The 144,179-nt window shown below is 38.0% G+C and overlaps 2 protein-coding genes across 2 annotated transcripts; one reads left to right on the forward strand and one right to left on the reverse strand.

Annotated features, from left to right (window-relative positions):
* The first annotated feature begins 29,618 nt into the window (after nt 1-29,618).
* Nucleotides 29,619-37,464, forward strand: LOX (lysyl oxidase). Its single transcript, XM_066569570.1, has 6 exons — nt 29,619-30,348; nt 30,734-30,842; nt 32,152-32,289; nt 34,568-34,724; nt 37,101-37,196; nt 37,345-37,464. The coding sequence occupies exons 1-6, from the start codon at nt 29,619-29,621 to the stop codon at nt 37,462-37,464; spliced, it is 1,350 nt and encodes a 449-aa protein (XP_066425667.1).
* An 8,305-nt stretch (nt 37,465-45,769) lies between these two features.
* On the reverse strand, nt 45,770-107,188 carry SRFBP1 (serum response factor binding protein 1). The gene is made up of 8 exons (XM_066569008.1): nt 107,083-107,188; nt 85,450-85,538; nt 84,456-84,528; nt 69,666-69,737; nt 49,691-49,772; nt 48,062-48,800; nt 47,605-47,642; nt 45,770-46,877 (listed from the first exon to the last, which is right to left on the reverse strand). The coding sequence occupies exons 1-8, from the start codon at nt 107,110-107,112 to the stop codon at nt 46,684-46,686; spliced, it is 1,317 nt and encodes a 438-aa protein (XP_066425105.1). The 5' UTR covers nt 107,113-107,188; the 3' UTR covers nt 45,770-46,683.
* Between the last annotated feature and the right edge of the window lie 36,991 nt (nt 107,189-144,179).

A 144,179-nucleotide genomic window follows, 5' to 3' on the forward strand; every position in this document is an offset into this window, starting at 1 on the left:
GGGACCTGCAAGGAGATGGGGGGAGAGATATACGGCAAGTTTTATGAAGTGGTAGGGGCCAAGATTACTACAGGAGAAACCAGAGAGTGTGTGTGGGGGAAAAAGCATCCACAAAATGCTTCAGAAAATCAACGAGCTGGGTGAAATGCAGGGGCATATCCATTTCCTGTAGGTGAGGATGCCCTATTAATCCTCTGCTATTTACTGGATTTAACATCATTATAATGGGAAACAACAGAGACAATCTTTCACCCATTTTCTCCTCCGACATTGATCCCCACATATTGAACTCTTTTTGTACCTTCTTGAGTATTTTCTCTTTCTGTATCTCTTCAGCTGTCTGTCTGCATATCAAACTATGCAGCTCACCTCACATTCCCTGAGCTTAGAGGATTTCCTCAGCCGTTCCAAGTCCTGTGTGATGCAAGCATGCCAGACAAACATTTAGCCCTCAAATGTACTTATGTAGTCTCTTGTTTTCCCCTTGTGTGGCTCTGAAGGGTTATGAAAATAAGAGGCGAAACAAATTCATGCCAGCAGTAATTCCAGCCCCACCCTGCAGAATGGGCAGACACCACATGGCCCAAGGAACAGCCAAATTTCATTATTACATTTAAATAAATGTTGACAGTTGAAAAGACTGCTCTGTTTCCCCCAGTTTTCACTCTCCTCATGTTCTTTCACTGCAGGGGGCTATCAGCACCTTGGCTAACTTGGCTGCAGCTTGACATGAAGAGACTTCACTCTGTAGGAACAAAAAGTTCCTTTGAAAACTTGAAAATAGCCACGTAACAAAGCAACACTGGTAAACAGGATTTCAGCAAAGACCACAATGCTTAATGATTTCGGGGGTTAAGAAGAGGCACAGATGAGGTGGGAAGAATGGACTGCTTTTCCAAATAGTTTAGGTTCAGTGTTTGCCAAGAGCTGCAGGAGGGAGACAAAACCAGAAATATTAATAACAAGAAAATAAAGGATTTAGAGCAGTATTTCACTTAATTTTGTAGGTGGTTTGGGTATTTTGTTTGTTTGCTCTGCTTTTTTTTTTTGTACTTGGCTGAGGGTACCTGTGGTATTATCTAGGCACACCAGACAGGAATTTATAGTTGCCTTTTATTGAATTGTTCACAAGCTGTATGGACAGTACATTTCTTGTAGTTCTTCTCATCCTTAGTTCTACAGCAGACTTCTATGCTCTGCTTCTGGCTGCACATTAACAGGACTTTTTGGTGTTACCAGAATTAGCAGGAGATTTCAGGAGCCTTTAGAAGAGTGAAATTTTTATTACCCGATTCAGAAAAAAAAGGAAGATATTGTATATACATGAACCCTATTTTTAAGGAAATAATTAGGAGAAAATTCAAGATTATTCTCAATCCTGTTTTCTGAAGACTGAGAATATGAGTTGTTTGCTCAGCTATTTCACTTTAATTTCACTGTTCTCTGTGATTTGAATGCTGTCAATACAGATTAAAGAGGGCATATGAGGTTATTTTTAATGAACATTGTGTGGCCAAATAATTTAGAAAAGTTTACTCTACAGTGATTGGAAATACAGCTGAAAATGTTGCAAATCCTGTCTCCATAGTTTTGTTTTTGTTTTTGTTTTTTTAATGGCAAATGCTGAATTTGTTTTTTTTAAACTGTGTTAGAGAAGAAACTTGAAGTGTAGCTCAGACCTCACTGAGGACCTTTTTGAGGTTGCCTGTGTTACAAAGAGCAAAAATATTAACAACCACTTTGTAATAGGTATTTGCCAACTGTAAAAATGCTATGACACATTTGAATTTTCAACTTCAGTATTTTTTAGAGGTCAGAATGGGGCTTATGTTGTTATTTACTTGGCATCAGTTATAAGTACAATACCATGATTAAAAGTTTTGAGTCTATTAATAAAACATGAGATCTTTGACTGTGTATAAGTTTGGCAATTTTGGATATAGACTAAAGCTACATTACTTGTATCATCCTTTCATACTTGCTTTTTCCTTTTCACCTTCCCTAATAGTCTTTGCAGGTATTGCCAGTAGCTGACTCTTGCAGATTTGCCTTCAAGATACTTAACAATGTTGTTGTAGGTAATAAGAGAGCAATAGCATTGTGTTTCATGGACAACACAGTGTTGTTTGACTTTCATGTCCTCCTTACAGGTGGCAAGACATGAAACATCAAGAAATCAAGTGGTACAAGCATAACATATTTCTCCATATATTTCCCACTTCTCTATTGGTCAGTAATGGATCTGTACCACTCATTAATTGTGTGACAGAAGACAAGACAATGCTGGCTCTGCACAAACCTATCTAGCTTCCTTGGGTTATTATCTTTGGGAAAAATGCAGTTTATGCAGACTGTAGTATAGGCTTGGACTGGGTTTTATCTCACTATAGAGCCAGATTTGTTGTCTCTGTGCAACGCACACAAAACCAGAACTGTGGAACCCTCTGAAACTGCATCCAATGGCCAGCAGATTTTATGCACTTGTGTTCATGCTGTATCAGGCATCATCTGGCTCCCACTGTGCTGCAGAGCACTCTGGATTCCTAGAAAGCTTATTAGCTCTGTTGAAATGTGGTACACTTAGAGATCAGTTAAGGTCGGGTGTTGTGCATGAATGAGTGCACTCCTCCAATTTGGAGTGTCAGGTGGGGTACAGTGAAGGGATACTCCTAGGTCTGGCTGGTCTTATGAGAACTGATTCCATGACTGCTCCTGGTACTTGCATCATCCATGTTTTTCTGCTATGTTTGTGTCTTTCCATCAGATAATGGAGAATTCGCCATAATTATTTTTGGCTGGACAACTGCCATTAAAAACTATTTCAAAATAGTGTAATGCAAAATAGGCTCATGCCAGAGAATGGTTTCTTTGTTTGAGAGAAAATGGTGTTACTGAAGGTCAGACTAAGAGGCTGGAAGCCCCAATAAAAATTAGCGTGATGCAGGAAAAGGATTGAACCTACTTGTCACATCAGTGTCCTAGCACAAGGACTTAACCTGCTGCTCTCAAAATACATTTGACAGCTACTGGGGGAGAAGGACTCTGCAGTCTGGAGGTGAACATGACCAGCTTCTGAGACAAGATAGCGTCAGGCCAGGGGCTTTGAGAGCCCAGCCATCTCAATATTTCCTGGTTGGCTGAGCAGATAGCTCTTCTTTGCTTCAGGATGTTCAAACCATAACTCCTGTGACCCGAGGGAGGTATCAGATCTGCATCCTGCATATCACTGAGTGCTCTGGAGACTCCAGTAATGATTAAAAGCACTGTCATTGGCGTTCACTGTTAAAAAACTTAACTGCAGAAAACTTTAAACTCTTAAAATTAATTCTTAAAAACATGTGAACTACTTGCATGATTTGTTTTCTGGATGGGTAGTCTATATGCCTGTGGAAAGAGTGACAGAAAAAAAGAAACAAAAAAAATCACTAAATGCAGTTGATTTAAAGAATGCATATATTTTTGCTTTTTTTGTTCAACAGAAGGTAAAAATACCTTTTTCACACAATATAATTAGTGTTTAATTGGTATAGTTTCTGCCACCTTGTTTCTCATGTGACTATCCCTCCCACTGTATTCTTAAGCCTAAATGTAGTACCTTTTGCAATCACTGCTCACAGGCCTTTCTAATATGCCACAGATAATGAAATTTACTTTTGCACATTTTGTGAACAAAGACCAAACCCCATCCTTTTTAAAGTTCAATCACTGGACTCTAGCAAGGTGCTTTGGAAGAGTTCTGTTTCAAAAGAATGTTACAAAAAATGTGAAAGCTTCTACACTGGCATAACATGAGAAGACCCTACAGAAATTGAAATGCCAGACTAGTGAGCTGGAATTTGCCTGCGTTGCTAGCTGGGAAGGGAGCAGGGGGAAGAACAGCACACATTCCTACTCCAGAAGGAAAAACCTGGTTGTGACTCAGACAGGGGAGAATTTTTTCCAAGAACAGTTCATCCTAGTGAAACTAAGACACTCAGGTCATGTTGCCAAGGTCATTGACATTTTTATTTATCTGATCCTTAAAGGCAAATTACCAAGTTAAAAGTCAGTCCTCCATAAGGCAAACTGTTGCACTCCACTGGAGGAACTTAATGAATGGCACGATGGGTTTCATGCTGTTTCTTAGGAGTTCCTTTCTCATGTTATTTCAGTTTTGTATTACATCCAGCTTTTGAAATCTTTTCACAGTTGATTTCTGACTTTTCACAGTCTGGTTTCTCTATATGTAATCCTATAGCTGCATGGTCGTAAACAGAAGAGTGGAATGAAAACTTGTTTGAAATCAAAAACAGTGTAACAAACATGCTGCCTTAGTGTCTAAAGCAACACAGGGCTGTAACTCCCTGCCACTTGCTATCCCCTACCTCCCCCATTCCAAATCATCTCTCATTAACTGTCTGCCTTCTCCCTCCTTTTGTGTACCCTCTGATAAAAAGCAGCTGTCTAGGCCTCACAATTAAGCATTGCATTTATTAAATATTGAGCCCATGATCTCCCTATAGAATAAGCTGCACAAAACCCATCGTAATTGCTTTTGCTGGAGGCAAGAATTTGAAAGTAACTTCTTGCTCTAGATAGTGCCATTTTTGTTATCTCAGTGTGATGAGTTCCATCCATAGTTTGAAATTGTGGGATTTAACTCTAGCACAGTATCAGTGCTGAACTCCTCTTACTTGTCTTCTGAGTGGACAAGAACTCCTTGCTGGCCAGTAAGGGAGGTATAAGAATAGTCCCAGATTCACTGGGCGTAAATTAAACCAAAGGCAAACATTTCTTTCTTGCTTTTGCTTCAACATTTTGCAGGCATTCAGTGAGTCAACAGCCCAGATTCAGCAGAGTCCTGGGATCAGAACTTAGTTAACTTTTCAGTGAAAGCAGTGAGTCTCACACACAGGTGGGGCTTTAAGAGCAATATCTCTCTCTGACAAGAGTTCTTCACTTGTACCTTTTGTCTTTAGTCACACCCCAGCTGTGAACTTGAAAGGTCATGTCTTCTCTCTGCTATGACCCGGATGTGCAGGGACCTGTCTTTCACTTGAAACTTGGGGACCTGTCTTTCACTTGAAACTTGTGGATGGCAGTGATATGATGCCATTAGTAAAATATTGAATGGTTGTCAATAAGGAGTAACTTATTGTGCAATTGTCTGCCTGATCAGATCTGTGAAATCTGATGTCCCCTTTGATGAGGTTCTCTGGAAATGTAATTATCTCAGGCATCATAGGGGACCCTGGCTTATACAGTGACACTACAGAGAGTGTCAACAATACAGACATTATTCCACATTATAAAAGTATCAAAAGAGTGATTATTCTCCATGTCTTTGAGTCATTTATCCTATAGAGTGCAGCATGATAGTTCCTGGCAATACTCCTCAAGGAAAAGTTTTGTGTAGGTTATCACTTCATCTTCTCATCAAGAATAGGGTCCAGATTTCCTCAACCACATAAAGCCAGTCAGTCAGAAGCCACTGTCATTTCATGTCTGACCTCAGCATTGCTTAACAAAACATTTTCCTGTTTTGGAAAACATTTGTCTATTCAAAATACGAGCTGAGTACTGCCCTTGTAGTCCCTTCAAGCAGCCTCACTGTGAAGAGTACTCAAGAGAAAAGTACTGATGGTTCAATAACAAACATATTTAGAAAACTGTAACTAATCAGATGGGAACCACACATTACTTTATGCAAGATTTTTTTCTTACAGAAGAATTACTAAATCAAATTGTTGATTATTAAGAGAAAGACTACTTTTATGACTAAACATTCCCCTAAATAAAATTGCATATTAATCTACATGAAATACAAACTTTATCAGACTTCTTTGTCTAAAAACACCCTTTGCATATCCCTAAAAAATATTCAATAAATTCTTTTCTGAATTTATTAAGAGGCCATGTCCATTAAGCAGTCATTTTTTGTTGTTCCCCTGAGAGACTGCTTGCGGCAAATTTTACTGTATTTCCTTCCCTCCTGGTATTGACTTATAATAAAAGAAAAACATTTTTTCCCTGTTTAATGCATTTTCCAAAATTACATCAGTATCCATCCACTTCAAACAATTTCTAACAAAGGCCTGGTCCAGCTGGATAAACAAAACGATTTTACATATATTTCATTGTGCATTTTTTATCTTTTTTATTGTGAAATATTAGAGCAAAACTTCTTGCCATTACTCAGACAAATAATGATTTGCATGTTGAAGCTGAGGTGTAGGTGTTTTAACTATCACAGTGAAAGTTAAGAAAAACATCCCAGTGTAATGAACTTGCAACCTCACATGAAAATAGGGCATTTGTATGCAGCAAGGCTATCTCTGGAACAATAAACTGACTGGAAAAAGAAAATAAACTTCTCATGCTGATACACCTGTCGTAAAGATGAGAAGCATACGATATCTGAGCTTGTTTTCTTTTTCAGCAGATTAAACACAGATCATTACCAAAGCTGATGGACAGATTTCCTGAGCGCAAAACTATTCCCAAACAAGTAGCAACACAAGCTGTCTACCCAGTGCCCTCTAAGATAAAACTGTTTTCATTCCCAGCTGCTGAGGGCACGCACCTGAATATGCTTAGAATGAAGCTTTAAGCATAAACTTTTGTGTTTTGTTTTCTTTTAATTAAAAACATTAAATCCAAGGAAACAAACCCACTATGAGCCATTCTTCTTTCTTTGGTGCTTTGAGAAGATTCTGTTAAAGCTGTGTTGAGTTCCATTTGATGTTAAGGAAAGGAAAGCCTGTTCCTGAGGACAAGCTGAGTGGCAGAATGGGCATGAGAAGACTGACACTGTTTATGGATAAGTTCCAGCATCTCTAGTTCTTTTTTTTCTTTTTTTTAAAGGACATAAAGATAGATGAAAATTAGTTGACAATACAGAGGAGTTTTGAGTTACTGCATAACCCTGAAATATTCTTCAAATCCAGCCTTCATTTCCATTATCATAATCTCAGTGGAGTCAAATTTTCTTGCGGTGTTCTGCTATTGACTATAGAAAATTTAAGAAAAGGGATTTTTTTCCAGTATTGGTTTTTAAACTGATAAGTGCTCATAGCTGCCAGAGTTATCCTGACTACAGTGTCTCACCACAGAAAGTCCACGGCGTCCACTTTTTTGAAAGCAGCAATGTACATCAGTAATTGCTTGTTATATGAGGTACCAATTAGGAGCGTGTGGTTTTTTTATGTCAAGGTTTCATTTCCCCCAGTGGCAAGTATTTTAGAGCATCAGAGAAACTGGTGACTGTGTAGCTGATTCATAAGCTTGTGGCACAGGAATTCTGGGTCTTGCTCCAGGGTGGTCTTCCTGCCTAATCTTTACAGTCAAGGGTCATTCCTTGTCTAATGACAACTGTGACCTTTGCATGCCACCACAACACAGTAATGCATTGTGGTGGGTTAGCTCTGGCTAGCAGCCCAACTCTCACCCAGATGCTCACCACCCCTCTCCAGAAGAATGGGAGTAAAAGTTGAGAAAGTTTATTGGCTGAGATAAAGATAGAAGATTGCTTACCAGTTGCTGCCATAGGGAAAACACACTTGGGGAAAATAAATTTATTTTCAATTAAAATAGATTCAGATGGTGAGATACAAAGACAGTCAGTGGAACAGCTCTTGTACCCTCCATTCCAAGGCCCACACTGACTCCTTCACTCCTGACTCTGTCCCCGCTGAGTTGCACAGCAGAGGTTGCAGTGAACACACAGCAGTCTAACTCCCACCCAGCTGCTCCTTCCTCCTCACACTGTTCCCATGCTCCTATGTGGGTACTCTTCATGGACTCCAATTCTTCAGGATAAATCTGTTCCAACATGGGTTTTCCATGGTCTTCAGGGAATTTCTGCTCTGCTGTGGAGGATCTCCTTCTCCTTGTCTGACCTTGGTTTTTCCCTGTGCTCCTTCTCACTCTTTTTGTCTCACTTTCTCATTTTGCCCTTTTTAAAATAAGTGTTCCCTGACATACCAGCAGCGTGGCTGAAGGGCTCACCTGTGTCCTGTGGTGGATCTAATGGAGCTGGCTTGAGCAGCTGTGACCCATGGGGCAGCCTCTGATCTCCTCTTGCAGGGACTGCTCCCAAACCTTGCTTGGACACAGTGCCAATATTGTATTCCCTAACTGTACAAAGAAGTGCCTGCCATAATACTTGTTTTTGTCATATCACTCTGTGCTATGACATTATGCAAGGCAAAGTGACAAAAATTTGTGACTAGAATGTGGTATTAGTGTTGAAGGTTTCCATTCTTTTTTTCCCAGCAAATTTCATTTCTCTGCATCCTTCTCTCAGCTTCCAGAAAACATTATGAAAACTCATAGGTTGAACCAGGTGGAAAGATTAAACAGAAAGGAAGTACTGTACTTACAGCAATCTAATCATCTGAACAAATATTGTCAGCCATTTATCTGCCTGTGTGCTTATGTAAAAGAAGAGATGGATGATAAAAGGAAAATAGGGAGTGAGAGTATGAAGAGAAAGATCTTGAACATTAAGAAGGGGAACTTAAAAACATATATGCTCCAGATAGTATGAGGCATTTGAAACAGCCACAGATGCAGTTACGTATGGGAAAAAAGCCTAAAAAACCCACCATGCGTCGGCGCAGACTGAACTAGGCTCAAAGAATGTTCACCTGTCTGTAACTTAGCCAGTAAATATGTATCATACAAGATCCCTCCATTTTTCTGGTGGAATACCAAAGCTGGGAGGAATGTAGAGTTAAAATAAAAAGGATTAATGGAGTAATAACAGCATTTTAGGAATGGAAATTGATTTGTGGTGTCAGATCTTGGCTGAAAAAAGCAACCTGTTGAGGACAGTGGTGGTTAAAGTGTATTTGATCCAAGCTGCTACAACACATTACAGAAAAATTGGCATCTATTTAATATTACACCTCTAAGAAATACTTTAAAGAAAGGAATTCTGAAGGTGACTACAGAAACTGCAGATTTTAAAACAAGTTCTGAACTCTTAGTGTCAGTAATCTTTCCTGTATCAGCCCTGTAATACTAAACAGCCTGATCTTTACCTGAATTATGACCAGTAAAATGCAGTGTATCATAAGGGTGAGAAAACAGAAAAATCTGCAATTGGGAAACTTCTGAAAGTTAAAAATTACATATTCAATGTGAACACATTCTGGCTACACTGGATTCTCAAGTATGATGAAGTAAACAAGGAAATGCTTTCACATTTAATTGCCTTATTGAAGCACTTTAATGTTTTCAGAGGAAGAGGTTTCCAGTTCTCATGTAGTTGATTCTAGGAGATACTTATTTTTCCTAGTCTCCTTTTTTCTTGCCTTTTTGGAACTCAATATTTCTGAAAACAGGAGAAGAGCAAAAATACCAGCTGGAGGAAATGAGAAAAAGATATTTTTGAAAGAGAAAAAAAGGATATGTGTAGCCAATGTTTCAAGAATGATGCTGTCCTAAAGAAACTTGTCTAACAGTTTCCTGCTGACTCATGATTTGTATGGGGTCACTTAATGGATATATAAAATAAAGCCTCTCCCATTTTTAGTACTTATTGGCACAAAGGGGAGATGCAATGGATCAAGTGCAAACTATTTTGATTTCAGTTTTAGAGCACCTGCAGATCAGGACAGGGACAGATTGACCAAGCATTGAGAGGATGCTACAATGAATTCTTCTGGAGAAGGACAAGACAATTTATAAGGCTGTCAACCTTTTAAATTTCATAGCAATAGTTGCTATTTGCCTGTTTTGCCAGAATGCTTACAATCAAAATAATTTCTTTATTAAAATACAGTGATGATTCCTTAGGTCAGGTTTTTTCTGCCTCCACCTCTTGCTGAAACCATAACATAGAAATAATATACATACAAATAATTAATTTGTAACTTAACAATTGAATTACTGTCTATTGTGTAGAATGATCATATAAGATTGGAAGGAGAGCTCAAGGATCATCCTGGGAAAAGCACAGTATAGACAACATTACCCAGCACCATGTTCAGCCAAATTCCCGAGTCATGCTGGGGAATTCATTACTTTCCTGGGGAGATTCATCCAATGGCTTATTGCTCTTATTGTGAAAAACTTTCCTCTACTGTCTAAACAGAATATCCACAGGAGTAATTCGTACCGATTGGCCCTCATCTTTTCCATGAGACTCCTTGTGGAAAGGGAGTCTCAATTTTCTTTGTAGACAACCTTTAAATATTAGAACACACTGATTAGGTCTTCCCTAAGTCTTTTCCCATCTGGAAGGCTTCCTTGTTCTTTGTGTCCCTTCTCTGGACTGTCTCCAGCCTTTCCATTTCTTTTGTTTTGTGTGGCAGGGGCCAAAACTGAAGACAGTATTCCAGGTGTAGTTGACAAGTGCTGAGTAGAGTGAGACAATGACTCCTCTATCTCTGCTGGTGGTGTCCTTGTTGATGCAGGCTGGGATCCCACTGGCTTTCTCTGCCATAGCAGGATTGTTCACTGAGCTTGTTGCCCAAGGACATCCAGGTCCCTTCCCACAGAGCAGATCCTTAGCCAGGTAGATCCCAGCCCCTGCTGCATTCATGGACAGTGACAGGAACTGAGGGAATGGCCTGAAGCTGTGTCAGAGGAGGTTTAGATTCTTCACCCAAAGATCAGCTGGTTACTGGAACAGGCTCCCCAGGGAAGTGGTCACCAGCCTGACAAGAGATCAAGAAGCATGTGTACAATGCTGTCAGGCACATGGTGTGACTCTTGGGGTGTCCTATGCAGGCCCAGAAATTAGACTTCAATGATTCTGATGGGGGCCTTCCAACCTAGTATGTTCTGTTATTCTATGGTTCCTGAGGGGTGGCTCTTTCTTCCAAAGTGTCCACATCCCCACGCAGGTTAGAGTCATTAGCAAACTTTTTCAGGTTATACCTGGTGCCATTTTATCAGTGACTTACAGAGCTATTAAATAGAGCATTGAGCCCAGTATTGATCCTTGGGGGACCTGACTTGTGCCAGGCTTCTGGTTTTAAAATGCCCTTGGTGCATTCAGGCAGTCCCTCAGCCTCCACATGGACCTCTTGTCTAGGCCATAACCTATCAGTCCTTCTCTAGGAGTAGGCTGGGGAAACTATGACTTATTTGCTTTCTTTAGATGTAAAGTGACACCTACTTTAATAAAAACTGAGCATTTCATTTTTTCTGGTTTTCCTGTTTTTGTCTGGTTTACCTGTTTTTCCCTTATTCAAGGAAATACACATACAGCATCATGTCCTGTCCTAAAATGAGGTTAAGAATGACAGCTATATGCAAGTCTGTGTGTTCCAACATTTCTTGTTTCATATTGCTTGCTGGAGAATTTCCCCATCTCATCCTTGTAGATCTAGCAACTCATCCCTTACATCTAGCTGAAACAGTGTGTTTTGCTTCACAAATAATAGTTCAGCTTTACTTTGACTCTAAATTGCAATGATCTTTGGAAATAATATTATCTTCCTGTTAAATTAGGAAGTCAACTGAATATAAATACTATTTATGTTTGTAGTTTGGAAGTGGTTCATACTGACTAAAAGTCTGGAATGGCAGAGCCACCAGCTGTGTCACCCTTCATTGTCAAATTGTGGGAATCACAGTAGTACAAAAAAATAGAAGAATCACATCCATTTAGCTGGGATGAAGTTGATAGAGGCTGACAGAATGGCTTAACAGAGATGCACACTTGGAGTGTGTCATTGTGAAGAGTAGCCACAAGAAAAAGAAGTGATGGAAAAACATAAAACATGCAATACATTATGTCCCCCAAAAGATTAACATTTCAGAGCAAATTTGTATTTTGAGGCAGGAGCATAGAATCATTGAGCCAGGTGCACAGAATCATCTTAATGTGAAATCACAGACCATCAGATTGCAGCTCCAGAAAAATCTTAGTACCATTTATAGGTATAATTAAAGCTTTATATAGAGTTTTGTCTGGTTTCAACTCTATAAAAATTCTTGAATTTTGTTTGGACTGGGGGCATTTCAAGATGTAATAGAGAGTTAAATATACCATTCTTCTAACTTATTCATTTGAATTAAATAATTTAGGTGACAATTTAGGCATATTTGTTTGAATTGAATAATTTAGGTGAAGACTAAGTGAAATATAAATACTACCATCACATCAGCCTTGCAAAATTCTCTTTGTCTGCTTATACATGATAAGTAATTTATTATTATATACATGTTATTCTGCTGGGAAAATAAGTTATAAATTGTTTTTTGCATCAATGAGTATGATGCAAGTATAAAGGGGAATTTATGTGGGTGTAGTTACTCCTTCACATTATCACTTGGCTTTTATGCCAAGGCTAACATCCTTTCTTTCTTGAACACTTCTCTACATATAATGGTTGCAAGTTATTTAAGCCCTTATTCTCCCCTCAACTCACATAACATGCTGTACCTTGAACAACACAGCACTTCCTACCTTTGTGCTGGACAGCAAGGTTTGTTAGCAATGACCCAAAAGAAGGCTGTTATCACCGTATACTGCAGCACTTTCCAGCAGTACACTTCCATAGAGACAGAGAGGGCTGACCATGTATAGTCTGCCTTCTTCTGGACTACATTTAAGATATTGCTTCTCAACTATTCTCTTGTATTGTTTTAGCTAATCAACAGCTCTCTTTAAAATTGTTTTGCATTTATGGTTTCTTAAATACCTTTTAAACACTTTTTAACAGAAAAGTATTTGCACTCTTCAATCTCTAGTGGGCTTCCTGATCTTAATTAAATAAATCATAACGCTTAGAAATGAGCCTAGAGTATAAAATTCTTTTAAAAATATATTTTAAAAATATGTTGAAAATCTGTGCCTGAATATTAATTTGGTGCTACTATTTGAAAAATCAAATTTGTTGGTCTTACACACACATGTGGCCCTGGAGCTATCAGGACAGTAGCAAAAATGAGTCCTGAAGGATGAAGGAGTCCAGAAAGGCTGGGTGTGCTTTCAAAAAACTGTTAAATACTCAGGAGCAAGCTGTCCAAATGTGTGGAAAGACAAGTTATCAAGGGAAAAAGACTGACCTGGTTAAACAAAGAAGTTAGGCTAGTGCTTAGGGGAAAAGCAGACTCTACCATGTCTGTAAGGGGAGTCAGATAGCTTGGGAGAACTATAAGGATGTCCTGAGGTCATATAAGGAGAAGATTAGAAAGGCCAAAACTCAGCTAGAATTTGATTTGGCAGCTATAGTTAAAGATAACAAAAAAGTTTCTATAAATACATTAGCAGCAAAAGGAGGCTTAAGGAGAGTCTCCATCATCTGTGAATAGCAGAGTACTGTAATGACACGGGATGAGGAAAAGGCAAAGGAGCTTAATGCTTTCTTTGCCTCAGTCTTTAATATCAAAACCAGTTGTCCTCTAGATACCCATCTCCCTGAGATGGAAATTGGTGATGGGGATACTAGTGAAGCCTGCACAATCTGGGAGGAGATGGTAGGTGACCTGCTGTGCCTCCTGGAAGGAGGTTGTGGTGAGGTAGGGATCAGTCTCCTGTACGGTGCCTGCAGTGAGAGCATAAGTAGAAATGGCCTTCAACTGAGACACAGGAGATTCCGATTAGATACCAGAAAAAAATCTTTCCCTGTTAGGTGGTCAGACATTGAAATAGTTGCCCAGGGAGCAACTGGTGGATTCTCCATCCCCAGAGCTGTTTAAGAAGGCTCTGCATCTGGTGCTGGGTATACTCCTGAAGATTTACTAAAGGAAAGACAAAATAAGACATTCTGATTTTCATGCATTTGATCTCCTTAAGAGTCATGTAGTTTGTCATGAATTTGGATTGGTCAGAAGTAGGTAGTCACATAACAAATAATCTACATGTAACCACTACTGGAATAGCTCTTTATTTTCAATTTCTGTGGCATTATTTCAATAAACCACAAGGCTCTCTTATCTTGAACCCAAAGACATGGATGTGCCTTAGATAACCACTCCCTGTATGTGGCACATGATATAACCTCTTTTGGCTATAGATCTACCTAGAACAACATAGGATATGATGCCTTGTGGATAGTATGCTAATAGTCACTGTATATTTTAGCTGTAGATCAACCAAAAGTTCTAACCCCTGTTAGTATTACCATGTTATATAAAAGCCAGATTATTCCAGGATGTGGACATTTCCACTAAAACCTACCAGAATGTCTGTTAAATCTGGCAGACAGATTATTTTGGGAGCACTATGAAGTTATTTTAGACAAATTCTTTCGTCTAAACAGTCAGTTTAAAGTCTCATCCCATCAGAAGTTAAAGACTTTTCTTACTCCTGTGAGGTCTTGAAACTGCCAACATACCTCCTGGACAATTTGGGATCTGAATGGAATTATCTTCAAATGTAGATTAATACATAACATAGCTAAAGGAAAAGTGAAATTTCAGGATTGTCCCAATATTTTGGCTATCACAACAACACTGCATCTGCAAGTTTGTGAGAGTATATGAATTTGTATTTCCAAAATTTTGCTTAAATAATTGTAGATGTCCATGCAGGTTTTCTAACAGAGCAAATGACTGGGGATTTGATCAATTTAAAATGCTGATTTTGCATTATAAAACACGGGGTCTTGCCAAAAGGAGGAAAATCAGGGATGATTCACTACTGTGTCTCAGTTACAACCCTAGGCTTACTGTTGATGTGACCCTAATGGAGCTGCTCTTGAAGACACTTGGTTTGCTCACTGTCATACTTCCATGCCTGGGAGAGTCTTCCCTCAGGTGTGGGCCTTCAAAGTCTCTTTTACTACTTAGGCATTCTCATTTCACAGGAGCAGGACAGCAGGTCAGAGAACAACTTTCTAAGTTAAATGTACTGATTGTATTTAGATTTTATACATGCACACTTGTTTGTGTAACATATACACACACACACATAAAAGAAATGTGTGTAGAAATAAGATAGCCTCTACATTGTGCCTCTACATTAATCAGAAGTAGCAAGTTTACAAGGTAATTATATAATAGTGAAAAAATATTACATTTTAAGATAAACTTGGCAATGGTCATAGTTTTTAGTACGAAAAAAAATCTCCCTATTCCCCTTCCCTGCATCAGTCATAACTTTTAATTTGTATTGTTCCTTTGAAAACATCAGTTTTCTCCTCTATGAAATGAAAGGTCCTATTCTAAGGAACAACCTCATCAAATTAAAATGTAGGAAACTTAATATTAAGAAAAAATATCTACTGCAAGGGTTGTGAAACACTTGAACAGGCCCAGAAAGCAAGTGGGGTCCTTATCCCTGGAGATACTCAGAACCAGCCTGGGCACTGACCTGAGCAAGCTGCTGAGGCTTTGCTTCATATGCTTCATGAAGAAACAGGCACCTCTGCCCTCTGAGGAATCTCTACTATAATGTAGGGATTGTGTGAACTGTTATCTCATAACACCTTCTTTTTGTTGCAAATATGTAAGGCAGGATGTTACCAAAAGATTTTCTTAAAAAAAAGTCAAGAATTGCCTGCATGCCCCAAAGCAGGTGTTGCAGACAGGTGCTGCAGCAGCACAGGGAGCAGAGAGCTCTCAGGTGTGACTCCAGTGAAGCCTTTTAGCCTGGTATCTGCACCCTGATGAAAGGAGTTGTTTGTGCTACCTGAACAAAGATGTTCACGAGTGATACCTTCGACTGACAAAGGCAAAAATCTATCCAAGGAGTGCTCATTGTTCTTAGGAAACCCATTTTGGATATATTAAACCTGAAAACTTACCAGAGGAAACCAGGAGAGGGCAATGAGCACACAGAATATTGCTGATAGCTAGAAAGGCCCAAGTTACTGAATGGTATGCCATTTTTTTCTTTTTTATCAAGGGATAAATATATATTTGCACCATCACTGGCCCTGAAGAAGCTGCAGTTCTGGGGTTAAATATTACCACATTGCACACAATAAGTCTCAGGGTCTCTCAAAACAAACCAAAGGTTTCCTCATCCATCTTGCTAAAATAAAAAGCAGTTCAGAATTGCTGCTGAGAATTTCCTCTTGCGCTAAATGGAAGAATGTGTTTAACTGGAAAAATTCCCAGAATTAATGCCACAGAAATTTGCATTAGAAAACAACAACAAAAAAGCCCCACCCCAACAACCAGCATTTAGAAGTGGAAAACCCATTGAAAAAGATCTGTTCTAAGAAATTGCTTTCACAACAGTCTTCACATGAATGCACTCTTAAGTTGCTTCTTTCCCAGCACATATTCTTTTTAAGAAACCTATTTAGCTCATTTTAGTCACTTTCAGGAAGCTTAACTTTGGGTGAACTCTGAAAAATCTATGTGTTCATTAACAAAAGGAGGACAGCATTTGTTTGGTTTCCTCAGAAAAAAAATGCTTGCTGCTCTGCGTGTTGCTGTTAAGTCCACTGCAGACATAAACAACAATAAATTGTACTGGTGTATTGAGGCATATAATTTTCTTTGTTTAAGAAGACAGGGTAACTGTTAACTTCAAAGATGCTGTAATAAAAAAATTTAAAAGAAAAGAAGTTGCTTCAGCAGAAACAAAAATAACCCTCTCCAAAAGCAAATGAATAAGGTACATCATTATTCTCAGGTATAAACAAGTGCAGGGGTTTAAACTGGAGCCTTTTTATAGCTGAAGTGGAAATATGTTCCACCAAAAAAATATTCTTCTGAAGCTCAAGTCCTGATTTTTTATTTTTCAGCCTTAGTAATTTAGGTGGCATGTGTTGGATTCTTTTTTTGTCCTAAAGGTATTGGTTTAATGTTTTATAACATAATATTTAAAGTCCTGAGGAATTCAGAATACTTTTAGTATCCACGGGAGCAAACAAACACATACTGCTTGCATACCTAATAGTCAAGTGGTTTACTGCAGTGAGAAACTGCCCACCACTTTTTATAGTTTAACCTCAGTGCTTAGTTTTTTATGGGTTCAGACGAGTTGAGTTCATGTTTCTCCAGGATATTGTTTTCTCACACTTAACCTGCACAGTTTGCTTACTGCTTGGAACATCCTTCTGACATAATACATTTTAAATACCTGTTTATAAAAACATGATTTCATGGGATATGAAGAACAACATGACCATTTTTTTGGTCACAGAAAATGACTTAATGAAATCTTATGTTCGTCAAGAGGATAAACTTTGTTGTTTATGAGAGCATTACTTTTACAATTGGGGTGCTGCCACGGGGAGCAAAGTAAAAATAAAGGCAAATTTTTCTCAACAGTATTTTAAAACCTAGACATAAGAGATGCTGTCCAGATGCTATACAGCCACCAACGATTCAGAACAGGAAGGAATCTCTATTTTGATTGGCAGGCTTTTTTTTGGAAAAGTACTTTTCAGTAAGGGTTTTATCACATAGAGGTGGAGGTGCAACAGGCAGGTGCACAGGACTCAGTGGGACTGCACAGGCAAGACAGGACTGCCTGGGTCACACTAATTGCAGTGGAAATCTGTACCTTGTTTCTGGCCTCTGACTGATATATTTTGACCCCAGAGAAAGAAACTGGGTCAGTTTCTTCAGGTATGTGCAGATATAGTTTGTGTGACACCTTTTAAGCCTGGCCAATAGCTGCAAATCATGATGTAAGACTAAGGAGCTCTGTGGTGCCCCAGTACCAGGCTTTTTTTTGAGAAGTCCCTCCACCGAGTATGCCTTGTTACTACAGTATGGATCCTAAATGTAGTTTTATAAACTACATTTATAAATGTGTTCTGAATATAAATTTTGAATGGTGAAGGAATTTGAATTTTTTCAAGGATGCAGCACTGATTCTGATCACCGTGTTCAAGCTTCATGGCAAGCAGAATCATGTAACAAAAGAGAAGAATTAGCAATTTCTCCTAATTAATGTGTTTGATGACTCCTTGAGAAAAAGACATCAAACTGTCTTTAGGTGCATGTGTATGAAAACTTTCCAAAATGCTTCTGGAGTATAAATGGATCTCTTCCTCCCAGCTGACAGTTACTAGTGGTTTTCTCAGCCCAGTAGCACTCCATCATTTGGTAGGAAAAATGTAAAATTAGATAAATACATTTTCAGCACACCAGAGTCTGAATCATAAACCTCCTTTACAGCAACGTGTCCCTTTCTCAGTTAGAAACCCAGGGAAAGACAGTAACTCTGAAGACCAGATAATGGCAGGGGTATTTTCAAAGCTGCTGCAGCTCATCGTCAAAAATCTGATCCTCCCTCACGAAGCAAGCAGCCAGGAGGGAAAAGTGAGGGACCTTATAAAAATGAGGGAACAAGAACAGTAAACAAAACTTTGCTTTCTTTTTCTTAATTCTCTAGTCAACATTTGCTATGCTTAAAACATTTTTATTCATGCTTGTGTTAACAGATGTTTTCTTAGTACAGGTGCTGTCCTGAATGAAAACTTTAGTGAAGGTGTTCAATTCAAATAATAAACAAGGCACATTTGTTATGTTTTGTAGGGAAGGGAAGAAAGTATTGCATCAGCTGACTTTGGGATGTGGTGTGCTCTCTATCATTTGACCTCTTTAATCCAAGACTGTCTTTCTAAAAAAGATATCTTAGCTCAGATAATTATGATCTTTATGCAGAAATTGCTGGGTGAAATTCCTTTGCCTGTGTTATGCAGAAGATCAGACTGTACAGGTCCTTCTTGGCTTTAAAATTTTGTAAATCCAAATTCTAACACATATAATCTTACTTACAGATTTTCCCAGGGATTTCTATAAAAGGGTATTTAATTTTCTTTCTGTCCAACACTGCTCATTTACATTACTTCAACAGAGTTAACATTCTCTTCCTTGGTGTTGTGCAAAGATCAGTCATAGGAGAGATTACTGTAACATGCTTTTGAATCTTTCACGACATGACACAAACCAAAGTTTCTTCTTGCTGGTTTTCAGTCCTTGGCAAATAATAACCTGCAAAGAGAGTGCAGTAATGATGGAAAGACAAGTAGTCGTTTGAGAAATACAGTACCTTGCCCTTAACTCAGGACTTTTAGATTGTGCTCTGGATCCACTTCCTATACGTTTAGTCTTAACCAAAGTTTTACACCACAATTGTGCTATTAACCATTATAGTTTTAATGAGAAGCAAAATCCAAAGCCAGACATACAATAAATAGTTTTATAGGAAAGACATTGAGCCATTAGGGCCCAAAGGAGGGCCACAAGGATGCTGAAGGGCCTTGAGGCCCTTGAGGGGAAGTCTTGTGAGGAGTGGCTGAGGTCCCTTGGTCTGTTCAGGCTGGAGGAGACTGAGGGGAGACCTCACTGCAGTTACAGCTTCCTTGTGAGGGGAAGAGGAGGGGCAGGCACTGATCTCTGCTCTGTGGTGACAGTGACAGAACACAGGGAAATGGCCTGAAGTTGTGTCAGGAAGGTTTTAGGTTGGTGATCAGGAAAAGTTCTTCACCCAGAGGGTGTTGGGCACTGGAACAGGCTCTCCTGTTGGGGCCTCCTGTGCAGGGCTAGGAGCTGGACTTGATGGTCTTTGTGGGTCTCTGCCAACTCAGCATATTCTCTGATTTCATAATTCTGTGAAATAAGTGGAAAATACAATACCTGGAGCAATTTACATTATTTTAAAAGTTCATCACAGGACATATAAAAACATGTTAAATGCTCTACTCTCAGCTGCAAAGTTTCACGCTGGTGAAATTGGTAACTCAATTAATTTCCATGGGAGGTTTTCACTAGAACTCAGTATTATCCACAAAACTTTTAAAGGGAATCCAGACATACTGTATTCCTTTCTTGTCTGTGGGGGGAAAAATCCACTTCTGGAACCAGACATTCATTCTCCTCAAGCAGCATCTTTGCTTCTTAACCCTGCCAATGCTTAATCAGGTTCTGTCTTTCTACATGGTCTCTTCTGCTGATATGACTCCTACAGCAGCCCTATAGCAGCTTCTGTAGTTTCTGCTCTTCTTTCCTCAAGAGGTCCATGAGAGTGAGTAAAACAATGCCACGAAGTCAAGGTTTTTGTATTCTTTATTGATTTCTCGTTACTCTTTGGAAAAACTCTTTCTGGCTTACCCAACAACAACAACTTCACTGGAGCAGGCACAGAGACTTCCACTTGAAAAAGCAGAAAACCTTGAAGCAGGTACACCTCCCTAAAGCCCTTTCACACTGTTGTGCTGCTAGGTGTAGTCTGTCATACTATGACTGCTAATATATCCCATGCTGCAGAATAGCTGCCACCCTCCTGAGTTCTCCATAACAAAGGACAGAGGGATCAGAAGTATAAAATCTCCTGAAGGTTAGGATATTATATGGGGTTTTTGATGGTTTATGTAGATCCAAGAATTTGATTTTGTTCAAGCTATGCCAGGAAATTGTACCTAGATACAGTGTTATATACACAGATGCATAGAGAAAATTGTGTTAAACAAGAGCAAGTACAAAAAGAAATTACCATGGTAAAACTAGACCAAAAGAAAAAGCATGGTGGGTTTAACTGTAGATTTATTGGGAAGGATAAGTAAGGGGCTTAATTTTTCCTGGTCTTTCCCATCTCATGTCCTCACATCATGCTTCCATGTCACCACACAGATAACTCATACAAACCCAGCCATGGTGTGAAACCACAGCTTTTCCCCAGAGCTTTAAATGCTGCAGAGAAGTCAGTGTTGCACCAGTCAAGGCTGTTGTGTGTGCACTCCCTCAGCCCATTGCCTGTCCTTTCATGGGCCCCAGCAGCAGCACCAGCCCAGCCCAGTGCCTGACCTGCTGCTGTCACACCACCCTGCCCAGCACAGGGAGATGACACAAGTCAGCTGGATAGATAGAGAAGGGGCTTCACTTTCCCAGTTAAAGGCAGCAGCCACCTCTGTCACACAGTGCACAGCTGAATGTGCACACTTTTGAGTGAACTACCTCTTTTCACAGAAACTTCTGTTTGACTACATGACACTGAATGTTGAGATAATCTTGAATTCTCTGAAATAATGCACATAAGAGCAGTTTAAACCAATTGCTGTGTGAGACTTCAACTCGGAATAAACATAGTGAAATCAGCTTGGCCTACCATACAGGTTCTGAGCTTGCCCTCAAAGAATGGTCGGTCTTCCATTAGGAGCTGCTTGAGTCTGTTCGCTATGAGGGAAAAAAGTGTTAAACATCAGTCTTATTTCAGCTCATTAAAGTCAAACAAGTTCTTTCTAAGTATACACTTTTCTTCTACTCTTAGTTGGTAAAGCAAATATTCGAGTCATTGCCCTGATATACCTTCAGCATATTTTTATAAACATTCCTTTCAATCTAACTGCATGATTTAATGTTTTACTTCAAAAAAATTCCCCAATCACTGAGAATATCTAAAGCTAAATCTGATAATTATGTGTGGATGAAAATAGGGATTAGATTAGGAATGTATTTCAAAAAGTGTCTACTATAAAGCAGAATAGTAAAAGAGTTCATAATATTGGTATGTAAGACAAAATATTATGATGAAATTTAGACCAAAGGGAAAACCACCATGGGTGTTTTATTTGAGTCAGAATTGCTGAGTGTCAACTCTGTTCAATAACACACACAGCTGCATGAGGGTTTTCACATGTTCTAAATATCGCATTTGTTCAATGCAGCATTCTGTATTCAGGACTGCTCTTCATATTGTAGCAGAGGCCAAAAGTAATAGTCAGACTCAGTCCCCTACTGTGAGCATCACTGGGCTGACACATAGGAAGCCATGGTCCCTGCCCTGGGGAAAAAGGGACATAACAATTGGAAAAAAACAAGACTAGCAAAGAGGAAAGATAACAGAACCAAGATCATGTTGTTCAGATTCTCATCCTATCCTACTTGATAGGATGAGAATCTGAACAACAAACAATTTCTCAATAGTTTTAGTGTTCTCTTCATCTTTTAAGGAAGACAAATAAATAAAGTCATTTTTTCCCAAGACTTATTCAATTAGATACTACTTATTTCAATCTTCCTGAAATAGTTTAATTAGTTATGCGTAGACAAAGAATTGCTCAGAAGCCAAGAAATGCTCACCAGTCCAGACCATCACTTTAGGCAAACTGTCATATTTCTACTCTTGAATGTATGCTGATTTGTTTCAGGATTGGAAATATGTCTATTTTCACAGACTCATATAAAGGTTTGGATTGGAGGGGACCTTCAAAGATCATCGAGTTTCAACTGTCCTGATATGGCAGGGACACCTTCACTAGACCAGGTTGCTCCAAGCCCATCCAATCTGGCCTTGAATGCTGCCAGCAATGGAGCAACCACAGCCTCTCTGGGCAGCCTCTTCCCATGTCTCACCACCAGCATTGTAAAAAAAATTCTTCCTTGTATCTAACCTATACCTACCTGCTTTCAGTTTGAAAATATTCCTCCTTGTTCTGTCAGTAGAGGCCTCAGTAAGAAGCCTCCCTCCATCTTCATTACAAGCCACTTCTATAGACTAAAAGGCTGCTAGATTATCTCCCTGGAGCCTTCTCAAAAGCAAGTCCTCCATCCCTCTGATCATTTTTGTGTCCCTCCTCTGGACCTGCTCCAACAGGTCCATGTCTTTCTTGTGCTAAGGACCCCAGAACTGGACACAGTACTCCAGGTGGGATCTGAGTACAACAGAGGAGCAGAATTGCCCCGGATCCTCTTGGCTTTCTCGGCTGGAAGTGCATGCTGTACCCCTTCTCTCCAGCAGAGAAAACTACACCACTCAAAAAACTTTTTCAGGATGCCTTCAATCCCACTGCCTTTGTCATTAATACAGATATTGAGCACTACTGATCTAAATATGGACCCTTGAGGGACACCCTTTGTTACCAATCACCATTTGGACACTGAGCTGTTGATGGCAGCTCTTTGGATTTTGCCCTTGGTGAAGCCATGCTGGCTGCCTCTAATTAACACCCTGTCATCCACATGCCTTGACAGGTTATCCAGGAGGATATGTTTATGTAACCTACACAAAAAAACCTTTTTCAGAGTTTACACATAAAACTTTCTGAACATGGCTCTCTTGATAAGCAAAATAGAAACAATAGGTGTTAATAATATCAAACATTTGCTTGCCAATACCATGCTAGGAACCAAGACTGAGTTGCAAGTGTGTTATTTTAGAAACATCGTTCCCCCTGATCAGGTATTTCCATTTTGACATCATGTACAGCAAAGCACTGCTGTAGATATTCAGGAGGGATAGATGCCTAAACAATACTGTTTTTCTGTAGGAGCTTGGCTAATACAACTCACAAGTTGGAACCTGCCTCCCTTACCGAAGACTTTTGTCAGGTTGCTATGTCCTGCAAGAAGCAGATCTCACTGTGGAGAAGTTGGACCATTCAGCTGTTTCTATTTTACCCTCATTTATTTTTGAATGCAAACTGCAAGCTCTATTTCTACTGTCCTTGATGCCTCTAAACATTCTCTCTAATGCAAAGGCTCAGGGGGGTTGCCTGTTTTTATTGTGTACATATTCTCCAGTGAAAACAAAGTAGACAATTAAAATCCTAGACATAGGAGTTCCTCTACCAGTTCTTTATTTACCATCATCAGTGTCCCACTTTTTATGCATTCACATTCACATTATGAAGGACAATACTGATCAGTGTTTTAATTAAGCCTTCTAAATATAACACTAATTTTTTCTAATGTCAATTATGAAAATTCACCTTGGGATTTGAAACAGGCATTTTCTCCGGCATTTTTTGATCAGGCATTGAAGTTCCACAAATAAAGTCATCTGTGTCTGTGATGGCCATGCAAATTTGAGGATGGTTATGAAGACAAAGATGCTATTAAAAAAAGTCAGATCCAGGTATTTAGGAGAGGTTTTGACGAGATGCTTGGTAAAATCATGTTCCAGAATTTCTACTGACATGTTCTGTTCTTACAGTATGTTGGGCAGTGCTCCTCTTTCTTAATGATTTACAGGCACTCATCCCCTGCTGAAGATGGAAGGAAAATGACAGATTTGGAAAGCTGTCCATTTCTCTCCCTTCATACATAATCTCAACCTGGTGAATGTCTTGATTCAAAACTAATTATTCTCTCAAGCATTCTTTAAACTTACTAGATGGGTTTTCTTGCTTTTTTGCAAAATATACATAAGGAAAGACTCATTTTGGAGCATTGCCACAACAAAGATGTGTATAGAACTGTTCAGCCAGTTTCTGTTTTTCACAGTAATCTCTCCTCAGTGTCCATGAGTTTCAATAAAATTAGGTGTTTATGCCTGAATGGTGGCAGTCCTTTAGCTCAGCTTTGGAGACAATACAGGACTGAACTACCCAAGCAGTAAGGCACTGTTTAACCATGCACTGTCTAATCTAATCTGAATTTTACTGACCTTGTTAAATGAAGCTAACTCTAGTTCCAATCACAGGTGTTAATGCACAGATCTTTACTTTGAGTGTCTTGGACTTCTGTTCTTTTGTATATGTCATCAGACAACTTACATACCATTGCCATGAATACTACATAAATTATAGGTAGGGAAGCTTTCATTACAGATGCTGATATATAAGAAAATAAAAAGCTTTGGTGGATTTTCAAGTCTCTGAATAAATCTGCAGCAACTGCATATTTATCTATTTATTTCACATTTTTCGCAATCTCGCTTTTATAGAAATCTTGGAAGACAGAAAGCAAATAGGAAAATTAGAAAAATATACCGAAATGAAATGCATTATAAATTCAAGAAGTGAAAGGCTTTTTGTTTAATATTCGCTATGCTCTTTAAAAATCTCTATTCAAGAAAGAAACCATGTAACTTCATCCTGTGAAACCACTCATGTTCAGCTTTAGCGACACTTTAATACTCTAGGCTTAATAATACTGCTATTAAAGCCTCATCGTAAACCAGTGATTTGACAAATTCACTGATATCAGAAGGCTTTGTCTTCAACCCTCACCACCCTCACCATGCCAGAAAAGAGCAACACCTGTCTCAGGCCCTGTAGCTGCTTTTCCTGATCAAGTTGTCAGATCCTGAAGGGATAGAAAGGTGCAATTAACTTGCTTCATCTGGTGCAGGTATTTGCAATTCAGCAGTTCTACCCATGGTGCATAAAACAAAACATGGTGTTGTACTGCAGATAGATAAACCCAAAATATTAGACAAGGGATAGGTGGCATTTTGGCTGTTAATTTTGAATCGGGAACCTTACCTGCTAATAAAATTATAAGAATTTTATTTTTTCAACAAATTGACAAGTTCATTGATGAACAAAAATCTCTTTGTTCCTTTATAAGTTCCGAGTAGAAAAACAAAGTCTGAAAGTTTATGTTTGCATTTTACTTATGGTAGTGGAAAGTTGCCTGATAAGAGACTTCAAAATCAGACATACAAAGGGTAGCTAAATTTAACTGGAAGACTAACTTCTGTAAAAATAATAACTGTCTGCTCCAAAGACTACTGATGTCAGAAAAAGTCTATAACTCTTGTCTCTACTTAAGTTGGTTTGTAAAAAAAATCTCATTACAGACATGAATCTGAAAGTGCTCAGTGTTCTTAGTTTCTAGTAAAATTCAGATACTGTAAAATATCTTAATCCCAATTATTAAGGGGAATTCATTAAAATTAGGAACTTTTTAATCCAAGACTTACAAGTGACTTCCTTGTCACTTGTAAAGATAAAGATACCTGGACCTTCTGCAAAACATGCTTCAGAAAAATCCACAGTGTTCTGGTGTGCAACAAAATCACACAACTTTTAACATTTGAAGTAATTTTAAATTACTTTAAAAATTTCTAATATTGAAGGAATAAAAAGTATTATAAGTAAGATCTACAAAATAAGATAAATTTGAATAATCTACTTGCAACTCAGTGTTTATGCAAAGTGAAGAATCAGAGTAAGTTCTTTGTCTATTCAAACATAAATCAGATTAGTACACTGAATATTTGCCAGGTAGAAAAAGCTGAAACCAACCCCTACTTTTCAAGATTTTTCATTGTAGTGACTCCTCAACAAACAACACTTCAATCCCAGGGGAAAAAATAACAGCTTATAATTATACTTAACACATATTAAGTTTGTCTAGTTTCCTGTTAGGATTTTATAAAATTATTTATATTTCTTGGTTTATGCTAAGCATACCGGTATTCTACCCTAGCTAAGCATGCCAGTTTTTGACTAAACAAGAACATGAATTATCCAACCCATTCCTACAGAGCAGATATTTAAAAAATAATATTAAATGTAACAAATAACGTGATTGATGTAAACTGACATTTAAAATAGCTTCCCCTTTTTTACATTCTCATACTTTTCATACACGTATCAATATTAAAGAATCTTAAAATGTGTGTCTTAAGAGATGTATTAAGACATGCCAAATTCAAATAGCTTTGGTTCTGTTTGGGGTATTTTTGTTGATTTTTGTGGTGAACAGGTTAATATTTTTCAATTTTCAAGATTTACAACTGAATTAGCAGTTTAGCAGTAGTGTACACATTAACATAACTCCAAATGCTACTAATGCCATTGGAGACATTTTTCCATTTGTAACATCTGAATGAGGACTGCTAAAACCTTACAATGAAATGTAAATTTAAATATAAGTTACCACCTGATACCAGGTTCTGAGACATTGCTGCAATTGCTTACTGACATCTGCTTTAATTATTTGTCATTTTTTTGTGAAGGAAGATTCTATTTTTCAGTTGATATACACTGTATTTATTTCTGTAGGTGGCAGAAATCAAAATTGCCAGTGCAAGAAGTACCCTGGCATACCAGTCATTCCAGACAAAAAAGAAAGGAGCAAGCAAATGCTTAAGTAACTAAATTAACTGTGATCAGTATCAGAACTGGACTTTACAAAGCAGCTGTATCAACCTCATGAGAAAGTTTAACATCAGAGTGCTTGACAGTTTTTGGGGCAGTCGCAGTACCTGACTTGCTTATGAGTCTTTTTAAAGTATTGCAGAAATTTTCACCTCCACACCTTAGGTCACAGAGCTTTTTGATGGTCTTTTCAGACCTAAGATGTAAAAACCTGGTGTAATTGGACAACCTGTGGAGAGAGGAAAGTAGTTAAATGGACATGGGCACCTAATGCTAAGGGAAGGACATGACTCTCTAGTAATGCTAATAATGCTTTTCAGGCATTATGAACCCTAAATTGATTAATAGATGAAACTTGTGCTATGGAGAAAATGGCAAACAGTGAGAATAGTTGATAGATGGGTGAGAATACCACTCTCAAATATGCTTTCTCCAGTTTCATGAAAAATAGTAACTTAATCAGGCATAAGAAAAAATGGCTGGAATCCCACTGTGTGGAAACATTGTCTAATATCACACATTGGGCAACAACCTGCTGTTTGTAACATTAGTAAGATTTAGAGGAAGATTAAAAAGACAGAAATCTCATTCCTTCAGTGTTGCATTTTCCCTATCTTCAACCTTTCCATTTTACTCAGCTTTAGTCACTGATTGTTCCAGGCAAACCCTTAAATGGAGAATAATATTTTCAAAGCCACAATGAGGAAGATCATAGGGGATGAGCAGCCTGCAAATACAATGAATAAGATAACCCGAACCAAACCACCTCTGCAGCAGACTGCCCAAAGTAGCACAGCACACTTGTGGAAAGACACCAGTTACTGTTCTGGTTGGGGGCCCAGTGCAGCAGATGCTCCCCACCATCCTGGTGCTGGCTAGCAATGGTAGCAAGCACCCACCTGGCTACTGGATATGTTCTCAGGTAAGAAGACTTTGCAGTCTTTGGAGCACAAGTGCCCTGTGCTCCCCAGTGCTCTGCAGACCGACCATTTTGTGGCCAGAGCATGGCCAGCAAGCCTGGCGTGGCGAGCAGCCGGTGCCAGTGACAGTCAGAGCCAATGACCCCCAGTCCGCGGGGGGACCTCTGACACGCAGGTGGCACCGCTGATTTCAGGGGGGTGAAAGTACTTTAAAGATGAGCACTGCAACTAATAATTCTATTATTAGTTAGCTGTTAATTTAATGTTAATATTAGCTGTATTATTAAATAATACAGCAGTGTAAATCAGCATTCACCATCCATCACAGCCACAATGTGGGACCACATTTTGCTGTTTTTCTATTATTGTGTACCATTTAAAATAACATGCAATTAAAATAAACTACAACACAACAAATGACAGGAGAACTCTACAAAACCATCAAAATCTAGTCACAATATCCACCTGGCCAGTAACATGTGACCTGTTAACCTGACCTGGGGAAGCTGGCAGTGGTCCTAGGGTGCCTTGAATCTACCTGAGTAAGGTGAAAACTTCCAGTGCAGAGTGGCAAGATTCATTTAAATATTCTCACCACCAAACTTTCGGTGAAGGAGAACTTTTGTGTATTCTCCTCAATTCCTTTGCAAGGATTCATAAGCAAACAGCCTTTGGAAAAATACACCCAAAAGAAGTTTTGGCTGAAATCCATGGACCTTAATTCATTTGCCTTACTGGGTGATTGTACTTATCAAAACACAGCCTTGATGAACTCTTGTAAAAGCGGGAAGGAAGGGAGAGGCTTTCGGGCCACAGCGTCCTCTTCTTCCCCAGCCCGATTTTGGGGACACACTACCCAAACTAGGTTTATTTGTTCTGGTGATAGGGCTAAGCCTCTCCCATGTGAAATTTCACTTTTCAATGAAAACTTACTCCAGGAGGAGCAACGCCAACATATTTCTCGTGTGACTCACATGCACAAAACCCAAAAGTCAATAGTCAAGAGTTTATTTGATGAAGGTTTTCTCCTAATTAAGAGGTCATCAAGGGGATCCGACTGTTACTCAGCGCTGAGACGAAGGTCACCAGCAGCTGCTCCAGCCCGGGAGATGTGCCGGCCAGCACATTTTCCAGAAACATGTTTCCTCTCTCGCCAGCGGCCCCTTCCCCCTCCCCGCCACCCCGTTTCTAGTCTCTCCAGCGCTGATGAGCTAATAGCATTTTTCCTTTGCATACTTTGGCGCTGCCCCACGGCATACTCTGGCAGCCTACGTGTGTCTGAGCGCGCCCGCCCGCCGCAGGCTCGGCACGGCTCGGCGCGGCTCGGGGCGCGGGGGGAGGCAGGGCAGGGCAGGCAGGGCAGGGCAGGCAGGGAGGGAGGGAGGGTGGGGAGCCCCCGCCGCCGCGCCGGCCCGAGCCGCCCCGTTCCCCCCGAGCCGCCCCGTTCCCCCCGAGCCGCCCCCGCGCGGGGCGGGCGGGGGGCGGCCTTGGGGGGAACTGTCAGGGCCGCACGTTTCCAGCCGCATTACGTGAACAAATGGCGGGGGTGCAGCCAGCCCAGCCAGCGGGGCTTGTGTAACTTTGCGAGCGTGCCAGCAAGTTTAAAGTCCCTGGTCTCTCCTCCTCCTTCCCTCGCTCCAGACACCAGCGCGGGCCGGAGGACGATGAGAGGCTGATTGTTTGCTCCGGCTCCCATTCGCATCCCCTCGCCTATAAATACCGGGGAGAAGAAAAGCCGCTCTCGCCGCCTCCCCCGGGCCGGGTTTCCTTTCCGACGGCCCGACCTGCCCGATGGCACCTCCCGGGTGCTGCAGCGCCTGAGACCCCGCTGCCCGCCCGACCCTTCCAGAAGCGCAGCCCGCACCCCTCGGCCGCCCCGCACCGCCCTCCCCCCCCCCCCCCCCCTTCCCGCTCCATCCCGAGCAGGAAAGGCGCCCCTCGCTCTCCTCTCGCCACCCCCCTCCCTCTCCTCTCGGTTTCGCCCGTATCTCTCTACCCGCCGGCGCCCACGAAAGAGGAGAAGATGCGTTTCGCGCCGCCGGGGCTCCTGCTCGCCCAGCTTCACGCGTGCATCTACTGGAGCTGCCTCTGGCCCGCCGGCTGCCAGCAGCAGCCGCCGCGCCGGGATCCCCCGCCGCCCCCCGCCGCCTGGAGGCAGCGGATCCAGTGGGAGAACAACGGGCAGGTGTACAGCCTGCTCAGCCTGGGCTCCCAGTACCAGCCCCCGCGGCGCAGGCAGGCGGCCGAGGCGGCGGGCAGCCCCATCCTGCTGCTGCGGAACAACGGCACGGGGCTGCCGCGGAGAGCCGCCGCCCGCAACGCCGCCGCCGCCGCCGCGCAGCCCCAGCCCCAGCCCCAGCCCCAGCCCGCCGCCGGCAGCCGCGGGGGCTCCGGGGCTCGGCACTGGTTCCAGGCCGGCTACCAGGCTTCCTCCGGGGGTCGCGCCGCTGCCCCGCAGCGGAGCCCAGGGGCCGCCGCCTCCGCGGCCCGGGGCGCCTCCTCGGGGGCGCCGCGACCCAGCCCCGCCGGCGGCACTGGCACCGACGGCAACGGGAGCAGCGCCGGGGCCGGCAGCCTGCCGCCCCTGGGCAGCTTCAGACCCGGCCGGGAAGATGTCATGGTAGGAGACGACCCCTACAACCCCTACAAGTACACGGACGATAACCCCTACTACAACTACTACGACACCTACGAGAGGCCCCGCCAGGGCAGCAGGTACAGACCTGGCTACGGCACCGGCTACTTCCAGTACGGTAAGAGCCCTCCTTTCCGTCCGCGCCGTCCCTGCCCTGCCCGCGGCCCCGATCCTGCCGCTGCCGGCGGGAGGAGCTGCGGGGCCCGCTGGCCCTGCCTGGCCCTCGCTCGGGGCAGAACCCGAGGGAGCTCTCGGGCTGCGGGCAGCCCAGTCCCCGCGCCCGGGAGAGGGGCGAGCTGCCGATGAACCCACCGGGGGTTCCGGGCGTCGTGGTTGCGGTGGGGTGTTTGGGATAAGCCTGGGCAAAGGGGAATGCGAGGTTAACGGAGAGCAGGGGTCCGTAGCAAAACGATGGCTTCCTAACGACTGGGATGGTAGCCAAATATTTGCAAACGTGTCCTGGGTTGATCTTACTGTTATGTGGTTGGTTTGATGAACTGCAGGTCTCCCTGACTTAGTCCCGGATCCCTATTACATCCAGGCGTCCACGTATGTCCAGAGGATGTCCATGTATAACTTGAGATGTGCTGCCGAGGAGAACTGCTTGGCAAGGTAGGCATTGTCCCAAGATTTTGCCGGTTGCTGTGCTCCTGTTTCCACCTGTGAACGCGGTGAGGAAGGAGAAAAGTGAGGTTGGAGGGCTCACGGAAACACAGCCCTTTGTAACCTTCTTCCAAGTTTGTGGCAGGTGGTAGAGAAAGCAGTCCTGCCACATTAGAGAGACAAGCTGCGGATCTCATGAAGAACATACACGCTGTGGAAAGTTGTATTACATGTTTTTATTGTCAGGCTCACTTGAACATTTCTGAATTTTGTGAAATGGAGGCACCTAGAAAACAACTTCATTCTGTTAATCTCCCTCCTCTACTCCCACAAGATCATATGTTTCTTCATAAAAAAAAAAACCAAAAAAAACCCAAAAACTGAAGAACAAAACCCCTATTCTTAACCAGCACAATTTACTCTTAAGATTATAATAAGCTAATTGTTTCTGGGCCTATGCCTTTTAATGTCTCCTAAAACTAAAATCCCTCTGAAAAGTGTTTCAGAGTCTCTTAAGGGGTTGAAATAACAGCTTTGTTATGAAGTTAGGTCTTGTCCAGTTGGCAAAGATGGATTTTTCCTGTTTTCTTTGGAAAGAAATCAACATGGCTGGTTTTAACCACTTTAACTTGTTTGATACCTTATCATGCAAAACAAATTTATTTATTTACCAGCATCATAAATTTATGTTTCAGGGTCATGCCTGCTCTTCACTTGCAAAAAAAAAAAAAAAAAAAAAAAAAAAGACATAGCAGTTTTGGTTTTTTTTTTGCTAGCTTCACAGTGAAGACTCATTGAAGTGTTCTTGCTGGCCATTAGTTGATTAAAATATTCCAGTATTTAAAAAATTTAAAAGAGTGTAGATAATAACTATGTAGAATGGGAAAACACAGCCTCATTCATATACATATTAGTTTTTTGGGGTTTTTTTATAACAGAATCAGACATATGTTTTGTGATCTTGCATACACAGGGAGTTATTTTTGGTTAACAGCAACTAATAAAATTATGTTTTTTGGTACCAGAGTAATTTTACAGCTCAGCAGTGATCTTCTTCATAGAGAGAATCAGTCAGTTGTCAAACTTCCATTTATAAAATTAAAACCAGGTCTGAATTTTACTCAGGTATTGGTCTGACACCAGGCATTTCCACACCATATGGAATTCCTCTGTGAATCTCCAATGCATGAGGCTTATGGAGCCTGAAAAGATCTCTGCTATCAGTTACTTCTGAGACAATATAAAGCATTTTTTCAAAGTATTTCTTGCATATACTTATGGCTTTTTCCTTTGTTTTCTTTGTTTTGCACCATTGCAGCTCAGCCTATCGAGCAGATGTCAGGGACTATGACAATCGGGTGCTCCTGAGATTCCCCCAAAGAGTGAAAAATCAAGGCACATCGGATTTTCTGCCCAGCAGACCCCGTTACTCATGGGAGTGGCACAGCTGTCACCAGTGAGTGAAGTGCTCAGTATGGCATCTTCTAATTATGCTTTTCACTAACAATTGTCACTTACAAGGCAACATTTTCTAAAACTAAAGTGAAGTAGAGAGAAACCATGGGGAAACTTTAGCCTTTTACTATCTGATTAATTTTATGTTGTGGTAATTACTATTTGTAGGTAGTGATAATTACACTTTGCACAGACACATGAAACGAAGATGGATACAAAGCTTATCCATACGTAGGAAACTCTTACAATGTGTAGATTAAATACAAATACAAGTTTGAAATGAGATTTGACAGTAGCACTTTCTCCTTTTATTTTACATATAGTCCACTTACATTTAAGTGTACATTTAAGTAAATAAAAGTCCCAACCACGTAAAAATAAATAGAAACCCTAAAATGTACATTTACTAGCATATTCCCTATAATTACACCTCATTTTAAACAGTGACCCATACTTCTTGAGCTGAACTTAATAATCTAGTTCTTCCAAGGAGTGGTCTGATCAATTTGGAAAAGGAAAGCTCCTGAGTTGACTGATCCCTTTATCAATAATATCCTATCTATATATGATGATATTTTGACATAGCAGCATTGCTCTAGAAATAGTATATTTGCTGGAAACACAGCAAGGGAAATGTAGCAGAACAAGCAGGTAACACTGCAAACCTGTACCTTTTGTGGAAAACTCACATGCAGGAATTTGCAGGTTTGTTCCAGTTTTTGCTACTTCTCAGCAGGAGCAGTTATAAAATACTGGAACTAATTACTCAGAATACTTACTTCCACCTTATTTATAATACAACTGTGCTGCTACAGGCACATAAGTGATAACTTAATCTTTTTTAAAAATGGTATGCAATGTGGGTTAGGTCTGAAGCCTCTGAGCCAATGGAATATTTCTCTCTAGGTGTAGAGGCTTTAGGTATTGAATGAAAAATCAGTATCATTAGAACAAATTCTTTCAAAAAAGACTCAATTATCAATTTATAAATCTTACATGCATCAAAAAAGCTAAAACTAAATCAAACTTAACAAAAAACCTCCACAAATGCTTTAGTTAACCTCTATCCCTAAAAAAAAATCTCCACCAATAACAAAAATCCAACCCTCATGCTTACAAACTTGATAAATGGATGAAATGAGTAGAGAGCAGTTGAAGTTTTCCATTTGTAGAACATTTTCTTACTGTGCCACAATAGACATCACTGTCCAGATGCAAAGTGTCTCTGATGTTGATTCAGTTCTTGGACAGAAAATACATTGCCTACAAAAAAATGCAGCTCTCATGATCATTTCCATAACAGTGAAGCAAACTCGTTTAGAAATGAACCCAAACTGCCAGTTGCTTTGGCTAGCCGTCAGACCTCAGTGTTAGTCATCATCATCTGTGGACTGGTTTTAGTGTTCTGGATGCGCTTTGAGGCTCCTGTGCTGCTTTGTTTTACCAACACATTTGAGTTTTGTTGATTAGGTCTTTCTCATATCCCTCTTGAGCTGAAATCATTCAAAAGTAACGGCAGCCAAAAGATACAGTGCAGGTAGAGAAGACAAGTTTATTTTCCCACCCTTTTGGAAAGGGTGAAATTACAAGAATAAGAGGTGCTAAAACTCCACAGTAAGAGCTAGAAGTCCCTTTGTGTGAAAGCAAGAAAAATGGGCAAAAACTTTGCCCAAATCAAAAGAATAAACACTTCTGAAATAGAGACAGTATTAAGTACACACTATAAAAATAGCTGATATTGAATGAAATCTGCATTCCCAGTACACAGAAGATGATTTCTTTATGCAGATTTTGTCTTCACCAATGTTACAAATATGTTACATTGTCTGAGGGCCATGGAAATGTGAAACCAAATTGTTGGGGTTTTGCTAGCAAGTAGCAAACTTCCATGGAATTTATGGTATGTAAGGTAAGCATTCCTAGCAAACCTATGGTTAAAGGCACTTATAAGATGTTCAATTCAAATATGAACTATTTAATACTTGCTATTGTTGTTGGAAAAGAGGTGAAACAAAATTTTGGAAAAACAGTGCTGCTATGGAATCTTTCCCATAACAAATTAAAACCCATTATTTATTTATAGGATGACATGTGGTACTTGAAAATGAGAGTAATGAAAATAATTGAGTGGTCAGTAGTAGGAAAGTGTACTAACACACAAGTTTTGGGAAGTAATTAAATTTGTCCAGATTTAACGGGATGTAGATCAAATAGGAATATGTGAAAATGTTATTGCTGAGATCTGATCCATCTCTAATAATGTATCTGTGGTTTAACAGACATTACCACAGCATGGATGAATTCAGCCACTATGACTTGTTGGATGCAAGCTCACACAGAAAAGTTGCTGAGGGTCACAAAGCAAGTTTCTGCCTTGAAGATACTTCCTGTGATTATGGATATTACAGGCGGTATGCATGTACAGCACACACACAGGTAGGAGCTGCTTTGGAGACAACCACGGGTTTGTGTTTGGATAAATTTTCTGTCAATCACCTGATTCCCTAACTAGCTTCTGGAATTCCCCATTATAGAGACCAAGATACTAACCTGGAGACTGGCAATTCACCCACGTGCTGTTAACTGTGGGTTTCTTGTTAAAGGGCAGTGACACTCACTAGCGTAGCACCACTGCTAACTGAATTGTGTTAAAACACACCACAAGTGCTCGTGGCAGTAGGACTGGTCAGGCTTGCTAAGAGGCACACAAGACAGCCCATAAAGAAGCTGTTCCCAATGTTCATCTCCCTAAACTGACATTGTAGGCTGGTGCCAGAGCTCATAGCTGGTATTTTCTCCCTTGTGGAGTCTGAAGCTGTAAGGGGCTGGATTTCTCTAACACCAGCAGCTGCTGGCAGGCAGCCTGGCACAGGAATCTCAGGGTATTGTTCTGTGCCCGCAGAGCAGGAGGCTGTTTAAGAGAGTGGCACCTGTGTGGATGTTATGGGGGCACATACCAACATAAAGCCAAGTGCCAGGGCTTATTAGGGGAACATGGAAGAGGAAACATACCATTATGATAGACAAATCCATGCAAGAATCCTGTCTTGAACATTGCATCACCACCTTTCAGAACTGCTAAAGAAAAGCTTAAAAAATCCTAAGTAGCCAACCCCAGCAGAACAAGGTTGATCAGCAGTGTAGTATGGCTAAGAAATTTCATAGACTATTCCATCTGGAAAACCAGACGTTAAGACCAAAACTTGACTGGTTGTGGATTTAAAGAGGAAATTTTTGATATTTACTGACAATAGTTGATGTTTCTGTCAATATATGAACTGAAGACCTGTCAGGTAACAGCTTTAAAACAGAGAGGACTGCTCTTTGGACACAGGAATGAAGTATTAAATTCCTAGGCATTGGATGTTGCAGAGATCAAAAATCTCCATGGGCTCAAGAAAAATTTAGACAAAGTAACAGATGTTATTAAACACAAAGATCAAATGGTACCCTGTGCCTTAAATACAGTTAAATGCCTGGTGGAAGGAATTTGCTTGACATTACACATCCCATTCCTTATGCTCTTTTCTCATTAAGAATCTGCTGCTGACCACTGCCAGAGACATGACACTGAGCTTTGCTGGATCTGTGGTTTAACTCAGTGTGGCCATAGGTACACACAAACCTATATTCCTTACTCTGCAGCTTTTAATCTAGAAGGTAGTTATTCTGTCACAGAGAAATGACAGCTATGTTTCCCTGGCTGACGTGTCCACATCTGAATTTTAACTATAATGAATGATCTGCAATACATAGAGGCTTTGAAGAGGTTTTATAAATACCTTTTCTACTTCTGCAGACTATGACATCTAACTAAGCAACATACATATTTTACAGCTGAGTATTTGTGTCACTAGAATCACGGCTGTGTCAGCATTTCCATTGGAAGCCCATATTTCAGGGGTTTGTAATTGGACTGTAAAACTTTCCTCCAGCCTCAGACTTGGCACAAACATGCAAGAGTCTGAGCTGATCACCAGCTGGGTCAAGAGGGAATTCCTGCAGGACTTGGGTTTTCTGCACTCTGTGTGTTGCCAGAACAGATCAGCTCTGCCTAGAGCAATGTGTATTGGCCACAGCTAAAGACACTAGCTTTGAACCACCAACACATTCATATGTGGTGTTTCTTATTCATGTTCCTAACAAGGAAGAATTTTTCAGAAAGATGCATCTGGAATAAAGGCTACATTTTCAGTTCCCTCAGATTCTTGTGTCACTATTTGTCTGAAGAGAGACCATTTCCATGCAAAGCTCAATGTGAAAATGGCCCTTAGCCCTACTATTCAAAGATGGCACATCCATAGCAAAATGTTACATCATTCCTAAGGGTAGAGAGAGGATCCACCATGGTGATCAAGTCTGTACTCATGATCTCAGAGATATTCACTCAACAATTACAGATACTTACCTCCAGTCTTTGGTCAATTTTTATTGTCTTCTGATCTTATGTGAAGAACAGGAAATAACATCATCAACAGTTTGGACATAAAAGGAGTACTGTAACAAGTGATTATAAGAAAATACAGATACCTCACAGATGAACGACTGTGAGGTAACTGTCAATATTATAGGTGTTTTTTATCCAGTAGCAATAAAAGGCAATCTATAAAAGTGGTACATTAGACTTAGGTGTTCTCTAGCTTAGACACACAAATAAACTGCCAGCTAAAAATAAGATTCCTTTTCTAAGTTAATTTTCTAAGTGGACTGTGATAGCTAAGTGAACTTCAGTCTGAGTGTCCCTAATGTCTAGAATGTCACTGTTTTTAAAGATTCATGTTTTTTCACATCCATCTTAACTTCATTCCTAAGGGTCTGAGCCCTGGCTGCTACGACACTTACAATGCTGACATAGATTGCCAATGGATTGATATTACTGATGTAAAACCTGGAAATTACATTCTGAAGGTAAGCCTATTGGGAATGGGGAGGTTTGGGGTTTTTTTGGGAGTGTTTTCCTGTTTAAAGAAAGAAGCAAATCATTTGCATACATGCTTTGGCATGTAAGTTACCAGCTGAAGGGGCAGCAGACAGCAGTGTGCTCTCTCCCCTGCAGGTGAGTGTGAACCCCAGCTACCTGGTGCCTGAATCCGACTACTCCAACAACATTGTCCGCTGCGACATCCGCTACACGGGCCACCACGCCTACGCCTCTGGCTGCACCATCTCCCCGTGAGTGCCTCCCCACTGCTGCCCTCTCTGCCACTGGGCCCCACTGACAGGATTTTGTTTTGTGGGAATTTTAAAATTTGCAGGAATTTTGCTCTCGCACTCACACCGTTGGAATATGTAACACTTCCCAAAACTGCTGCTCCTGCCTGGTCTGCCAGATAACAACCTCTGGCTCGCACGCCTTCCTTTGTACTGACATTAGGACCTCTCTAGGATCATTCAGTACCCTTTTACACCACCCACACACAACTGAGCAGCTAGAGTGCTCTTTAAGATCTTGTGCAAAATCCCAAGTAACATGTGTGTTACTTCACTGCTGCGGCTGCTTGCAGAGCAGCCACTCTCCCTGAAACAGTTCTTTCACACATCCTTAATTTACAGTTTTGCTCTTTAAAAGTTTAAGCAATGCCAAAAAAGTGCCTTTTTTACATTTTTTTCCTCCAAAAAGGTAAATTCATTTAATAAATGTCCTCATGATAGATCTACTGTACCTTAGTATCTGTGAAACACACACAGAGAAAGCAGTCTTCTGTAACACAGAGGTAAGCAGTTCTCAGAACACTGTGTAAGTTCCTCATATGAAATATTTATCAAGAGACTTCATTCGGTTTGTATAAGGAGCATTAACATTGTAGAGAGTTCATATGAAACAAATTCCAGAGCAGTGAAGGAAAAGTAAAACATATGACCAGTGCAGTCTTCTATAACAGTATCAGTGAAACAGACTGGATTAGTGTGACTTGCCTAGTTAGCCTGTGAAATATTCATTCCTTACTTTGCATTAGGAACTCAGTAGTTAAATGAGCCAAACTTACATTTCACGCTTTTAACATCTAATCTCCCCATCTTACCTCTGAAAATATTACTGAGTACATAAAATAATAGAACAGTTAATGTCAGAAAGACCTTTTAGATCATGAAGTCCAGCCATCAACCTCAGACCAACACCACACTCACCATTAAACCATATTCTCAAGTGCCATATTCATATGGCTTATGAACACTTCCAGGGATAGTGACCCCACTACTTCCCTGGGTATTCTGCTCTAATGCTTTACAACCCTTTATGTGAAGAAGTTTCCTCTGATTCCCATCTAAACCTCCTCTTGAGGCCATTTCCTCTCATCCTGTCTCACTGGTTATGTGGGAGAAGAGACCAACCCACACCTCACCACTGCCTCCTTTCCTCAGGGATTCGTAGAGAGTGATGAGATCTCCCCTCAGCCTCCTCTTCTCCAGGCTAACCCCTCATATATATATACACACACACATATATATGTGTGTGTATGTGTGTATATATATATGTATATATACACACATGTATATATGTACACCATACATTATATCTCTCCTCTCAGGTACATATTCACGCAGGGCTAGGAAACCAAATGTCTGTTACTGTTGGCTGACTTGTGCTTTCCAGCTGACAAGTGGGTATTCAGCAGTTCCTCTTTCTGTGCGTGCCTGCTCACCTGCATAAAATTATTTCTCCTCTTTCAACAGATACTGAGAAATTTGCAAGAAGTGGACGAGATGGTGACAGATGTTTTGAACTGAAGTATCATTATACAAACTTCACTAGGATGCAAACACTATAGAAACAAAACTACAGAACATACACAGATATGCCCACACACCTTATGTGACTTTGAAGCACTTCTGCTGCTTCTCAACCAAAACTTAACTGGATTTTGAGAATCTAAATTGGCATTACTTGTATTGCTATTGAAATGCAGGAAACTGGTGCTTCATTTAGAGATATTTTAAATTTTGATAATCTAACTCATTCATAAAAACATGGGACCATTTCTTAGCTCCTTCAAATCTGGAGTTTACGTGATAGTAGATTGCAGTGGGAATATTACTGGTGAATGAGTTGAACATATTTAAAAACGTAGAAAAAAATGTACACAAAATGAATTAAATAAAACTCAAGAGAAAGTACTAATGTCAGCTATCTCAGAAAAGACAATGATGAAAAACAGATTAAGAGTGATGATACAGTACTATTAAAAATTCTTGCTAGGACACATTGATATGAAAGACAGAAGTATGTTCAGTTTTCAAGGAATATTAACATATAGCAGAGAAATACATATATATTATATATATCAGTTATACCCCTGCAAGAAAAGTTATGTTTACATTTTTAATACATTAGAAGTTTTTCCATTTTCTTAAGTGAAAAACAGATGGGGTTTTGAAATACAACTTTCATCTGTGAAAATTAATTAAAAAGCTTGCCCACCTTTATATGTTCAAGAAATTTTTCAAGGTGGGACTTTTAAAAAAGTCCTGCAAACTTAATGTGGATAAAAAATACCTGTCAAGAAGTGGGCTCTTGGAGATGATGAAGAGACCCTGATGTGGTCATCTGTGAAAAACATCCAACTTTAACAGGTTAACCATCAAAATAATACAGGCAATTAACTCAGGTGGCACCACAAACAGAAGTAGGTCAGAATCTCTTACAAAGTATTTTTAGTGTGAAGAAAACCTACTACCTGCTTCCCCCTTAAGTACTGTAGTTGACTTTAAAATGTATATCTCAGTATTCAAAATAGCAAAGTTGAAAATATACTATGTAGAGAGGAAAAGCAAAAGTCAGTGTATTTGACATCCTACTTAGGCTGTTCAGGAACAAAATGCAACATTGTTAAGGGGAAAAACTTCCAGCCCATTAAGGTTTTTGCTGAACTGCTTAACTGGTGCTGGGTGTACTACTCCTCCTCCCATCCCCAAATTATTTTGCTTTTGCAGTGCACCCTGCTGTAAGCTACAGTAGCTGTGATTTTTGTTTTAAACTGTGAAATGACATATCACAAGGGGATCTGGCTTTTTTTTTCCAGAAGATTTCTGATCATGTAAAATGAAGAAGAATCTACTTTGGAGCAATGGGACCTAGAAATATTGATTGGTGTTCATTAATTTGATGAGCAGTTCAAAACACCTAATGAAATATTGGAAGCTCAGTATATTAAAAAAAAAAGGAAAAAAGTGCTATTCAATATAGTTAAAAATTTAAAAATCTGAGGAGTATGGAGAGGTTTTATTATCACTATTGAGAATACTTCAGGTAGTATTTGGAAATATTTTATGCTTTAGAACCCTATGGATTCAATTTGGAAGTCTGATTAATTACCATAACATCCTTCACAGATCAGCTGTTCTTTAGTACATTTATTTATTTCCACCTTAATCATAACTTAGTTACAAATTTGCACAATCAGAACTTAAAAGGAACCTGAGAACCAGCAGCCTGGTGATTCCTACACACCAGTGGGAGAGGGTGCAGAATAATCTAATTTATACCTGCAGGTCCCTTTCTGTTTGCTGTGAGATCCATTATAGCAATCTCTAACCAGTATGGGAAATGAACAGAAGCAAAATTTGGAAACTTGATTTATGAGAAGACCATTTGTTACATATGTCTGCAAAAACGAGGGCCTGTTTAAAGTCCAGGCTTCTGAAATCTCAGCCCAAAGAGTTCTTAGGTATAAGAGGCGTTAAGGGATGCAAGCGCATTCACCTTTCTATAGACTTAGGTCAAAATTGGGGTCAAAGTCCTGAGAGCAGCTTGGGCAATGGACACAAAAGCTACTGAATGGAAGCCAGGCTGTGGGCATGGGCTGCTTCCTGGGAAGAGGTGGTGTGCTCGTACCTCATGGTGCCTGATGCTGGAAGTGGGATATGAGAGCACCAAGTGGAGACGGAGCAGCTGCAGGAAGGGGGTGCCCTCGTGCCTGACACACTCACCTGCTCTCATGTCTGCGCCCTAAGTACTTGCAGAACTCCACTGAAGTCAGCAAGGAGCCAGAAGGCCTTGAGCATCTGCGTAGGTGGAACTAGTGGGAATGGCCTCGTTTGGAAAGGTGTTCAATGCTGTAACTTTGAATATTGGGGATACTGGAGCTACGAAAATGTAGCTTTTTTTTCCGTAGCAAAATATTGTATTTGTTTTGAAATGTGTGTTAAGCAACATGACATTGATGTACAATAGCACAAAAATTGCCTAAGACATGAACAGAAAAACAAGGGATTTTAGGATTAAAAAAAATGAAGGAATGTGACTTCAACCCTGTCTAACTATAGTAAATCACAACGCAGTAGAAGAGTTTATTATATAGCATGTGTAGAAGTAGTTCTAACTAGGGGAGCGCCAACCAATATTTTCAGTATCTTGGCTCTGCAGATTTGACACCTTATTTTTTGCATACTGGAATATGTTTTTGGGATTATGAACATCTTTAAAAACTGTTTTAGAAAAAGTTTTTATTTTTACTGCACATTATATTTGGATTCCATTTTACCAGACATTGGGCTTGTTCCCTTATCTTTGAATTGACATTGGTCTCAGTGGAAGCAAAACCAGATTTAAATTTTGTGGGATTTCTACTATGAATTTGCTGTCTTGCAGTCTGAAATTTCTTCTGAAAAGCCAGAATGTATAAATGTGTGTGAAACAATAACCTCCCACACTTCAAATCTTTACTTAAGAATTGCACATAAGGAACATAATGTATGTCAGGCTCATTAGAGGAAGGGATTGCTATATATTTTTTTTAATCCTGAAATACATTTGGTATTTGTGTATTTCTAGACAAAAGTGTAACAAAAATGACAGACTGGTCACCAATGGAACCAAAAAATTGTGTAGATGATGTTTTTGTGTTAGGAAAAGTCTACTCGGTTTTTTTTCTGCTCCAGAATGAATGCACATATGAAATGTACCTTCCTATTGTCATTCATGCATTGTTTGCAGTCTGCTCATTCAAAACCAGCAGGGTGGTTTTCATAAATGAGACATTGAAAGGTGGTTTTATCCTGTGTCTCACATTTATGCCAAAAAGGCATTTTCATTTTCTCCAAATCCTAAAAGGTGCTGAAAGATTTTTAACTTGAATTAAAACCAAAGAGTATGTAATTGGGAGGTTTTTATTATGCAACTAAATGCTACAGATACAGTGAAATGCCACTTATTTTTGCAACTTTCTTGAAGACTTTTCATTATTTTCTTCACTTTTCTTCAAAGAGTCTATATTTCAGTAACTTTGCATCTTTATCTGAAGAGCTCTAATTTATAATATTCATGCACTAGCTTTGTATTCTTCACTGCACTTTCATATTCTTGTGTTACCTGCCCGTATTATGGTTGCAAGTTTATGTGAAAATGACTTGAATAAAATGTTTCAAGCGTTCTGCTTGTCGAAGTATTACACTTACTGCACAGGCCAGATCCATCCCTCAGTGAGAAGGCTTCAGTTAAGGTTGTTATGTCTACATGAAAAAGAAGAAAACTCTGTCTTGCTGACATGGTCTCAGAAAAAATATGACAAGAAGCTAGAAACAAAAAAATAAAAAATTCAAGGCATGATAAACTACCCCCCACACTACAAAAAGGATTAACGTGTCAAAGTTTAACAGGAGGAGGCATATGGTTCATCTGGACACACGATTTCCTTACCATATCTGTCTTGGTAAAAACAGGAACTTAAAAAGCACTTTCAGAATTTCTGCTCCAAAAACTAAGCTTTCACAGAAAGAATACTTGAGCAGTACATGGTAGGAAGTCTGTGTACTCTAGAAAACTGACTAACAGATTAAACATGCAGTTACTCCAAACACATTTTATCCTGTTATTTACATCCTCTGAGTACAACCCAGAGTCCTGCTGCCTCTTCAATCTGTATGCTGAACTGATCAAACAGTCGAATTGTGAAGTATCTCTTGTCCCTTCCCTGAGGGACTACTACAGAAGAGAATAGTTGAAAAGAGACTTGGAGTCTAAATAGTTTAATAGCTAAAAAGAGTCTTATTGGAGACTCCTTCCTATTGGAAGTCATCAAACACACAAATATCAACTAATTTGCAGTCTTGGCTTCATGTAAATGGAGACAAAACCAATGTAATATCTTTTAAAATTCATAAAAGTAGAATTATTTCAGATATAACCCTCTTTGTATAATGTTTCTCTATTTAAAAAGTATTTCCTATCCTACTACTAATTAGAGCTAAGAACTTCAAACAGAATTTCTCTAAGTGTTATTCCTAGAGCACAGAACCTGGAGTGGATCAGCTTCTGTGCAAATACAAAAATGCAATAAAAATGGTATGTGATAATTGCAGAAAGTATATTCAAATCTATTGAAAATAAAGCATCTCCTAGTTCCCACGTACCTTCTACCCCCATTCTACTATCTCATTTTCACATTGCCTTGTATCACAAAATGATCTACCACCAGCAGATCTACCACCATTCACAAAGCAGCTCAACACTTTTGCTCCAGAAAGTATTGCTGTAACTGAATTTTCACTCAAACCCCATTTTTCCTGATCTAACAATTCCAAAAAAACCTGATTAAAGAAGTATTTATGCCTGTTTGGAAGTCTACAAAATGGTCCCATCAATAACACACATATTGGCTATTAAAAAACCCCAACAATCACATTTAAACTAGTGATGACTGTCTAAAAGATACTGAAAAAATCTGAGATGGATTTGTTGGTAAGCCTGAAGTGAAAAAACTGTGCACCTGAAGCAGCCTAGTAGTATCTGACAGTACTTACCTGGCTAAAGATATTTCTTCTACGGTATGGTACTGAACTGAAAAGCATGGTTCTCAACATTTAAAATCTAACCATCACAGAAAGAAATAACTTCCCATGTCACTATAAAAATAAATTGCTAGTACTTTGTGAGAGGCCTCTGTCTAAACAGTACCACAGATATGATATAAGTTAAAATCACATATATGCTGAAAATGTTATGTTGTTATAATGAAGAGAAAACGTTCTAAACTTTATCAACAACCTCCAGGCAAGTTCACTGGGTTTATCAGTTCATAAACAAACCGCCCAGTTACACATAAAAGATATTATCAAGCCTCCACCATCACTACTCATTTGTACAATGTATTAAGGCTGTGATCCAGGTGAGTCACTAAGCACCAGCAGAAAGTAGCAGTAACCCATTAGAATATGAAGTAATGCCAATATCCTAATCTCTCTTCTCTCATTCATGTCCAGTGTATGTTATCTTTTTTCTTTTCTTTAAAGTAAGAGCTCAGAATATTTTTGAAGAAAAAAAAAGGGATGTTTTGATAAGTCAGGCTTCCTTCAGGGAGAATTCTATAGCCGCAAATTACAGCTGTAATAATGCAGTAAGAAACTTGCTCTAATGCCAAGATAAACCAATGCTCCTAGATCTTTTAAGCACATGAAAAAAAGCACTTTAGAACATTGGCTCCTTGAAGTCTTGAGGTTTTTTTCAAACTATTTGCAATCTTTAAATTTTTGATCCTTAAATAGGGTACTCATCTGCTAAAAGAAAGGTAAGCAGTCCATGAAAAACTGTTACAACTGATGACACCTACCAAAAGACATTTCTCTTGCCTTACACTGGAAGCAGAGAAGTTACATACCAAACCTTTGTTTGTTGTGTTATTCATCTAGGATTTATTTACTTACTGTATTTAAAGCTTTAAAGATTAACATTTGCATCTGAAATCTTGAAGTTTGTAGTAAGCAGGCAAATGCATGGCTTTTTCTGTGAAATACAATCCTACAAAAATCACAGTAAACAAGGTTCTGTGCTTTACTTTGAAGCTTTTGGCCTTCAATACTGTTCTATACAGTACAGTGAAAATAATAGCAACAAAACCACTTTGAAATGAAAGGTGGTTTGAATTTCTCATTCCTCTGGGAGGTAATGCCATTAAAGACAGTATTACATATACTGACATTTATTGAGTACATAGAAAAAAAAAGCCTAACTAACTGAGGCAAACCATGCCTAAATATTAATACAGAACAGACCAACTTGAAGGTTTAGTTTTCAAGAACTTAACACAAGATGGGACATGTATAATGTAGCATTATCTGTGCTTAGTCCAGGTCAAGGATCCTCATACTGCTGGCAACATTTTCTAATGCCACCCAGGGGCCTGATGGCTTTGGCTGAGACACGGAAAAAGACAAAGCTTTTTCAGACTGCAGTATGTAGGAAGGCCATCTACACCTTAAGGAATGACATATTCTACAAGTTTCCAGAGATTTAAGAGCAGACAAACCTGAAGACAGGAAATTGATCAAGGATTATTAAACACCATGAGCTACAATATCACAAGATGTCACTGAGCTGTAAAACGGGAAGCTTGAAGAGATGGATGTTGCATGATGTATCACTGTGTGCTCCCTCTGTCCTTAAAGCACACCTTTCTGACTACTTACAAAGATACTAGGTTAGATGGGCCTTTGGGGTGATGCAGGGCTTTCCTCAGGCATCTCTAAATGCTACATGAATAGTACAGTCCAGTCATTTACCAAGTTTATTAATTAATTTGATTATGAAAGGTAACTACATTTATATAAACAACACTATTAAAGATGAATTACATGTTCAGAATTTCTTTCAATTAGGTAGTGGAAGAACACCTGAAGAAGTATTCAATGAATTTTTTTGTCATATTCTAATCAGATGAACTCCCAGTGTCAAACTGGCACTTAAAAGTCAAATGTTTCTTAGTGTACAAAGTTTTGTCACGTTTTCACATTCTTTCAGAAAGTGCAAGACACACATGTTGAAGAATCCAGACATAACTACCAGAACAAAGTATTAAAGACACCTCTTCATTTCCTCAAATTGCCAGTATAATCAGAGGACAGAGGTCACAATTTAAAAGCACAATATTTTATTCTCTCCAGAAATTTCCATATTATGCTTAAAACAGATTGACTTTTCAGCTACCTGATACACTGATGAATTTATGAAGTCTCTTCAAGTTTAAGAATCTTTTACTTTGTCTTAGTTGAAATACAATATAGAACCTTTCTTTTGACAACCAAACTCTCATATAAAGTAAATTTTTTTACATACAAAAAAATCCCCTTCCAAACCCCCCTCCAAAGAATCTGTACTATTCCTACAGGGCACAAATTATGTTCCTAAATATCCTTTATTCATGGTAGGGTATGTTTCATGAATGGTGGCACTACATAATGGGACTTACGAACCAGCACCAAACGGCCATTACATTAATCAACAGACAGCACAAACAATGGAGGAAACAATCTTGATATTCTACGATGGTAAATAATGGTTGCAATTTTGTAGGTTAATAATAGTTGCAATTTTGTGGGTTGCAAATGATATGGACAGTATAACAAAGATGTTTAAACAGCAGTTGCAAAAAAATTTTTTTTAGAACCTCCATTTACATATAGTCTAGTCATCAAATTTAATCTTTTTCCCCTGGAATGCTGTAATTTGAGACATCTGCTCTCTGCGTCGCCTGCTTGCTTCCCATGAAGGATGAAGAGGCTGCTCCAAAGGTGCTTTTTTATTGTTGCATATAATATCCCCTGAAGCTTTTGCAAATGGTTTCTTCTTCTTGAGCTTTGTTTCATTTTTAAGAAAACCTGTGCAAGTACAAAACAAAACATTAATTACATCAGGAACCTTCATAAAAGTATGCAAACTACCTTGGGATTGCAGATATTTTCAAAAATTTCATAATGAGCCATGGGGAATACAGTCATCTGAATATTCACAGCAAGATTTCTTCATCTTGCAGCCTGGTAAATTGCCACTTGGTAGGCTGCAGATAGTTAAGATTTATTAATACTGACTACACTCTAAATTTGTGTAGACAAACATTCAGCACAGTGTAAACTTTTTTCTTCACAATAAACCAATGACTGTTACACAATGTAACTCAATATGACTGGAATTATATCCTTAGTCCAATGAATTCCAAAATAGTACCACAGAAGATAAACTGAATAAAATATTCCATATTCAGGAGCTAGTGAAGAAATTACATGTGAGATAAGGTACTAGTTACATATAACAATCTGTTATCTTTACCTGTGCACAAGTAATACTAACTGCTTGAAAGACAGAAAAGCACTTGCTAGTACAAACCTTCTGTTATGTATTTCGAATGTGAGAAAATAGAAAATAGCAGACAATATCCACAGATTAAAATGAAAGCTGAACAGTTTGACCATTTTAACAACAAATGTTAAAATATGTGCCACAAACATGAAAAGAAACGAATACATCCCATCATGAATAGACTGCAGAGGCAACAAAATTTCAAAATGTTTTTTCTCTCCTAGTTTTCCCAGGTTAAGTAATACATACCTGTTCTTTCCTTTTTGAGAGGCTGGTCTTTAGTATTTCTAAAAAACAAAAAGAGAAATTAGGATTTTTCAATAAAATTTTAAGATTACAAACACCTGTGAATAAAGAATCATCATCATCAAAACAGTAATGGAATAACTTCAAACATAACATGCAAGCTTCCTCAACACTGTTCCACCCATATGAATAAAGAAGTAGAAAGAGAATTATTTAGAAGTGATTGAATTTGCATTTAGATCTAGTTAGGAATTATAAATCAGTGCTACTGTGAATATAAAAAATTGTCAAGAAAGCTTAAGAAGACTAGTGAGTACTTTCTGTGAAAATGTTCTAAGATTTAAAGTGCTGAAATTCTCTTAGTTTAGTAAGGATTACTAGAAATCACAACTAGAAATCACATTTTCATTGCCATGAAGGAGGGAAGGAATGGAGAACATAACATGGGGAAGAGGTTTACCTTCTGTTCTGAGATTTCTGATTTGTGGTAGACAAAGATCTGCAGAACACTGACTCCAGGTTGCTTTCTTTTGCAAGCGGCTTTCTCTCTTCCATGACCAAATCCTGTGCTGTCCCAGACACTTTGCTCTTCTCTGTTTTCATTACATTTTTCTGAACACTACCCTTTTCTTTTGTTGAAGAAAAATTATTAACTGCTGCTACTTTTTTCTTCTTTTTTACTTTTCCAATGAAGAAATCATCATTGCTGTCACTGTCAGAATCTGATGACTCATTATAAAACCTCTCTTCAGTACTATCATCAAAGTATTCCTTTTCATTGGGATGCCCTTGGTCACTATCATAAATTATTTCTTTTATTGCATTTAATTTGTTCATACTCATATTTTCTTTCCTTTTTTGATAGTCAAGCTTCTTTCCTATTTTGTTTTGAGTAACTGTTTGCATTTTTACTGCCTGAAATGAAGGGTCCTCTGGAGCATTAGCTCTCTCCATTTCCAGAGTTTTCTGCTCAGATTCACTCTCACAGAGCTCTTCAACCACTTTGTCAGTTTCTACTTTCATGCCTGGTTTTGTTTTGTGTTCACACCCTTGCTGTTTTTTAGGCCGCTTACAAGCTTGGTCATCCAAGTTGTTACTGGAATGTTGTGCTGATTTAGGCTGTTCTTCTGACTGATCCTTCTTCATAGGAGTGGCTTTGTCTGGGTTCTTTCTTGCATCCTTAAAAGCTTTTACAGCAGCTGTACAAGGGGCAGAAAAATATTTTGTTGCAGCCACATATTAATTATTTTTATATAATAAAACATTTTTGCAACTTGTATGTGTTTTGTTGAGCATATTTTGAATGTCCTTATGAAGTATTTACCAAACACATGGGACAAGAGATACCTTAGAATACAGTATCAACAAAAGTGAAGGAAAAACCCTGAAAATATTATCAATAAATACACTATGAATTGGGTTAAACCATGAACTTCTCTTTCAAAAATAATCTGCAGCTGATAATCAGGTTCACTTAGTGTATACTTGTACACACATGTACACTTTGTGTGTAAAACTGCAAACTAATAGTAATTTGTTCATATATAATTAAATGGGTATTTGATATGCTCTGTTATTAATGAAGTAACTTTGTGACATTACTACTAGGACTTTACCATTTTTAACATTAATTTTAGGTGGAAAATTCCACTTTCAAGAGAAATCCTAAATAACCAGGAAAAATACCCTAAGGATTCTGAGGACAGTTTTCAGGGAAAATTAAGAAAGTGATTTGTAAAACCTTTTAGGTGCCTTTGAAAATCCAGTTGTAATAATCCATTTATGTTCCTATTTAATTTAGAAACACTCCATTACATCTATTTGATTTTTAGAATTCCCACTATAAGCTCTGTTTGTTTGATACCCTATATTAAATAAATGTCATATTGTATACTATCACATATAAAGCCATATAAATTTCAAGCCATATAAATGGTTTGAAGTTTGTGGCTTGGTTCACTGCAGCTAGTTAGCCTAATTACAGAAGCTTTTAGTTTTTTACTTTTATTCACGTCAGAAATATACATGAACAAGGTAACACACCAGTAAGCTATAGATGAAATAAAAAATCCAATAAAATGTTTCATACCTTTAAGCTCAGCAAATCTGGGCTTCAAGGTGGGGTGTGTTGCAAGTCTTGCCATGGCTCGCTCAGCTGCAGTACAGTTTGGCTGCACAAGAAAAATTCAAGGGCATGATGTCAACAGAACAGTGAGCTTACACAGGTCTGTGTCAGTATGCTACAATGCATACTAATGTGATCCTCACCAGGAACTGAACAAGAGCAAAGCTTATGACACTAACAAGTATTTTATTTTTCATGTATTGCCATCATTCTAAACACATTAAAATCTGCCTGCCTAAACATTGACAGAAACTTAGCAGATGCACAACATGTTATATTTCTCAGGTACTGAACAGGGATAACACAATTTATGTTTTCTTTAAAGCATAACAGACAGTGATTTTACACTTACTATTTCATACAAGAGCAAAGAAAATGAATTAACTCACTGAATAAAGAACATCATACTGGTAGAAGGCATTCTGCTTGAAGGAATGCAACAGCTTACAAGAATTACAGTATTGATCCCATAAAAGTTAGCAAAATGACATAGCAGATACTGAAGGAATACACGTAAACCATTAAAAGGCAGGGTCTAACTTGACCATAAAGACAAATAACCTTAAATTTGATGTGGTAGAATACTGGAACTCTGCAAACTGATTCAAAGAAGAAATATTCTTGCTTCATTAAAAAAAAAAAAAAAAACAACAGACAAGAAGAAATTGCTTCTATTCTGACTTCCTCTTTTTGATACTGGAAATCACAGGCGACACATTGCAAAAGCTCTCATTTTCAGGTTCTTGTCATCACTCTGCTTGAAAAACAAAATGAATGCTATCTAAGACTTTTCCAAAGTCAGCTCTGTCTTCTGTTGGCTTTTTTTTCCCTGTGTGATTGTTTATTTGTTTCCTTTTTTCTTATCTTCTTTTTTGAGAGGAGGAAAAGTAGGTCCAACAGATTTGTAAAAGACACCATTATCAGGAAGATTTCTTAAAAGCTTGCAGTGGAATTCTCTGGGAGAGAGTGGAAAACAAATACAAAAGACATACCTTTCTTTTTTCCTCCCAGCGCTATTGCAATGGGTACGTATTCAAATTGTTTTGAGATTTCAGCTTTGTGCTATGGAAATATCACAGCAGAAGCCACCAGAATCAACAGAGGATTATATTAATAAAGAAACAGACAAGTGCCCGGTGACCCAACCTGAGCTGATTTTGGTGCCATCAACTCAACAAAGCATGCTGCCTCTCCTGTCCTAAGCAATCGCCACAGCAGATGGAGCCCAAGCCACAGGTGTTATCTGTAGATAACAAGGAGTAGAAGTGGTACTGGCTCTCTCCTGGCATGGAGTTAACATGCCTCATAATAGACAAGACGGTGCTGTGTTTTGAATTTCTGACTGAAACATTTTAGAGTTGGTAACACATCAGTGTTTTAGTTACTGTTGGGCAGTGCTTGCACCGCATCAAGGCCTTCTCTATTTCTTGCTCTGCCCCTACCATAGGCAAGGAACACCCTGGTACAGCTGAGCCACATGGACCAAAAGGATATCAAGTCCTTTTCAAGTGATGCTTAGCAATAAAAGCTTGAGGTAACAAAAAGGTATGGGGAGATGTTTGTGGTTATGACATTTATCTTCCCAAGTAACCATTATGTGAAGTGAAGCCCTATTCTCTGGGATGTGGCTAAACATCTGTCTGGTGATGGGAAGTGGTGAATAAATTCCTTCTTCTCCTTTTCTTGCACATACAGCTTTGATTTCCTCCTTGAACTATCCTCATCTTAAGACAGAAGTTTTTCTGACTTCTGCTCTTGGGATGCTCTCCCCATCCCACAGGGGTAAGGTGAGTGAGCAGCTGCTGGGTGCTTAGCTGCTGGCTGGGGTCAAACCACCATGACACACACGATACCCAACACATCAGCAATTCGCACTAAAGCAGCTGACGTGATCCATGTAAGACTGCTCAGTGGTGAATGTTACTTGTTTGCATGTCCATTTTCTTCCAGCAGAACCATGTGACTATAAACAGTTATATATCCAGTGCACAGAGAGAGATGGGACAATTCCCAACTGTTAGTGCAAGAGAGTCACTCTCAGTGCTTTGCTCTGAAGGAAACAGAGCAAAAGAAGGCATTACAAATAAACCAGAGTCAGTACTTCTAAATGCAGAAACACTTAATTGGTTTGCCAGCCATAAATCTTCTTCCTCAACTAGTGGAAAGTAAATCCCATTTTCTAATTCTTTTGCCACAGTTTTAGAGCTTATAAAATATACTCTGTGGTCAGCCATATTTCAAGTTTGAAGTGTAGAGCATCTGGGAATTCTAGTACTTTCCTTTCCCCTCAAGTATCTGCTACTACAACATTATTTCTTCAGGTCAAGAAAAACTGGAAAAATGTTTTTTCTGAAGGCTGTCTCTAGAACTATGAATACAGGCCAGAGTGGACAGGCCAAAAGATGGGTCCATTTCCAAGGGCCACAGACTGGCTTATTTCCAGGCTAGTTTAGCTCTAAGAACTTGAACTCTGAATTTTGATCCCCATGTGACAGTGCTGCATGCTGCCACCAGATTCTTGGGACAGAAAGCTCGCATTTCTGAAGATCATATGCTATTTTCTTTGGAGATTTTCCTATAGCTGGAAAATCTATTTCTGAACTTAATTAATACACTTTTTCCCTCAGCTACTTCCTGTGGGTTTTGAAAGAATATACCATGACGTTCAGAAAGCAGCAGCAGCAGCTTCTGTGCAACATCTGGTGTCTTTTAATTCAAGCATTTATAGAAAGGCTTTAAGCATATATAGGCCAATCCATATGGCATAACCACTTTTTTTTCCTTACAGCAAAATACTTCACAAACACTACTCACACTGATAGCTACCAGCTAATAAACACACAATATGATATTCACATTCCCTCAAATTTCTCATTTTTCTGTGTATGGGTTTTTTGGTTTTGCTTTGGTTTGGGTTTTTTTTTGGCACAGCCCACACTCTATTTATTTTCCCTCAAGTATTTTCCAGTATATAAAATGTTTCAGAAATATACACAATACAGAAAAAAAAACTTAACAAAAGAAATCTGTCTTTACAATCAAGAACACTTTTCCCCATCCTTCCCATCCCCTGGATGTTTAATTAGATACTAAAATTGTACACCTTTTTTTGATATACTTCTGCTACTTCTTGCATTATTTTGTACTACTTATTTTTTATGCAAGAATGTGCTAGTACTTTCTACAGGAATGTTCTTCCTCCTTCAGTGTGCAACTGAGGCTCTGTAAAGTGAACAAAGCAACAGAGCAATGTATAGTCACACTCTGCAGTGATAAATTTTAACTTTCTGTTAAATTAAACCCCAGCTGGTTGAGGCTGGGGTAGAGCTTATTTCCTTCACAGTGGCCCCAATATGGGGCTCTGTTTTGGATTTGTGCTGGCCACAGGGCTGATAACACAGAGATGTTTTGTTACTGCTGAGCAGGGCTTACACAGAGCCAAGAACTTTCTGCTGTTCATGCTGCCACAGTGGTGAGGGAGCTAGGGGTGCATGGGAGCTTGGGAGACACAGCTGGGACAGGTGACCCAAACTGACCAAAGGGATTTCCACACCATGTGACATCATGCTCAGTAACTGAAGTGGGGGATAAAAGGAGGAACTGGGGGGACATTTGGAGTAATGGTTTTTGTTTTTCCAAGTCACTGTCACGTCTGATAGGACCCTGCTCTCCTGGAGATGGCTGAACACCTGCCTGGCATAGGAAGCATTGCATTCATTTCTTGTTTTGCTTTCCCATTGTGCACAGCTTTTGCTTTCTCTATTAAACTGTCTGTATCTTAGCGCATGAGTTTTCTAGCTTTTATCCTTCCAATTCTCTCCTTGATCCTGCTGGTAGAGGAGTGAGCAAGCAGCTGTCTGGAACTTGCTGTTGGCTACAGCTAAACCACCTGAGACAGCCTCCTAAAATTCTATCTTGGTAAATAATATATTATTTCCGTAAATAATACTAAAAACATCTATTATCAAACACACATGTAAGCCCCACATAAGAGAGACAAACCTGGTAAATAGTGGCAATGACTGTGAAGAGAATGGAAGTTACAAACTTGCGAAGATAAAAGCAGATTCCCAATGCAAGTTCTGAGACGCGCTGGAGCAGGTCAGAAGTTTGGAATGGCTCTGAGAGCTGACACCACGGGGTAAAAAGAAGGAGCAGTGTGATGTAAACATCAGGCAGAAGCTGGGTGGGTAGAACTTGTTTCATACAATGCAGGTAATAAAGTGAGAATGAGAAAGTGAGTGTCTCAAGGCAGATGTGATTGCAGGAGCTGAATGGTATGCCTTGGTATTAAGCCTGAGACAGTAGAGCTTCAGGATGAATTAAAGGGCAGAAACCTGTGATCGATCTGAGAACATGAAATGCAGACTTTTGACCATTGTTATATTCTGAACAATCTTTCTGTTCCAGGGTACTTTTGTCTGTACCCTCTCTGCTGTAGTTACAGCCAATAATAGGAAAGAGGTCATATTCTGTTCTTCAACTGACTTTTGCACAAAAGAGAACTGCCTCATTACATATCTCATCAGAAACAAGACTGTTATTAGAAGCATATACTACTATAAGGACAACAACTAGAGTTCCACCTGGGTGAGAGTGATACCAAACTGGTAATGTTTTGTGGCTCTGCATCTGTCATTAGTCAGTTATTTAAAACAATGACATTCAAATGGAGACAGTAAGAAACCCCACTAGGAAGCAAGCAGTACGTGGAAAAAACATTATATAGAAACCAACCTTGGAGAATGTCATACTAGTTTTTAAACTATCTAGAAGTGCAGTTTAATTTCAAATGTTAACAACACCCTGAATTTAAGGAAAAAAAAAAGGGCCAATACTAACTAGAGTAAGCATAAAAAAGGTAACACCCAATTCTGGGCCAAAGATGTCATTGCAACATCCTTTATTAGCAGCTTGGGAGAAGACCTCTCTATTAAAAAACAGCACAAAGCAACCAAACTTGAAAACCTGTTAATCCATACATTTTTTACAAAATTCTAACTAGTTACAGCTGTCCTTCAGAACAGCAGATGTGATTAATGTGAAGTCACAGGGTGGTTGAAGGTGCCAATCGTGGCTGCCACCCAAGTCTATACCATGACTTCATACTACTTTGGAACAAGACTTGAAATAAGTTACTTTCTGACTGTGAAACTCAGCTAGTTCTCCTTCTTGCTTTATGTCTGTAAGGCATACAGCATGTGATTTGTGGCCATCAGACATGGTGAAGATTTTGGCATGGGAAGCAACTGCCTTATGGTATCACTCATTGCAGCATTGCTGTCTCAGCTCCTGACAGCAAGGGCTTGGTAGTCGACTGTGTCTCACATTAATGATGAAAAATGACAAGAAATTCTTTACTCCTCATCTGCCAAAACCTCTCATTTTTATAATAATCTACTACTTTGGTTTCACTCAAGTGTTAAGTATTTTCAATGTAACAGCAAAATGATCATACAGGTGTTATAAAGTAGCAGTTATAAAAGCTTAATAGCATGACAGGTGAGAAGTTCTTAAATAAATAAATTCTCTATGGATGTCAGGAAATTGTCCAAGTTTCAGCAGAATTTTTTTTAATTGGACAATAATTGGACAATATTTTAAAATAGGCTGATGAAAAATTTCCATTTGAAGATAAAAAAATGTCTTAACAGGTCTAAAACCTTTGCAAAAACTCATCAAGACAATGTTCTGTGATAGAACTATTGAATTAAAACTGAACAATTTCTTACAAAACATCAAGATACACAAGAAAACTTGTTTATTATTCTTTTCGATGCTTGCCACAATTTATATTAATTTACATTGTTTTCTTTTATCATGGTAATTCAACCATGAAAGTATTTGGATATTTACTTTATTTATCTTGAAAGCCATGGTGGGTCAACCTCAGCTGGATGCCAGGCTCCCAGTGAAGCTGTTTTTATCACTCCCCTCCTCAGCAGAACAAGGGAGAAAAAATACAGCGAGAGATTCACGGGTCGAGATATGGACAGGGAGAGATCTCTAACTAAGTACCACAATGGGCAAAACAGACTCAGCTTGTAATAATAAGGAAGTCATAATGTGTTGCCAATAAATCAAATCAAATCAGAATAAGAATAGGGTAATGACATCTAAGAACTAAACCTTAAACACCTTCCCTCCAAACTCCTCCCTTCTTCCCAGGCTCAATTTCACTTGCCATTTTCTCTACCTCCTCCACCCCAGTGGCCTGGAGAGGGAGACAGGAAAGGGGGGGGGGGGCCTCGGTTCAGTTCACACATTGTCTCTGCTGTTGCCTCCTCAGCTCCAGTGCCTGAAGTACCTCCTTCCCTTCTTTCTCCCACATATTCTCACTCCTCTCTTCCCCGGCTGCAATTGCTCCTGTGCATTCCCCCCATTCCTTTTTAACTCTGTTATCCCAGAGGTGCTGCCACCATCGCTGAAGGGCTCAGCCTTGGCCGGTGGTGGGTCCATCCTGGAGCTGGATGGCATTGGCTCCATTAGACACAGGGCAAGCTTCTGGCCCCTTCTCACAGAATACACCCCTATAGCCAACCCATTTACCAAAATCTTGCCATGCAAACCCAGCACAAAACATTATGAAGAGCCTGACAATACGCACAGTCTTTTTGCTCATATGTAAAACTGCACACAGTAGAAGGCAGAAGTCTGGAAAATCTATCTGAGCTTGGGCTGCTAGCTGCAGCACTGACTCAACTCATCACTGCCTACCACAGCCTCTTGAATCCAGCACCAGGGAACAGCATGAGATTCTACTAAATACTATCAAGGTACTTACACTGCTGTAATTTTATTTGAATGTCTGGACCAAAGCTACCCTTTCCCAATAGATTAGTCCACTTAGATTCACATTCCTTTCCACGTTGTCTTGTCTTGTTCTTTGGCTTGTCTTTTATCAAAAATAAGTCTGATGTATAAACATGTTTCTATCATTCCTCCCCTTCTTTTAAAATAGGAGTTCCAAATAAGTCATCAATTCAAACAAAAATAAGATTATTTGCTGTTCTTTACTGAACAGCATGATAAAAAGTACCTACTATCTAAGCATTTTAAAATGTTCACAACAGACTTTAAAAAGCCTAGCACTCTGCAAATGTTAGATGACCATATTTAATATGAGTATAAAAAAAGTCAATAGAGTTTCTTTGGACTAATCTGTCACAATTAATTTAGCCAGGCAAAGAAGTGTGAAGTAAATACTTATTTTTCAGATTCGGAAATGGTCAAAAGTGGAGTCTTTCATCCCAAACTATCAGAGTGATCTACAGCAAAGCATGGCATAAACCTCAGACCTGCCCAATTACAAATTATGTACTTAATCTTCTACACTTCTTTCCTTTTTCTCTTTATGCAACAATTCCTATGATTGTTTCAATAAAGTCAGAAGTAGGCATGGATTCTTGATTATTTCCTTATGGAGAACAGGGTCAACTCTAGGTGTAAGAGGAAACTGCTTCTAACTCATCTTCATTTTTTCCAAGGCTAGTAAGACTATATGTCTATAATCATCTCAATTTGGCATCCCACACAAACAATGCACACATTAAAAAAAAAACAACCAAGCAACTTCTAAATATTATGAAAGAGGACATAAAGTGAGCTCTGTGACAACTCCTCCCTGAATTGTGATGGTCTAATTCATATGAACGCTGAAACCACTGCTGTCCTTTATGAAAACCTCAGAGAATGCTGAGCATTATTTTATGCTATAGAAAACTGTGGACAAATTCCAAGTAGAAAACAGATGTGAAGGGAGTGCACCCTAAGTCAGAGCCTTAAAAAAATAATTAATTTAAATTGTATATCCAGGACAACTGACCAGGATAAAATACACACAGTTCTAACTATACAAACGTAAAATCAAACACATAAAGTATAGCAATATGAAATCTACATGTTTTTGGGGTTTTAAAATTTATAGCTTTCTATAAAATATATGCCTTTCATATTTTTGGACATTGGAACTGTTTGGGCATAGTATTGCTATAAAATACATGCACCGTGCCAAACTGCATAAACAATTCTGGGGGAGAGCATAGATGGCATTAAAAAAACCCATCCAAACCCCACATAAGAAAACCAAGCAAACATTCCATCCTAAAAAAGTAAGAGACAATCATATTAATAGATTAAACTGTAAAGCAAAAAAAGATGAAATAGAAACCCTGAAAGAAAAGATGTACTTCAGGGGGAATAGAAACAAAAACATCTTGGATAACAGGCAGTAGCTGTGAGAAAGAGAAAGTTCTTTGCCACAAAATTCACAGTCTTAAGAGAAGAAAATGAAATTTGGAGAAAACATCATAAACAAATTAGTTGGACACCAGCTATATATCAGACCTGAAACAATAACTGAATTTTACAAAAAGTAAAGTTTAGATAATTTCTTTTAACAAGCCATCTTGAATGAGGGTCTGAAAAATGAAAACAGGCAGCTGTCCAAATACAGAGTTAAGCTAGGTAATATAAAAATTAATCATGAAATAAATTTTTTTTTTAAAAATTAAAATTTGATTATTTATACTTATTTGTTATAGAAAAGAGAGCAGATACACAAAGGAGACCAGCAACACTCAGGCAGCGCTGTAAAACAATCAGTAAACAGAATTCTCTGACTTCACTTTAACCTGAATACATCTGAACTCCCATGAGTCAGCTGTGCATCACAGACTTGTCCAAATATTGAGTGGAACTCATGGTAGCAACTAAATTGCTGATATAGGGATGAGCTCTGTATTATTAAAACTATTATAATGAACCAAAAAATCCAAAATATTCTGTCTTGGATGAACCAAAGGAGTTTCAGAACTGAGATATTCACAACTCTCCCTATGACATGGATATGCTGACTACATCCTGTACCAAACTATAAGTGATGTAATCTTGAAATATCCTTACAATATTTCACTTTAAAACAGATGCTCAAACCTCAAATTATAACTATTCAGATGCAGGCTGATACTGCACCATAAGTGTAAGCACACATGAACTTAAGTTTATAGCAGAGAAAGTAGATGTAGTTGAGCTCTTCAAATTTAAAACAGATGTAATGCTTTAAAACTGGGTAACATTTCAAAAACAAGTGCCACTTTAATCATGTATATTTCAGATAATTTATAACATAAAGGAAAAAAAATTATCCCTGTGGACAGATCTTGTCTTGCTCCGACCTTTACCTTTGCAAGCATTACTACCTGGGAACACACCTATATATAACTAAAGTACTGTCAAGCTAATGTCTTCAGATAAAACTCTCAGGAGAGATGTACTTCTGTTCCAAGTCCTTCCTGTTGAAGGAACTAAGAGAGAGGGAACTGGAAGCACAGATGATTTAAAAGACTTCACAAGCACTGCACACACTAACCAGGGTTAGGCCATGTTATAATATGCTACTTAAGACAGCATATCTTGGCATACCACATTGCAATTTGCGTGCATGATTGAAAACAGATTTTTTTTTTAAATATATGTATGTCTTTTAGACTTTTTCTGAAAAAGAAAATGGAAATACAAGTTCAGTTCACTGAAAAACTATTAAAACATCAGAGATAAACATGCCATTTCTCTGGCATCAAAATGTAGATTTTCCATCGTGAAGTCTATTGACTTAATGCATTCGAGACCAACTCTAAAGATAAACACACATCAAATACACGTTATCCCTGGTATCACTTGAGCACATCAGCAGAGAATGGATGTAAAATCCTGGGTGTTCACATTTTATAGCTGGTATTTCACTATATGGCACACAGAACGGTTATGCTTAGAGGCTCTCAGGCATCTTCTAGGCTATTACATTATAATTACTTAACTCTGGCATGCTGTTTCCCTAGTGCAACCACTGAACCACTCCAATCATTTGGCAGTTATTTGAATTCCAAATCCAAGAAAAACCAGATCACCAGTAGAAATTTAATGTTGTAATATTTCCATTAAGTCACTAGTTACCTCCAGTTTCCAATACTTTGTCTTACTTACCAATATTGCTAGTGAGGTGCAATGTGCTGTAAACTTATGCTGTCATTTTACCAAGCTAAAACCTTTTCACATGTATGGTCTTAGCAGCTATGTTCATTGGCATCCCAATACATGAGAATTTTTTTTAAACAGAATTCCAATAATTCAGGAATACCATCTACAGTTTCAGGCAACAGAGGCTCTAGCACTTTTCTTCCTAGTTTTCCAGGGTTAACAGCAGATTGAAGGGCTTCCTAATGAGATGAAAGAGCCTGCTTAATATCATAACTTTTGTTTTACTTTTTTGATTTTTCTAAGTATCAATTTCTTACTACTTAGTTGGGTACTTAAAAAACTTACCTGGAGAGCAGAGATGGGAACAAATCAGAAAAATGTACTTTATTTTTACATTAAATACATAATGAAAAACTCATAGAGTTTTATATGTAAAAATAAAAGTAGCATAAGACACCAGCAGCTGGTTTTCATTTTCAGAAATATCAGGAATGTCAGATTTTTTTTTTTTTTATTTTGCAATGCAATTCTGAGTCACACGACAAAGCAAATATAAGAAAGAGTTTTTCCAGTTAATAATGCACAAGGAACTGTTAGTCTTTAACATAAGTAATCACACATGCTTACATTAAAGACATCTTAACACTTAAAATTCTCTAAGCAAGTAACCAAAATAATGTTTAAACTCATGTAAATTCTACCTTATGTGGTCTCCTTGCACTTTTCTCCTAGACAGGAGTGCATTCACTTGGCACACTATCATAGAGTCCCAACTCTATCGTGCTCCTCAAACCAAGATCAAGACAAAATAAACTATGGCCATTTTCCCCTCCAGGGTTCACTGATTTCTCACATTCACAAAAACAAAAAAAGCCTTCCTGCTGGAAGTTAACTCTCTTGAAACAAGCTACAGGAAGCTTGGTTAAAATTACTCAATGTGTATCTATTCCCAGAGGACACAAATCCATCTCCCTGCCCCTTCATGTGGATCAACTTTACAAACCCAGTACTTTCCCTATAGATACATAAAATATACAATGTAAAGATTCTCTCTTTAGTATTCGAAAGGATTAAGCATAACTGAAAACACCCGCTCTTATTATCTGTCCTAAATTTGTAGCTTCTCTAGTCTCATTGAACATTTTCTGTTCACTATTACCATTCTTACTAGGGCCTGTAGTAAATAACTGGTATCAAACTTTTGTCACAATTGGAACTTCCATTCCAAACACTTCTGAGTGCTTTTTTTTTCTGGTAATACCTTTGAGCTGTTAAACTACAGTGTTTCACAGAAAAGCACCACTCTCATGCATGTACATCATACCTCATTATCCCTGTAAAGATGGTAAATTGCATTAAGTATCTTGAAGATGTGGTGGAAGAGGGAATCTGTATTATGTGATGATGATACATGTCAGGAATTCTAGTTCCCTGCCATTATTGTTTTCAGTGCAAGGGTTAATACTGAAGCATTCATAATTTACACTCTTTCCCTGTACCTTAGTATTGGAGGTGTCAATCAAATGTCACTGTAGTCAGTCTGATTTACCTTCATTACTTGTTGGATCAAGCTGTTCTGTCCTTGGCCTGTAAGAGACATCCCCAAAAGCAGCCACATGTTCCCTGTGTGTCACATCACTGTTAGTTTGATGTTCCTCCATGCATTTAACCTTCCCTGTGCTTTTAAATATTCCTTTATGTCCTTTAAAATTTAAAATTTTTAGTGCTGACAACCCAGTGCAATAATGATTATGCTGCAGGTCATCTTTCATGTCAGCTTTTCCTGGCCCCAAACATACTACAAATATCTAAGTGTCTTATTTTTATACCATACATTTGTCTAGGCACTGATATTCTGCCTCATAGGCATTGTATGCAAGTCTGGGAAATATTCTGGAGAAGGAGATTGTGGCCATCAGTAACTTGACCTTCGTTTATTTAAAAAAAAAACAACAAACAAAAAACCCAAACCCAAAACCCACCAAAACAACAAAACCCAAACCAAACAGTTGCCAAATCAACCACAATACCCTGAGAACCTCTTTTTATGCCACTTTTCCTGTATTTTCTTCAAGGAAAGTATAGAAACAAGACTACTTCTAATATTCTCCTCTATTATTCTTGCGACAGCTCATATCCAGATAGATACTGATCACACATCACTCAAACACTCATTTAAAATAGGAATGAAAGTTGTGAGTCCCTTGTCTTTTGTGAGTGCTGAAACATAAAACTTTCTGTGACTGAAGAAGTACAGCCATGCATATGTACAGCATCATGCATCACAACACCACTGCCACACGCATACCTGACTCTAACAACACTGTTCTTCCCACCCCGCTTTTCATCCATTATACCCTCACAAGCATATTCATTTTGTTTGAATTACCTGGGGATCCAAGCCAAGTCTCACTCACAAAAATGTGAACCAACTTCCTCTGAGCTTTACTAACTATGATATGCTTGCCCACATTCTGGTCTGGCACATCAAGTAAGTGAAATGAGCACATTCAAATCAAAGGCAATCACACCACTTCTGAGTCTAGGGACAAGACTGTACTTTAGCAAACTTGACCTGTTCAACCAGGCAACAAAATTAAGAAATACAGCCTTACAGGAATGCAAATGAGTGGTAGAAAGATTCTTGGACTAGCAATTTAAAAACTGAAAGGAGACAGCCCTTTTGTGTCAGAGATAAACAATATCTCTGTGAAACACTGCCGAAGTTACTAGCAACTTATTTCGATACTGAACTTTAAAAGAAGACTCCTTCCAGAATGAACAAAATCAAAGCTGTTTGCAATCAAAGCTCATTGCAATTGCTACTCTGATGCTAGCCTACCTCCTTGCTCTCAAAGAGTGGCACTACATTGGAGTGTGTATGGCAGCCTATTTTGGATGTGAAGGAGCAACTGGAGAAGATGGACAAGGCAGGAGTGACATGGACAGAACCCAGCACAACTCTGTACTCTCCCACTGGAAGCCTGGGGAGGGATTGATACTGGCTAGGTTAGGAGATATATGGACAATTGCAAAGCAAAGTAGGTGGGAAGAAGACTGGAGAGAGATTTGTCAAAAACTGACAGACTTCATTTATACTGACATAAAATTTCAGTTGTAGCCACAGTAATGGATTCTAGGCTCTAAAATACAGCCTGGTATATATAAAGGCCATGCTAAACAGCTTGGAGTTCAAGTGATCAAATTTGGAAGATGAGGAACTTTCAGGAAAAGAAAATAAAGAACAATCAGTTACACAGAGAGAGTATTTACACCTGAATGTGATATTTATCAATGAATACAAAATTCTTCACTTCATCAGTGGTTTCAGAAGATCACAAACATTCCTGTTTAAGACTAACATCTGGTGTCTGACATGGAAAATTCTCAGAAAACTGTGGCTTCATACATTTAGTGTAACTTCCATTGAAACTGAGTAAAAATACTCGGGACAAAAAGAATTAAACTCTGTAACAATGATGCCCAGAATAAAGACAATTATCTTAGTCTGTGATGCAGGAAATTGTAACATTAAATGAATGCAACATATTTCCAAAAAAATATAACATGTTGACAGATGCATCTATTACAGAGAGAAAAGTCTATCTGGCGTCTAGTATGCAAATGAGTATCTCTTGTTTCATACTGAAATGAGATGGGCAGGTAACATTTTAACATGTAGGAAAATAAATTGATTATTATTATTATTTTACTGCTTTCAGCATAAACACTTTGTTGGAGAATAGAAACAGCCATGTACTTAGTAAGGCAATACATTCCTTCTGAAGCAAAAGGAAATAAGATGACAACATTTCCAATACTTAATACTTATAGGGAAGAGGGGATTGAGTGAGATGGGGATTATCTATGAAATCCAGGTAGGCTATTAAATTATCAGTGTGTAACAACCAAAATTTAGATAAAAAGGAAAATCAAGTTTTTCATGGGTTCCCCAAGACCACCAGTCATTTGCTCCCACATAGCTAAAATCAAACCACAAAATTGCAATGTATTAATGATAAGCATATTATACAACGCTAATGGACTATCACATCAGTATTACAAAGAAAATTGATTCATACAGTAGTCTTGTCCCTATGGTTTATGTACTGCAAACAAAATATTTCCATAAGCAATGTTAAAAATCCACGTACATAACAATCTACTATTAAAAGCACTAACAACAGAAACAGAAGTTTTAGATCAATAATAACATCTAGACTAATTAGTATGTTTGTGTCATGAGTAGAATTCTTCAGGAAGGCTGAGGGGAGGAGAAGGGAGGTTGTGGAAAAATCCTCTGAACACTGAACGAAAGACAGCGACTATTCTGTGTCTGACCCAAAGCCTTTGAAGCTAGCAGGAAGTCTCCAATTAAAATGCAGAAGACCCTTTTTAGGGGCCCTTTTTATGATTTAGTACATTTGCTAAGATTAAATCTACAGTACATGCAGAGGGGTTCGTTTAGATATTTTCAACTAGGAAGTACATTTTTAAAATAAATGAAGGCAAAGATCACAAACATACATTTAGGATTATCAGATGAGAGAGAAACCTTTCTATTTTTCAAAATTAAGAAATACAGATATGACTGTTCCTCTATAGATGTAGATGTGTTTAATCAAAAAATTCTACCTGATTCAGAACTTAGATCTTTCTTATCCTGCCACAAAGTTCAAAAGTACAAGGGTATTAATTTTGAAATTTCCTTAGTAAATAAGTCTATTTAGTAGAACAATGTCTTGTGTATTCCTCCAGCAAGAATGATGGCTTGTATCCATCTAGTGAGTTATTCTGGGACACCTGGTGCTCCAATTAATTACCCACTGTTAATTAAAGCCTCAAAACTAACAGTCTTTCATAAACTGCCTTTCACATACTGTTGGTGTGAAAAACATTTTCAATGTAAATCTAAAAAGAACAAAACTAGTATTGTTCTACTCCACCCTTGCTCGCTCTTTGTTTACTAATGACAGAGAGGCTGTGAATTGATAGACTAATCTCAGGCAATCACCTGCATAATTTAAAAAGGACAAGAATCTGACAAATGTTATTTTGATAATGTGCTTGAAACACACTTTTGAAAGAAATACAATTAATACATATTTAGCCCTATAACTTTGTCATTCTTCTGCCATGTCCTGGGCAGAAACACCTTTCTAACCTCTTTCTCATGTCCTTGTTGCCCAAGGACTTCCTTTGCCCACACCAGAGACTGAATGAATTCAAGAAGTTTGGGAGGTGAAACAGAAATGGTCTTCTCACATGTGAATAAGTCATAGTCTTGTTTGATAAATCACAGAAAACCATTTCATATTACTCTTAGTACTTTGGTTGGTTCCCCCATCCCAGGTTCATTTAAGCCATACAGGTAAAGTGCAGGTACCATACAGGTACCATACAGGTAAAGAGATACCAAATGCACTCAAACCCAGAACTTCTAAGTGTACTATATCTTTTAGGCATCTGTTAAAAATATCTGCACCAGAAGCCACACAGCACTAATGTCAACCCTCCAAAATCATGTTAAGCCGAGTTGTCCTCATCAGGCAGCTTAGATTTTAAATGACCAAACTCACACTGAGTACCCAGTTGCTCTGTTAAAACCTGGCATGTCTCCCTATGGCTTTTCATGAACTGCCTGAGATCCTATTTCGAAAGCCTTTGAATTCCTTTTAAATTCCAAACAAAGTTGGTTCCTGTACATGAAGCAATCCAAAACAAGCTTGCCAGAACTTAAATTAGGGGAAAAAAAAAAAAGAAAGCTACTAATGACTTACATTTCTGGCCTACAAATTTTTTTAAACATATTTAGAAACTGGGGCAAGCTTTTCAGTAATCTTGAGATGTGGCCCCAAAAAAGCTCTGAGGATCATAATACACTCAGTATTTGCTGTGCAGAATCCTCTTTGCAGACAAGCATCTGCATGATTAAAACACAACAGAATTTGAGCAATGTGTGGAAATACAAGACTTAATAGGAAAAGGTGGCATTCTTCTCAAGGACCACAGATTAAAGATCAGTGTAAAAGAAGGGAATATTATGCTCCTACCGTTATGTGAATATTGCATCTGGAGGCAAAAAATATAGGTGGTATTTATGATCTGTGAATGCTTGTTCTGCAAGTCAGAAGCACATGCTCAATCCAGTCTCTGATCACAATGTATACTGGTACTCTATTCTACACTCAATAGTAAAATACAATAGTTAATTTCTGTTTCAACCCTGCTCCCCAAATCAGACTGTTGCTGAATTTTGAAACAAATAAAGTTTATTCTTTAGAAAAAAATAGTAAGTATTTTGACTTAAGGCAAGATGACATATCACTGCTTGTAAGCACAGTTCCATTATGCTGGAATTCTGTCATTCTCAAGTGTTTAAAACACATTTCTTCCTTATGCACTATACACCAAAGACCGGAAGAAAAGCTAAATGAGATGCTACAGTAAGTTAGTCAACATCTGTTAGCAAAGGCAGCAAAACAAGCCGTGGTTATGATGAAGGTGTTTGCAGGTGGACTAACATCCTCTTTTCTTAAGGAAACATCCCAGATTATAAACATAATTTTTTAATAAAAACTTTAATTCATATTAACTTATTTATCCTGCCTATCTTCACCTATCTGAACTACCCTAAATCTCTGTTAGCAAGTTGAAGATAACAGTTAAGACTTTGCCAGTGTTCAGTTCAGTTTTCAGCCTGTAATGAAGAGCATTATTGGGATTAGCTTCCAATTTATAACTTCAGTGTCCTGGAGCAAAACACTGATGAATCAAGCTTCCCGTACACTGCAGGAATATATGCTGTGTGCAACAGTTCAAAATGCCATCACAGCTGCAAATATGAGTTTAAAATATGAGCTCTATGACATGTTTTTCTAATTTTACTAAAGTCTGTCAAATATATTTGTGACAGACAATGCACAACTTGGTACAAAAAGTGCACGAGGACTTGGAGAAAATCTACAAAATACAGGATCTGTTCTTCAACAGCTGTAAATAGAACCAACAATATAAAGCCTAATCAAAGTTGCATGGTAACATTTATTACGATTTTTACAGATACAAGAGTTAGCAGTTCTCATTGGTTTTACCTCTCCTCGGCAGGTAAGAAGGGTTTAACTTCTATTTTTTAGAGTGGGTGTCTAATGTTTTGGTTGAAACTATACCTGCATATGGGAATACCGGAGATTAGTTCAGGTTTGAGGATTAGAAGCATTATGGGAATTATATGGAGGGCTATGAGAAGGTGTTCTCGTGTGGAGGAGTTTTGGATTGACGTGATGTGGGATAGGAGAGTGTCTTGTTGTGTATTGTAAAAATCCAATTTTTGTATTATTGTATTGTAAAAATCCAATTTTTACAATAGGATTTATCACCTGTTGGTAACAATGGTGCTAGCTGCAGCAATATTTGAATTGATTAAAAATATTTCTGCAGACATACACAAAGAATTGTTTACGAGCTGCTTCTTGTAATGCTTTTATAAAAGTCCTGTGTCATGGGGCTGGTGAGTCTTGCCAACACCCCCTGCAACTCGATAAATCTGATCTGCTTATTATCAATACAGCCATATTGAAATCTAAATCACATGAACTCCAAGTAAAGTGCCACCTGCTAAACACTTAGCACAATTTCATTGTACTTGACTGAAATATATGCAAACTCTTTTTAAACAGAAAAGCATACTTAACTTATTCTGAAAAAGTTTGGGAAACAGCAATGGAACATAAAAACTCAGTGAGCAGAAGCAATTAAAAAAGTATCTTGACTACATGACCACTATGTAAATCTAATATTCAGCATTCCACAGTGAATTAAAAGCAGATTGCCTTTTGTCAATGAAAACAAACTGATTCTGAACATGAAAACAGCCACAGGATGTTTTCCTTCAAATATTTTGAAACTCAAGTTAATGAAAAGGTAAACAATGTGGTCTGTATTTCATGAGACTACAGAATATTGCTAAGGACAGAAAATCAAATTTTTTATTATATGTTTAATGACTAACTGGAAAAATAAGAAATAAAATACTGGAGAATTAACTTCTGTTTAAGCACAGAAGGGATGCCTTCTTTGGCTGGGGATATGTTATGGTCAACCAAAAGCAACCAGTGAAGTTATGATATATATTGTACATATTCTTCTACTGCAAGGAGGTTAAAACCCTCTACGGATTATAAAAAGGATCAGCATCTATTCATCAGCTTGATTTGAAATATAAGTTCCGTCCACTAAAAACTGTGAAATTAATGGACTTCCACTCCCTGGAAAAACTGGGCCACCAGCAGAAAGTAACAGAAAAAACAACAGATCAAAACCCCGAACCAACTCCATGCATATACATTTTCAAGAATTAAAGCTAAATTGAAGCCTATTTTAAGACTTTAAGTAAATATGAGAAACAGTCCATCAGTCATTACTGATATATAAATAAATAATGAATATATAAAAATATATAAATATATAAAAATAATGAATATATAAAAATATATAGACAGTAAGATTAATTAAATTCCTTCAGCATTCTTTACAATAAAATTGCCACCTTAGAAAATAAAATTCCAACTCTGAACCTACAAACTCCTTTACTAAATAGCATCAATGATTTCATTTTGGTGCTCCTTCAATTTATGAAATCAGCATAAACCTGATGAATTTGAAATTTTGGCAGAAGAATCTCCTACAGTTAAATGACAAAATGTCACTGAATTTAGCATCCCTCTTCAAGAACAAAATCCCTCCCCATGTGTCCTCACACACTCAAAATCTTTGTGTCTGCCCCAATTCTAATATCACAGTAAGCAGTTCCTGACTGCCTCATCTTCACATCGGGAAAATCCTGGTCAAATAAATTTAAAAGAAGAATGCTTTTTAGCTTCATGCCAGTGTATCTGTGACATGTCCTTACTCTCTTCTATCATTAAGAGAAGCAAAAACAGTTAGGATGCTTCTACCCAAACACTTCTCCAGAAATACCGAATTCCTGTGATATTTTCCTATTAACTTGATTTTGCTGACACAAAACATTGAAAAATTTGCTGCACACTATGCTAATAACTGAACTACATCACACGACTGTAATATGCAACAGCAGAGTTAAATTACAAACCAATGATGCCATTACAGGAGTAAATGACCCAATTCTACATTAAAACTTAGCCTGTGTACAACAAACATTTCAAGTGTCAGCCTTCCTCAGTGACCACCCATAGGAATTAAGGATAAAGTGAAAAAACCCATAAAACTTCATGCACTGACATTTTTAAACTCAGAATTGCTTTCTTGCATCAAAAATGTAACATGCTCTTTGAAAGAGGACTGCTCTCAGCCTCAGCTGCTTATTTCAACTAGTGTCTTCGCACTTCTGTGTCTTCATTTAATCTCTTACGACATCTCTAGTTAGGCTGTTAATATTTGATACTGTACCATCAGCAGGCTTCAAGAGAAACATTACATGGAAACAAATGAGCTACAGAGGTGTTAGAATTCCACCTTTATTTCAAGTTAATGTTTGTCCTATTTTGTTTACAAATGGAAACTTCTCTCTGCATTTAAAAGTGCCTTTTCCCAACTGTTGCTGAAAGCTTACTTAGATTATTTATACTAATTGAAAATGAATTTATACTAATTGAATTTATATTATATCATGTATATATACTATATAAACAAAACAAATCTATTTATAAAGACTAAGAAATCACTACTATGCTTCCTGGTATTCTGCTCTAATTACTATGGACTAGCCCACCCGACGAATGACAATTCATACTAGATAGCTATTCATTTTTCTGTAGATATGTCCCAGAGGATAACCCTCCTCAGAAAAGGAAGATCTACAATGAAGATACAACACAACAAACAAAACACATTGTGTCAAATCCATGTACTTGCACCCACACATGCACCTTTTCACACCGAGAGAAGCAGGGGAAGAAAAACAAAAACCAGCAAGTCTTACCTTTTTGCAGACACTTTCAAAATTAACTTCTGTCCGAAGAGCAAGTCTGGTAACTTCATCTGGTTTTATTTCCTGTAGATGAAAGATAAGTTTATTCTTCTTATGATCAGACTATATGAAGTCTAAGGTTGACCTTCCTTATAAACATTCTAATCATGGCACCTCCCTAATCTCTTAAAGGAAGAAAACCAGTTCATTGTGTGGAGAATTTTTTGGTGTGTATGTAAACACTACATTTATACTGACTGACCTTTTCAAAACACTACCTTATACCTAATCTGACTATATATACTAGTGCTGAAGGCAAGAGGGATTTTTCAACAGCAATGTAAGTAGGATGGGTGGTTTTATTCACAGAAATATTGAAATATTGCCCATATTGTTGTACTACAAATAAACTTTGGAAGGCCTTAAATTCCCAACTTATCTTCTGATGAAGTTACATCTCATTAATGTACATGAATATATAAGTTAAAGACAATGAAACTGAAGCTGAGGTGAAAAAAAATACTATTTTTTTTCTAAAGAGACTGACTGAACATGCATTCCTGGACTTAAGCATTTGCATTGACAGCTGAAATAGAGGAATGAAAATCCTGGACAAGTGGATTTTGTTAAAAGCTGAATATTTTACCAAACATGCCCCCATGACAGATTTCTTGCTATTTTAAGACACATGCTTTATGTAGGTTGTATTACAAAATGCTCTATTAACCTCATCAAGAGAATTAATTGAACATTATTTTCCTCCTACAGCAGTGCAACAAAAAGACATGTTACATACCAGCTGTTTCCCAGATAGCCGTTTTAAAAGCAGTTTAACTATTCTTATGCCAGACTCAAATAACGTCCACACATTTTGAAAAGTTAAAATTCTCTACGAAGTAATTTAGTTTTTCTGATAGCTTTCATGTTCAACAACTACACTGTATTTTTAATTTCTTTCTTTCCCTGCTTAAGCATTCTTGAAACCTATTCCAATACCTTCATTTTAACTCCATTGTTAAGTTCCATATTCTATCCCTTTTCTGTTGTAAATCTGGAGCAGCCTGTACACTTCCTTACACACGATTTCAGGAAAAACCAAGTAGCTTACCTTCTTATGAAAGGTCATACCTTGCATCTCAAAACCTTATGTTTTTCTTCTATTTGTATAGGTAAGATACTTTACAGACACTTGCAATTTATCTATTTAATTATCATGAATTGTGTATGACTTAAAACTGTAAGCAATTACCTACTAACAGGAAAAAAGTAATAGAACTCAGTTAAATTAACAACAACAACAAAATCTCTTTTTGTGAACGTCAGAAGAGTTTCCTGACAATGAGATCTAGAACTCTGCAAAATCATCTCCCAGTGGTACTAGTGGAAGCCCAATCACTTAGAGGACAGGATCCACACTGGAAAAACACTGGTGGATGTAGGAAACAATCTTCTACTGGCAGATGAACAGTTGGATGACCTAATAGAGATGGAAAAGACCTATGATTCAGTTTTCCATGACTTTCCAAAGTGTTTCACAGATGGTGAAAGTAGGACACGTTGGTTAAGTGACATGCTTACTGTCACATAGGAGGTTAGGAGTTACAAATGAAGCTCTGTAACTCAATATTGTCCATTAAATCAAGCTGTTGTTTTATAAAAAAAGAACAAAAACACATAAAAAAGATAATTCCTATGATCTTCATCCCAAATAAAACTGCCTATTTCCTGTCTTCTTAGGATTTAAATGCTGCAACAGGGTTCAGGGCAGAGGCAGACAAATGTCAGTGATCCCTACATGAGAATGTCAGAAGTTTAATTTTGATATGACAATATTGCACAATTCCCAAGACATTGCAGAATCATGAATAATACTGGAGAATAATTACACTTTGGAATGTGAAGTCATTAAAGCCACACTAAAATGCCTAGGATACAAAATGAGGCCAAGAACCTTCTGTTCAGGCTTAAATCCCCAACTTTATAAATGATCTCCTTCAGTTCGCCTAGACTTAAGGCAAACTAAGCATTTTTGACTTAAACATTCTTCCACAGAAGAATATTGTTTGGTTTTGTAAACGTAGCCACACGAGTCAAGTTACTGTAATAAATACATATTTATTCTGTCTCTGTTAATGGTCAGAAGCTGACAATAAAACAGAAAAAAGAAATAGTGGTATTTTTCCCAGTACACCTGACTGGAGATGCACCTGACTCACAAGGAAAATCTTAGTGTTGAATATCTATTATGGAACCGTCTTTACAATTGTGCTAAGGGATGTTATAAATGGATGCCCCTAAGCCATAGTTCTTGTGTCCCTCTCATGGGTCTCCCATTTGCTGGCTGGTAGCAAGTCACCAGCAGGTAGATGCACACACTCACCTTACAGGCACCAGCAAGGGCCCTCTGGCCACCTGACACCCCTTCCCAGATCACAGAACCATAGAAACACAGGATGGTTAGAAGGGGCCTTAAAGATCCTCTAGTTCCAACCCCCACCACGGGCACCCTTCCACTAGACAAGGTTGCTCAGGGCCCCGCCCAACCTGGCCTTGAACATTCCCAGGGATGGGGCATCCACAGCTTTGGGTAATGTGCCAGCACCTCACCACCCTCACAGTAAGGAATTTATTACTATCCAATCCTAACCCATTTCAGTTTAAACCTATTACCCCATGTCCTATCACTACATGCCCTTGTAAAAGTCCCTCTCCCACACACTGCTACCCCAATTTGAGGTTTGCTAGTGAACTGCACATGCCCAAGAGACACACACGTGGGGTCAAAGCACATGAATATTAGACAGTCAGCCTGTCCCATCAGCATTAGCACAGGCACAGGCTGTGACCAGCAGCCCAGTCCAGATGTGCCAAGAGCCTCAGTCACCCCAGTCTCACCTGCAGATGCAGACAGGACACACACTGCCTGTCCTCCTTGAGTGTCTATGCTGTTACTGCCCCTGTGCCTGGAGCTGAGACCCCCACCCACTGCTGCTGACACCACAGGCTTGGGGCACCTACCCTCCTGCCCCGATTCCTGCTGCTTGCCCCATACCCTCAGCAGCTGGCACCTAGTCCTTACAGGCAGGGGACAAAGCACTTGCAGGCAGGGGACAAAGAGGTGAAATTACAAACAGGTAAGAAAAGAACAAAAATATCAAGATGACACTGGGAAGAGGTGGCAAAGGCATGGGTGGCAGCAGTAGGACCAGCCTGACTCAATTTCTCCAACAGTGTTGGGGACTGATGCTCCTCCAGTCATTCACTGCCCAGGCAGCTGTTCCAGTGGGGAGTGGAGCACTGTCAGGAGAACTGACCTGTCAGCCACTTGGATCCTGGCTGCAGGCAGATGACCAGGCCTTGGCCTGATATTAAGATAAATAAACAGGGTGTGAAAAACTACTGGACATAAGAAAACTGCTGGATGTGACAGACAATGCAAGAAGCTGCACAGTGGCTGTACAGACCACCACAGCAGAGTTACACAAAAACCAGACAAGCTCCATGAAAAGGTGGAATACAGGGCAGACTTCAGGGGTGGACATCTTGCAAGGTTACTAAGGTAACTGAACTATTAATAGCACATGAAGCCAACATTGCATACAAAGTTACAGTGAAACACCAAATTTGCGGAAAAAGTAACTATGGAGGGGCAAAGGCTGGCCAGGGCTGGGAAAAGTAAGCACTGGGGCATAGAAGGGGTAGTTGTGGGGCAGGCAATCATCTCTGAACAGAGTATGGAGGCAGCGAGCTCACCCCAGTACTTAAAGAAACTTAGAATGGCCATGTTGGGAGATTTTTTTTTTTTTTAATAGACCATAACTGCCTAACTGCCTTACACAGAAAGACAAGACTATGTTGAAGAGAAGTACGTCAAGTTTAAACGGTATGTGAAAATAAAACTTTATGCTTATATTGATTGTGGCTGCTCAGATGACACTTTATCCAAGTGATACTGAGTAAGATAGAGGCTCTAACCTAAAAGGCATGGAAATGTAATTTATTCAATAGTCTCTGGAAGACAGCAAAAGCAAAAAAACTTGCTGTCAAACGAGGCTTCAACACATCTCAGAAATGCAAGATTTTTCATTGTATTCCCAGCTATGCTGTCTCAGGCAGTTTTAGATAACTCAGGAAAAAACCCCAGGCTGCCAGTGGCCTGTGGAAGCAATTTAAGAGTCCTCGGACTACTAAGAAGACACAATTTCAATTTTGTTTTGACTAGTATTTTTTGTTTACCTTTATCATAAAATCCATTACTTCTCATTATTTTTTTACATTTTCTTAGCTGTGCAAGTTTTAGACCCTTCCATATGAAAAGACAATTTTCATCATAAAATGCTGAAACTTCTACAAAAAATAAGTAATATAATCAAGGTATATAGAAATAGAACACCCTTACCAAAAGTCATATTTCTGGTGAAATCTCAGCTATAGTTTGCTGCCCATTTAATACACTTTCAGCTTTTAAAACACAACCATATCTTTACTCTTAAACCTGTGTTTGAGACTACTTCCTCACAAAGTTTCCAGAGCATTCAGTCTGATTTTGCTACTTTATGTCATTTTTCTAGGTTGCCTAGTGAGGAGAAAGCTATAAAAGAAGAAATTACAGAACACTTTTTAGGCTTTTTTTTCACCTACAATTTAATCCCCATATGTCTTCTTTTCATAACCAATTTGCTCCCCTAAGCCTTTAGAAGTTCAGTATTTTAGTTATTCAGAACAAAAGTAGTCTTAGACTTATGGGTAAGTATTACCATTGTGAAAATACACAAAAATGGGATATCTTCAAAGTAGTGAAATAAATCAGCAATGTCTCATCTGAAAGCTTATCCAGCTTCCAAAAAGGAATTAAATCCATTATAAAAGCAGAATTTTTTTTTATGTTAGGAAGGCATGTTTTCCAGAAATGCAGTGCTGTAACTGATTATTATCAAACTGATTATGAAGAAAAAGAATACCTTCTTCCCCTAGCAGTTTATGAATCCAAATCCCTTGTCAGTAGCTGTGACCTAAATACACACACAAGTATTTCCATTTTAAGTCACATTAGTGGACCACCACACCAAAGTAAAAGGCATTCTGCCTATATAAAAAAAGAAAATAAATAAATCCCAAACCTCTATCTCCCAAAGTCCCCATTTTACTAGATGTACAACCAAGATGAAAAGTACTACCAGAATAAGAATTTAGATAAAATTAATAAACAGAATAAAAAAAAATTGATCTGGTAAGTAAAATATGACATAGTCTAGTTAAGTGTGGCTTAAGCTTGTAAGCAAGTTTATTAAACAAATCAGTGCTACACTGACTTACCTGCTTTATTATAAAATCCCTATATGTCTATGTAATTTTATCACAGACAAAGCTAAGCATTTTCAAGTAGATGCTTGACTTACTGCCAGTGTTTATAAACTATTAGGAAAACACCTCTCAATCTCTCTTCTGAGTAATTAGATATCCTGAACTTCATCTACAGAATAAAAGTTTAAAGATATGTAAGGTCTCTAAGCATCTTTTGTATTTGCTCTCATTTTTTAACTACAACTTTTAAAACAGGAATAAAATGGGAGGCAGTATCTTTCTTGGTAGTATCGCACAGAAGAAGAGAAGTCTGATCCCAGACAAAGAGTCTGTCGCCTTAGCCCTGGAAATTTCATCTTCCATTTGGCTTTAGTTTTTTCCTCAATGGAATCCAGGCAATCCAGGTCACTCTCATCTTTATCCATCACCTGTAAATTACATAAAATCCTTCCAGAGAGGCCTCTTGATTTGCCCCAAATTTCCCTAACTGTACTCTGATGATAGGTAAACTCAGAACACTGCACTTGCTACTTGTTCGCAACTGCACCTTCTACAGTAAAGCATTTTTCTCCTAAGAACTCACTTTTGTTTTAATGATTTCCTGCTTTGCTGACTGTGACAGTTCCCAGTAAAAATTTATCCTTCCAGCTGAATGACAACGTGAGAATGCCCAAATGGTGCAATTGCTCAATTTATTTTACTTGGTGCAAAAAACCAGATTGGATAATCATTAAGATGTTGCATTCATTGCATTTCTAAAGCTATTCTCAAAAGACCTACCATTGCCTCCTTTTGCAGCAGGCACATCTGTGGATGTGAAAGCACTACCTATTTATCAGGAGTTTCCTCCTGAGGACTGAGGTTTTCAATCCACAGGTGAGAATCCAGGGGGGGGCCAGTAACAGTCTCTTGAGAGATTGATTTGACAGAAGTCCAGGATGGTGCTGTTAGGGCCATCTGTGTCATAGGTCTGAAGCTGACTGATGTCCAGAAAATTATGAAGACTGCCAAGTCACTTGTTAAGAATACTATAATCTGTAATGAATCTAGTAAATACCTATGCATCTCCATGCTAAAAACTTTTGTGTTAGTTTTTTTTAACTGTCACTGGGGAAAAAACCTGCACTCACCCATCCTGAAAGCGTCAGCTGACTCGCTGGCCCATGCAGCTGAAATGGGGACTTGTTCTTGGAGTTCTTGGGTGAACCACACTGGGGGCTCAGGGCAGAGGATGTGCTGGGAAACTTCAGCAATTCAGCTCCCCTCTGTTACCACAATCCACTCATACCACATAGGGAAGGGCCTTGCTGTGCCTACTAAGACACAGTTAATGCTGGATTTAAATAAAATGCCATTAAACCCATTAATTTTTAATACTTGAGAAAGACAGAAACATCTACAAAGTTCTTAGGAAAAGAAACAAAAGACAAGTTTTACCTAATTTACTCACACTAAGATAAAAAGATCTCTCTGCCTCATTCAGTCCAACTTGCCATTCTTCCTGGCAAGACAACACCTAGGATTTTCAATGTTTGTGCACCTTTATGCCAGAGCCTACACCTTTCAGATAGAAAAAATAAAATAATCTATTTTTGGGAGCTATATTCAGGATTTCTTTGGTGACTCACTGGCATAAATTCTTGCTTTTCGAATTACAGAAGAACACAAAATCTACGTGGTGCTATCATGTAAATCTTCTTAAAAACACAGGACTCTACCATGTGGTAAGAGACCATAAAAGATAGTAACTAATCACTGTGGGGTGCATGTGTTTGGGAAGACCTTTTTATCTAATGCAATGTAATATAGTGACAAAGTAAAGACTGTCTGTTGAGGCACATGTGCCCTCAAAATTAATATAAACAAAACAAATCAGCATTATTACTAATGTACTCTTTATTCTAAGAAAATTAGATGCCACATTACAATGGGGGTGGGAATGTCTTTCCGACTAACAATGCTCTGCATATTGTGGAAGCTTCCCAAAGCTTTATCAAAGACATATATGTACTAGCAGATTTCAAATAGAAATCTAATAGTACTTGAATAAATACTATTTCAGAAGTTTGCACACATTCAGAAACAACATATTCTCTGAATAAATAACTTCAACAAGTTAGCCTTTGCTAAAGCTTAAAGTCAATGCAGCAAGTCTGATAAATGTCCAAAAATATAAGTATGTAGAAATGTAGCTTTCTGTGGAAGTCAAGTTTTACTGTACATACCTGTGTCATAAAGGACAGACAACTACAGCAAAGCAAGAGCACAGTAAGAAAAATTATTCCATCAATTTTTTTTTATTTGTTTCACCAGTATAGCCAATACAGCTTTTGCTAGTGACCTGACTGGATGATTTGGTTCTGTATCACCTTATACTGAAAATAGAAGTTATATCCAGTAGAAATTAAGACATTCTCTCTCTAATTGAAGAGACAGGTTAAGTGAATTATAATTCAAATACATTCCCCTGTATCACTTGGGTTCAAGATTGTTATGATGTTCAAAAGTAATTATAGTGTTTTTAATTAGTAACTTATCTAAGATCTGTATTACAAAGAGGAAGAAAAGCATATGAAGAATTGGTTCTACAGTTTCTAATTTTCCTGATGTATTCACCAAAAACATTTAATGTATTCTTCACGACTCTGCATGTTTTATCTACTGCCTAAAATTTTCAAAACTAGTGTTAAATTTTATGTTGCTTCAACTGATCTTTGATTTTAATATAAGATATCTCAAAATAAATAAGTAATCTTTCTTGAAATCATTAATTTTCAACTTTATTGGGTTAATAACAACTTGGGAGAGAAATATCACAAAACAGATTAAGAAAAAAATGGTAAAATTTAATTCATATTTTAAAATAACAAAACCAAAGATGTCACTAGAGGAAATTACCAGAATACAACTTCCCAAGAAAATCAGAAGATTAGGAATCACCTCACTTTAGATGAACGAAGGACAGTTGATTTTGATGCAAATTAACTATTCCTAACCAGTCAAAAAAAAACCCCAACTCCAAAATCACAGTTAATCATTGGGAATTTAAGAATGTACTTAAAGGGGAACTTGTCTAGCAATTGTTCTTTTTGTAAACTATACTGGTGTCAGGTTTTTGCTGGCACCAGTTTTAAACATTACTAAATGTCTACAGTATTGCTGTCTCAGTTTAGATCCAAGTGAAATTCAGTTTCAACCTGTGAATTTTCATCTAATAAGTTTCACAATACAAAATTTTATAGTTTTCTGGGTTTGTTGTTTTCTAGAAAATTAAAGTTACAAAAATACCCATCTAACCAATCGACACCACATTCTTATAAACAACCTTCCTCAAGCTAAATGCCCTCATTCTTCTATGGTGCATAACCTCTTCTAAAAGCAGAACAAGCAGCTGAGGGAAAGACTACTTATTCATTCTTTAATAACAAAACAAAATGAATAAAACAACTCCCCAAAAGAACACTTAACATGGCTAATTGTTTGAGCTCTTGTAAAATACCCAAACTTTATTTGGCAAGTATAAGCCACTCTTTTCTGCCACGTTTATAAACTAATTTAATATTTCAAGAGGTATGCAAGTCAAATGCCAGCAATTACATCAGTCTACTGAGATGAACACTGTGAACTTGGCATTTTATTCTGTCAATTACATTAAACGAATTGTTTCATTTTGGAGGTTCACATCTGATTCAGTAGTTACATTCAGAGAGCAGTCACTATTTTCACCTCAGCATACAGAAAGCAATTAGCAAGCCTGCAATCTTGTGACAATTTCAGAAGTAGAAGGTATCATGAAAGTAAACTACAATTACAAGCATATAAAAATGACAAAAAAGAGAAGTAAAACAAGCTTAGAAGCACAGCAAGCATGATGCCAAAATTATCATGATTTGAATACTCCTTTTTCTTCAAACATCCCTTAGTTCTGAATGTCAGTGCTCCCTTGCACTGTAACGCAATCTGCATTTTCATGTTACTGACACACTTTGTTCCACAGTGCTTTCCTAACATTAAAATAACAACCACATGCGACTTGAGGGTTAACATATTTCTAAGCAGCCCTGGGCTGGCTGGAAGTGCCGGGGGTTTAGAATTACTATCCGCGGTATTTGGCGCAGCTGCCGGCAGCGGCTGCCAGCAGCGCGGCTGTAGTGAGCATGGCAGGCAGGCAGGAAGGCAGGCAGGAAGGCAGGCAGGAAGGCAGGCAGGAAGGCAGGCAGGAAGGCAGGCAGGAAGGCAGGCAGGAAGGCAGGCAGGAAGGCAGGCAGGAAGGCAGGCAGGAAGGCAGGCAGGAAGGCAGGCAGGAAGGCAGGCAGGAAGGCAGGCAGGAAGGCAGGCAGGAAGGCAGGCAGGAAGGCAGGCAGGAAGGCAGGCAGGAAGGCAGGCAGGCAGGCAGGCAGGCAGGCAGGCAGGCAGGCAGGCAGGAAGGCAGGCAGGAAGGCAGGCAGGAAGGCAGGCAGGAAGGCAGGCAGGAAGGCAGGCAGGCAGGCAGGCAGGCAGGCAGGCAGGCAGGCAGGCAGGCAGGCAGGAAGGCAGGCAGGAAGGCAGGCAGGAAGGCAGGCAGGAAGGCAGGCAGGAAGGCAGGCAGGAAGGCAGGCAGGAAGGCAGGCAGGAAGGCAGGCAGGAAGGCAGGCAGGAAGGCAGGCAGGAAGGCAGGCAGGAAGGCAGGCAGGAAGGAAGGCAGGAAGGAAGGCAGGCAGGAAGGCAGGCAGGAAGGCAGGCAGGAAGGCAGGCAGGAAGGCAGGCAGGCAGGAAGGCAGGCAGGAAGGCAGGCAGGAAGGCAGGCAGGAAGGCAGGCAGGAAGGCAGGCAGGAAGGCAGGCAGGAAGGCAGGCAGGAAGGCAGGCAGGAAGGCAGGCAGGAAGGAAGGCAGGCAGGAAGGCAGGCAGGAAGGCAGGCAGGAAGGCAGGCAGGCAGGCAGCACCACCGTCCAAGAGAGGGCGCAGGTTCCCCTGGTGCGGCACCCGCACTCCCGCCCGGCAGCGGCGAGCGCCTGCGAGGCGCCACCAAGGCAGCCAGCGAAAGGCCACACTAGATGCTCACAGCATTCCCCAACAACAAGATAGTGACTGACAAATGGGTGTGATCCGTGTAATAATCCTCCACCCGCTACGGTCGGGTTTGAAATCTGAGACGGAAACCAAAACAAATAGTGGGGACAGAAGAACCAGGAGAGATGCAGTGTGAAGCAGAAGCACGTGAATACACAGACCCCGTATGCACAACCTCTTTGTCTGCTTCCAGAGGGCATAAGAGTTCAAAGATTAGACACCGTGCAGGAAAAAAAGAACTTCTTGTTTTCATTCCTTTTCCCAGTATGCACTGTCTCCAGGAGAATTACTCCTCCTGCAGTCCTTTCTTCAAGTTCCACAGGAAAAAATGAATTAGTTTTTGTCCTTTCCTATAGATCTTGAAACTTCAGCAAGAGAAACCTGTCACCTGATTTGCCCAGGATAAGGAGTAAAGGCGGAAATAAGAGATCGTAATAAAACACAAAAAAAAGTTTTGATTGTAATACATGCAGATTTTAAAACAGGCTGTTAAAACTACCTCAGAAAAACACTGGTACACAAATCTATCCAGGACAAATACATGAATTGTGTAGAACTCCAGCATCAGTAGTTCACCTTATATCCTGTAGAATCCTCCTCTGATTTTGTTACACCTTATCTAGATGCTGTGCCATATATGATCAATCTTGACACCTTCTTTGTACTTTTACTAGTTTATTTGGTTGCTTTTCCATACACAAAGACGATTTATGCAGTATACAGTAAAACAATTTTAATAGGAACAGTCTGTCTTCCGTCTGAAGACAAGGAAGAGCAATCTAGTATTTTCATAGATATGTATGGTTACTCTGATATCCACCTCCTAGTGGTATTGCCAAAAGCCAATTTCTTTCAATCCAGTAAAAATGAAGTACTGGAAATGTAATTCTCAACACCACCACAAGTACTACTTAGCATTTACTACCATTGAATTCCTTCAGTCATTTAGCTGCCCAGCTGATCAGTTCTGCAGTGTCTTAAGTATTAGTATCTTCATTACCTCAAAATTCTGGAATCATCAAGCTCTGTCACTCACTCACTTTTTCTGAATCATTTCCAGCACTGATCTGCGCAAAACTCCACTGTTAGCTTTCCAACACTACAAAAGCCAAGCATTTATTCTTCTCTTTCGCCTGCTATGTTTAACTCTATGACTAAAAGGAGAAAATTCATATTCAGGAACAATAAAAAAAAAAAACAAACTAAAACCACATAAAAACCACTAGAGGCTTTGGTGAAAGCTGGACAATGGCTTTTTTTCATAATATGAAACAATATAAAGACTAAACCAACAATATGTATTATGTATTTACTCCTTCAACGACCTCCCACTGATTTGCAAGGCATGACTTTCATCTCCTAAAGGCACCGTTATTCTACCTCTTACTATTGATCTATATGTTCACTAAATCCTCACCTAAATACAAGTGCCAATACATCTGTCCAGCACTGAAGTCATATTTACATTAGCACTACGTTCCCAACAGACTTAATTTATTTTTTTTAAGCAGGAAGTAGCTATGGGGGAAATATGATTTTACACACAAAATCATAAGTTGGAATAGTCATAGCAGTTGCCATTCTGAATTAATTCATTTCCAAGTGACTATAAAGATATTTAGAGTAATCTCCAATTTCTTTCCACCCTCCCACTACAAACCCTTCGAAAGATCTCACTTCTATGGAAAATTTCTTCAGAAGAAAGAGGACAAAAAAGAACAGTTGATTAAGGATATTTAGACAGTTTAGTATTTATCCACCATACTAAGAAGATTCACTGTTGATTGCAGATATTATTCTTCGCTTCTCCAGAATAAATTAAGTACAAAGACCAGCTAGTATACAGCAAGAAGTTAATTAGAATTGTCTCAGAGATCTCACAATGACTACAATACCTCAGCATAGGATCATCAAAATACAAAGCAAAAGTATGCAGTACCTACAGAAATGTTCTTTTTTCAGGTTCTCATGAATTATGGAGACATTTAAGAAAAGGCCCAAATTGGTTAAGTAAAGTGAAATGCATGTTGGGATCATGAAAGAAGTCAAAAGTACAAAAAGAGTACAAAACAAAATCTATTTTGAATATACATAAACATTTTCAAAATGAGTGCAGAAACAAGCTGACATTTCTGTCATTATTTTGATTAATAGTAAGTGGTTTTTTTGCTGTCACTCATCTTCACATAAAGGCATACGAGTTGCTTTTTTTAAATATTATTGCAAAGGTTGCCTCTTTTTAAAATAAACAATGAAAATACACAGAATTCAGAAAAGAGATGAAGTCTCATCTGCAAGTCTTATTTTTTCAAAAAATGAAAATGTCTTATTCTGCATCCTTACAAAAAATGAGAGAGTAAAATTCTTATGCACGACTCCATTAGAAAAAGCTTCATCTGCAAGCCATATTTTTAAGTCAGTTGACAACCTGCACTTAGAAAATACTCCAATATTTTTCTTAAGATGTCTCAAATCCAACAAAAAGCCGCCTTTGTGATCTGTTTTGACTTTGTAACAAGGAATCTAATGCATAAGAAAAGAACCAGAATAACTGCTTCTACTTAAGTATCTTATCAACAATAAAGTTTTTAAAATGAAGCTGATGATGTTTTTACTGACTTTTATTTTTAAGACATGCAGCCCATTTTCTTTATATAATCCACGACAGTATCTCACTATATTAGAAAAGCCAAAGAACTTCTGCTATCATAATGTAATAAAACAGTAAGAATGGCTGTCAGCTATTTTCTTCCTTCAAATTAAAACTGTATAGTACAAGATCCCACGCTAATTTTGAGGATCAAAAAAGGCTGTAAGTAGGAATATTCAAATAAAATGGGTACATTGAGGAGACATGTAGGCTCCTGATGAGGCATTCCTTCCTCATTCTTATTCATAAATTTAAGAAAACCCATTATTAAATAGCTCACCTTTTCCATAGCTCCACACTGAGCTGTGGACTCTTATTTTCCTTTAGCCTTACTTCTGCGGCAGTGTACATACAGAATCCATTCCTGCAGGGCTTCACTTTCCTCACTAATTGAAAATCCATCAGAATTTTGTATTTACTAATATCATCTCTGCACATCATCACCACAGTGTCTTCTATATTCATCACAGGCTGTCTGTTCTTGCTTTCACCTTTGGTGGATTTCCTGTTTCATTCAGGTTTGGGCACTGTTTATCCACACCACCTTTTTCTCCATTATGTCAAGTGATCTTTAGATTGTGTTCCCTACTTGGGAGAGCTTTTACTTCAACCTTAACATAATTTTAGATAGCCACTGAACTAATATGCAGTTTTTTAACAAAAATAATACTCCCTAGTAAGGCATGTGTTGTCCAGAACAGCCATGAACTGCTGCTGGCAAAGTAGAATGTGCTGTTGAGAGCACAAGCAGCAAACTTTTGTGTTTCCAATAGTGCCTGACTCCTCACACATCCATGTCTGACCCATGCACACGTGGATATATCTGCCACTCAAAGCCCCACGCTTCCTGCATTACTGTCAAAGAATGCATCACCATGGATAGAAAGACACCTGCACCAAAGCAAGGATGTGGACTGCTCCACTGAAGGATGGCTGAATAACTAAGTTCTACCCCTTCTTCCTTCCCTGAAATTGTCTACAAGTGGTATGTGGCCCACACCATGGTGGAAGCTGAACCACCCGTGCCTCTGCCTTTTATTGAGAAGCATGAAGAACTGCTCCTAGGCTGACTACACTGAAGTTCAAGCAATTCCCATTACTCTTACAAAAACTTTTAAAGATTAAAGATTCTACAACAGTAGGATGAATGTTTTCTATCCATTTTAAAAGAAAATATGCAATACTGTAGGAAACACATGCCAGGAGAAAAAAAAAAAGCAAAAAAGTGCATTTGTTTCCACTCTGACTTAAGACAATTTTACAGCAAGGCGTTAACCGAAAGCCAGGTTACAGAAGATGGAACCATTAGCAAGAAAGAACACAATACTGCTAGAAGAAAATGACAGTAGTTAGTACAGATACAAAGATTTACAAAAAAGACTAGTATTTCAGGATATAAAAATTCCACGCAAAAAGGCCATACTAGAAGACAGACCTACCAACTTCCTAAAGCTGGCCTACTACAAAAATCATCAGTTACCCAGCCCTGTCCTCAACCTCACCAAGTCAGACACACAAAATACCTCCCCCATACTCCTGAGTGGCACAAGAACTTCAAATTCTGTGCTTTTACAGTAAAAACTTCGAACGCCACACACTGCTAAGCAAATTCATGTTTGGCCTGGAATGCTTAAGACTCAAATTGTTTAACACCTGACAAATGCAAATACTCACAATTTGCTAGCTGTATTAATGTTCAAGCTTTTTCTGAAAACACTTAAAGTTTCAGTAATGCAGTCTCAGAAAACAGACTTAAAATAGTTGTCTCTAATATTGAATTATCTAAACATTGCATTACCTTCATGGCATGGATTTCTTCTATTAATCTTTCAACTCGTTTTTGGTTCTTTAATTTCAAGTCTTCTGAACCCCTGCAAGTGAAGTCTATAATTATTTTTAAAAAAATCTCAGTTTAGTAACTTCGTTTCCTCAAAAATCAGGAGATGGTGCATAAACACAATCCCTTATTGGCAAGCGAACATTTTAGCAAAGAGTTGAACATAGCCTAAAGCTTTTGCTGTACTGAACAATAGAGGAAACACTGAGGATTTAGCAGAACAATGTGAAAAACAAAAATTACTGTATCAGAAAATACAAAACCACAATTCATATCAAGAATGGGTGACAGCGGTGTCTCAAATACAATTCCATTTTAAGATCTGTAATATTTAAATATGGAAGTTCATTGGATTTGCTTCTTATTTCGGACAACTTGCTAAAATTGTGAGAGTATCCTCAATTTACACTATGAACACAGTAGGATATGTATCTCACACCATCTCTAAGATATGTGCTAAAGTATTTCAGGCCAGTAATCTTTAAAAACATAATCTACAATATATTGTTTAAGCTGTTCATATAAGAATTAATTATTAGTAATTACTAATAATTAAGTATGACCTGTATATCTATGCAAATGAAGTATTTTTTCTACACAATCCTGAAGACAACTACAGTGAGAAAATTTGGTGCAATTTAAATTCAACAGCAGAATAATCTAAAACATGAAATCTGACACTTTGAGATGTGCTGTAAAAGGTTCTGTGAGTGATTCAGATTACCTTCCAGTACACTAAATCCCATTAAAAAAGTAATCCCAATTCTGCTTTATGAAACTCCTTTTAGTTTGTATTTTTAGTCTAAAATTAAGTTAAAATAAGACAAATATGTGTTTTAGTGCCTTAAGTTTTAAATGTAGTACATTTTTCTCCCATTTTTCAATTTTTTGTGAAAACAATTAAAATAGTGCCTTATTTATAAACCACAAAAATCCACTATTAATTAAAACTGACTTTTTCGATTTTAATTTCCCGATGTGTCTGGTTAGTCTGCGAATAGTGAGGACTCTGGCCTTCTTCACATCTTTTCTCATCTTCACAACCTGTGAGAAATATGGAAGACATTAGAAACTGTTTTCCTTGATTACGTTCCATATACAATACATTCGTTACATTTACTTAAAATTTTAGAAATTAGTTCAACAAAGAGAAATATTTTAAAAATAGAGTGCATTTCCCTGCTAACCAAATCTCATTTCAAATGAATTCAGATTTCCATTAAAATCAAACTGCTTCCATAAACATCAGAGGAAGAATAACCAAGAGTCTAAAAATGTGTCTGAGGTCTAAATAGAAGACAACATTCCTTACTAGCCATACTTTAATATTATTCTTAGAGCTAGACTGAACTAGGGATTTGAAATGTCTCACCTTTTGTCTTCACTTAGCTTACTTTTGTCCCAGAGAAACACCAGCAGTACATTAAGTCCACTGGTGCATAATACATAAAAGCATTTTAATTATTAAACATCTTCAAGTGTTAAGGAAAGACTCTCAAAAATTGACATTATTTATTACGGAACAGAATCTGAGATATTAAATTCCTGTTATTTATTTGAATTCATTCTTGTTGAAAACAAAAGTCCAAGTGATTTCTAACTTGCTACAGTCTGTCTCAACCTGCCATCCTACCCACTACTCTGTTCCCAAATTTAAAGCAGGCAGTTTTACAGAAAATTTGGCAATGATATTTTGGTCTTAATTCTTACCCCAATAACAAAGAAAGAACTCCCATTATTATTATTATTAGACAGATAGGATGAACAAAGAAATCTTTCCAATCTTTTGCAATTAAATTCCATAATGGAAAACCTTAAGCCCAGGTGCTGTCTAATGGTGAACACTACAGATACAGGGAGTCAATAGTGATCATTTATTTTTAACACTCAACTTCTCCCTTAATTATACATATATATCTTACTATGTCTATTAAAATTATATATTTAACAGTTAAACTTAGAATAACATAAAATACTAAAACAAACAAACAAACAAACAAACAAATCGGTCTTCCTGACAAAAGCCAAATTTATCTGAAATTTATCCAGTGGGATAAGTTTCAAAATTAAGTTGGCACCTCTTTCTCAAAAAAGTTCTTTACATCAGATTTCTATTCTAATTTCTCAGCGATAACATCAAAATGACAGATTGATGATGACTCCACCACCTAGTTAGGTCAAGAATATTAGTACTATAAACCTACATCAGGCTTGAACAAAAAATCCCAGAAAAATCTTCAAAGCTCACAGAGCAGTACTTCACACCTGTGAGAGGGAGTCGGCTGGTACATATACACCTGTGCACAGACCATAAAGGTGATACTTAAGCAAACAAAAGGAAGGCAGAACACATACTTTGCATAACTGATTATGTCTGTAGCTTAGAGTACTGATTGAATCAAGTTGTTAAGCCCTGAATGGTATTCACCAGTAGCTTAACTGAAGGCTGAATCAGAGCAAAACATTTTCCAGAGAGGGGCATGTCAGATTGTCAGCCTTGCCTCTGCCAGGCAAGTGAAAGAACATGGGAAGCAGTACTCCTCTGAGAAGCAAGGGAGGGGAATTGTATGGGGGCAGCGCTAGTCACTTGCACCATGAGAAATAAAAGGTAAGGGAGGTTTTTGGGATAAAAATAACTGACTTAAATGTGGTATCCTGTTCCAAAAATTGTTACAGCAAAGGTCAGTACTTATCTTAGTTACCCCAGTAAAAGTAACGGTACACACAGATCTACCTACAAAAGCTTCAGTTTACAGCAGAAACCACATGCCAAAAAGCACCAAGTGCCAAGTTTCTGCTACACAGCAGCACTGCTCGAGACTATAACATGCTAAGGAAGTAAACAGTAACATCACCATTTCCCATCAAGGCATGCAGATATTTCTTTTTTATAAGAATTGAATGAGATTATCATAGGTCCCTATAGTACATCTTCTAAAGGAAGAAAGAAAAAAAATGTAGCTTCTGTCTGAACACCACTTCAATACTATAACATACATACTGGTACATTCAATGGAATGTTTGGAATGTCAGAGGAAAACTGGGTATGCCTTCTTAGAACGTCTGGGGTGGGGATGTTGTTTTGAGTTTGGGATTTTTTATTCTCTATTTTTTTTAACATCCATAAGCTAGAAACATACTGGAATTTAAGTAACTCATACTTTACATATTAGTTACTGCGTATGCACACATGAAGTATATTTAACTTGCTCTCAAAAATGTTTTGTCAGGTATTCTTTGATAGAAATATTAATGCACACACAGCATGTTTCCAGGGCCTACAAGAGCCAAACTTCAGCCTCCTCTGCTGCCAGCCAGTGAAGACTGTATAGACATGACAGCAGGAATGAGGGAAGGTATTTGCTCCTTGGCAGACTAGGAGTATCAATTTATGTAATCCAGTCACTTATTTCACACAGGACAGTATGCATCAACTCTGTTCTTGGAAGTACTCATAACGTTCTCAAGAAAGCAGTCAGCTCTTTGGGAAAGAAATCAAAAAAGTTTAGCTTCAGATTTACAGTGTGCTTGAAACAATGGGGCTTAGACCACCAGGGTAGGCCCTGCTCTCTTATATTACAAAAGGAGAGAGGCAACTTCGCCATCAGTAGGAAAAAAACCCAAACTAAGCCAAACCAAACAAACAAACAAAAAAACCAACACACCACCAAGAATAGTAATGACTTTCAAAAAATAATAATAAGTATTTATTCATAATAAGGTATTTTTTATAAATAGTTCTAGGAAAGACAGTAAGAAAAGGACAAGTCTTTGCACTGAAACATAAAAAGGCAGCAGTCTAAGTACAGATCAGACTTTATGCTTTAAGACTAGGCAATAAGGATTTTTAATGTACTCAGCAGTGACAGTAAGCACTAAAGAAAAATTATAAACAAGCAAAACACAAACCAAACAATTTCTTCTATCAATAGGATCTAGGATTCCTGGAAATTAAGGAAGTCTGCAATTGTATGTGGAAATAACCACTTCAAGGATTTCTTTGAAGAAAGAACAAGAGATGTTTTCCTTTGTTGAAGACAGTTCTTTATTTTGTTGGAAATACTATTTATGAGACAATTAAACTATACCTCCTCATTAATGCTACCAAATGCCTGTGTTCACACATTATTAAAAGATAATATCAAAGTAACAGTAGATATAGACTATGTATCAATTATTAAATACAAAAGAAAATAAAAGAAATTAACTCACTTTCGAAAACAAGCCTAGGTAGTAACCTATAGAATGCACATAAGCATATTTCAAAAGCTATGGTTATGAACAAAAATCATCCATTTAGCACTATGCCCTTTCACAAAACAAATGCAAAATGTAGTTATATTACTATAGATGCTAAACAAAGATGAAGTCCAAAAAATTCCATGACCAATGGTACTCCACAAAGAGAGGCAACCATCAACCCAACAGCTTTCACCTTCAGTAAGCACTGCCACAAGATGTTGACATGTACCAGCCAGCAGCACACAAACCATTTCAAGCCATAGGCAGATGGTAGCTGCTGCTGCTGCCCTTTCTGAAAAGGGCAAACAAACAGCATAGCAGGGGATCAGCAGATGACAAGCCAGACAAGACCTAGAAACTCTCCTGTAACTCACCTTTTCCTAGGAGTGTGCATTACTGAGGGAGACTGTAACAGGAATTGCTGGCTTCAGCACAGCCTACATTAACATGATACTTGGCACAATGTTCCCACTACTCATCTGGCAATGAAAACAGCCCCAACTTTAACGTATGGGTACCACTCACACAGTACAAAGATACCAGAGGGTACATATCAAACCAAGAGGGTGATTTCTACCATATAATAAAGAACAAGTGTGCATTTAAAGACATCACAAGAACTGTATTTAACCCAGAATGCACAGCTGATAAAGGAAGAATCTAATAGCTTCAACTACTTTGCTTTCTATTTCCGGTTATACCTGGCTCCAAAGGGTTAAAAGCCATTCCCAGAGATTTGTATTTTTGCGTGGAAGTTCAATCAGACCTTCCCAATCCTGAGCATGTCCAAGCCCTTCTCGTGCCCAAAAAGAAACTGACACAGGATTACTTAATTGTACCTCTTAAGTCTTCTCTAGGGTTTTCCCATGAAGTAGTTCCATTTTGACACTGGTATTTCACTCGCAGTTACAAATTACTTTTGACTAACAAAAGTCTTGGAAGGGCTGAATCAATTCCTAAATCAGTGTTAGACAGTGTTAGGAAAGGGCTTCTGATCACAGACATGATCCCTTTTAAATTAATGGGATGCTGTTATTGTACAAAATACAAGACAAAACACATGTACAATAGAAGAGGAAGTTATTTTAAGAGCCTCCCACATAATTAAGCTGTTCCAAAAATACCTGTTTGAAAATTTTCAAGTTTCTTTAAGAGAAATGTAAGGGACTTTTAGATAAAACGTCAAGAAGGCTAGTTTAGGTTCTGAAAATCTGTATTACCACAAAACAGTCCTCATATTAGGGATGGCAGAAAAACACCAAGGAATGTGGATAAAATGACAGTGTAGGTACAATTATACATTCAAATTCACATGACTAGTCTAAGATATTTGCCTTCACATTTTTAAGACAACAGCAGCAAAGTTCTCAAACAAGCATTACATTAGAATAAAATGTTATACTTGGCCAGTTCTGAAACTTGTTTTGAGGTCTGTACAAGCAACATGACTCCAAACTAAGCTAATGTTCAGCCAATTAGAAAAACAAAAAAGGAAAGTGTGACTAAAGATTTGTAGATGTATCAAGAAAGGTACGTGTCTACTCTGAACTATGGTATCAACCGTACTTGACAAAAAAATATCCCAAAACCAAACCATTACTCAAAACAAAAAAAATCCAATGGATTGAGAGAAACACTAATATGTTTCTACCTATGACTTGTTTGAATGTATTTTATTCAAACAACACTGAAAGACTAGAACATTTGTGAAGGAAAAGCTTTTTTTAATATTACCACATACAAAAGCTAATACTATATATGAAAATATCTGAAGGACCTTGAATATTTTAAATTCTTCTTAACTAAATTTAATAGAAGTTAACTTACACAGTCAGCCCCAGCTATCCAAAATGCATGAAAGCCAATAAACTAATGGACATGTTCTTTTCTTCAGAGCAGTCTGAAGCATATACAACTGCTCTTCTTGGGCTTCAGTCCACGAGGTACTGAATATCTTGGTCCTGACCCAATAATGCACTTAAATTATTAAATCCTTAAACAACCAGCACTAGACAGACCAGAATTTCTTCATCCACTTCTGCTTTATGCCAGCACACAATCTACTCCTAGTTCTGGTACAAGAAAGCAGAAAAGACAAATCATTCTGTTCTCTTCAAGGAAGGACACTGCATATAACCTTATCTAGTGAAAAAACCCCTTATTATAAGAGTTTAAAACATTGTGAAATATCCATAATGTTGAACAAATACATACTCATTAAACAGAGGCCTCCAGCCTCTCCCTTAACATGGTATGGTGTCTATGAAAACTGTCTTCAACAAGACAATTTTGCAGACAACTGCAAAAATATTTCTTTTACAATTTGAAGACAATGTTCTTAAAGAAGTGTTCTGTAATTTTACATAGACACATCCAAATTCAATATAAGGTGTAATATAAGGTCTCTTATGTCTTTTCTATCACTTGATGCCTGGAAAAAAAGACAGTAGTTCTGAGCTTGCTTTTCCATTTCAGTTTCTTCCTGTACTCTCCAGGCTAACAGTATTTATTTGACATGAGGGTCACATGCGAGAGTGGGTAACAAGGAGAAAACGTCAAGAACCAAGGCCATAAATTCTGTCCCAGGAAAAGTCTATTTTAAATATAGCCTATCATATTGCTATTGACTAACTACCATTTACCAGGGTCTAGTGAATGAATGACAGGAAAAAGATGAAATTGCAGGTACAGGATATACTTGAGCCCTCATAAATTCCCTTCATGCCAAGAGAACCCTAGGAGGTTGAAATGAGAGCCTGATCTACTAGAATCAAAATGGCTCAAAGCAAAAGGAAAAACTTATTTATATATGCCTGTAGGTACACAATAGCTTTTAGATTTTACTGCAGTAAGATACTTACTTTTGAACTCCCTCAAGTTTAAACAGTGCTACTAAAGTAGAAAGGGAGAAAGTCACTAAAAATACACCAAAATCACTTGTGTTTTGTACAGTGGCCTTTTCTACAAAGTTTTACAAATTGCTTAAATTACACATCAACAAGTGTCAAAGCAAGAAATCCAGCTTTAAAAACTCCAAATCAAGCAATAAAAAGAAAGTGAAAAGTTTAAGATAAATATTCAGGGTCTCTCCAATACCTGCAAAAAATCCATGGAACTCAGCAATGTGTCAGTTCCTACTGATCTTCTTTCCCTTTCTCATTTCAGGGCACATCAAAAGCATTGGTTTCACTTTATAGTTACTTGGCAGTCTTCTAACAAAGACATTACCATGGCAACAGAGTATTCTCAATGTCAATTTTTGGTGCTATTTGGCAATACAGAGTTTTAAAATTCAAAACACCTGCAGTTGGATCACAAATTAGCCAGAACTAACAATAGTACATAATCTTATGAGTGAATAATCTAAGTGAAAAAATGTTTCTGGCACTTCATTACAAATATGTCTCTCTGTTATCTGGAATTCCAGCTTGAAAGATCTAATGGTTTTTAGATTCTTAGGAAAAGCTAGCAATTGCCAAGTTTTATTTTTCCTTTTTTTTTTTACAAAAAGAATCCTTGTATTACAGTATATATTTTATGCATGTCAAAATATGTGGAACTAGGCAGAAATACTTAATACAGCTTCATACATTTCATTATAAAAACACATGTAAGTAGGGTGGCAAAGGCAGCAAGAAACACAAACACAAACATAAAACACACCTGTGAGCAGTATCAGTGCTCAGTTCCGGAACAGTTTTATACAAATATATACCGCAAAAAAGAATATATTTTAAAAAAACCAAAACAAGGTGAATTTTCAGCCAGATCAGTTTCCTGAACTGTTTTCCCTTATGGTCACATAAATGTTACCTAGCTGCAGCACAAAGAGCAAAGTAAGAACTCATAGAATACAGAGATATGGACCACAACAAATCAGATTACAAAAAATGAGTTATCTCTTCATTTAATATAAAGATCAAATCCCAACACAGAAAGTGCTAAGGAACAGAGTTTTTTCAATTACTGTTTGTGCCAACATCATGTTAATCAACACCACTGTCATGTTAATCTTGCCTTTGACATCTGCAGCTACATAACAACAGTTTGAATCAAGTGGTTCAATTCTATCCCAATACAACTATCAGCACATACAAAAATTCTTGAAACATGAGGTAAATTCTTCTGGATTAAATTATTTCACCCTGCTGCTCCAAGCTAACAGAAATGCCACGGTTGGCTAGAGCATCCAGAAAAGATCCTGCAGCTTCTCAGGCCTCTGAGTGCTCACCCTGTCAGTTTTCCCAAGGGATTTGCTAAGGATGAATGAATAAAAGCACACCACCCACTTGGGCGAATTTCCACCTTCCTTCCTCACAGGAAAAGTAATGCACACACCCCTTGTAAGCTACTGTCAAACCCTTCCTCCACAGTCACAGTCTGCCCATGCTGCTTTCTTTGTATTTTCTCAACTGAAGCACGGAAATGTCTGTTTCTTTATTCCATACAGCACTGTATTTCCTCCAGCATGGAGAACAGTTGTCAGTTCTAGTGCAATTTCTCCAAGCAGAAACCACAGTGAGTACTCGGAAATGCTAAAAAAGATCATTTTCATCTAAAGGTTTTGAAAAGTAATTCCAAGTATCTAAGACAGTTGGGAAGGAGTAAGGCTAGCCTAGAATTACTTGATCGTTGCCAAAGACCAAAATTTAATGGATTTACTGCTTCAAAGTCAGTGTCTCACTGATGGAGTCAGACTCCATGCTGTACTTCAGAAAGCATTCAAGTCCAAACCAGTATCATGAGATGGCTAGACACATTTCTAAACCCTAAATACACATCAGTAGTTGTAAACATCCAGATAAGAAATAACTGTTATAAACTAGCCTCAAAATGCTATATTAGAAATATCACTTCATTCACATGGAAATAGAAACTATACATGTTTTCTAAAACAGAGGACTACCAGAAGGTAATTTCTAATGGTATTTAATTGATCAGCAAGTACGAAAACCCTCAGCTATCACTCTGCTAAAAATATTTCTGTGGAATGTTGAACGAGGATGTGATCAAGACATTCAATACAAACAAGCTCAACTCAATGGACTGTGATGTCTAGGACTTCTTAATCAGACCAGAGCTCTAGCTAGAACTCACACGTGAATTTCATGCCTCCTTAAGCTTTGACTTTACAGAAAGACAGTAACAGCAGAACCTGCAGTGGTGACATAAGAATTACAAGGGTGAACACGCATGAATAAATAGTAAGAGTGCTGAGGGCTTCTACCCCTCTTCAAATGGTGAACCTTTTAAAAGCAGCTGGAAAAGAGCACTGATCACAAGGCAACATTATGAATGTCTACATTACTTGCATAATCTGAAGCATGACACCACAGCTTGACTACAGTGACTCACAAACAATCTACGTAATTTTTTTACATTAATTATATTGGTCACAAACATGATCCACACCTGTAGAGCTGAACTGCCATGACAAAAAGAAAATTGCATCAAAACTGGATAAGAACCTTTGCCCCTAACAAATACAAAATTCAATCACAGTGATTCCAGTATTAATTTGGAGGTATGTTTGGTGGTGTGACTGCTTCGGCTTGGGATTAAGAGATGCTAGTGTAAATGGTGGTACGGCCTTCTAAGTCACCACAAAAAAACTTCAAGTCTTGAGCACTAATATGTTGCAACTATTCTCAGCTATTCTGAAAGAGCAGAATATCAAAACTGTGTATTCTGGAATTATATTTGTTAGCGTGGTTTCTGAGAAAATTAGGTTTGTCAGCACACTGCTTGTCTGTCAGCATCCATCTCTGGTAACTTTTGGGCTTATTAAACTGAAATCAAGGTTGACCAATCATCACAGCTCCTCCATGTTTTGTGAAAACTGATAGCCATGTAGGAGTTGTGAACTAACATCAGCATGGCAGAACACAGAATTGAAGTCTTTTCCATTTTGGCTGAGAACAGTACATGCATACTCATTCATCACCAGCACATGTGGCTCTGAACCAACTACAGAACACCCTCTCCTGACTGTCTAAACAGGCAGGAAACATGGGCCATAACTACAGTTACTGAGAACACTCCAAAAGCATAACAAACAACAAAACCCAAGGATAACACAATGAAAACTAAAGAGGAATAACTCATGATCTATACTATATATACTATATGAAGTTTTATGGATACTGGACTGAAACCTGTAACATGCCAGGCCATCACTGGTTCTCAGTTGCGAACCATCACTGGTTCTCAACTTACACCCACAATACATTTTATTTTTATCACATTGTTTGTACTGATGATTTAATCTTGTGATTGAAACTTCAAGGGAAATCAGAGCACAGATGACTTGCTGAATGGGATAGAAGAAGGAGAGCTTCTTCTGTGCAAGACAGTTCATGAAAGATACTTTTATAGTTACTTCAACTGCCCTCAGCTTGCACTAGTCTCACACACCAAGAGGCCGGGAAAAGAATGGGAAGCCTGTACAATGTTACAGCATCACAATATTTGACAAATATTTGTATCTCAATATTAACAGGAAAATGCATTATTATCATCTGTCATTCAACACCAACACTCATTTTGTAGTAAGACCTATTAATTTCAAAATTTGTATTACAATGTCACTATATAGTTGTTGTTATTATAATGCAAGCATTAAGGAAAAATGGTTTCAAGTTCATTAAATGAAACAAAACAGCATCAGGAGAGGAATGATGAAGTTGGAGAAATACCTACTAAATCATGTTCCGTTTCTCCCTAAATCTGAATGATAAAAAAATTAGCTAAATATCACAATTTTTAGATTGACCATAAATACACATTTTGCCTGCATTATGAAATCTTACTATGATAAGAAAAATTACATTTGTTTTAAAATTTAAATTTAATTTTTCTTCAAACTCCTCCTCTGTAAAGTTTGTTCTCTGTCAACACAAGTATGAAGAGGCCTAAGTACTAGAAAAAGGCTGGAAGGCTATTTAGGTATGTGAAAATTCCCATAAAAAAAGGGAATGATCAACTGTCAACAAAAGGAACAGCAATCAACTTCTGCTGCTCATGCAGAAGTCCGTGTTCTGGATAGAAGCAAACCACGCCTCAAGTTACACCTTGCAACAGTTACAGCTAATTTTCACCACCATATTGATACATTTTGGAGGGATAAGCAGCTCTCTCTATTACACTCTCCTCACAGCCCAAAGAAATTTCAGTCCTGCAAGTATATTTTAAAATAACAATAGAAGTTTCTCCTCTCTAAACTGTAAATTTTAAGGCTGTGCTTCCTTGTCGGATGTTCTGATATGGCATGTATAACATTTAGAAAGACAAAGAAATAATCTATAAAAGTAGCATCACAAGACCATAACAAAAAATTTCACACAGTCAGTGTGAAGTAAGTAGAGTGGTATGTCATGGAATGACATGGCACGATAAGAAAAGCACAGAAAGATGTTAAATCTAAAACACTGATCACATAAAAATGAGTGAGTGGACTTCCAGGAGGACAAAAAAAATTAATAATAACAAAAAAAAATCATAACCACTTTCTTCTTATGCCTGGGAAAAAAGTTATTGAGAAACAAGTAAGAAAGATTTAGTATCCACATTTTTAAAGGAAAAAATCCTTTGTTAAAAAAAAGAAAAGAGAACAAGAAAATAGGGAAATCAGAAAAAATGCGTTTGTGGTTTATGACTTTCAAAGTATTTGGTACTTTTGCCTTTCTTCTTAAAAAAAAAGTAAGTATCAAAATGCATCCAGTGAGTGCAAGTAAGCACAACCAACTCCTGTTCAGACCTAGAGTATGCCAGTGACCAGCAAAAGCCATGGCCTCAGGAAATACACTCTGATAAAAACCTCCTATAAGGGAAATCCAAATTTGCATCATAGATCTTTTTGATTTACACTTCCAAACAGGATAAATATTCAACCAAAGACTATGAAAATCACCAGAACATGAGGTAAACTTCCATTGGCTTCAAACATGCTGCAGCATGATTGGCCTGACAAATTCTGAAATACTTTCCTACTTCTCACAGAAAAACTGCTCATCCCTTAAGGCGCTTTCTACTATTATGTCTCTATGAATTATATTTTTTGAGGAAACTTTTTCTCAGTACTTATAGATTTATGCAAAAAAAAAAAATTAAGTAGCACTACCATATAATCTACTCTTCTGTCTTTTTGGAAGGATGGTAAGAATTCTTGCTAGTGGGAATGGAGAAATACCTTGTTACACCAGTTAGTGTTCCATATTCCCTCAAATCAGTTTAAAAAACAAGACAATTTCATGATGAAAATTCTTCATAAACACAAACACATGGGAAAGTCTGGGTTTAAAAAACCCCAAAAATCTAATAATCTGCATTCTTCCTAGAAGCTTCTTCATGATATCAATAGAAACTGGGGAAAAGGACAAGTATGAAAAGTAGAAGAAATAAAGTGCTTAAAATATTCCTTCCAGATGTCTGACATCTATTCATTAATTTAAATACCTTTCCATAAGTTGTTCTCCATCAGTTGCCAAGATGCCAAATCTAGAACAGATTTGTACACAACTATGCCAGTACTACTTACTAACAACTTGGAGCAATGCTTAAAGGTTCTTGCAAAACCTTCTCTGTTGTGACAGAACAAGTACTCTCACGTGTCTGGCCAATAGCACGTTCATTGTCCAGCCATTGACAATTTTTCTTCCACGCTAAGTGCTGGTTCTTTGGGAGATTTCCTTCTTCTGAAGCTTGCTACCTTCTTCCATCTCTAGGTGCTTCTTACCAAACTGATTTCCCCTTTCCTATCCTTATAAGTTCTCCTCATTCATCTTCATCACCTATTCTTCTTGTTTAACACACCCCATCTCCTACCCATCTTTTTTGTCTGTTCTAATATTCAAATACTTTCAAGCCCCTTCCTTCCTTCGAGCAAGCAATCACCTTAACTGCCCTTTTGTTCTATACTGTTTGGAATTCCTATTTTATCCATGTAAGGTATGCTCTCCTGTGCTATTCACAACCTCTGCAGCATTTCCTCAGTGACACCTGCCTCTGGATGAAATCCACCATTCATTCCTTTGAACCAGGTGCCTTCAGAACAGTTCTTACCAGCCTCTCATGCAAACAGCTTTTATCTGCTCATCTCTTGCTATATTAATGTACCCGTACATGACTTTATATTTTCTCATATGTGTCCTCATTAAACAGCAAAGAGGATTCACAGAATCATTTACATTGAAAAACACCTTTAAGACGATAAAGCCTAACTATAAACCAAATACTGCCAAGCCAACCACTGAACCATGTCCCCAAGTGCCACATCTACACACCTTTAAATATTTCCAGGAATGATGATTCAGCCATTACCCTGAGCATCCTCTTGCAGTGTTTGACAACCCTTTAGGTGAAAAAATCTTCCCTAACAGCCAATCTGGCACAACTTGATGCCATTTCCTCTTGTCCTGTTACTTGGGAAAAGAGACGAATCTCCACCTCACTACAACCTCCTTTTAGGTAGTTGTAGAGAGTTGCCCACCTCAGCTTCTTTTTCTATGCACAGTTTCATTTGGTATTAAATGCCATATGAATAAACAGGTATAATTGTGACCCCTCTTTGCAAAGGAAATAACATAATGGTATTTTTTCAGACAAAATCAGTACAAGACTTTTAAATCCCTTTAGTTTATATGACTTGAAACACATTCAAAAGAGTCACTGAATTTAGTAGTTGGCCCCATTAATTGCTCTTTACTACTGGAGCACAAGACAAACTGAAAAGAATTTTATTATAGCATACCAATGAGGAATTGCAATGAATTCACAACTGGCTACTATTCTCTTATAGGAACATCTCCTCCCCCAAGCCCCCAGATTTGAAAGCCTATTATGAAAAAGTCTAACACCACACCTTCCCTTCTACACCTATTTCAGCCTTGCTCCCTTCTTCATTTAGCACCAAGTTCCAGACCCAGCAATGTAAAGGCTGCTGAAAGACCTCTGCAAGGGCAGCAGTAAGCAATTATGCCCATTTACTGTAACGGAACTATTTTTAAATTGTATTTTACTCAAGCATATATAGCCATAAATTACATTTAATGAAAAAAACTACACTGCGTACTGCAACTACCTCACAGTTCCCTTAAAGTAAAAGTTACTAAGTTTCCCATGACCATTTGCATGTTTTTTTCATTATTGTACGCTACCACACCAAGGAACCACAGATGTTTTTGCTTTATGAGAGCATCTTACTAGCCTACGTGGCCTACCACACACACTTTATATAAACCACTTGAGCTAAGAAAAGGTTTTCATTCCTGTCCTCAAGTACAGTAGTCCAATAACGGCTGTATACAACACTGTCAGAAGTAAAAAACTGCCTTGTTAGCCATGGTTAATTGCTTCAGTAATCTGCTGAAAAAAAACTGTGTGAAGAGCAAGCAAATCAGAATTTGCTGCTAATATTAGTAAAACTGATGATGTGGCAACTCTAGAAACTTTAGAAACAGCTGCTGGAACAGTTCCTAGGGGGGAAAAAAAAAGCCACAGTTCCTCAGAATTTTATCTCACAGAGTATAAGTTTGGAAATTTCATAAGCTTTCGAAAGACTTTTTCCTTAGGACATTTACATGGTCTGTAAAAGAATGTCAGCAATTTAACACTTGAACTGTTTTAAACAGAAATCAAGCTCTGTGTAGCACAGCTTTCTTTTCCTTCTTCAAGAAACTGTTGTGCCTACAATTATTTATTAGTAACAAAACTAATGCAAGAATTTTTACATGCATTTCCACAGAGCTAAAATGACTCCTGCCAAGTATTCCAGAGTTTAAAAAGAAAGCCGTGTTTGCTTTCCAACTTTGCATAGACTTATAATATACAGAAAAAATACAGTGATTTGCCAGTATACTAAGAAATGAACTGATGGAAAAGATTAGCTATTTAGTTTTGAATCATGCAGAAATTTATCTTTTCTCAGTTCTCATAACTTGTTTATATGCCTTTCCAAGACTTTAGACTGACTTTAGTGACATTTAAGAGAATGCAGAACAAGCTTCAAGGAAGTATTTAAGATCATGTGTGAGCCAGGGATACACACTTGGCAGTGCCAGTAGTCAGCCACAGCTTCAATTTGACCACAAAGCATCCTAGGCACCCATACTTTTTCAAAAGCATCCAAGTGCTAGCCACTCTACCTTAAGAATAATTTTGAAGTGGTCACACATGAACTTCAAGCCAGCTTAAGCTGACCAAGAGGCAGAGATGCTGTGATACATGTGTGAACCATACTGGCAGATAGCTCAGGAGAGAACAAGAACTGGTGTCTACCATCTGAGGAACAGCTTAGATGCTGGGCACTTAAGAGAATTGAAAAAACCTGGTATAGGAGTCGAGGGTAAATGTTTCTACTTCAAGAAAATGGCTTGGCCAGCACACTGTATAGGTGCTGGATGAAATACAGCTCATAAACCACAGAGAAAATAGCAAGGGAACTTGTCGATAGACCAGCAAAAAGAATTTTTCTCAGGAGTTCCGAGTTCATGTTTTTCCTTTCAGGGAGCTCATGTATTTTGTGCTAATTGTTGGATAAGCAGCCCTTGGAGCACAGTCAAGGACTTTTCCTATGGAAATGCTCCCACTGGTGAAACACATGACCAGGCTCCCCTCATTCCATAAAATCACCCTTTGCCAGACAGTAGCCCAGCAAGAGTATTTGTTAATATTTGTGATTAGTGCACTCTGCTGGTCATTGAGATTCACAGGAATAAACTCACCTCAGACTGAGGGAACCTATCCATCAGCTTTCTCAATTACTGGAAAGTTTTATAACAAGCCACCAAATTAAAAATTTTCCCCCTCAGACAGCTTCATGCCTTAAAGAAAAAGACTGTATCTTGAATTATGAGCAGTTAAGATAACTCACAGCTCAGTCCAATACCAGGTAACTGGTTAGATGCCTCACCTCAAGTCTCACTCAAGTCTCACTTGTCCTTTATATGAGGAGACCAGACACAAATATGAAATTGCCCTAAGGGATTCCTCAATTACCTCATAGCCCAGGGGACAGCATAAAAATAGATCTTTGGGGGTAGCTACTTTATTTCAGTGAGATGCTGGATCACTGCACTGAACTGACTGTCCAGTATTCTGAACTGCCTTAAACACGGTAGTGTCTACAGCACTCTGTCAGTGTTATCTTGAAAGTTTCCATCTAGAATTCTTTTTCATCACAGTAAGGAAGGCTTAGGAATATACTTTAAAATATCAAAACATACCTTAGGTAATAGAAGCCATTTGGATCCTTGGATCTAACACAGTAAAAATCTGAATGCTCATATCAATTTGCCCACAATAGTAAAGAGCATTTTAAAAGAAAGCCCATTGAAGCATCATGCTTCAACAAGTCCCTGAGAGCAATAGGTGTTAATTTCTTAATTACTGTTGGAAAAACAACTCAAATACTACACTTTCCTCTACTTATTACCAGACTGCAACTTGTTCTTTTGCAACAGGTAAGAGACTGTTTTTTCCCCCCTTAGCCACATTTCCCATAAAATAAATATAAACTGAGTGACATACAAGAGACTGTATTATCAGGTTCAAGGAAGTATTTAAGAACACAAATTGTCAGGGATAAACAGATCTTGGCAGTGTCAGTATGCAGCCACAGCTTCAATTCTGACCACAGAGCATCCTAGGCACCTGTATACCCTGACACCACTGAAATTTTAAGATTCTTCTTTAAAGTCGATTTTTAACTAGTCTCCTAGTTAAAAATCCTAGGAACTCATTATGTGAAGCTATCAAGATTAGACAAATATAAGAGCTCATCTGGCTTCCCCTTTGAACTCTGTAGTTCTCCTGCCTTCACAGCCTTGACCACTATTTCTGTAACAAAACACCTGCCAGAAAACATAACTGTACATTATGCATCACCCTATTGTAGGTTTTTATGGTTCAATACCCTCCTTAAATTCTATGTTTATTTCACAGAAAGCCACTGCTTACAGAGAAACACGTAAGTGAGATGAAATACAGCACAGCTCTATCAGCCAATCAAACAGCTCACTCACTGTGGTGGGACAGACCATCTCTATACCTTTGCACCCATCCAACCCACGTCAAGTCCCACATTGCTGCGGCTCCCACTGGCTTGTAAGAACCCGGTAAGATTGTTACCATCAATCTGTAGCAGAAAACTACTCTAGCAACAAACTTCCTATGAGCACAGAAGCGGGAGGCAAGACCACGTGGTTGGAATGGGTCAGTGAGAAGCCCCAGATTCAGAAGCAGCAAGTCCAGACATTTGTGAAACCACAGTTAGAGAATCACACTCCATCAGGGGACTGTCTCATCTGTCTGAGCTGCAAAGCAATTCTCCAAAGCAAGCCTTATATTTAACATTTAAGGTGCTTCAACTCTCTCGGTTCCTATAGAATAAAATGTGAGTAAAAAAACAGATCTTGAATAAACAAGATTTTGAATTATGTATCTAATTTATCACCCTAAATCAATAAAAACACAGAGAGGTATATCACATCTGAATGACAAAATAGTCATACATAATGTTGAAGAAGGCTGAAAATACAGAAGATACTCACTTTGTACAGAATGCTTCTTGCAAAAACGGTGACCATTCAAAGACTAAAAAATTTTAGGTTAATTTTATTATCAATTAAAAAATATTTAAGCATGCTAGATGTACTGTATAAAAACTAGAAATACATAATACATGAAGGACTAGCATGGGTAAATACTCAGATCTTTCACTTTTAGTGCACCTTACAAAAAACATGATGCAGTTCCTGGTTATAGAAATCAATTCAGCTTCAGGAAGAAATAATGACTCGCTCTACTTCCCCCTCCCTAATCTTTCCTGACATTCTGTTCAGACCACATTCTCTTTACTGCTATAGAGAAACTTTGGTGACCAAAAGTTATTTACTTGCAAAGGATGTACATGAACTTTCTTCAATTTGTGAACAAAGACATGTATAAATGCAATTTCAATAGCTCTTTCCTTTTTGTTTTCTGTCTTAGCTGCATCTGAACACCTAAGGACAAACACAACATCTACCCACGCTACACCAAGGCAACTCAGTCTTTATATATAAGCATTACAAATACACATTTACTTCCATTTGCACTGTGATAAAAGATTAAATAACTACAGATATAGTTTTGTACAATTATTAAACTACAGCCAAAACCCAAGACTGCAGTTTCAGACTTCCAGAGACTGTATGTCAGTTTCTCCCTAAGTTAAGGTTATGCTCCGTGGCTTTTTGTCTGATTTTTTTCATTATCAGCCACGCTACTCATACCTGAATTTGCAATACACCAATTTAAATTCTTAATTCACATGTCCAGACTGCTTTCTAAACATGCCATGACCTAAACTGCTGCCCAGCTAATTCTGAGGCCAGGACGTCTGCCCTAAATCTAAAGAGTAGAAGAGCTGAGTGTTGCCATGTAGAGTATCACAACACAAAGTACTGGGACCCAAAACAATATAAATGAAATTTATCACCTTGAGCTTTATCACTAAGCTCCCTACATAACAATTTTAATTCTGGACTTTGCTTGGCAGGCTGAAAAATAGGTGTGCACACACATCATTCTCAAGGTATGTTTTTATCTTGATCCTACCTTTTAGGAAAGAAAAAGAACAATTCTATTGTAGATGACAAGCATTATGCAGACATTAGCTTTTATTATCTAAAACCTGTAGTTTTGTAAATACAGAGAAAAACTATCTTGTCTGCATAAGATTAATTAATACAAATTTAAGAGAAAAATTCACCTGATAGCAAAGTTTTGATACCCAATCAAGTTTGGAAAATTTGATTCACGTGTCCCACAGAAACAACTTTCAACTTTAAGAATTTGCTTTTAATAATATGATGCCTTACTACTATTCAACTTTAGCCATTACAGCACTCATGGAGATATATATAAGAACACTTATTTTTAAAACACTGTATACAGACTTCATTTGCATTAGCTTCATGAACTTTCTGCAGCATAGCTCCTTGAGGTAGCTGCAAACACAATACCATCAAAAAAAAGATAATAGAAAGAGAACTGAATTTGTAGCATTAATTCAATATCATTAGCAGATTAGGACTGTAAAAGCAGAACAACATAATTTAAGAAACACAGCTGCTGAAAAAAACCCTAGAAATCTGTAGGACTCCCATTCAACAGCTTCTGCTTCATACTATTGTGTACTGCTGACCAACAAGGATAATTTTTTCACAATAAACATGAGCTATTTCCCTTTAAACTTGCCCTTATCCATGGTAGTTGATGATTATGTGCTGCCATCTAGCAAATGTTTCCAGAAAAGTTTAACTTTGGAAGCTATTCTGTGGCAAGACACCTGAAATTTCTTAGAGAGCTTTTTAAAATAGGAACCATATTCAAGACAGCAACAGGTTTTTAAAATTATTCCTTCAGCATGCATGCTTGTAAGAGTTACCACAATTGGAGATACCATTAGACTTAATACAGACAAACCCTTCAAAAGTAAGACCATATCCAGTGAATATGGAATGGGAAAACTGAAATTTTCATTCTACGATTTATGCTTTCCTTTGTTCCAGTGAACGCAATGAGTAGAAAATGGTAAGAAATGCTGCATTTTCTTCTTTCCCAAAAACTCTAGTCTTCACTATTTCACTTTGTTTCAATTTTGTGGTTTTTATTTCCTTTGCACCCACCCTCCCTCCTTCATCCACCCAACTCATCCAGTAATCAAAAAGCAGCAATCCCATACAGTAATACAATGCCTGCATTACAAAAAAATTGTGTTTCTTAACCCTTTTCAATCTCAATTTTTCAGTCATGCATTCACACTGAAACTGTACCATGCTATTTACCAGCAGCAAGATAGCTTCCTAAAATTACTGGACCTTGCTGACTGCAACCTCTGCCAAGACCTTACTTTTTTTGTTATTATCTAGGTATATATTCAATTAAACGAAAGAAATAATTTATACACTTTTGGCACAAGTCCTGCTCGTTAACATGAAAATAGTGTGATATTTTGAAGCACTTACACTGCTATAAACAACTTTTCATGAAAGGAAACATTAATGAAATGTCTAAACTAATTATTTGTGAATATGATTGGTTTCTTATTATTTTCTGTCTTATTTCACCTCATCACAATAATTGCAATTTCCTCTTTTCACCCTGGGTCCTTAACATTGTACAGCTACCTTAAATCCCTTATTCATCCAGTCACCTAAACAGTACAACATTCTCATTCTTTGCTCCCCACAGATCAGAACAGTTAGGAGACTATTGCTCCATGGAGGTATTATTCTTTAAGCAAATTATAATTAAAAAAACTCAAAGCCCAACAACTTTTAAGGTCTCCATTCCTTTCCAATTTCTCTGAAATTAACCAGTGAGTTCAAAAGCTCTCAGAAAGGACAAAGGTATCACAGTCCACTATTTGTCTAATTTCCCCAGAGCATTTTCTAAATCATCACCATTAAATCATCATGCAATTAAATGTCCTCTAGTTTCAAAGCACACATACACCTCATGTAGAAGACACTGCAGAACAAGTAAGCTTTCTGACACTTATAACTATTTCTTAGCAACTAATATAAAACAAAAAACAGTAAGTAATTAAAATAAAGGTCAATTAACATTAAAGTAAGTGCCAGTTTATCTCACTGGGAAACATTGGTCTTAAGAATATCTGTTCTTCCTGTAAACAAAAGGTGAACTGGTAAAAAAAATTTTGAAATCTATCATCCTAGAACTATTTAAGATTCCACCATTTAGCAGGACATGGTATTTTACATTAATTAAAAGCAGAAGTCTTTCTTTGCTAGAATTAAAGTCTGAAATATATAATATCACAGAATTTCATAGAATGGTTTGGGTTAAAAAGGAGCTTAAAGACCACCTGGTTCTGACCTTGCTGCAATGGGAAGAGTCATCTCCCACTGGACCAGGTTGCTTGGAGTGCATCCAGCCTGGCCTTAAACACCTCCAGAGACGGGGCATCCACATATGCACAGCCAACACACACTAGTGCCTCACCACCCTCACAGCATAGAATTCCTTCCTAATATCCAATCCAAATCTACTCTCTTTCAATTTAAAGCCATTCCCTCTTATACTATCTCTACATGCCTTTGAGAAAAGTCTCTCTCCAGCTTTCTTGTAGACTCCCTTCAGATAGTGGATTCCTGCAAATCCAGCAAAGACAAACAAGTTATCAGCTATTTAAGGGTGACAAGGTTGTCTCTGCAACAAAAACCATCACACCTGCTGTATATGGCCCAATGGGAAAAAACCCATGTGATCCCCACAGTATTGTCTGACTGTGGAAAGCTGCAGGTGCACAGAATAGAGCTGCTCCATAATTAAATTAATTAATTAAATTATAAATATAATCTATAAAATAAATAAATTAAATTATAATTAAATAATATTTCGTGTCTATTCTTCCAATTTGCTTTCCCTTAGCAAATTGGAAGAATAGACACGAAATATTATTTAATAGACTGCATTTTCAAAAGTCATCCATTTAAACATGGTGCTAATAAACTTCCTCCATTTCATCTTTATTAGAGGAAGATACGATTTTTACTCTTAAAATGTATTCTTACAAGGGCATCTCTGTAACAAATACACAGAGGGTATCTGTTATAGAGACATGAAATATCCAGGTATTGGTAAATAATTTATTTTACATTTTATAACTATACACCACAATCATTACTTTAGTTGTGTCAGGCTTACTGTGCAGAATGATTTGCAAATATGTAACCAAAACCCGTCACAAGTGAAACACACATAACCGAATTCACACTATAGTGAAGAAGAAGAAAAAAATATACTGAAATAAACATGAAATACAAACTTCTTACAGAACAAGAAGAAATTAGCTGTAACCTATTCATTTTTTATTTTCAATCTCTCCATGTCCAAGAAAATAAGGCAATATCTTTGCTATCCAGGAGGCAGGCAGCTGGGGCTTTGCTGGGTCCGCTAGATCACCTGCAAAACTTCAGTGCGAACACAAACACAGCAAGGCAGGCGTGATGGAACGGCACTCGGGCTCAGGACCCGCACCGAGGCACACGTGTCGGAATCGCGTGCCACCCCCCGCAAGTAGCTCAACTTCAGCCGACGGATGTTTGTTTCCATCACAGCGGAGCTCCAGCACGATGGGACGCGTTTTCCCACGCCGACGGACGGCGCCGGTCACCTGCGGTCTCCCCCACGGCTCCTGGCCGCCACGCCGGCTGCGGGAGGCTCGGCCCCGAGCCAGTTCGCTCGCAGGGCGATCTGCCGCCGCCCGCCGCCCGCTGCCCCGGCCCTTCCCCGGCCCAAGCCCCCCGGCCCGCTCCCAGCAGCGCCCCGGGTGTCTCACCTCGTTGTTGAGGTTCAGCACAGGAGCCATGGCGCCACAGAACCGCGCAGGCCGCTCCGAGCCCCGCACGCCGCCGCAAGAAGCGAAACCGCGCGCAGGCGCCCAAGGGCCGCGGCCCCGCCCTGGGCCCGCCTTCAACGGGGGGTTAAAGAGCTTTGATTGGGGACGCTCTCCGGGCCTCATCGGGACGGGCGGTGCGGATAGGGGGCGGACTCCGAGCCCGGCCTACCCGGAGTGTCTGGGCCCAGCCTAAGGAGGTCGCCTGGGCCCAGGTGAAACCTGAAGCTTCGCGGCGCGGGGCTGTGCTCGGCAGCGCCGACCGGCCGGCCGGTTGGCTGGCTTAATCCGGCCGATGTAGGCTTGTAGTCCTTAAACTGAAGTGGCCTCTGCCCCCACAAGCTTATCGTAGAAATATTTCTAGTTTATAGTAGAAATATTCTGGGTTTTTTGCTTTTCCCGCCTTGTTGCTGCTGAGCGGAAGGCGTTGCAGGAGTAAGCTGTGGCCGCTGCCGTAGCTCCAGACTTTGCTCCGTGGACACCATGACAAAACAGCCTCCGTTTTCAAAACAGCCTCCGTTTTCGAAATGCCTCACAATTTTAAGATTGTGTCTTCTGTTTGCGCAGAAGGAAGACTTAGGGCTGTGTAGAAACTATACGTCCCGAAGCTTTGGTTGTGTGAAATTTTATATACATAATTAATTTTAAATAGCCATGGTGAAGTGTGGCTGAGCATGTGTTTTGGACTGAGTGATGTCTCAGTCTGAAAATTTTGGCAAAGTTTCATCAGAACTTTCCTCATCATTGCCAGTTTCTTGTGATAGGAGGATTTGTTGATTTAAATTGCTACAAATATTCTTCTATTGAAACTTTTGCAAAGGTCGTGCTTAAATGTAAGCAAAGCTTAGTGTGTTTGAGAATGAATAATTGTTGTTGTTGTTGTTTTTGTTGTTACTGTTTTTTGTGAAACAAAAACAAAAAAATCAAACTAACAAAAAACAAAAGCAAACAACCCAAAACAAACAGAAAATCCCCCAAAATAGTTTCAGGAAATTTACCAGCAATTAGCTGGCCCCTGGATGGCACTGTTGTGCCTAGAATTCTGCTTTGAAGTCTGAATGTTTCAACAAATACAACTGTTGTCAACTGTCTCTGTAATACATTTTATCTGCAGGACCTAGCATTTGGATCTTGTTATATTTTAATATTTGATTTCTAACTGATGCTTAGGCAGTTCACTCTCCTGTGAGTGAACTGCAACAAAATCCCACTTGGCTGTGCTTTTTATCAAGCCTTGCATTCAAGTGAGGTTAGCCCAAGCCAGTCCTTTCAAAGTGTTACTTTTGAGTTCTGTTTGGGATGTTTCTGAGGGTGGTGCTGGATGGTCAGTAGCAGTCTAGATGTCGTCTGGATCAGTAAAGATCCAACTGAAAATACTTTGAGTTCATCCCTTCATCTTATAGTAAAGGAATTTTGTTCCAACAGGAGCTGAATTTAATTTAAAGTGTATGTTTGCTGAGAGTGCTTTGAGTCTCACTGCAGATGAGGGGTGTTTACCACAGCTGGTGCTTCATAAAAGTTCAGACTTGAACAGTTATATCCATACAGTATATATCCAGTTTAGCAAAAGTCAGCCAACCATCAGAGAGTGAACTTTTCTTTGTAGTACCACCAATGTCAGGCAGCTACCTGTGACCTGTGCGAGGAGGAGCTGAATTTGACTGTGTAGATTAGAACTAGATGTGATACACACCATACTATCAATATATGTTTAAGAATTACTGGATATAATCTCACATCTAGGTTGTTTTTGTTTGCAGTGAGTGTAAAATTGGATGCAAAAAATCCAGAAGGAAAAATCTTCCAAGGAAAATAAAGAGCTCCTTCCTTTTGTCTTGGTATTTCACGCAAAAATAATCCCTACATATGCTACTCTGAGGTTCCATTGTGCATCTTAGCAAAGAGAAAGACAGAAGCAGGAACAGGAAGCCAGCTGGTTCTGTGAATCCAACCAGTGCCAGCCTGGCCTCACATCAATTAGAGTTGTTCCATCTGTGTAGCCTATCATAACTTCAATTTTCCTTTCCTCTGAATGCTGAAATAACTTGCTTTGAAAGTTTCTTGTAGGCCCCAATGACACGCTTCTGGCCCTTCTTCATCCAACAATTTTGTTTTCTTCTCATTTAGTGAGTCATTGCTTAAAATAAGTGCTTTATTTCTTTCTGCCTTTTTAAACCTCAGTGGTCGTCCAGAGTTAAGAATCTTTGTGCCTCATAGCTTCCTTGTCAGCCCGTTTGTCACACTATTTTTTGACTTAAATGCATTCTAAGTCAAGATTTTCTTGTCAGCTTGTCACAGTCAGGATGCTTTGAGGCATTGCCCCATATAACACTTTTGTACTTTGATGCTTTGTTCTGACATTTCTTCTGTGGTGTCAGTATTTCACTCCAATATTTTGGCACATATTCACAGTGTTGGAATGCAATTTTCTGAACTATTTTCTCTCCTTTGTGAACAACTGTCTGTGTTTGCACATTGCAGGGCAGCATATATTTATGGGCTACAAAGATGATGAAGGGCCTACAGGGGGAAGCCATACAGGGAGCAGCTGAGGTGACTTGGTGTGTTCAGCCAGGAGAAGGGGAGACTGAGGGGAGACCTCACTGCAGGTACAACTTCCTCATGAGAGGAAGAGGGGGGGCAGGCACCGATCTCTTCTCTGTGCTGACAGTGACAAGACCCGAGGGAATGGCCTGAAGTTGTGTCATGGGAGGTTTAGGTTGGATATAAGAAAAGGGTTTTTCACCCAGAAGATGGCCAAACATGCTTCCCAGGAAAGCGGTCACAGCACCAGCCTGACAGAGCTTAAGAAGTGTTTGGACAATGCTCTAAAATATGTGGTATGATTCTTGGGGTGGCCTGTGCAAGGCCAAGAGTTGGACTTGATTGATCCTGCTGGGTCCCTTCCAACTCAGGGTATTCTACAATTCTGTGTTTCTATTTGTAGGACGTAAGATGTTGCAGAACAACACAGAGGAGATGAAATGGAAAACTACTTAAAGAAAGAGGGGGTTTTGGCTGGGTCCTATTTTTCTCCCTTTATCTTGGCACTCTCCAGGTTCATGTGATGTGGTAGCAGCTGCGTAGACCATCTTGTAGCTACAACTGGCCTTGATCCCAGAAGCCATGCATAAAAGTTATATTTTTGGAACACTTACTGAAATACGTGATTATTGCAGACACTTGCATTTGTATGCTAGTACAGATGTAATGAAATATGTATGAAGTTTGTTTTGTGTGATGACAATAAGTAAATTTTAGAAATTTCAATTAATCTTTTATGTTTTGTGAATTGAACTTAAACTTCAAGAAGTTTCATAGAAAGAAGTGCCAGTAATGTTAACTAGGCACTGAGAACAAAAACAGAAGGTTTTCTGCAACTTGGTGCTTCCAATAGCTTGTGCTTTGACTTTTGCCAGAGGAGTTTATTTTTACTGATACTAAGGCCTGTGTTCTGGGCTTGCTCCCTTTCTTTTCGTCATGACAATTTAAAGATGTGGACACTCATTAAAATTAGTTGCCTCCCCCTGATTTCAACCAATCCCTTTCCACCAATAAGGAACAAATATTAGTAGATGTAAGTTAAAAAATAGCGGTTACTAAAAGGCAAAACATCAACAGCAAAAAAACCGCAAATCAACTAGTAAATAATCACTTAACACAAAATTGCTAAATCTCAGGAGCCCCATGGGAACAAGGAGAATCCCAAAATGTTGGGGTACTGCCCCCTCCCAAGATGGCAGCCCCTGCTGCTGACTGTGTGTAGGGTAAATGATGGGAAAATGATGCCAGCCTCTTCCCCAAGAGAGGGATTCTCACTTACATAGGAAAATTATTGAAAAAATATACAGTAAAAAATACCTTCATCCTCTATAAAGAAGTTCTATGAAATTAATTGGTTTGACTTCTAAGATAGAATAGAAAAATTTGTTCTTAATATTGCAGGTGTTTTCCTTATTACTTTCTTCAATTTTGAGTCTTCATGCACACAGAAGACATGAGTCTTCATGTGTTACTGTCCTTATGTACACATTAGAACACACACTTTGGTGAAACTCATTATATTTACATCATAAATTATCTATTTATGATCATTTGTCACTAAGAAAGCAGACCTCTGTTACTAAGAAAGCAGAATTAACATTGAAATTCCTTCCTGCTTAGAATACACTCAACTTCAGCAACACTTTTGAGAATTTAAATTTAAAAAATAAAAATCTGGATTTAATTATTATTTTAATGTGTATGAAAACAGAGCTTAGAAAGAAGATTTTGTGATGAACTTCCACCTGGGATATTATGTTTAAGTGTGTAAAGCACATCCTTTTCTTCTACAATCCATCATAAATGCATTGTTTAATAATTCTTATATCCTACATTTTTCTTTTTTAAGAAGCAGTTCCATTAGTTCAGCTGGCTATTTCAGTTGTTGGTTCTGAAGGTGAAGCCAAAATTTTCTCTTATTACACACTGATAAAGTGTTAAGTAAAAAATAGGATCTAATATCTGCTAGATTCCCTAAGTATTATTGCAAATTCAAAAAAAAAAAAAATCCCATGAAGGTGTCATGGATAACTCAAAACATTTCATATCCAGAAATTGTTACAACCTGGTTGGTGGGTTTGGAGTAGAAAAAAACACCTCTGTTTCAGTCCAGAGATGAGTGCTGAATTTATGATAGCAGAAAAGATTACTCAAAAGCAACATTCAGGGGGAGAAAAAGACAAAAGACCAAGCTGTCTTTGATCCCTTGCAGGAGGAACAGTTGAAAATAAACTGCAGAAGCACTCTGAAGAGATCCCATGAGCGAAAGATGGAAGGTAGGTTGTGGTGCTCAGACAAGAGATGTACTGGGAATGAAGTGGGTCTGACTCATTCATAGAGAGAGGTTGTTTGAATTCACAGTAAAAGATGCACAGGGAGTACACATCTGTGGTGTCTACAGTTAGAGCTGCAGGATGAGTCCTTGTACCAAGTCCCTGATAAGGATTTTGGAAGTGCGTGATGGAGGTTAAAAATGGATGGGGAAGGGCTCTATGTGATAGTACTGGAGTGACTGATGGGATTAACAGGACTGTCTGCTGCCTGTATGGCAAAGAAAAAGCTGCAGAGAATGAGTGGGCAAGAAAAGAATAAATTTTAGTATGAAATTTTTAGTAAGTAGGATCAGAAGTAACATGGAATCATTACTGCAAATGGAGAGGTGTGAACAGACAAGTAGAGGAGACACTAGGCTAAAATGGAAGACAATTTCACATCCATAGAATAATTTTAGTTACTTAAGTGAAAATGTAAAACAAAGCATCATTTAATTTTACTCTGACAATTCAGAAATTATTTTGTTCCAGAATTTCAATTTGGTAAGCATAAATTTTCTATATAGAAAAGTCAGAAGGCCAAAGTTTGTTAGACCCAGGGTTAGGCTTTTAAACAGAATGTTTTATCAGGCAGGAGTCAAATCAAGATTATTCATTACTTCCATTCCCTTTAGAGTGAGACACAGGATACTTCCAGAAAACAGTTAAGGCTTATCTAAGATCTTGTTGCTGAGGGTAACAGAAGTCTAGGGTGACTAGATTCTTGACCTAAGTGCCTGTCACAGTTTGACGCTGGCACAATGCCAGTGCCCCCATGAAAATATATGGTCCCTGGTGTCTGCCGTGAGATGTGACCAGGAATAGAGCAAAACAGGCTCCAACTTAGGAATGAAGAGGAAAAACTTTATTACCCTACAACTATATATAGAAAGAAACACACAGAAAGAATGAAAACCTTCCAAAAACATTTCCTCCTCCCCCCACCAAATTTCCAATACATCCATCACTCAGATCATCAACTCTCAGTCTATCACCACTCTTTAGATAATCAATTCTCAGTTCATCAAGGAGTGAGGAGTCCCCCTTGTGCCATAGGCTTCCCCTGGAAACACAGTTGAGACCCTGTGTGTTTCCATGTCACTCGTGGCACTGCCCGGAGATCATTTGCCATCATGGCATCTTCCTTCCATGCCCGGTGCTCTCACCACTGAACATGGACCAGAGCTGCTTCTAGGGTTCCCCTTTTAAGGATGCTTTGCCCAGTTCCAAAAAAAACCACAGTTTCTCACTTTCAGGACATCTGTCCACCCCAACTTTCACCCCCTGGGGCCAAGGGGTCTCGAGAACAGAGATCTTCTTCTTCCCAGAAGACGGAGGCCACCACCCTCCTCAGCCATGGTCTCTGTTCATGAACTCCTTCACATAACATCACTGAACTCTCTTGGCTCCAAGCCATCGCCTCCCCCTAAATGCAGTCTCTGTGTCACAGGAAAAATGGTTTTGTCCATGGCTATACAAGAAAAAGTCCAGCCAAAGGCCATTCCATCACCTCCACCCACCCAAGAGTCTTCTCCACTTCTCTCATGGCCCATTTCCTCTTATCTCATCTCTGTCTCTCTTGTCATTCAACTCCAGGAGGATCAGCATTTGTAAGGTTTCCATCATCCAAGAAAAGGGTTAAAAATCTCAGGCTCTGCCTGTCCAGAACTCCCATGCTGCCCTGCTGGGCACCTTCTCACCACACCCAACCCCCCTCTCCTTCTCAGCTGGCCATGCTATCAAATTTCTAGTGGCCCAGGCCCAGGCACTGTCTTTCCTTCTCTCTCTCTCTCGGGGGCGGGGGGGGAGGGGGTTGTGCTCCTCCACCCTTCCATCCTCAGGGCCCTGGCTCACCTCACCCGGCCGTGTGGCTTCACCTCCCTCGCCCAGCCCGCAGCAGCCGGGCAGGGGAGGTCTGACCTGTTTCACCACTGGAACCCAAGAGAAAGGTTTCCCGAAAGTTTTCTGCTTTTAACCCCCTGTGCTCTCAGAGGCGGATCCATGTCCTCAGTGGCCACACCAGGTACCAATATTCAAATCTGAGCACCTATTGGTTTGACCACAGCATCCCAAAATACTCACTTCCTCTCAAACCAGGACAGTGCCTCAATTAAAAATTAGTGAGATAGGATGAATCTTAGCATGAGTGTCATTGTAGGTGTGATGAAAAGCTCAGAAATACAGAAGGAGAGAAACTGGTAGTTACTGAAAGCACAAACAGATGTGATTTACTCCAGACACAAGAAGGTGAATCTTGAGTGCTCCCTGGAGTAATTAAAAGCCCTTTGGTCGGTGTCATGTTTCATCAGGTTCATGGAGAAAAGCAGCTGAAGAATTAAGAGTCTCAGAGCATATTCCAGTGGGCACCTGACTGATCAAGGTTGCTCTCTATTTTCTTTTCCCTTTGGAGCTGATCTAGGGGTCAAGTCTGAAGCTGAGTAGAATTCAGGTAGGATTCCTCCCTCAGGAGTCCAGTCCAAGGAACTCATCAAACTCCACAGATCAGAAGGTGACCTGTGAAGCTTCCTCACTTATAAAACGAAGCTTTAGTTTGGTAAATCAAATGATTAAAGTACAAAGAGTACTACTGCAGCGGTCTGGCAACAGAAACATCCTGGCTAGCTGGCCAGCAACCGCTAGCAGTACGGGGAGGGGGGGGGGGGGGCACTTGTCCCAGTAGCCAAGCTTCAGGACAGCGCCTCAGGCAAACGCCCAGCGTTATAGCTGTAAGCGCTGCCTGGTGCAGGACGAGACTGATTATGGGCTGCGGCCAACAGGAAAAAGAGGGCGCTCTCCAGCTGGGGTGAAGTCCAGGTTTATTATAAATCCAGGGAAGACCAGCAATCGAGGAGAGTAGGGAAGGGGTTACATGAGCTTATAAAGGGTGAGGGAGGCAGGGGTGGAACCATTTCAGGAGTGAATGGGAATTTAGAGGGGAGTGGGGTACAGGGGATTGACAACAGGAAAACACCAATCCTGACAACAGGAGGGAGGGGCTCCAGCCCCTAAACCAATCACTCCGAGTTCTAGAAAGAAGTTTCTAGAGGAAAAGGTGGTGGCAGGGAGTGACTGGCAGGGCACTGGGGTGGGGTTTCCGAAAGGATACATTTGATCTCTAGGGAAACTAGGGAGGAGTTTAAAAAGATACAATGATGGTCATGACAACTGGGGTGGATTTAGGGTGACAGACATTAACAGGGAGGGGAGGGATAACCAGGGCAGAACCATTACAAAAGAAGGGGGGAACAGAACAGTCCAACTTTAACAAACACAATACAACATACTACTTTGAAAATTGCATGTTTACACAATACTGTTAAGTGGTGATTAATGAGAATCATGGTTCAGTGTTGATACTAATAGTTTTGATATATGAGAAAGATAAAAGACATACAAGAACAAATTTTTACAATGTTATGTTCTCTGAATTTCTTTCAGGGTACTAGTTAACAGTTGTTTTACCATAATGTGCAAAGGATTGTGGCATTTCAACCTGAAGGTTTTTTTAAAGGCATTGTTTCTTCATATCCTATTCTTGAAGTAAACTAATTTTTTTCTAGAAAAAAATTCATGTTTTATCTCCAAGACAATCAGCAAAATATAAACAAAAGTTTGGAATGCACTCTAAGTTTTCTTAAAGTAATTAGTTATACGCAGTAGGTCTTGGCAGACTCAAATTTCCTGTCACTTCACTTTAAAGTCTTCTGACTTTAAAGGAACAGCTGCTGTCACTTAGGTTGTGAGCATAATCACAGAACTAATGGAAGTTTGAAAAGGTTTGGGTAGCCAAAAACATGAGCAAATGTTGCAATATGAGGTGCATAATGCATTTTACGGTCTCATATATGTTTCAACCATTGCCCTTATATATATCTTCACCTGACTATCTGTTACATCTTTGAATAGGAAAATACATTACTGGCCAATTTCAGGATACATCTAATATAAGATAGATTGTAGCAACTTGACAGAAGAAGGTTCTACTTACAAACATGTGAGTCCAAACAATGAGGACTGATTTGTAGTATCAAGTTCTCAAGGATAACTTCATAATTTCTTTCATCAAAATGAGCAGAATATTAGAAAAATTTTCAGTAATTTCTCTTCAATATCTAGTTTATGAAACAGTCTGATTTTTGTTTTATACAATTTATAGGAACATGAAAGCTGGGAGACTTTATGCTTTAAAGTTGGAAAATACACAAACACATGTGTTTTCTTGGTTCTTTTTTTTTGTGTGTGCGCTCCTGGCTTAGAACTAGTTTTCAATTAGTCTTAGAAAACTAATGTTAATATCTAAACATAATTTTATGATGCAAATTTGAGAGCAAGAGTCTGTGGTGAAAATTCTGACTAACGAATCTGTAGCACCATTAGGAGAATTTCAAGGTTTTTAAAACTATAGTTGAGAAATACAGATGAAAATTTATTGAGTCTTTTTAATTTACAAGGTTGTTGAACCAGCACAAACAGTAAAAAGTGTTTCATTTAAAAGCACTCCGTGTCTTTGCAAGAGAGTACATTATGTGATATACCCAGAGTTTATGTAACATGTGATCCTTTGGCAAAGATTAAACATACTGAGCTTTCAAGCCACAAAGTGATGGAGAAAATCTGGTGTCTTTCCAATGCCAGAGCTGTTGTTGAATATTTGCTGTGAAATCACTGAAAACAAGATAATTTTCTGAATTCTGAAAGCTTGGGGCTGACATGGTGGAAAGCTACTTGGCAGGAAAACACCGTGGTGTCCTGGTGGGAACAAGAGGACCATGAGCCAGAATGCACCCTCCTAGCAAAGAAGGCCAGAGGTCTCTTGCATTACATTAGGAATGACATTGCCTACTGGTAGGTTGAGAATACTGTTTCTTGCCCTCTGTCACATGTGAGACACATCTGAAACTGTCAGTCCAGCTCTAGGCTTCCCAGTGCAAGAAAGACATGGACATCCTGGATCATGTCAAGTGCAAGATGACTACAGGAGCATGCAAGAGAGCTGGGACTGCTCAGCCTTGAGAAAGCTCAGGGGGATCTTACCAATGAATCTAATTATGTGATGAATGAAGTGGTGCCTACTTGATATAACAAGAGGCAGCAGGTGCAAACTGATAATCATATCAAAACCCAGTGTATAAGTTTTTGGTGTTTATTATTCTGTATTGAAACAGGTAAGTGGTGGGAAGAAGAGTAGGCCGTTCCTAACTGATCAGTGTTTATATCTCAGTTCTTTGGGTTTTTTGAGCAACTTTGTCATATCTTGAGGGAACACATCAGGGGTAGAATCTTGTATTTTGGTCAGAAGAACACTGCTAGAGTGATGAACAAAAGAGCACTCCTTCTTTTGTGGTTTTTTTTTTTGGGGGGGGGGGTTGTTTGGTTGGTTTTTTTCTGATGTAATTTTGTAGGAGGGTGGACTTTGTTTTTTGTAGCAAGTGAGTAATAAGATGGAACATGTAAGACTCAAGGATGTTGTTACTGCATAAATATATTAGGCACCTTCACAGTCTCCTTTTCAGTCCACTGAAGACTATTCTGAATAGAGATTCCACCATACAGATTGTCAGGGACTTCCCAGTTTTTCTTCCTGTGTCTTTTTCCAAATTGCCTGCATTATATATATCTGTTCTTGTTTTCAACTTGGTCTAACTTCCATTTCCGAAATAAAAGCCTGTCTTAGATGCCACAAACTGTGAAACAGAATAGGAAACTAATTGTGTCTGTTGGCTTGGATTTTTTTTTTTCATTTTTCTTGCATTTCATTGACATTTCTAATAAGCACTCCAGCAATTTTATGAACCTCTGTATTTTAGTTTATTATAACTGTAGGAAGAATATTCTAATTTCTTCTTTGCTTTTTTCTTGGTATTTTTACTATTAGCAAATTTGTTGGTCTCGCTAATAAAATATTAGTAGGATTTTTTTCACTGCTTTAATATTTGTGTGTGTGTGTGCACATGTGTTGTGGATCTGTGACTTTGATACTGCATGAGAGAATAAATAGAAAAGTCTTTTGCACTACTGAGAGAAATTTAGAGGAATTCATTCACAAGGCCTCCATAGGACTACTACAGCAGCCTCTACATGACTGAGTTAGTGTAGACACAGCTCTTAACAGATTTTGCTTCTTTCAAAGCAAATAGAGCAGGAGAGGAGCTTAGTGAATAACCTGGATTTTCTGTTGCATCTGCTGCAGTAGAAAACTCTCAATGGCATTGACAACAGTGTCAAGCAATATTTTTGGTGTTTATTAGTTTTCTATAGGGATCACTGACTTGTAAATTTGTATGTGAGTTTTTGTGAAAATGGTCACCATAAGTAAATATTCATAAGTGGGAGATAGTTGGGGTGATTACCACTCTGAATGAATCACAGTTATTTTAGGAAGAAATGCATGTACATAGAGAACTTCTCAAGTTCTCTGCCATTGAATACACAAAGTCTCTACAACCCTTAATAATATCTTGATCAATACCTGGTTGTAGTTCTTCCATTCAGAGAAACATGCCTGGAAAATAACAAGTGGATTCTTGATGTTTCAATCAGAAAGAAGCCTGTTTAAAGTGCAATTTTCAAGTGAATACATGAATAAGAAATTCTGTGAAATGATTCTCGTCATCTGATTTCTTGATGTCCAAAGATGAATACCCACCTCTGGAAAAATTTCAGAGAGAAGGACTGTCATAAAATATATGTTAAGAACATCTTTTAAGACTGCTTAGGATTGGTTTGCTCAAAATTCTTGCTCAAATTTCTATCAAGCAAGGAAATAAATTTGGTTTATGCTTTTAGCTTTGTGGCCTATCTACTGCATTAGCAACATTTTAGGCTCTGTTTCCAATGGAAATGTTATGTCAGTCCTTCTGATTTCTCATTCATTTTGTCATTAGGTGAAAGACCTGACATTTGTGCAGTGCAGTAATTTTGGAAGGCAGATAGAAAGTTGATAACTCAGCCTCCATAAGACTTCTCTGCACAACTTCAGGGGGTTAATTAATGGTAATGGATTCTGATTTTACTCATTGCCCTGATGTGGGAGCTCCTTGAGAAAAAAGAGAGGTCACGATAGTCATTAGCCACTGAATTCTTTTCTGGCAGCAGGCTATTAGGATGCTTAAATTTATGTGAAGGTCAAAAAAGTCAATTGCAGGGCTGCTGGATGTCCAAAACTGACAAAAATTCCTTTCTGAGCATAGCCAACTGCGAACCAGAAAATCTAGGCTGAAATGATATTGGAAATCTGCAGTGCAAAAGCTCCTTTGTGCATAGACTTCACACATAAAAGGTTTGGCTTCAGCTCATGTAAAGAATTCATCCAGTTAGCCATATCTTTTTTATACCAGTAAAATTCAACCATCTCATTAAAGCTCAAAAATAAAGATTACTCTAAAGGCAAGCTGAGGGGTTTGGGATGAGCACAGGGTTAGTCTTGTTATAATGATCTGACCAATGGGGATTTTTCTACTACCACAAGGAGATACTTTCAGAGATGATGAGGTCTTTTATGATCCCATTAAAATGAAAAATTGGTGAAAAAGACCAGAAGCCAATTTCTACACTGCTTTTTGAATGTTTATGTAGTCATTAAAGTAATACATGGGCATCCATGAACTGTGCAAGTACAACAAGAGGAATGAGGGCATTTACGTTATACACACAACCTGAAAAGCACTCTCTGAATAATTAATTTTTGTACCCTATGTCAAGCCAGAAACCTGAATGAAAAGTTCAAAATTACCTGTTTGTAAATTTAAAGTAATGGTTATTTACCCCAATTTTCCACTTACATTTAAACCAACTTTCCTGTTGTGTAGAACAACACTAGAAAGTACATCTAGAAAAGAAAAAATTTCCTGCTACACTTTTCTTTGTATTATTGTCTGACAGTTTGGGGAAAAGTTATTGATAAATTATGACTTTATTAAAGGAAGTTTCTCTACAGTCTTTGTTTAGCTGTATTGATTTTGTACCAGATGTCTGAATGGGTAAAAATCCCCATTTCTTCCATGTGTGATGCTTTGGATGATTCTCATTATTGAGAATTGACTTATAAGATGTGTGCTCCACCTGAGAACCCTGATTTGGGTTGTATATGGTGGATTATGCTTGTAATCTAATTTCTAAGGGACGAATTCTAATTTTCTGATTTTCAAAAAATTCAGTTATTTTCAGCAGGTTTCTTTCTGCATCCTGAATATTAGAGAAGACTATGTGTTCTTTATAGACAAAAAGGTACTGCCTGTCATGCATAATTAATGTTAATGACATTAATATTGCAGTCATTTGAATATTTTCCTCAACTCTGTTATAGCAACTTAATTTTAAATTTGACTATGCATTAGGAATTGTGTGTTCTCTTGGTTGGTTCTCACAGATCTTGTGTATGAACTTCTAAGATCTTCTATGAATTGCTTTTCCTTCTGAAGTTATAGAGATTTGCTGCCAGCAAAGTGAGTACAACAAGGTCAAGAGTTCAGGTTGCAGTATTCTCTGTGTTATAGACTAAAATAGCTTTTTTGGTGTCTATGGTAAAGAATGAAGTAGAAATAGACCCAGCTGTTGGGTTTTTAGTAAATGATACCATCTCTTCTCTCTTAATTTCTGAATTCCTGCTTCTATTCTTATGGTTTACTTCTCTGAAATAAGAAGTGTAACCCAATGTGGTTTGGGGTTTTTGATAACTCTGGGTTGGCTACTGCTGGACTTTTTAATAAATACTTTAATAAAATTTGTTTATCCTACAGCAGATAATTTAGACCCTCTATAACTAAACCTCTTTCATTGTTATGTTTGTAAGTTCAATGGCAGGAAGTATTATGTGCATTTTGAACATATGCAGTGAATTGAGGAATGACTGTACTGGCAGAAGATGTCACCACTTCTTCTGATAGTCTGAAAGATGAAAAAATGCACAAATCTTGCAAACATTTGTTTATCTAGCTTGCAGGGAGCCTATATGCAGTTCAGAATAATGCGTATAAGTGAGGAAATCTTACAGTTTGTTGTTGGTTATTATAAGTGGGAGGTCCAAAACCCACTAACATTTATTTGCATGGATGTTCACATGCATTTTGTAGTATGCTTTTAAGGTACATGCTAGCCAAATGGATTTTCTTTCTGCTTAAGTCAGGAGAGAGAAAGTAGTTTGCAGAAATTTTAATGTAATACTGACCAAATTCTGTCTGTTTTATGAGTGCAAGTCCACACAATCCTTGCTAAATTATGGTGAGCAGATTTTAAGTAGTTTGTGTAATGTGAGCAATTCCACATAATAGTCTGTGAATATAGTTAGGCACATAAAACAGGTGGTTTGATGCACCACATGCATGGGAATGGGAGGTGTTTTCTTTCTCTAAGATGTAATCATATTTTAACTTTGTCATGGAACTACTAATTAAGGTCGATATGAAAGTAGTTCAGCGTTTAATATCACCAAGCAATGCCTTCAGACATCACTCAACAGTCAGATCTGATCACGTAATTTCAGCTATTTTTACAAATTTTGCTCACTAATACATAAACAGCCAGTCTTCTACCATCATAACCTAGAAGCATTTTTGGGTAGAAAGAGTTCACTGATTAAAGGAAACTTCCAGGTGTTTATAAGCATGTGTGTCCTATTCCTATCTTTTGTTCTATTGATGCCAATATTCTTGTATTTGTAAGAAAGGAAAGTAAAATTACTGTTGAGGTTATTAAAGGACTTTTCACTGCTAAAAGGGACAGCTTTCTAAAAGTTCACAGTAATTTTTCTGAAAGTTCACACTGTTTAATGGTAATTTTTTTGTCTACTTGACAGAAGATGCAATGTGCAGAGATGTTCATGTTGAGAGAGACCTTTTTCATGATTACAAAACTCTTAGCACATGTGTATCATCAGCTGATTTTGCTGCCATGGAGTTTTTTCTCTTAACTCTGTTTAATATCATCATAAGGATGCTAAAAATCTATGACTACTTTTTTGAAATTTAAATTCATCACAATATTCTTGGTATTATTGGAAGTTATGAGAAACTGGCCAGGAGATTTTACTTCAGTTAAAAGGAAATACTCTCTAGTATTACATGTTTATAACATCTGTTGTCACAAAATTTAGGCTCTGATTTATTTAGAATATATATTTTTTTCATAATATATAATATGCAGAGGTATAAAAGGCGTATATGCTTACAATGTAATGTAAGCAAGCATCTTGACTTTAGGGATGCATTTCAAAATTTTTATGAAGAGCAAGGGACTTAGTGATAAAACAGCTTTCTTACAGAATATCTTGGATCTTTATGTCAGTAAAAATCAGTTTTGTACATACATCCTTAAATACTCTGCTTTCCTTTTAATTAAGGAATGTACCAAGATTTGCTTAAAGGTTACTTTATTATTCAACTTCTTATAAGTAAAAATAAATTGCAGTTCAGAATATGATTTTTCAAAATATGTAAAGCAAATCCTTCTTTCTACAGCCACTGTTACTCAATTTTAGATGCGAAGATCAGCTCATGTCTGTAATCTCTAATTCTCGACAGAATAGGAAGTGTGAGGAGCAAAGTTGTACTGACAAAAATATGATTGTCAATTCATTCTTAATTGCTTGATACCAGAGTGATTATTGCAGGAGCTCTCTGTAGGAGAGCTGTCATTACTAATGGTTGTTTCCAGTATGGTTTGTGGGAGTACCTGAAAGCAAAATTGCAGCATCAGATTTCTTCAGCAGAAGTTAGAGGGTAGTGTTCTTCAAAGACTTCTTCAGTACTACATGAAAGGTGGCAAAACTCCAGATCACAATTTTGAAGTAGTGGGATACAGACTTTCATAGAGCTCAGACAATAGAAGAAATATATGAATCTGTACATGAAGCAGTCAGATATATAATAAGATACAGATCAACTAAGGTAAGAAATATGTTTTATTTACTTGTTCCTTTTCACTTCTTTACAAGGAAGACCACCAAGCAGTTATGAGAGGCAGCAATCTCTTCAGGAAAGTACGACTGGGCAGAATGTCCTTGAAAACACCTTAGATAGCATAACTGTCCACAGCCATGTGGGTACAACATATTGTGATACAAACTTCTTGCAAGAGAAGAAAATGAAGGAGCAACGATTCCATAAGGCATGTTTTCTTCTCAAACTCATATATCATATGGAGAAGGAAGTATATATTATGGCGTAATAGAAAATTGGTCTTGCTGATACATGCTCTGAGGCCCTCACTGGAGACTTTTCTGTGTACATCTGTACATAGAAGTGGTATATGAATGTCCTTACTTAGATCAGTCTGCAATGCAAGTTTTGAAATATGATAGGATTTCAGTTTAGTCTTCATGGTCACAAATTAATTTATGTTATGGTATTATACTTACTCTGCTGGTACTAACCCCGTGATAGTCACAAAAGGTCTCCCTGGAGCTGCTGGAAAGTTAGCATTTCATTGCTAACTCTCATTTCAACAATGTTTTTGCCTTTGAATGTTGTTTCAGAACAATTTTTTGTTTAATATTGAAATAAATCACATTACCAAGCTCTGTATTGTTAGGTTAGAATTTAGTTATGTAAATAATAAATAAATTAGCTAATGAATAGTTTTTAAATGTTAAATGCTGTTTTCAGATACTTTTTACTTAATGAGATTACTTTTAAAAGTTGAGGTATTATTAGTCTCCATCACTGTACTGATATATATGTTGTTATAATATATTCTTATTACATTCCCAATTCCTATATATTCCTATATTCCTGGGGTATTCAGCATACTGAAACAAATGGCTGTTGGGACATTGAGTTTTGTTTCAAGACTTGTTCCTAACATCTGTTTCTCATTTGAACTTTCTGTACTCCTTTATTTTCCTGCCCTGTCTGGGCCTCACTGTGAAACAGAGCTGCCAAAAAGAAAAAGAAAGAAAAAAGAAGTTTCTAGTCCCTTGAAATTCTGGTCAGGCAGCAATGTTCTGCAGTATTTTCTTTTACACCATCAGACATGAGAACATGTGCTCTCTCTTATTCTACATTTTTTCTTGCAGGAAAAACTCTAGCCAACTTTAGAAAAGAAGCAAGAAAGGCTGATACATGACTCCAGGTTCCAGAAGATGTTTTGGACATTGTGGTCTGCCACAAATAGATCTACCAGTCTATTGATCTGGACTAAGTCATCCTTCAAAGGAAAATAATTTACAGGGACTCAGTGGGGAGCAGTCCTTCTGAGAGCACTTACCTTTAAGAACCAAGATATTTCAGAGACTTGTCATGAATGTGTGTTTTAGGGTTGCTTAAAGAATCATTGGCAAAGGTACTGCAAAAGCAGGGCTCGTGTAAAAGCTAAAGCATAATAAGTTAATTGCTCAGGTTTACCCTGCTACTAAAGCACACAGAGAAAAAGCAAACAAAAATCTAAACCCATTCAATCTGCCAATCTCCCAGAATTATCTGTGACAAGGCTTGGGGGCTGAGGGAGGAGGAGGGGGAGGAAAAAAATGGTTGGAAAGGATAAGGGTCAAAAGGAAAAAGGAATAAAGAAGGTGATCCTGTTGGCTCACAAGATTCAGAGTAGACCCCCTTGCTAAACAGAGCTTCGGAAATTTTTGGTCTGAAGGTTTTCACCTAAATTTAAGAGCAGTTAGTCTACAGCTTAATTTAAACAATCGAACAATTCATATAGAATTTATGATATCATAGTAGTAAGTCACAGGCCTACCTTGCTTACAAATCTAAAATACTTAAGAATCCAGGAAAGAACATTCCAAGTACATTTGCTATGGTATATTCATATTAGCATGCACACAGATTTCAAGGGGTGCAGGTCAGATATACACCTCTGAAAAAATTCCCTTCCATTTCAGTGAAGTACTTGTGTCAGATGCCTTTGCGTCTTCTCAGCAGGCAAAGGGTTGAGTCAGGAGGAGGGTGTGTATCACCATCACTGTTGTTCAGCGATCCTCCGCGTATGGCAGACCAGAGAGTTCACTGGCTCTGAGAGGCCCTGCTCAGAGGGAAGAGCTGGTCACAGCTGCTGAGGTCCAGGAGAGCTCCAAGGATCTCACTTTGGACTATGGTTTATAGGGTTACAACAGAGTGAGATTTGCTGATAATGATTTCTCATCCTAGCTGCAATTCAGCTAGGTAACTTTCTTCAAAAAGTGTTATTTCCCTTGGGCAGTTTTTCAGGCATGAACAATAAATTTCCAACACTGTTGAAAATCAGCAGCTCGCTGGACAGCACTAGTTCCTGGGAACAGTTTTTCTGATAAGCTCAAGAAAAGCTGAGCCCAGGTGCTGTTTTTCAAGGCCGAGGCCTAATAAGCATTTCTCAGGCCATAGTGACAACTGGTACTGGTCCATCCCCTGCCCTGCTCATCCCCCTGGGCAGGGCAGGGGATGCACCAGTACCAGTTGTCACAATATGGCACTCTGCTTGAGTTGGGCCACGGTTTCCCTGGACAAAAACTTGCTCTACTACCTAAATCCCACTTCAACACATTTTAAGAACACATTAAAGAAATTTAGTGAAATGTTTATATGAAGCACATTTGTATTTTATTTTTTTTTAAGTAGACAAGTATTTTCAGAAAATTCGTTTACATATAAATGGGCTGTGAGAATAAAATTGTATGGGATATTTTTGTAAAAGATGGAAAAGTTTTCTTAGAATTCTGAGAAACTGAAATTTTTCTAGAGCACATTAGCAATGACTCATGGGATGCAACGAAAAGAGACTCTGACACAAATTTCTTTGTCACTAGGAATGCACTTAGGTCATAGCAAAGTTGGTGCATTAGCAGCATGGTTCAACACTGAAAGTGAAATCTGCTAGGAGTTAAAATGCTATGCATAAAGTATGGTAAGGGGAGATTGGCAGAGGCTAAAATTTGTTATGCTTTTTTTTTTTTGGTGGGTTAGTGTATGATGTCATTTCAGTGTTCCAGTACTTGAAAAGGGAAGAAAGGACTGTGTTGTATGGTCTTCTCTGCTTTCCAGTTCCTTCTATGATGAATTCAAATTTTTCAATCATGTAGCCAGGTCAAAGAGAGAGAAGCTCACATTGGATTGTTGGAGATAGTATTAGGAGAGCCTTGGCTGAAATGGATGCCTGACATATAATTTCCATAATGCAGTATAGGGCCTGGGAAATCATACTTAACGTTTTTTGTGTCAAAAGGACGTTTCCTTTTGGTGCATTATAAGATATATGAATCAGAGAGACTCACAATGAAATGTTTGATTTTGGCTTTACATAAGGGAAACAGCTTTCCTGTGGAAAATTCACAATGAGCTTTAGTATTAATATTAGTTAAGCAACTGCTTATTTAGTAAACATGTGGAACTGTGCTAGCTCTAGTAAATTCCTTTTTAATTTGTATATTTCTACTGAACTAGAAACTGGTGATCTAGCACCAGTTTTGCTCTTTCCAGTTAAAATTAATAAGGAACTTGTAAAGACTAGATATAATTTCTGTCATAGATATGTTTGTATTACAAGCACTGTGAGGAGTTATACTGAATGGAAAAGAGTTTCCCATGTCAGCCATAAACGTACAAAAAACAATGAATTACAGACTTTCCTTTTCCCTCTGCTCACAGTCCCTACATGCAGGATCCAGTTGTTCCAAATTTTGACCTTGAAGCATTTGTAGACATAATTTCCTCATCAATTACTTAATCTGGAAATGTTTTAACTAGAAACTTATGTTTTCAGGCAATAATTCAATTCTGAGCCATTATTCAGTCAGTTCCATAGATCACATCTCCTTAGTTTCACTCTCAAATGTGGATTGATTTATAACCTTTATACTTTGCAACTTTGTTGTCACAATTCTGTCTTGCAAGCAAAACAATACTCCCTTGTGGAGAGGTATGCCAGTTGTATATTAAAAGTTGTCTGCATAGTTTGATAACAATAGCAGACAAGGTTAAAGGATTTTAGTTGTCAATAATCCTATGTTCCTTCTGTTAAATAGAGAAAATGCTGCGGATACCACGTAGGGCCTTCTCAATTTCTGCTCAGAGAACTTAAGTGATACTTCAAAAAATTGTTAAAAATAGGAGAGGCCCAGGTATCAGACTTAAATACTTGTAGACATGAACCAGGAGGGAAAAGTGGTCATGCTGACATCATAGTTCTTATAGTCAGCTCTGTGTGAAAGAATACTGTTGTGTGCTTCATTGCCTCATGAAAAACACTTCATTGCTCTTAATAGCACTGAAGAATAAAGTACCACAAATACTTTTTGAGGCTGCTAGATAGTAGTTATTATCATGATTTTCAAATGCAAAAAACATCCCAAGGTTGTTAATGGCCTGGGACAGAGCTACGCGAAGGATTCAAAATTCTTGAATTCCTTTGACTTAACCAGATGACGTTTTCAAGACCATATCTCCTATTTCTGGGTGTTTTCTTAATACACAGCAGAAGAAAGAAAAGGATTTGTTTGGTATCCATTACTTCAAACTTTTCCTGTTAAGTCTGAATCTCCTGAAGTTAATGTGTGGGCTGACATGTTTATCCTGTATTCCCGGATGAATAAGAGGAGAAGAACACTGGTGAAGAAGTGGTGAAAGGACTTTTAATAAGAACTTGCTTCAAAAGTTCTGGTTTCAGTAGCTCTTGTGAATCAAAGTAGCAATGTGATCAAAGTCTCCAAGTTACCACACCACAGATTCTAAACAACTGGCATGTGCAATTGAGCCTCCTGTTATGTGTGCAGGAAATTCCTTGCTCAGTGCTGTAAGTGTAATGTTACAAAACTTAACATCTGAAAATTCTGAATTTTATTACTGCTTAATGAAGACTAGTAGTATTTTCACAGACCCCATCACTGGTTCAGCTCAGGCTGTTGTATGACAGCTTTGCACATGGAATCATGGAATGACTTGGGGTTAAGGAGACCTTAAAGGAGACCTTAAAGGCAATTCCAATCCTCCCTGCCATGGGCAGAGACACCTTCCACTAGACCAAGCTGCTTAAAGTCCCCTCCAATCTGGCCTTGAATGCTCCCAGGGATGTGACATGAACAACTTCTCTGGACCTGTTCCAGTGCCTCACCACTCTCACAGTAAAAATTTTTTCCTGAAGTCTTATCTAAACCTACTCTCAATTTAAAGCCATATTGGAATTAATTGTCCAATTACAACTCCAGGTTATGAAGTCCCATCCTTCTGGTTTGCTCTCAGTTTGCTGTTGTTTATACTTTCTTGGGTTTGAAGATGCGATGGTGACCTTGGTTTTCAGGCTGGAAATGGATTGTGTGGTCCAACTAAACGGTGAAGAGAACTTGCTAACCCTTTATATGTAGTTCAGAGTTATTTACTAATGCAGTACAGAATCTGAAAAATATGAGAGCTAAAACTAAAGGCATCACTGGAAGACCTCAATTAGGTCACCCCAAAATTTTCTCTTCACTAAAACTATAAAATTCTTACACAGGATCTGAAACACAAATGAAGACTTTTCCTACTTAAGCATTTTTTATGATGTGGAAAGAATGTGATTTTAAAACAAGATCTGCATTTCAAACCCAACTTTTGTGAGTTAGGGCTTGGAAATAGGTTTAGCATTATCACCTAGAATTTCTACTAGCCTTCGCTGGTTGAAGAGCTGCTTTACTAGCTTTTGGAAGGAATTGAACTGGCAACCCTGTAGAGGCTGGATGAAAAGATATTGCTGATGCTAGCCAAATGCAGTGTTTTTATTCAAAGAACTTGGAGTTTGTGATTTATTATCAAGACAAATGAATGTATATAGGAGGTTCATTTAATAAGACTATAAAGTGCCATTGAAGCAATTCTCTTTTAGTTGGGCTAGATTATTGCATTTATGCAAAATAAACTCTTAGATGTCACATACTGTAACAGCTTTCTAATGACAAATTATAATTTTTTATATGTATCAAGGTTTTTAAGTGGTAATTTTCATAAAAAGCTATTGAATTATAAAAAAAATCTGTCACAGAACAAAGATGTATCCATTCTCCTCAGGTTCTAATTTTAAAAGCAGAATTTTTTTTTTGTCTTACTAATTTCCTCAAATACTTGATTATACATTGCTTGTGTTGGAGAGCTTCCAAATAAGCTGAAGACACTGAACTATTTCTTGAACAATAGCATATAGAATCTGTCTTTGAAGGCTTCCACAGTGTTTACATTAGTAGGGATTGCAACTACAGGTGGAGGGAAAACCACTTTTCACTTTCCTCTATGCTGGTACATGATGATCAAAGTTAGAAAGCCACCTTTTTCTTTAGAAACCAGTTAAAAAAAATGAAACACTGTATGATTTTGTAATTACTCTTAGGCTGCCTGGTTGTGCTGTTTTGCATGCCAAAATATCCTTTCATCTAAGAGATATTAGTGAGTGTAAAGTTTAGGCAGGCATCTATTGTTTCTTATGATGTGCCATTAAAAGCTTCAAGCAAGCAAGCACAGTAATAAGTCAGCGTTAAAGTGATCCTAAACTCTATTTCTTGCCCTTTCTCAGAGATGTATCAAAATGCAGCAATGATAAAAAGCAAAAAGATCAAAACTTCATTAATTCCCAAAAAATAATAAATCAAAAGCGAACTAAGAATAAGTACTTCTGAAGTGTCAAAGATTTCTGTTATTTCAAGGTAGCCAGGATATTATGCTGCAAGACTTTCACGCTTCAGCAAAAACTCCTCTATGTAGCTGTGCATTGAGATAAAAGTGATCAAGTCTGTATGGTTAACAGATGTAAACAATATAGCGAGTCTCCTCTAATGGTACAGATGGCAAAGAAACACTTATAATAATACATTAGGAAAGCTGATAGTTACAAAACATAAAAAGAGAGGAATACCCTTGAATATCCTTTTGAGACCATGAGGCAAATTTATTCTAATATGTTGAAGTGCTAAAGTAGAACTGTGATACAAATTCTTCCCTGTCATAATATGTCACAATGAGTGCCTTGTCAATTTTAGCTAATTACCACTGCCAGTAATCCCAGTAAGACATTACCTTAAAAATAACTTATGATCTCATGGGTACTGGAAAATTAAACTCCCCTGCTGCTATATCTGTCTTTTCCATCTCTCTACATTCAATTTATAAGAAAAGTTTAAATTCCCTTAAGTTGTCCAAAAAATAATTGTAGTATCTTAGTCATTTCATATTTTGATTCTGGCTGGTGAGTTTGAATATAAATTCATTCAGTCTTCTCTGAATTGTTAGACTGAACATGCTGCATGGGGATAAACAAAAGCAGGGGATAAGCTATTGTCTTTTGCTTATTTCAAACTGCTCAATTCTGACTAATCTAAGAGATTTATTGCCACTCTTTTCTGAGGGATGGATTCACCATTTGCTTTACTTTTTCTTTTGTGTAGAGGATCTAATGAATGCTCTCTGCTTTTAAAGAACACCTTTATACAAAAGGTTAATCCACAAGTTCTTCCCTGTACACTTTAACTCATTTTGTTTCTTTTTATTTTCTTATTAAATAAGGAGACTAGTGCAAAAAGCAAGCCTAAGAAGCAAATCACCATCAAACGTTTATTTGCATTAAAAAGAAGTTTTCTTGCTTTGATTTGAAAAAATAAAAGGAAAGACTGTTAAGTGGAGAAGACTCTTCAGTAGCTAATGAGCAAAGAAACTCCAGAACATCATCTATTTGCATTTATGTTGAAACTGAGTCAAGAAAATAATTGCTAAATAAAAAGAGCCTTGAAAAATATTAAACATTTCAAAGTAAAACAAAAAACCAAAAAAAGTGAAATAGATTAAAATTAATGAACAAATATAGAAATCAAGAAATGACACTGCATTCCCAATTTACCTTTAAGTGAAAATGAGTCAAGGGAAGAAGATATTAGCAATTCAAGGTGAAACCTAAATTAAAATGAAGGTGATAGTAAAAAAATTAAATGGTTGCAATATGAGATCTAATTTTCCCAAGAGGAAAGCTATGAGTAAGCCAGACTGGTTTAATGGCTAATAAAACATGGGTGATTCAGGATTAAAAGTGAAGGAGAATAACATAGTGACAGTAAATGCATGTATTTTTTTAAATTGGTGGGTTTTTAAAACAATGCATGTATGAAAGATTAACATTTTAGGCTTGCTTGCTATGACTTAGTAATAGGTAATGGTTTTAAATTGAAAAAGAGTTGGTTTAGAATATTAGAAGTTCTTTACTATGAGGGTAATGAGGCACTGGAACAGGTTGTTTAGAGCAGCCATGGAAGTGTTCAAGGCCAGGCTGGGTGGGGCTGTGAGCAGTATGGTCTCATTGAAGGTGTGCCCTGCCCATGTGGCGAGGCTGGAACTAGATGATCATTTAGATCCCTCCTTACCCAAACCATTCTGTGGTCCCTAGGATTCTGTGATCTAGTTTTGGATGTAAGAGGAAGTGAATCACAGCAAGAATATCAACTAGGAACGCGTAAGACTGAATAACTTTTCCACTTGCCCAATGTTCATTCTGTATAAAAGATCATGCATTAAGGGCCAAATTAATTTTTTCTGAATATTTACTAGTTTATCTATTGTTAGTTTTTAGCAGTAGTTATAAAGGTTCCGATAGAAAATGTGGGTTATCTAAATCTTTGGATATCTATAGCCAAGTCCAGAACAAAATGCTGATTAAAGTCGGCAAAGTGTTAAATTTTGTGCTACAGCTCACTACACGTGAAATCAGCTTGAAAATCTCACCTGAGACCTTAGTAAATAATCATGGTTAGCACATCTCTGTAGGGGCCCCATAAATGATAGTTTTGTCAACATGAGTAAAGTGTATGTTGCTTGTTTCAAGGGTTTTGCAATTTCTACAAGTTATGAGAAATAACTACATAACTCATAATGACAATGTAGAAAACAGGTATGTGCACTCAATTTATAAGGAACAGAAGAACAGACTGACTGCTCTAGGTGTTTAAAGTGCAGAATTCTTGTTTGGCACACTTCTGATATGCAGAATGATTTCAATGGCTTGATTGAGGTAAGCAAAGATAATGCACTTTGCAAAAAACCATTCATTTTCACAAAATCCTCAGTGCAAAATGAAATAAAAGTAGCCCTTGTTTTGCCTCCTCCTCCATCCCACAGAATGCCCCCTAAGTGTCCCCAGTGGCATTTTTTCCCTGAGCTTTTCAAATGCTTGTTACTAGCAATGTTAATACTTATTTTAAGTCTGATAGAGTGCTTGATGACTTCCAAGGGCTGAAAAAACCAAAGAAGCATTTTGAATGATGTAGTTCGACAGATCTTTTTTATAGGTTAGAGGGAAAAGAGTTTGTGAGTTTGTTTTGTGAGCCATGTTGTCTTTTTCCTACAGCATTGCTAAAGCAAACCTTTCCTCCTCATTTACCCCAGTCTTCTCTGATCGAGATCTATTTGAAACTGAGACATTCTTCTAATATCTTCATAGGTATTTCTATTTTCATCACTTTTGAGGGAATTGTGTAGGCTGTAGAGGAGTATTTACTGAACACTCCTCTCAAAACCTGAACCTTCTCCAGATTGATGCTTCACTGTCCCTTCTTACAGGCTTCACACAGTAAAGGGATCTTGGCCAGTTTGCACCTTTTTATGTACAGTTATACCTCATATTCCTTATTTCTGCAGGCTTGCAAGTAGAAAGGGTTCTTATGCACTAAAATGTTTTCATGCACTAAAATTATAGATCTTATAAGTACTACTGCACCCATTTGTCTGATATGGCATTTTTCAGTAGATTAGGGCTTGTGTTGGACATCTGTATTGGAAAGCATGAAGTAATAATCAGGCAAAGGTGTAACACTGAAGAATTGGTAAGATGTTGAGGTACCTGGGGAAAAACAAACAGTAAAAGAAATCAAAGAGGATGACAAGAGAAGTAAGAAATTGTATGACAGGAACTCAGAAGCTGATAAACAGATTTAAAAGGGAGATATTCTATGGTTTGTAAGTGTGCAAGATGATTCTGATTTCTACACTGTAAAGGAACAAATGTAAGGTAATAATAACCTAGACAAGGGACAGTAAAATTGCTATGGGAGAAGACCAAAGAGAATTTTAATCACTGATATTGCAAATGCCCTGGATTTTGAGGACATTAAAAGCAAATAAGAGCAGACTGGATACAATGGAGGAGAGACCAAAAAGATTGTGGTTAGCAATCTCTATAAAATTGAGCTTTATTAGCTATTGGGACAGCTGAAGGGCAACTGATTAAGATAAAAAATTATAAACAACAAAATAAATGAGAACATCCAGCTATTGTGAAAACAAATGTTTCCTGGGGTTAGCTGTCAAAATTGATAAAGCTGAACAGTCTCTTTATTACTTACATATCTTCTTCTAATGCGTTAATAGTTCATGGCAGGAGATAAAAATTAACTTCTTTTCCTATCAGTCACAGGAATTTTATTGGGTGACAGTGTAATAATATTTTGTGCTGCAATGGTCAGTTAAATCTCTGCAAAGTTATGATTAATAGTAATCTCATTTGCATTTTTTGACCTTTATTGTGGAGTTTTTTCTTACAAAACTACTGCATTTAATTTCTTCTTCATCCAATATTCTAGCACCTGACCTAATTGTGACACCATGATTTTGAAAGTAGTTACTTAACCACTTTGGGCAGCCAAGGTCCACAAGTGAAAGTCTGAGCAGCCTGAGAGAATATGAAGTACATGCATTAACTCTAGCTCATTGTCATCTAGCACTTTGGAAACTATGGAGTTCTAGAATAGCCTAGTTGAACAAAACCATTCCTTGAATTAAAGGTGTATATAAGTTTGACATAGAAAAGGTCCATAGTTTGCTTAAGAAAGGGTTTGAGTTCTTACTCAGTGAATCGTAATGACATTATAGTGGAACAAAACCAGAGTTAAGCAAACATGCTGACCTTCTGGGAGCCTTGAGGCTCTCTTTGATTCTTATATAGTGATATAATGGAGGCATGAAATTGTACACAATTTTTTCTGTTGATGACAGTCCTGTGTTTAATATTGCCATACAGAGATGAATTTAACCATGTTACTTCTGGCATGTGATTTTGGATTTCATCCTAATGTGTCATATTGCTAAAAGTCACATGTCACTGATTTGAAGTGTGAATTTAGATGTATATCTCAAGGAAGAATATGGAGTACAAGTTATTTCAACTGAAATATGGACTAGTATTTTTGTTTGTGGCTGTCACGCGTTCACACATTCCACGCTTCATTCCAAGGGACAACAGTTGGTGGAGAGGTCTGAGGTATTTTTTTATCTTCAGAGTCATAATTTCCATTGGGCATTGTACAGGACCCTGCCCTGAATAAACCTTCGTGAAATAAAAAGTTACAACTTTGTAACTGATTCAGTGAAACTCCACACATAAGAACAAATCATTATTAGCTGCATTTTGAGTAGCCTTAGATTTTTAATATAGTAAGTAGAATTTTGATAAAGCAATGAATTTTTTTTATTACCTGTATGTGTTCCAAGCTTTGTTTCTTTACTTACAGAAATAAAGAGGAAAAGAGTGTTAATGTATGTTAAAAAATTAATAGTGAACATTACAGAGAAATGATCTGTAAATCAGTTTGTATTTCATCTTAGGCTGTGAATAACTTTCAGTTGCAAAATGGTTACTTTGCAGCGCATCTCTTTTGCCTTTAAATACATCTTGGGTAAGTTATTTTAGTGCTGTTAATTAGAAAGAATGAAGTGGCAGTTTGCATTTGGGGAAACATAATAAAATAACACATATTTTCTTTTCAGAACAGAACTGTATTTTAACCGTACCTTTACAATAATACCATTAATTTAAAATAAGAAAACAATTAAATAACTGGGACAAAATTTTCTTACATCTTGTAAGCAGCTGGTGGAACTAATGCCTTCAGTTCAAATTTCTGCTCTTTAGATTCATTAAAAATGAATCCAGCTTGTCCGCTCTCATCTTGCAGAACAGTACAGTTTGTTCCCAAATTTTAACTTACATATGAAAATAGTGGAGAAGATTTTAGTCCTTAAGATAATGTAAACATTTTAAATTGGTATGATTATCAGAGTCATAGATGTGCTATTTTACTCATATAATTACAACTGTGCTCCCTAGTGTGTGCAGTGTCCTATCCCCTATTTCTGAGGGTATACATTCCCTCAAAAAGCCTGTCATACCATAAAACTGTGTTTATATTGTGTCATTGTTCTCTTTTCCAGCTCAGATGGAACTGCTGCATCAGTGCAACTTGGCTGTTGTACCAGTGGTGTTTCATGGTTACTGCTTTACGCAAACACTGGAAGTATGAGCAATAGATACACACCGCCCATTAGTGTGTTTGCTGGCAAGGAACAGGCCAAGGCAGGTCTTCTGGACAGACAACATCAACTCTTCAACTACATGTTTCTATTTGTGGAGAGTAATGGATTTTTTTGCATTTATCTATCCAATGTTTATGTATATAGACATTTTTGTTGTGTTGGAATCTAATTAGGACCTGTATGTGTGCCAGTCTGGCAAAATCACTACATATGCATGAAGACTGTGGCTTCAGGAATATTCAGATCTCTAGATGGGAGTTTTTAACAAACGAAAATTCGAGATCAAGACGTAACTTTGTGCCACCTGAATAGAGAAATTTTGTTGTGCTTTGTTCAACTATTTTGTTCCTCATAAATTGGCATACCAAAATCCTTCACAAAACCAGCATCCTCTGTTTGGGGGCTCAATGATTCCAATTATCTGCTAAAGCTGATTTATACATTCTTGTAATCTCTAGAGCTCTTTAATTCTGTATTTACACTAAGAGTATCATGTCAAGCCACCTTAATCTGGTGCTCCTGATAGCTGTTGAAGAGTTTTAACAGATAATTCTGCCATAAGCCACCATGACTGAATATTGACTTAAGAACGTTGTGTACAAATTTGTTAAGCACATTTTTTAAAGCAGAGATTTCACTAGAAAAGAGCACATCATCCTTTTTCATTCACACATAGGTAAATGTCTCTCAAACTTGGAACAATGCACATTCTAATGTAATTTCTTTTTATCTATCAGAAACGAGGAAGCATGAATAATGCCTTTAAGCAGAATGTCCTAGGGTATATGTTCCTAAATATGTGGGTATTCCATATTTGTGATAAGCAATGGCCATTTTTTTCCCATATAGAACAGATAAATTTGGCTATAATCATGGTCAAAGTGAAAGGGGGAAATTTTTAACACTCCATACTCCATACCTGCTACTTCCACAATAGCCGTGTCAGGTATGGCAAACAAGGAGACTGACGCTTTGTGTTACCTCTCCACCAGAATGACCCTCATATTGTGTCCATATTTTTGTCTCTGCCCAAGTGCAAGGGCAGGGAACAACAATGAGAAGGACAAATTCTTAAACTGTATCATTGCCAGCGATGATGAGTGAGGCATTTTAGGGAGAATAGAGAGAGTGGACAGATCTGACTAAGTTTACTGTGTATTTGGAGTCAGTGTACATAACCAAGAGGCATGCCTGCCTTCTTCCTGTACAGTGTGGTGGCCATCAGCTTCATCCTATAAAATGCTGGGCTACATCTTTGAACATCTTAAACTTCCCCTGGCCTTACTTGAAGAGTGTTCATTACTTCTGAACTCTCTATATACTTTAAATAACAGAGATGAGAGAGTCTGAAAGTCTATTTTTTCCCAAAGCCGCCAGAATTTAGGAAGTATGCAGCAAGATTTCCGTGGTGACATTTCCCAGCCGACCACCTTTTGTCCTTCTAAATGGTAATTAGAAATGTTGACATTCTCCTCTAACAATGTATGAGTAAAGGGTTACTTTTTCTAAAAGGTTGGAAGTGGTTTATACAGTCTTTGAAACTACATCTTGAGCAAACTGGGTCTTATCAATGAAGACTAAATTGAGACTCATACCTGATATTTCTAAATTATTCAGTATTCAGTAAACATCGTCTCAGAGTTATGATGCTAGTAATGTTGTTCATTGGTTATATATATGTCATTTTTCCAAAGTAAATACAGATAACACACATTTCCTATGTTCATAGGAAATTAGTGCTGGGTTTGAGGATATCTGAGCCTGCATTTGTATGCTCTGGGGATTTTGAGAATAGTAACTTGTTGGTCAGCTCTAACAAGTAAACAAAAGTGTTTCCAAAATCATAACACTTTTGTGAAATAAAAAATGTAAAATTTGTTTGTAAATTAAACAATTTTTTACGTAAATTCACAAGAATCCAAATGTATTTTAATACTGAAACTCTGTTGCATATTTTGTGGAATATCCTTGCCTTACAGCAATTATGCACTTTTCAGTATATGTATGCTTGGATAAAAAATATAGAGATATTTACATTCTGTCCCCTTAACTGTTAGTTTAAATCCTGCCTGCTGTGATAGAGTTGGACAGGCTTAGTTTTTAAGGTGTGAAGAGCAACCATCAAATAAGAAATCAAATTCATTTAACTCAATCAAGTTAAGTGTTATTGACCTCTCCAAAGAGTACTTTTTATTTCAGTATGCTGGGGAGAGTAACACAATAATGGGCTTTTCACTCTGGTAAATGCCACTTTGAAATAATTTAGTGAATTCCTCTTCCCTAGATTAACTCCATTATTCATTCAGCTTTTGTTTAAGAATCCCATAAAGGCTTGCCAAACAGAGTAACAATTTAATGGTCAGGCATTGATTGATATCTCTCTAAAAGTATTTAGTATTGTGTGTTGGTGACAAAATGCCTTCTCCTGCATTCTCCCCACACTTGTACCTCCTCTTCCTTGCAATTTTCTCTAATGGGCAATATGATTTGTCCTAACATAGGACAAATTGCAGGGGGGACTCAGGAAAATCACATGATTAAAGCATTTCAGAGATGAGGGAGCTGTAATGATTGTGATGGGCTTTGTGCACACTGGCCTGCAAGAGGGTACAAAATGCTGCTGGAGACTGAGCTGACTGGTCTCCTGGGGTTGCAGGCAGATTCCAGATTGATCTGCCCCCACCCACCCCATTCCCTTCACTCCCCCCCTTCCTTCTCCCCCATCTCCAGCCAGGAGTGTCTGCCAGGTAGATCCAGCCACAACACTGGAAAGTCTCACTTTTGAATGAATAAGTAAAAGTGTTAAGATCCTGATAACCTACCTAAGAGATAAAATCTTAAAGTAGTTCGGTACATTGTTGCTTTGCAGATGTGCATTCTACAAGGCCAAAGCCTGTACATTTCTAGGGCAATCTGTTAATATTTTATCTCTTTAGACCTATTTATACTATATACTGCATTGACAATATTTAGATATTTTATTAACAACAAATCTAAAAATTATCATCCACATAACCTAGTGGAGAGGCTTTTCTCTACTGCTTTGTCACATTAAAATTGAGAAGAGCCTGGGCTTATCTGTTTAACCCCTGTCCTTATTTGTATGTATTAATAAAATTGTCTCTTCATCTTCTTGAGCTTGGAGGAAGAAATGCTCAACTAATAACCAGCTTTCTTAGGCCAATCTTCCCTCCAAGGCTTTATCCCAAGGCATGTTACCAAACAGATCCCTGAAGATGCCAAGTCAACTCTCCTGAATTCCAGGGTAATGAGCTTTCTGTGCACACTTTTCACTACCTCAAAGATCTTGGACTCCATTTCATGGTCACTGCAGCCAAGGCTGCCCTCAAGCTTCACATCCCCACCAGCCTCTCCTTGTTGGTGTGAACAAAATCCAGCATAACACCTCTCTTTTTAACTCCTCTATCACTTAGAGAAGGAAGTTATCAAGATAAGAAAACTGGTGCAGTTAACTTTCTTCATAGCATTTTCTCACTTCTTAATTTTCCTGCTTCTTTCCTTTGCTTTTAAATTGTCTTAACACATTTATGTATTCTCCTATTCTCTTCCTTGTCTTACTCTAGGGGTAAGTGAGTGAACAATGAGGCGAGGACTTACCTACCAGCAAGGGCCAACCTAGCACAGTTTGTTAGGAAGTATGAATGCTGTTTTGAGAGTTGAAAAAACAGTAAAATTCTTGCTAACTGTTACATTGTTTACTATAACATTCAGAACTTAACCAGATTTCACTTCACCAGGCGCACATACCACGGACAATTTTAATTTTGGGGTTTTTTTAGTGCCTATTATTTATCAAGGAAATACCAGAAATGCAAAATTCTGTAACTTATCTAGCAAAGCATTTATACACATATTTCACTCCAAACTTAGCCAACACTGTCAAAAATAAGATGAGACTTAATGTTTGATTCAATGAGAGTCAGGTTACACATGAAGTTAAGAATGCATTTAAATATTTTTCTGGACTAGCACCATGCAGCACATGTTCTTTCCAATTTGTAAATCTACAAATAAGGAGACCACTTTGAAGTCTGGATACTTACAGGAGTGAAAGGAGGATTTTAAAGAAAGCAGGTGTATTTAACCTTAATTTGATAAAAAGCATAGCAAGAAGAAAAAAATGTCTGTGCAGTAACATCCAGTTGGCTGGATTGCAAATGGCTGTCTGGCTGAGCTCCAGATCTCTTCTCATTACAATTTTAGCACTGTGGGTTAGTTAAAGAGTAGAGGAGAAACAGCCTGTGTTTAAAGTAATGTTGCTTATATTGCTGCTTAGCCAAGGAATTAATAGCTGGCCTCTGGGGAATGTGGTTGGCATCTGGTTCATGGCATGATTCAGGGCGCTGCTACAGAAGTAGGATACTAGTTATCTTATTAATAAGTTGCCCTCATGCACATATTTATTACATACTACATCTTCTGTCAGAATTATTCTTTGTTTGAAGAGGTTTTATTTATGTTTCTAATTCCCTTTGCATTATTTATCTGCAGTGACCAAATATAAACACTGAAAGGTAGATGTACTATATAAAAAAATGTTTGGCTGATTGACTGAGTGAATCAATATTCATATTTATATTGTATATATCACCCAAGGTCCCCTCAGGGCTTTCCTGTAATTACAAGAAGTAATAAAATATTGCCTTAAAGAGCCAACATAAATGCTAAATCCTGAATTTATTAGCCTGAGAACTCTGCATCAGCACTCTCCAATTTTAAAAGTGCCAAAGCAAAAACTATTCATGTATCACAAGGATAGAAGTAGCCAACAGGGATTTTTAAAAATCTGGTGGAAAGATAGTTTGGAAAAGATAGATTTATAGAGAGAAAGTAGTAATATGATTCTGCTTCAGATTTTATTTGCTGCAAAAGGACTATTTTTATGGCTTCATCTTCATCACCATTCCAACTCCTGCCTGTGCTTTTGCATCAAGTCAAGGGATGTTGTTGCCATAGCGACAGCAAATAGGGGGGAAAATCTGCTTTTTGAAAAATTAAGCTTGCATTGACGAGGATAATGTCAAAATCATTGGTTTAACTCTAATGTAACTCCTCCATTTGTAAATGAAGTTCAGTTTCCCCGAAGCTAGTGAAGCTGTGCTGCTCAAAAATTAGTCAAAATCAGATAACCTTTAGAAGCAGAAATGAGATGATTGAGAGGAGTAGAGGTAGACCCAGAAAAAGCATGTATAATACTTGAGTAGGTTTTAGCAATGAAAATGGCTGTCAAATGATATCTTGAGTTAGAAGTTCAGATTTAGACTCACAATTTTCAGCTGATCACATTTTCTTCAGTTGGTCTGCTGGATCTGGACACTGTCAGTCCCTATGGCTTAGTTACCTCTCCAGTGCAATACCTGGCCTTGAGTCTGCTTTGTCATCTCAAGTACTGACTTTTTTAGAAGAACAATGTATAAATAGTAGAAAAGTCAGAAACTAAGATGTTTTTCTCAAGTAAGAATTGCAGATGAGGTTTTAAATAACACACTTCAGACAGGTTAATATGTGCGTAGCAAGTTATTTCAGTGACTGGCGGGAGAGCTTTTATATTATCAGCAAGTATTTGCTGATCTACTCTAACTGCAGATCTCTTTTTTTTCAGTGTAGTTGCCATTTCTTAGCTCAGAATCTTGGAATCTTCTTTACATTAAACTTTACTACCCTTACTCCAGACGTTTATCCTGCCCAATACTGATTTCATGATGTTTATTCTAGCTTTTTGTGTCGTGAAAAGTTGAGTACAACTTTCAGCACATTGCTTTGTGTTGCAGAAGCAGTGAGAGAAGTGTTTGACTAGTGTGACCTGCCAGAAGTAGGAATGTATTATAGTTTGGCTCTTATAAACTTTTTTGCAGGTACATACCATCCTTTGAAATAGCCAAGCTATGTCTAACATGCCCACTGGGGCTTATGCAGCCCGATGGCCATGGCATTTCTACCCAACAAATCACTCTCAAATCTGACTGTCAAGTTGTATACAAACAATTTCAGAGAAGCTGGAATCAATTAAACCAAAGATCATCTCAAACAGCTCAAATGTTGGCAGCAAAGGTGACAGAATCAAAGTCCAATTTGCAAATTAATAAGCTAATGAACATGAATATTCAGTACTGAATATAAAAGCTATTTGGTGATCTGAGTTTTGCTGTGGGATTGAGCACCTTTCAGGAATTCTCAGTTTTAACCACATTCTAGCAGTGTGAAGTACATTCTGTTTGGACATTCTGCATCATACTTAATTTCTTATTCTTAGGTAAGAAGATAGTAAATCCTTGTAAATTTTCTTGTCTACAGTGAACTGTTAGCTATTCCCACACCTCAAGTGACATCTAAAGCTGGATATTAAGCTCCTGGATGTCTTGTGTCATTCATGTCAAAGGTGTCATTTGTGGCATGTATTAAACTAATAAGAAATGGGAAATCCACAAGGGTGTGGCCAGTTGGTTGCCATGCTAATTTATTTTGAGATCATTATAAATATACTTGAGAAAATCCAGGTATTACAAATGATCTGCGACAAAGATAATAACATATTTCCAAACTGTATGCATTATGAAAATCATTGTGTGAAGACCTTGAAGATATTGTTTTCTAATGTCAGGTCTTCAAGAAAATATTATAGAACATATGCACAATGGCAGAGAAGAGTGGTATAAATGAGGAGTAGTGTAATAGTGAAACTTCAAGTAATTTCATGCATGTGGGAGAATAAATGAATAATCATTTGCTGATGGTAAATATGTCACAGTTACAATGATTTCTTGGTCAGGAAATGGCTAGTAGGGACATTACTTTTCTGTAGCATTACTTCAAGTAACATCAGTAATTTTTTCAAAAAACATTTATGCCTAAATGAATTGTCAGCAGTCTTTCATTAAGTATGAATTATTTTTAAATACTTTCTCTGAGAAACACTGTAAAGGTTTGATGCCACTTTATTCAAAGACTTGGTGCCTCTGAAGTAGCTTTTTTTTTTGTAGTATTTTTTGCCATTAATTTCAGTATGACCAGAATCCTGCCAAAATAAGTCTTCCTGCTGTAGACACAAAACTGTATATAATCTGGTCTAGGACAATTTTTTTCTCCTTTTTCTGTGATCAATAACCTCCTGCTTATTATTATTCATAAGCAAGGAACAATAACAGTGAGATATCTTACAGCAAAATAAAAGATGACCCAATTAATATCTAGAAAAAGGAGAAAATATAATCACTATTTATTGTTTTCTACCCTCTGCAGAAGGTATCTTTTAATAATCAGGTGTCTTTCTTATTGCAATACTCCAGCTTAAAATAGTTTTCCCATTTTTGATTTAGGATAACAAAAATATAAATCAAAATGATTATCTGAGTATATTACTTTAAATGATTTTTTTGTCCAGGTGGTCTTTTGACAGATATAAGTAAAGTTTAAGAGTTACAGAGGGGAAAAATGCAGTTTTCAAAAATATCAAAACCTTATTAACTTCAGTTATGAGAATATTTTTAATAAAGAGATTCCAGAATGGTTTATTAAAATAAAGTTTTAATATCATTTGAAAGACATACTAACTACTGTATTTCAGAGTACTTAGCAAAAGCATGGACACATTTCTGTATTGTTATTTGTAGGGCTTGAGTGATTTTTAAAAATTTACCTATGGTATATTTCAGAACTTTTCTGAGGTCAACTGTAAATTTGCTTTTGACTTCAACATAAAAAAAAATCGACATGTAAGACTTAGGAACTGAAATTTCTAAACACTTGATCTGAAAACTGCAAATATAGTTAGTTATTCTCATGTCTCAGTTTTGAAAAGTAAATGGGTTTGGTAATTTTTTGTAGATTTGCACTTAAAAGCTTAAAAGTTATACTTTTAATCAGTATTAGACCCTGAAAACAATCCTTTGAGATTAATATCTTGATATTATGAACTCTTAAAGCAAAGAGATTAATTATTTAAGAAGTAGAAAGAGAAATGCTAATGGAGTACATTTTTGTGACCTTATGCTTTGGGAGAATAGATCTTGTAAAATGGAAATGGATGATTTCTTTGCTTTAAAATGTACTGTACTAACACTCTCTGACCTTTTTCAAAATTATGGCTCAATGATTATAAATATACTTTCCAGATTAACCTGTAAGGGTTTTTTGAATAACAAATAGGTAATACCTATTGTGAAGAATCACAATAACTGTAGCATGATCTCAGTAGTGTAACATATAGATACAACTAGTTTTTCTGTTATTTCTGTAACTCTTGTTTTATCTTGAATTGGATATTGATTTACTTGAAATTAGACGAAAAATTCGAAGAAAAATAGACCTTCTGAAAATTAGAAGGACTTTAGTGAGATGAAATAAAGTAAATTGAGATTCATATTACAATATAGAAGTGGTTTAAAGAACTAAAGCCTCAGAAGATAAGCCAAATATTATTCATAAAACTTCAATTTATAATTTTAGACAAGATAAATGGACAAAGTGTGGGCTCAAATGCAGAATACCAACAGGGTACTCTTATGTTTAAAATAGGCAAACCTGATCTATTTTTCTTAGCCCTTACAATATTTTGTGGAGGAATATGGATGTCATCATTCATTAAAAATTTAAGTTCATACTTACATGTTAGGCTTTAAAAAAATTCCTTTACGTTTTAATTGCTTCCTTCAGCCAAGATAATTATTATGAGCAAGAAGTATTGCTAGTACACTAGCACTGATAGAAGGGATGTATGATCATGTTGTGCCCCATTGCTCTGTCACTACAATATTTGCAACATTTTGATGGGTCTTGTCCTAATTATAACTCCACAAAGTACATTCAAAACAGGGGTTATCTTGAATCTGAAGTTCACTGCCCTATTCATCACCATCTATTTTTAATTATTTCAAAGTGGATGTCAGAATTATGAAAAATCTGTGTTATGGAATATTTCAGAAGTTGCAGTTGA

The sequence above is a fragment of the Molothrus aeneus genome, chromosome Z (assembly GCF_037042795.1).
Source record: "Molothrus aeneus isolate 106 chromosome Z, BPBGC_Maene_1.0, whole genome shotgun sequence".
Classification (NCBI taxonomy): Eukaryota; Metazoa; Chordata; class Aves; order Passeriformes; family Icteridae; genus Molothrus; species Molothrus aeneus.

What these genes read in the sequence shown, in the direction of transcription:
- SRFBP1 (XM_066569008.1), bottom strand. Translation starts at nt 107,112, where the DNA reads ATGGCTCCTGTGCTGAACCTCAACAACGAG. An exon ending in AAGAAATCCATGCCATGAAG is followed by an intron (nt 69,738 to 84,455) that starts GTAATGCAATGT and finishes TTTCATCTACAG; the next exon opens with GAAATAAAACCAGATGAAGT. An exon ending in TTGAAAGTGTCTGCAAAAAG is followed by an intron (nt 49,773 to 69,665) that starts GTAAGACTTGCT and finishes TTTCTTGTGCAG; the next exon opens with CCAAACTGTACTGCAGCTGA.
- LOX (XM_066569570.1), top strand. Translation starts at nt 29,619, where the DNA reads ATGCGTTTCGCGCCGCCGGGGCTCCTGCTCGCCCAGCTTCACGCGTGC. An exon ending in GAGGAGAACTGCTTGGCAAG is followed by an intron (nt 30,843 to 32,151) that starts GTAGGCATTGTC and finishes GCACCATTGCAG; the next exon opens with CTCAGCCTATCGAGCAGATG. An exon ending in GAGTGGCACAGCTGTCACCA is followed by an intron (nt 32,290 to 34,567) that starts GTGAGTGAAGTG and finishes GTGGTTTAACAG; the next exon opens with ACATTACCACAGCATGGATG.